This window comes from Ascidiella aspersa, chromosome 3, assembly GCF_963924565.1.
Source record: "Ascidiella aspersa chromosome 3, kaAscAspe10.2, whole genome shotgun sequence".
Classification (NCBI taxonomy): Eukaryota; Metazoa; Chordata; class Ascidiacea; order Phlebobranchia; family Ascidiidae; genus Ascidiella; species Ascidiella aspersa.
The window spans coordinates 15,061,241-15,177,310 of NC_139449.1; the positions used below are offsets into that span (position 1 = coordinate 15,061,241).

Genomic DNA, 116,070 nt, shown 5'->3' on the forward strand with positions numbered 1-116,070 from the left:
CGAATTATTCAACTTTTGGTAAATATAATTATTTTCAGAAAAATCGCGTAGAAGCCTATTGGTTAAATTAGTGGTCGGCAAATTGTGGGCCGTGGCCCCTAAGTGGGCCGCAGAGCTTTTTTTAGTGGGCCGCGAGCATAGTTTAATTTTATCATGTAATTGTGGGCCGCGTGAATGCTGTACATATATTGTATTTTATTTTAAAAGTTGGTGTGGCTAAGAATTTTTATAATGTTTCAACGTGGTTAAAGCCCGCGTGCCAAGTATGGCACTGTGAGTGTCTGCCAAAGCCAACTTTAGCTATGTAAACGCAAAAATTTTCGAGCTTCGGGAGTATATTCTTCGTTTTATACCTTTACCTTTTGAAATAGCAGTGTTTTTGGCATCAAGACGTGTAATTGTTCACCTTTTCTTAGTGGCCATCAGCCTAACGCTCTGTGGACTTCAACTCCCTACAAAATACAATTTCTACCGACACATATATATATATATATATATATAGTTACCAGTAATGTAATTTTTTATTCAGCATGGTAATATTGCCATTATATTGTGAGTAACCTTTATCAAAATTTTACTTCAAGGTTAACGTAATGTATTTTTGTGTTTCGTGCGGTCTTTTTACCTGATTGCGGGTGGCGCTATTGAATCATTTATGCATCAAGTACTATACGTCTAAGTTAAACGTTTTGACAAACGTATGTTAGCTTCATACTTGCGCACGGGTTCGTTCAAGAACAACAGGTGTTTCAAAGAACAATTGTTTTAAGACGTAACTTAGTGACGTCATTCTAATACCTCCAACTCAAAACAAATATCCTGGATCCGCCCTGCTTTCAAAGTGGTTTTGCTTAGTTGGCCTTTAATAGCTCTGAAAAGAGTTATTTGGGCCGCGGCAAAAAAGTTTAAAACCATTGGGTTAAATACATAAACGTTTTATCGTAAAACTAATAAATTCAAAACCGTTGGCAATCATTTAAAATTAGAAAAACACTTCGGTAATCAATAGTCATATATTAATCATTCTTTTTACTTCTTAATTCTATCACGCAATCGCATTATTGAAAGTTACAAACAGAGATCTTCGTCATTTTTCTAAGGTTTTTTTTAATTAGACCCAATTTAATTAGTGTGCCGGGTGTGTAAAAGGTTTCTGAGCAGTGTATTAAATAATAAAATACAAGCACAGATTGGGAATGGTAAAACAAAAAAGCCCCTCAAAATGACCGCAATTCATCGGTTTTATATGTGCATAATATTATAGTTAACTGGTTATTATCAATATGATATTTTAATTAAAGGTACAAACAGTAAACGTCGCTGTTGTCAGGTTACTCCTAATAAACAACATATAATTATTTAAAATATTTAAGATAACGTAACAAATATCACCTATCAAAAACAATTGTATTTTTAAGTAAAATAGAGTTCGGAGTTAAAAAAATAGAGTTAAAAAATTGTTTTTATTTCTTATATTTTGTTTTTGTCGATGTCAGAAATTAAGTTGTCTTTATCGAAACGATATAAGAAATACATATACAAGTTTAAAAAATTAAATATAGTTAGGATAATATTTTTTTATGGTTACAGATATGGATGATAAAGAATTTACTGATGACTTACCCTCCTTAGTAGCTTTTAAACATGATGGACTGGCACTAACCTTCTTCAAAAAAAACTGGTTGTGGTTTTTTGTCGGCATCATTGTGGTTATACTTTTGTTTGTTGTCCCGGGAATGATAGTCCAAATATGCTGTAACAAATATTATATTTTTTACAGGCAAGTAATTTTATTGGAAATTTTTCTAGTAATTTTCCACTCTTAGCACAGTAAAATAGGACGTCTTAATTATGTCCCTAGTAAAATAGTAGGATTTTTAATGCTTTAGCCCAACTGCAAACGATACGATCATAGACATCATGGTCGCTGTAAAAACGTCAATTACTTGGTAATTACATCCATAGTTGGAAAATATGGACTACTATACAATAAATACGGACTCTACAAAAAAAATATGAATTACCATACCAATATTAAAAACTAGGAAATCTACAGGCACTTCCTAACGCAAGTAGGCGTGTTATTATTAAGGAAATGAGTGACCTATAATTTTTATTCAATTTTTGAACAGAAATATTAACATAGTCATCCATCGTACAATTTTTATTGTCAACCGACTTGAAATATTTTTTAAAATATCCTGATGTACAGCAAACCGGAGGGGGAAACAAACCTAAGACCTTAATTCCACGAATTATATTTTTGATAAACTAATATTTAAATATATCCATAACACCAAGAATATAACGGTCCTGTTCAAATTTTTAATTTGGCCAATAGATAAGCGCTTCCAGAATGTATATTTCTTACATATTTTCTCTGTGACCACTGGCCAATCCTATGTCTAGTTTTGCCGTAATCAATTAAAAAACTATAGAACGCAAATCTATATCCATTACATTTTTATTTTTCCTACGTATATATTAGTTCAGGTTTGTTTTTGGAAGGTTGCTTTATTTGGAATTAAATGTTTTACTAATTTGGGTCACATATTTTGTCTGCTCCGGCCCTTAAACAGGCAAACAATTTACTTTTTCTTTCCGCCGGTTTAAATTGCATACTTTTTCATGTCATTATACATGTAAATGGGCGATTTTAGGTTAACGTTTCATAACTAATTCACTTTATTTAACGCAGAAGAGAAAAATCAAAGCAAAGGAATATTGAATACCCTGTCCAAACTTCAACTTCGGAACCTAGCAAAGTTTCGCCGAGTAATACTACCGTCTATCAATCAGAAGACATTCATTCGGTAACAGTTCCACATAACAAGCAGCACGAAAAAGAGACTGAAAAACTCGCTTCAACGTCCGAAAATTCTGGACATAGACGTGTGGAAATATATACAGGGCCTTGCAGTCTAATGTCGCAGAATATGTTGTGCGCCAGTAACGAAATAAGTTCGTCTCCTCTAGCTACGCTAAATCCTCTTATTAGTACAGAAAAAAGCTCCGTTTGTCCAGCGTTGTCAAATCCACAACAACCGCGATACATATACCAAGAGCGATCACCCGTGCTTAACAATGATGACGCTGAAGTAAATTCTGTTCCAGTTACAAATAAAAAAAGTCTTCTATCACCGTTGTTCTGCAATGAAGCAATAATTACAAGCAATCCGACAGACTTTGAACGACCTGCACTGCGCGTACCAAAACAAACAACAAACCCGGTCCGGCCACCTAAGCCAAAGCAGTACAAGTCTAAAACGGTACCAAAGTCAACAAATTACCAGGATTGCAAAAGGGTGACAAAGGCGAAGCGACCATGGGCTGACAATGAACAAGGACCACGTCGGCAAGTAAAATCTTTTAGACGACAAAGTACGTCTTCTGAATTCCAAAGATCCGATGTCCAGGAACGTAGTCCCGTGAATAACGACGGATGTCATCCTCCCCGTACTAACAAAAAGAATAAATTAAAAAGCTTTAAGACGCGCGAGGAACTATTAAGGCAGCTAGTTAAAGGTTTTAATGAGGCAGAGATATTGCAACGAAAGCTGGACAGAACTCGAAAGTTGACAAACAAACAAAATACAGGGGTTGGTGGCGAAAATAGTACGCTATTCGATGGGACTGGATCAAAAAACAACGTTATAAACAGGGATTCAAGAAAGAGTCATCGCAAAGATCGGCCTCCTCCGTATGAAGATGTTATGTCAGCTGTGAGCAGCAAGCTCAAACCAAGCTCACGTCGTCATCGGCGATAGTGCATTACCCTGTGCTACTGTGTATCGCACATAAATGTACTAACATGATGTTGTTAAATTTATGCTCCTAATAAACCTGGTGTATTGGTAAATTTACATAAGCCAGTTTGCTATTCTGAAACCATAAACATTTTCTTAATCTTATTTATTATCTAAATTTGCCGTTTAGAGTGACCTGTTAAAAACCATACAGAGTAGTTTTAGAATGTTTGCTTGTCACTGAAAGGATGTCAAATAAATCTAAAGATGAGTGGTTTTGAAAATTGCAGTTGTGCCCCATGAGAATGACCATGGGATGCACGATTATGCGAAAGACTAGGTTATAAAACCCGAGTAGCAACCTACCTACTAGTCTGTCACATAATTTTACCAATAATTTCAATAAATCTACCTTTTTCAATGTACCAAAGTTGTTTATATATATACACATTATCTGGTCCTAAAGATTAAAATTCCTATGGATACAATTTTACAAAAATCTGCTGTTATTATTGGGTAAAGTGGACTGATATAAATATATTTAAAACCAATGGAATTTGATTGCACATAGTGCAAAATATGTGCGCACATTTCAAGTTTTAAAGCGTGCGCATTCCCGCGCGTACATTTTTACGCACATTTAGCAGAAAATCTCACATACCCGTCGCTGTCACTTTCATAACATTTTTAAGGCTTGTTTTCGAATTCAAGCAGAGCGTCAGGCCACAAAACATTCTGGCAAGGAGTTTGGACTTCAGCCATAAGACTGTAATAAGAAGGACTAATACCTAATAGTCGTAAATAGGCCTCAACATTTTACCAAACCCTAAAACCCACCCCTAACTTAATAACGACCCTAACCCAATTTTTAACCCCAATTAGGGAAAAACAATCCGGTGCCAAAATGTCGGCGCCCCAAGGAACATCAAAACGGCCGATCACAGACAAGTGCCTTCAACCTTCCCATTCTTCCCCTACAGTGTTAAACGTTATTTTATCCATTTAGACCAGGGGTTTTCAACCTTTTTTGCTCATGGCCCACTAAATTAGGAAAAAAATGGCGGTGGCCCATTAAACGTTTAATGAAAAACATAAAGTTTTAACAACACAATAAATTAATAAAGCTTGTACATTATTTGAAATGTGTTACGTCGCTCCATACTTAATGGCGTGGATTGGGACCGCCCTGGCGAGTAGTTCAATATATAAAGCGGGGCAGTAAATATCATGAGCAGTCAATATAAAAAGAAGTAGTTTATAATAAAATGCGCCGAAGGCGCCGGAAATCTTACCATTACATTCCTTTATCTTCTGATTTCTGAAAACAGTTAGAGTCCTAAAAATTGTACTTCCTTGCAACAGCTGACAGAAAACAAAAGGCTTTTGATAGCATTTGAAAAATGAAACCAGACATTGGTGCTTTATATTTTGCAACTTCAGATAATTTTCGAAACAACTCCCAAGACTAATTATAAAATGCCAATAATATTTTTACAATGATATTTTTTGGGTTTCGAGCGCATGGTTAATCTCCCTTTCCATGTTGATGTAAAATGTAAAACCAATTGTTCTATTTTTATACTCCTGGTAGTTCCTGGTGGTTAAGTCAGTGTTCGATTTATGACGATAGAAGCTAACATAGGTTTCAAAAAAGTTTTAATTATTATTGAAGTTCATAAATTTATACCTGAAATATTGCATAAGGTCAAAATACTTACAATACGACTGATTGAAAAGTACCCTGAAACACAAGTAGGCCTAACACAACTACGGGAACGTCGCGGCACACCGGTTGCGCAGCACTATAAACGTAACAAAGAATAATACGAAAGCAAGGCGATTGCCATTGTAAAAAGAAATGATGTTACAAATATAACATTAGGTCAAGGCTTTTGTTATTTATCTGGACTCAAATGTGTTCATAATGACATGCTTTTTGACATCACTGTATGCAAAGCTCTGTGGCCCACTGAAAACAGCCTCATGGCCCACTACTGGGCCATGGCCCATAGGTTGAAAACCTCTGATTTAGACCGTATTCTGATGAAATAGGATTTATTCCGACATGTTTAAGTCTTATTTTCTGTCGTGGATATTGTAGTGCATTTCCCTCTAAGGCAGTGGTTCTTAACCAGGCAGGGTTCAACCAGCTGTATCAAGGATTCGGCGAGAACGTCCTCTGAATCATAAATGCTGTTATTTCAAGCTAAATTCAAATCTCTTTTATGTGCCAAGGTGCCATGTAACGTTATACATTGAAAGTTTGGCCAATTTAACCTACATAAATACAACTTTATAATTTGAATATGCCCGGTTTCAGCTGCTAAGACAGTGGTCGGCAAACTTTTTTGTCTAAAAGTACTCTTTTCAGAGCTATTGAAGGCACACTACGTAAAACCACTACGAAAACAATGGCGGATTTAGGATATTCTTAGACTCATTACCAAATGCAATTTGTACCAAAATACATCTATTTAATGTAATTCTCAATTCAGCTTTGTAATATGGCTATTGTATCATGAGTAGAGGGCGATTATTTTTTGACGCAAAAAATAAATTTTGACCTAAAAAATTGAAATTTTGACAAACTTTAACCTAAATTTGATACAACCAATAAGGAATTCAATTTTTTTGTCAGCCAGTTCTATTACAAAAGTCATATATTTCAGCCGGTTCTGTTACAAAAATCATAGTTTCCGAGAAATAATTAAGTAGTTGCAAGAACAGGATGCAACCCCAGGTTTGAGCGAATATTGCGAACTGATAACCGGATGAATTTCATTACTGCCAACAGCCTCACTGCTCTCACTAAAAGTAGCAGTCGTGTCATGACTTGTATTTATGATGCAACAATTATTTTTTGACAAACATCCACAAAAGAAAAATCACTACAATATTCAAATTAACACAATATATGACTGTTTTTTTCACCCCGAAAAAAATCTGAACTGCACCCCAAATATGTAAAACGTTGTGCGCATACGTTTACAGTTGAATGTATGCAATACAGTGTACATCGGAAATTTAAAAGTGCACCCTAGGTGCACTTATTTGGCTGTTGTTGCACCCGGTCATCCGGATTTTTTCGTCCGTGCACTCGCGAGATCTTGTCAAAATCTGCCATACTTTCCAAACTATAGGTGTTTTACACCCCATTAACATGGTACACCCTTTTTTTTCTGTCCCTGCGGTGTACACCGTACAATACACCCAGTTGAAAAGCACTGGTTCGCAGGATTTTATATAAATTGAATAAATTTCACAAATCTACCATGCTAAATTTATTTCATGGTTCCTTATGTTTCCTATAGAAAACATGTGTGTGTCAATATTGGACAAAAACTCTACATGGAACAATTTTGCATGGTAAACTTGTCATATCTTAGTAAATATGTGGACAAAATTTCAGTGCAATTTTCACTCGGGTTATTTGTATAACTTGGATATTAAAAAGACATCCATGATCCCAAGCCTTTTTAATTTGGTGCTGAAATTTTCTCAGTTCAACAAAACTGGATATCCTGTAAACACCATTTCTACCAAATTCTAGCCTAAACCAATTAAAAATGGGGCCTTGACGAGGATTTAAAATTTTAGAAAATTTAAGCTGAGGGCTTGAAACGGTAAACTTTGAATGTCTGCGGCTAATTTTAATCTAATTCGTAAACTGCCTGTCCTCTAGACCTAATCTAACTTTGATTTTACGAAAAGCACTACCTTGTCCAACAGACTTTCTTACAGTCCGGAAAGCATAGGTTGTGATGCCATTGACGTTTTTATAGAATAGAAAAAAATTTCATGAATATTTAAATGTAATTCTGGTTAAAATTTTGGGTTATATTTTCTATGACATTAGGGCATCCAAGGGCAGAAAAGTCTGACTTTGAGACCTTAAGGTCGTACTGGCAAAGTACTTATTTGAACTTTTAGGTAAACTGTTATTTGATGTCAGCTGGTCAATGCTTTCGCACTTATACGTGCATTAGGATTAGGGATGTTCAGATTTAACTTTTTTTTGAAAATTTATGTTTTCTGCTTGATTTCCCATTATGTGTCACATAAAAATCACTCTTCTAGTCGAATCGTAAAATTCCGCCAAAAAATTGTCAAGTCTACCAAGAATACCGTTTATGAACGTTTCTCTCTTTTTATTTTCTTTATTTAGGCCAGTATTTCAAGAGGGCTGATTGTTGTTCTGCTGGGTTGGTATGTTCCTTTCCTTTGGCGAGTTTCTTGGTTGATTTTTGGTGTTGAGATTTTCATCTAAAATTTGTTGTCTTATAGCTTCTTGTTTTTTTGCAATTATTTGTGAGGGGGTTTCTTTTTGTACTGCTTGGGATTGTTAAATAGATGGGTTTTCTGGTTGCATTTTTTTTCTGTACATTTTCGTTTTCCTGGTGGTGGTTGTGAAGGAGTTGGAGGAATTTTTCGTTTGTTGTATCTCTTTCAAATGCTTCATTTTGGCAATGGTATAGTTCTTCTAAGTTTTGGGTTTTTGTAGTGATTGTTTTCTTTTGGGTTTGGGCAGTTGTTTGAAAAGTGGCCTGTTCGGTCGCACTTTTTACATGTTGGTGTTTTCTGGTTTTCTCCGGGTTTGATGATGTTGAAGTTGAAAAGCGTTATGGCGACGGGTATTTTTTCAAGGTTCCTTTCTCTGAAGAAGATTTCTGAGAAATTTTATTTTGGTGATTTTTCCCCAGTTATATTCATTGGATAGTGTTTCCAGTTGTTAACTTTCCCATCCACACGGAGGGGTTAAAGTGATTTTGACCAGTGGTTTGGTGTGTATTTCTGCTACAATGGTTGCTGGTTGGTTGTTGACTTGTAAGATTTTTGGTTTTTCGAAGTATGTGAAGATGTCATTGCGGAATTTTGTTTCATCAAGCGCTATTTGAAAGATTTGTTTGAAGTAGTTGACGGTTCGAAATCCAGTTATGTGTTTTTGAAAATTGAATTTTTATCGTTTACGAATTGAAGCATGTTGTCCAAAGATCTGAGAAATATTGGACTTTTTACAATTAAATTTACTGATTTGGTTAGACCAGAGAACTGGTATCCGGGCCTTGCTGGTTTGGAAGTTGAAAAAGGTGAAAATGAAAAGACGCTAGGTGGCGCTATCGAGCTAAAATTTGGAAAAATTTCGCCGACTTAGACTTTTTTTTGCTTTTTTTAGGAAAAAAACTCAGAATAAAATTATTGGTATATAGTAACCAACAGTTTGTTTAGGTTTGGGCTTCCACCTCCGGACAACCGTCTACCAAGTACCAATCCTCCGAAGGAAAGGCACTGAAATCCATACGGGGAGGGGAGGTGAGGGGAGGGGAGGGGAGGGGAGGGGAGGGTGGAAAATGGTTTGGGTATGGGTGGTCTCATCATATGTTTAATGCCTCTTCGGCCAGGTGCCGGTGGTTTTATTGCTATTTGTGGGTCGCGTGAATGATATTATATTAGAGGAGCAAAAAAGTAGAGAACAAGTTTGGCATATATACAAGAAATGGCAAGAATAAACGTAGAAGGGGCATTGAAAACGTAAGAAGGTGATAATTGTAAAAGTAATGTTTTGTTGTTTAAGTATGTTTATGTTGTGTTATGGTTGTTGATTTGTTATATTTCAAAGAGGTTTTTCTTTTGTTCTTTACCAGGTTTGTTCTGATCATTCTTCTTTGGTGTTGTTAAAGTTCCATGGGCCCGTGTTGTTTTAGTTGAGGTGAAAGGTTTAGGTTTATCCAAGGTTATTTGTTGTGTGTTTTGGGGAGGAGCTTTTTCATGTGTTTTTGGATTTGAGGGTTCTGTTTCTTCGGAGGTGTCAGGGGTCGAAGTAGGTTCATGGTCATCTGTTATGTTAATCAAAGAGTTGGATGGAGGTTGTTTTTCTGAGTTTGTTTTTCAGTTTTTGGGTGTCGAGGTAGCAGGGGGTGACTTTTCATTAATTGGTGAGGGATGGGTAATTTCAGGTTGCAATGGTGGGGTTTTGTCAGGTAATTGGCATTCGTCGTTATTTGTAGTTGAAGTTGGTTTTGGACATTGGTTAGACCAGTGTCCAGGCTTTCCACATTTTGGACATTTTGGTGAAGTATTTTCTTTTGGTTGTTTGATTATATATATTTTCAATCGATTAATTGTAATTTCATCTGGTATTTTTTTGATATCAAGGTCTTCGAAGAAGAGTTGGGTGTAGCCATTGCGAAAAGTAGGATGTTCCTTGTGTGTACAGTGGATATTTTTTTTAGGTTTATCCCAATTATATTTTTTTGTTATCTCTAATGTTTCGTCGTCTCCCCACTCACAAGGGAATGGGTATAAAGTGATTTTGGTTAAGGTTTTGGATGGGTCAGATGATATAATGGTAAGGAAGTCATCAATTACTAGTAGTCCGTCTTTTATTTTTATTTTTTTTTTATTATTATTTTTTTTTGAGCAAGTTTATTTGCATAAAACAACAATGCAGAAAAAGTGATGCTGGTTTTACAGGGAGTGTAAAAGTTTCTCAAATTGTTATTATTGATGAACCTATTTGTTTATATTTACCACAGTAAATATAATCAGGACATTTTGTTTCCGACAAATGCAAGTGCTTTCATTGCAATGCAGGCACAAATAAATAGTGTCACATTGTATTTGACTTGACTGTATTCCTGTTCTTTAGCTTTCTTTAATTCTTCTTCTGAAGGAGCACCAGCTCCAGGTGTGCTTAGTCGAAACATTTTGATAACAGACAATAACCACCCTTATGTTTTTGGTTACAGTATTCGTGAGTGATAAGCGTAAAAGATTTTGATTTTTGTTCAGAGTTCGGCAGCCAATGATTGATTTTAGGTTTGTGGAGAATGGTGCGATCTTTTTAAGTAAGAACATGAATTCGTCTAAGTTACAGATGCATTTTGATTTTATTTGTATGTTTAGTGTGCGTGTGAGGGCCTTTTACCGACAGTGTGTTATGGTATATGGCGAGAAAAAAAGGTACGAAATAATACAAGTAAATAAGAATTTTGAACGTGCGGGGACGCTAGAGAGCTAGCAAAAAAGGCTAGGGCTTCGCCCTTTATGTGTTTGCATTCTGCGGCGGGGTAATTAAGACCAAAATGACGTCACCAAATGGACTTAAGAAAAAAAAGGACAGAAAAAAATGCTATTTGTGGGGTTTAGGACCAATTTGGTTGTAGATTTTTAGGAGTGAGAGGGCAAATTACTGTTATTTAAAAAAGTTAGGGGACGCAAAAGGACAGAGTACGATAAATAGATAAATAAAGCCTGCAAACTGCACCCTGCCTTGGCAAGAACGCCGAAAATAAAAATTAACGAAAAATATGAATGTTTTGTGTATTTGTGTATAGGTTGCTGCTCGCGTGATTCAATCGAAAAGGTAAGACGCCTGGGGGAACATGTGTCTGAGCCACGCCGTCGTCGACTAACAAAAGGACCGGCGACGCCCCGTGGTTTGCTCGCTTCTCCACGGGCGCGCGCGTGAAAAATAAATTTTAATATTTTTGACTTCGCAGATTAGAACATCATAATGTTGGGCGCAGATTTTGCGTAACCGTAAAAATCAAATTGAAGTCATCACAAGCTGACCTAAATAATCGCCGTTTGTCAGCGTCAAGCCGTATTGTTACTTAATCCAGTCTTGCCCATAACAATCGTTCCCAGCAATACTAACTGAGTGTTCCGTTACTGACACACAGACTAACCTACAACATCGCTGGATATCTTACATTTCGATGTTACGCTAGGCGTTCTCGCGCGGTTCACAGTTAGTTTACACGTTCGATCAACTCTTTTTTTTTCATCTGTACAGATGCCTAAAAGTTTTTATTTGTACTAGGACTGTTTTCAATTTGCGATATTACAAATGTGCCATACACTGCATTATGCGTGCCTTTTTCTTTCGCTAATTCTGTCGGAAAACATGATAAACGATTTAGCTATGATTTGGGGCATGCCTCAATTATAACGTTCCAGCCATGAAATCTCTCTTCATCCAGCTTGAATGCACACATAGTACGTGTACATTGACTTCTTGTAGTGTAAAGCTCTAAAGTTGAAGTCATAAATGAAGGCAGACCTGTTGCAAATTTAAAACTTTTGCATCAGACGACTGGACAAAAAAAATAAAACGCAACTTTCAAAGATATTGATAAAAAAGGAGTAGATGTGTAGGCGTAGCCAGGGGGGCCATGGCCATCCAAAAATTTATAAATACTGTGCTCTTAATAATAATTTGTTTTGTAGCTTTTATGAGCAGCAGCCTACCACAACAGCCGATCAGAGGAATGCCACACCTTTAATTGTCATGCACTGTTACGTCATAAACGATGTAGTCATTATTACGTTTGCTATATTTATGTAGTTTTACTACTTTTTAGTCGTTTTGTTTTTGATCTCTGAATGTTTTTTTATTTTTTTATTAGTACCGATACTATGCCGTTTTTGTGGTTGTTAAAGAAAAACGTGACTTAAAAAAAATTGTGCCTCACCCTCTAGGAATCTCACCGCACGTCACTGGATATCACACTGCATCCAACGAAAAAAAATCCCGTTTGAAAAGTTAATTTGCTTAGTGTTTAAACCGCCGCAATAAACGCAATATTTTGCAAACTCTGTCCAAATGTTGCGAGGTTTTTACTCGATTAGGCTTGCTGTACGTTGTCTGTCCTAATGCCTCATGAAGAATGTTAAGGAAAACGCTGCAATAAACGCAATATTTTGCGAACTTAAGCTCTATTTACGTGAATAAATAAACTGCAAATGTTATTAAACATAAAAGTAGAAATTTTGCCATACAAAATTTTATTTTTACCAAGGCAATGTACTTCACTTCATTTTTACGGTCACGCAGGTTATTGCCCTACAAATGTTTGGGAACGATTTACCCTTACGTTAAGACAATGGTTCTCAAACTGGGGTCCGCGAGACAATTTTCTGGGACCGCGAAGCACCCAACAAAAAAATCAACACGACGCTCCAGAAGAACAAAAATTTTTGAGCAATAACATTTTCAGGCAACCTACTTTTCCAAAGCATGCTGATTAGTAGTTCATTTACGTTATTTCACGCTCGAAGTTGAGTTATCGATTGTGACGTCATAGTGTTGCATTGTGCTGGTGAGAATTACGTCTTACAGCTTGCTGCGCTGCCACAGTGGGCTGTACGGTCACGGTTTTAAAACTGTCCATGATTGCGCGACTCAAATAAAGCGATTCGTTAGAGGTTAAGCCGAGATGATAGCAAAGAAGCAAGTGCACCCGTCCCATTGATCGAGCAACACGTGAACAATTGGAGACACCTGAGGAAAGGCAGACTCGGCTTCAGCATCAAGCTGTCCAGATGGCTGGTCTAAGATGCAACGAAAAGTAAGAACAGCGTCAGACAAGGCAGAGATCACAACGTTAAAGGCAAGCTACAGTTCGATCCCGGCCCTTTACATCTCTGCACTGGAATTTGGCTGCATTCAATTATAATCCTGTGCATGACTACACTTCAGAGAGTGCTGTTTCGGTTGGCACTATGTCAAAGCTGTTTGGCATATGTGGCGCTAAAAAGTGGAAAGAGGGTTTTATGCCGACTTTTAAAGTGCATGGACAAATTTATCAAAGGATCGGATCACTACAACCGGTCCTTAATAGTGATCTAAGTTTTTTACAACCATACTTCGTTGAGGATTTGAACACACAGGCTCACAGTAGAAACGCAATCTCCTCAGGCACAAGGTTTTCCTTGATACTACAATTGCAAGAAATGGTCCACGAAAAGAATAGTTATGCAAGAAGTCATTCAGTGTAGACTTCCATGTTGTCATTGATGCAGACAAGAGGCCTTCTGACGAACGATCTCGACGTTTCAATGCACCAGAATGCAATAAGGTCGCTATAATTATGAGCGGAGAGTAAGCTGGCAAAAGGGACATCACACTAAAGCGTAGAGATAACACTCTCAAAAATATAAACGAGACACACAGATCGTACGATGCACTGCAATACCCTCTTCTTTATGTCAATGGGGAAGATGGATATAACTTTGGAATTCCGCAAGCCAACTCGCGTTCTAACAATCTGTGTCTTGCATGGCTTCTATTCTTTCATTTTATGATTCGGGATGCTTCCTTCATCCACCTTCATCGCAGTCAAAACCATTTTCATCAGTTTGCCGTAGATATGATCGCTAAAATGCAGTCTGAAAGGTTATGTTATATCAGAACTCACCAGAAGGAGCTTAGAGCAGATTCGTATGTACATTTAAGAGATTCTATTAACAACGATGTGGACGAAAACGAACTTGGCCAACTTTGTATACTTCCTTCAAGTTTAACTGGCAGCCCCCGATACATGCATGAACGGACACAGGACGTGATGACATATGTTCGTCATAACGTTTACTTGCAATCCCAAATGGCAAAAATTCAGCAGGAACTCCTTCCAGGCCAAAGTTACGTCCACCGGCATGATTTAACTGCGCGATAGTTTCACTTAAAACTCATAAAGATGATGTGTCTGATCACTAAGTGTCAAGTTCGGGCCAGTAAGGTGTCATATGTACACGATAGAATGGCAAAAACGAGGTTTGCCGCAAGCGCACATCCTTTAATGGTTGACAAATGCCATCTACGCCAATCAAGTTGATTCCATCATATCAGCGGAACTTCCGGATCCTGGCGTTGACAAACATTTTTTCAACTGCGTTAAAACTCAAATGGTTCACGGCCCCTGTGGTGCAATTAACCGGAATTCCCCTTGCATGAAAGACAGGAAATGTACGAAACGTTTTCCGCGAGCCTTTGTTCAAGAAACCCAAACAGGCGAAGACAGCTACCCTTCTTATAGAGCACCAGAGTATGGAGGATTTCAAACGCTGGTTCGGGACCATGAGATAGACAACAGGTGGATCGTTCCCTACCGCCCACTTCTGCTTAAAATTTTCAATACGCATATTAATGTAAAGTTTTGCAATTCAATTAAGTCTATTAAATACGTTTGCGAATACGTCAAAAAGGGCTCTGACGCTGCCATGTTTTCCCTCGCACAGCAACACCACCGCGATGAAGTTACTCAGTTTCAACAGGGTCAATACATTAGCAGCAACGAGGCTTTTTGGCGTATTTTTTGCTTTCCCATCCATCAAAGATATCCAACAATTCAGCAGCTTGCAGTTCACCTCGAAAATGGTCAACGTGTTTATTTCACCTCAAACAATGTTGCGTACCAAGCTGGAAATCCAAGAGAAACCACACTTACAGTGTTTTTTAAGCTGTGTAAAGATGATTCATTTGCAAAAACATTATTCTATCACGAGGTCCCTTCGTATTATACATGGAGCAGCAAGCAATGGAGGCGTAGAAAGAAAGGTACCCCTGTCGACGGCCAGCCAGATATCAGATTTGACAGTGCTATAGGAAGAGTGTACACAATTCACCCAAGTCAGCATGAATGTTTTGATTTGAGAATGCTTCTTCACGAAGTGCGAGGTCCATGTTCGTTTGAAGATCTTCGGACAGTAGATGGCGAAGTATGCACCACATACAGAGAAACGTGTTACAGACTAGATTTGTTAGAGAATGATGCCCATTGGGATGCCACGTTGTCTGATACTTCTGTAAACCAGTGAGCAAAGAGTCTTAGGGCTCTTTTTGCCATTATTTTAAGGTGTTGTGAACCTGCAAGCCCACATCAGCTTTGGAAAAAGTTCCGTGACAACTTTGCGGAAGATTTTTAGCATCGCGCCCAACAACATCAGCCAGATTTAAAACTTGGTTACTCTGAGGAAATGTATAACGCAGCCCTTATAGATATAGACAACAAGCTAAAGGATTCGAACGGCCAGGAGCTTCAAACGTATGGCCTTCCTCAACCTAAACGTACATTTGGCTACATTTTATCTGCAGAAATCATACGAGAAACTTCCCCGACGCCGAAACCTTAGCAAGATATGTGAATCAAAATGAACCAAAGCTCACATCAGATCAAAGATTAGTAAATGCTTCGATTTTGGATAAAGGTAAACAGAAACAAGGTGGTACCTAAACGAACATTTGGCTTTATATTATATATTTTATATTTTGTTTTTTATTTCAAATATGGCGTAGATTTTGGGAATGATCGAAACATATTTGATAAATAGAATTTACGTAGATAATGCGTATGGCCATTTTATTACATTTTGACCAGCTTACGTGTTTGAAAAGCAAATATTATCATTCTCTTAAAGGCTTAAAATGGTTTAACGCCTATGGTTTGCTATACTTTTGCAAACTTTTATTCGTTAATTTTTTACCATAGCTTGGTCCGAGCAATCACTGTTAAAACAGGCTTTAAATCTGTAGTTTCAAACAATATGAAAAACACTATTATGTGCTCAATACGCTTTTAATCGAAAGTTTTGCTAGTTGTTTAGGCCTGATGTTGGTATGCTGGTTGGAGCAACATGCACAACAGGTGCTAACAGAGAGGCGTAGACTGTCTCAAGATTTCGCATTTAAATTTGTGGCGGTAAATACACCCTATTGACACTTGATTATTAGGCGAAGCTTACCACGAAGTAATTGGTCGCCCCAAAACCGATATTCTGCTGTGAACATCCCTACTCGCAATGCTTTCCTGCGTTAATTGTACGGTGGGTGAAACTTTATTCACGGCCTTACCTCTTGGTGTATTACCACAACAGTACAATGAAATACGATTTTGTTGAAAATACGAATATTTGAAAAAATCGTATTTGGAGAATATTTGCTATTTGCACCTGTATAGTATGTTACTCCAATGCAACATATCAACACACAATTTTAAGTTGTGTAGGCCTGGTGTTACTATGTTGGATTGGAGTTGCCACCAGATTTCGCATTTAAATTTGCGGCGGTAAAATAAGGTGTTTCTTAAGAGCCTTAAGTAATTTTACTAAAGAGAAGCCTCTTTTCAAAATGCAAGTCGCACGCGCCCAGTTTTATGTGAGCCACTTCGCACAATGAAAGTGTCACGCGCGGGACAATAAAGCGCAGCAGGCGTCTAGTCGCTTCTTCACTTCACAAGCTGGACAAAGCAAGCGAATAGGAACGAATTCTGTATGAAAGTTTTCTGCTCCTAGATGGCAGTCGTTAGCTACAGAGAGCTAAAACGCAATATTTCAGGTTTATGCCCCCAAGCAAAGGCCCCTGGGGTTGCAGCCTTATAAAGTTCTACAAAGCACCTACATACCACTCTACGCCATGTCTGAAAATTTGAAAGTTCTACGATGTATACTTTTTCTATAAAGCTTCGGACAAAAATTGGTCTAAAACATGCCATAGCAAACCATCGCAAACCATAGCAAACCATAGCAAACCAAAAAAGAATAGCAGCAAAAACAAGATATGTCCCGAAAATAAATTTTCGGCCCATATAATAACAAGCTCGTTAGCTTATTTGTTTTATAGCGTCAGAGTATGACGTCATATTGCGTGTATTTGAGATCCCATTTTTGATCCCGCCACAAATTATTGTAATATGTATAGTTTAGGGTTTAATCAAAGAATTATAAGTCACCAACGATCAGCAAGCATACTGCAATTGCTTGATTATGATTACATTTTTTCCGGTTACACTATTAAATAAACCAGATTACTATCGCTTATCAAGTTCGAATCCAGGGGGTGACAAAAAACGCCTAATTTTTGTGATGTATTAGACCGGTTTGAAAGTCGCACTACGTCCTATATGGGACATTTTAAACTGGCTGTTTTGCGAACTTATAAGTTACATTTTCTTTTTGTTTTCCGTTTTTAAATGAGCAAAACATAAAAATACAGCCCAATATAAATTACTATTTCTTCCACTTCAAAGTAAATAAACGATAAAATATGCCACGCTTCTGGAAAGTATCGTTTTACAGCAGTGGTTCTCAACCGGGGTGCCCTGGCGCTCTATAGGGTGCCATTTTTGACGCTCAAGAGTGCAAAAAGATATTTCAAATTCTTTAGGATTTAAATTTTTGCTCTATTAGTAAGCCACTTAAAACAATTTTTTGTGTAGAATAAAAATTCCAAAAATGGGTTTTGTCAACCTTATTGCAAGGGTTCTGTTGCAATCTCGTTTATAGTAACGTTACAATTAACCACCCAGCAAAAATACGAGCAAGGGTGTCGAGAACTATTTAAAATTTCCGTAGTGTGCAGCAAGCCAAAAAAGGTTGCGAAACACTGTTTTACAGGTTTTCAATATGACTAAAAGCTGACGCTCTCCGTGATGCAATTTTAGCCAAATTAATCTAGTTAAAAAAATGCTACGCTTATAAATGCAGTAAGCTTCTTCTAAATTGAAATTTTGTCAAATACAAAATTTGTTTCGCGCTTCGCGCGCACCTTTTAGCCAGTCTCGTTATCACTCGATTCCATTTGCGCACAAGTTCAACGATAGTAGCAAGTTTGTGGACCTTATATGTCCTTCGACGTTACTTTTTGACGATGCTTTGCGGCGTCATCATTAAACTTTTCATACCCCGACCAAACGAAAATATAGCTTGCTTTATGTGGCCCGCCAAGAGTATGCACAAAATATTGTGGCCCACGATGCTGTCAACCTTGGACCACCCTGGTCTAAGCAATGCTTGTCGCACCCCAGTGTTATATCTTAATTGACATTTCGTTAAGCCTTCATAGTTCTTGGATTGGGGATTGGACTTAGAACCAGTTCCTTTCGAGACTCACAAGTAGTTCCTATTGGGACTCACCAAAGTAACTTACAGACTGACTAGTCACTAGTTTTGGTGTATTTTAACTGGGCCCACACAACGTCTTCTTAGCTATCGACTTGTGCTGAATGGCATCTGCTATATGCTAACTTGTTTTGCCGATCTATAGTTTAATACTGGTTGTTCGTTCATCAACTAATACAATTCTAATAACCTGAGCGTCTGTGGCGGCTCGCGAATTAGATACGCACCTTGAAGTTGGAGTCAGAACGGAAGTGTCAATTAGAACGCTCTCCTGATGAATAAACCATTATAAGTTCAACAACCTAAGCCCGCGCCCCACAAAACTCACGGCTTAGATAAATTGAAAATCTTCGCTGAAAATTCACTAAAGATTACAAAAAGTGTAAGATAGAATTAATAACACTTGACCCACCCTAACCCAAACACTAACCTAAATAATGTGCGTTAATGTAATAATTATTTGAATGTTGGTGAATAAGCCCAAACTCGGGTGGGCATAAGATAGTTTCTCGTCTATGGTACCATAGGATTGTTACGTCACAAATTGGGGTATTGGGACCTAAAGCGTTTATGTAATTATGCACTAATTGTCGTAGACCTTTTTTTTACTTAGAACTGCTCGAATTTTTGACGGATCGGGTTTGATTTGAGAAACTGAAAAGCTCTAATTTTAACTAGCTTAAATTTGTCTTAGTCTGGATAGAGGCATTATAAAATACAAACTGGAACTAGATTACCGTTTCTGTGTGACACAAAGTTCCACAAAGTTTTAGGCAATGGATATCGCGAGACGCGAATTAAGTAGGCCGAATTGGTTGCCCGAAAAAACGCTGTGACTGCACTACAATGCTACATTTAAAGCAAGGGTTCTCAACCTGTGGGTCATGGCCCACTGACTTTTTGAAGGGAGCCATGAAAAAATTTAAAAAACAATATGTTTTTTTTTAGTTTATTATTTACAAGTCTACTACACTATAAAAAAAGAAACAAATTAAATATAATGAACTCTTGTAGCCGCAAGAGGAGACGGCAACTCGATTGAGCTTTGAGAAAGATAGTTTTACGATAATTTGGGCAAAACTTAGCAATGCGTACCCTTAGCTTAATAAAATTGTAATGTCATTGCTGTTGCCTTTCCCATCAACATATCGTTGTGAACATGGGTTTTCAACAATGCTACTTCTGAAGACAACGCAGCGCAGTGTCTTGGATATTCAATATGACATGCCACCGGCTCTTTCCACCACTAAACCAGCGATTAAGACATTGTCAGAGCAAAAACAAGCTCAACCATTATATTAACTGAATATGTAATAACTATGGCGATTATTTTTTGCCTTGTCAAAATTTTTATGTTAGTTCAAAATTTGTCAAAATTATTGCAAGTCAAAATTGAATAAAATGCACATAAATTGTTTAAAAAATTAAAAAATCAGTTTTTTAAATCGTAGTTCAGTTAAAATTTTATTTAACAAATTTAGTTTTGCATTATACTCAACGACATTTTAACTGTATTAGCCTGTATCTTCATCAGAGCAATATACGGTATACGCGAACCGGCATAATTAACCCCCAGGCCTAATTTATTGCAATAGGTTCAGCTCGAATTTTGTTTTTGCTTTGTATGGTTGTTATCTCTGATTTGGACAAATGAATCGACCAATATTTGCTGTCTTCGCTTGTGATTTGCAATTTCCCATTTTCTATTTCGATAATATGCTCTGTCTTTGTTAATTTTCTGCAAATAATTTTACCTAGTATTTCAACTGTTTTACACAGCATTTTTCTAAAATAAACAGCGTCTTGTTTTGCATAAACCCGAAAAAAAAAACTGATTTGTGTTCCACTGGAAGTCAGTAAGACATCAAAAGCGTGTTGTTGACAACACTAAGACACTAATGCAGTACTTCAAACAGCAATATGGTATTTAAATTAATGTATTTTTAATAGGTCAAAAAATATATTTTTAGGTCAAAATTTTATTTTTTAGGTCAAAAAATAATCGCCCTAGTAATAACTAATTAATGTATTATCATGTTTATTGCATGTTCTATTTATATCCTTTTATCATTCTAACTACCGGTTACTGTATAAACCAATAATTTAATTAAAATGTCGTTCCTTATTTTTTTTAAAAGGTTGAAAAAATAGGGGGCCATTGATTTCTCAAAATTTTCAAAGGGGGCCACGGTGTAAAAAAGTTTGGGAACCCCGGATTACAGCAAGCACTATAAATGTGTCCGCTGAACAACACGCCTTTATCTAAACTTGCCACTCACTTATGTAGGCCTACAATTAGCCGCAACTGCAGGGCTAAACGAAGTTTTATAGCCTACCTAACTTTATGACGTTGGGTATAAAACTTAGTTACCGTCCACTACACTACTACAGCACTACCATCGGCGGTAAAACATTAAATTATATCGGTTCCAATTTACCCGAATTAAACGGAAGAATTGGATGCCATTCCCATTTGGATTCGATATTATAATTTAAACATCCTCAACTAGAAAAACGACTTTTGCCGAAAGCGACGAAGTTATCACCGCCGTACTGTATACGTAAATTGAACGACTACTAGTATGGCTTTTCTGATGGATGATGAATGGATGAAAGTGGTGATAAACTCAAAATCACCCGCTAGTCATATGAAAAAATTCGTCATCGATGAAAATTCTGTCGTCATTTGCCCGTTAAGAGAGTCCTAAATCGCACATTTGAAATGAATCATACAGCAGTTACCAGGAAAATTTGTCACAGTTTTAAAGCATATGCATCTTTTGTTTAAAATCTTTTATTTTAACTAAGCAACAACTATAGTGTTAAACTGACAGCAAAGTACAACAAAGGCAAAAAATGTTTTACTTTACAACTTGAAACGTATGAATTACGGTAACACAGGCAAAAACAGAAACGTTGTCCAATTTGGCAAATTAGGGACTATAATAAGTCGTGCCGTAATAGTTTATTTCCCGGTTGCTTTTGATAGCAAGCATACTACGCTCAATGATCATGGAAAAGAGTGCAACGAGCTGAAGAGTAAAAATAAAGTACATGAATGCGGCGAGTACACAACTCAAAGAAGCAGCATGCATCCGCCCACCTCCACCTTCCACTCTGCATAAGTAAATGACACAGCTCTATCGTGGTTTACATTCTGTCAATATTTGGTTATAAATAAATTCGAGCAATACAATTTTTGGAATAACATCATCGTTAGAGTTAGACCAAAATTTCAGTAATTACATAGTCGGGCTAAGGTCTAAAAAGGAATCAACCTAGTTACCTAAATATGTAAGTATAAGACTTGGACGGCAAGAATAAGAGCTAAACAAGGTAAAAACTTTACCCTTAACTTTATAACATAAACCTTAATTATCTCAATCCTAACCCATATTTTAACCCCACCCATTACTGATCCCTAACCCAAAACTTGGGCAAGAAGTTTGGTGCCAGCACAGCAGTGCTCAAACGTATTTAGGTCATTTAGATTTTACTCTAAAGCAGTGGTTCTTAACCTTTTTTCAGCCGCGCCCCCCTTTGGTAATTTTCTCATGCCTTGCGCCACCATATGAAAATATTTCGACATTCGGCAATTAAATAGCACTGAGAAAACAGGAAAATAGTGAAGGGTGTTGTTGATCGCGCGAAGCACGAAAAATTTTGAGTTTTATTTGGTCGAATTGGCTAAACTGCATCCGAAGAGGCGTTTCGCATTGGGCACTCAACAAATTGCGCGAGCTCGACACATTGATTTTATCGAGCTGATTTTGACAAACGTGTTGCGAGGGCATTTACTCCACAGTTGTAAGAGTCATGATGTCGAGCGCAAAAAATGTCAAGCGCAAATATTAAACATTGCGTTATCGTGTTTCAAAAGATGTAACGACACACAATACAACGGCAATATTGCAAAAACAATACAGTTTCGCGCAAAAAAAGTTCGACTCCCCCTGTTGCTATAGCCTGTTATCATATATAAAATATGGATGAAAAATAGTCCGAAAAGGCGATAGCTTTTATCGTTTATCTATAAGTTAATTTAATAGGGCGGTGATACCGTGGATTTTCTAAAAGGGAATTAGAAGATTCGCAGGCAGCGCGAAAATTTTTGCAGTTTTAATGTTAAAGTTGGCAAAAACAGAGTTTGTATGTAGGAATTAAGCCTAACCCAAACGAAACCATTAAAATCACTGCAAAAAGTTAAAATATTGAAGTCGGCTCGCGCCCCCCTAGGGGGGCGCGCCCCCCGGTTAAGAACCGCTGCTCTAAAGGTTTCAGTCTGTCGTTAATATTACTGTTTATACTTGGTTTTAATATCTCGTTTAGCATATTTGGTAGACAGTTGGATCTAATTCTGTCTCCCGTAAGCATATTTACAGTGTAGGCTCTCATGGCATCTATTACAATATTACAAATAGGAACACTTTATTTCGCCAATCAATTATCTAATCGGAGAGCCGCTGTTTGTTTTAATATAATCAACTGCGTCAGTTTTGTCCTTTACAAGGGTCACTTTAATTAGTCGGTACATAACCACAGGGGGTCAGTTATAAATTAACAGAAAACTTCTGTTTAAAATTGTTGGATTTTGTACTCTATTTACTGGCCTATATAATTTTTATAGGCCTGACGCGAAATTTCTTTGTTAGTTGTCCCATATAGCGAGACAAAGGTTTTTCATGCTAGAATCCCACATGTATATTATTGGAAAGTTAGTATTGTGAATGACCAAGAAAAAGCGTGTTATGTGCAAGATTCGAGGTATTTTAAGATTTCTCATAAAAAGAAAAGTATCTTGTTGAATAAATTTGTAGAACAAAAATGAAAATAATTTCAACAATTATTTCGTGTTAATAGAGTCCCTTCCTTTTGTATAAAGAACACCAAAGGTGTATAGTTAGAACGCGTAAATCGAGTGGCAGTGGAAATTAAATGCCAACATTGGTGTACGTTTTCGTGTTGGTTCCACTGGCTATTGGACAGCATATTAAAAAAAATCAGTATAAAACCTCTCCAGAGTCACCGAGGCCGAACTGACAAGGTCTCGCAATGAGCAGTAACTGTTTTAGATCACATTCATAAAACCAGAAGTAATACCTCAGCAGAAAAAATCCATCTAAGTAGACTAACTCAAACTTTGTAGTTACGAATAAGGATAAAAACAACCTAAATTTGGCTGTTTCCCTAAAAAAATTGTACGATGTGTGTATTCGGAACAACATGCTAAATCATTGTGTTGTACAACTAAACAACAAAAACGCTAACAAATAAACTAACTTTGGTAAAACGAATTTCTAAAAAAAAAACTCTATTTACAACTCGAGTGCATTTTTGTCTTTGCTCCCTTAGGTGATCGTAAGGGTTTGTTTGGAGGGTCGAAGTGTATAATAATCTGCCAAAGTTAACCATAAAAAAAATGTTCAACTTACGATTTGGGGGAGCCAGAAGAGAAAAACTTGTTGGCGTCCAGTTGAAAAAAACTCACAAAAGCAATCTCGGACAGTTGAATCAGGGCTAGGACCAAAAATGCAAATAGTTTAAACTTGGTTCCTTTGAAAGGTAGTTGAAACGATCTTCGACCAAAAGCTGGATTTCTGCTGTGGTACGAAGGAGTATTTGTGAGTGGTACAGAATCGTATATCGGATGGCGTTGCATGTAGGGGCGATTTGGTGAAAATGCGGAAGGAAGTGGAGTGGAATTTAGATCTGTAAACAACATCAAATACAAACGGTATTTAAAGATTCCGCAAACACTTTTGTATATGTCAAAAAAGACAAAAAGTTCTTGTTTCAAACAGTAGTTGTCGTTTATCTCGTTTTAAGCAAACAAAACCAACCATATTGGTTTAATACCACGACTTTGACCTATACGTTTTTAATTTATCTATTGGATTACCTGAAGTGTTTTTTTCACAATATTTTTGTCCTAGCGAACCTATTAATAGTTTTTAGTAAGTAACACGACCTCAAATCTTGGTGGATAAAAAAGTGCCCAAATTAGTTTTATTTTATCTACGTACGACCAAAAAAGTGCCCAAAATAGTTTTATTCGAGTTACGTACGGACAAAAAAAATTCCTAAATTAGTTTTATTTGAGCTACGTACGGAGAAAAAAGTGCCAAAATTAGTTTCATCCAAGCTACGAACGACCAAAAAAGTGCCCAAGTTTGTTACGTACGGACAAAAAAGTGCCCAAATTAGTTTTATTTGAGCTACGTACGGACAAAAAAAAATTCCTAAATTAGTTTATTTGAGCTACGTACGGAGAAAAAAGTGCCAAAATTAGTTTCATCCAAGCTACGAACGACCAAAAAAGTGCCCAAGTTTGTTACGTACGGACAAAAAAGTGCCAAAATTAGTTTTATTTGAGCTACGTACGGACCAAAAAAAATTCCTAAATTAGTTTTATTTGAGCTACGTACGGACAAAAAAGTGTCCAAATTAGTTTTATTCGAGCTACGTACGGAACAAAAAGTGACAAAATTTGTTTGATTTGAGCTACGTACGGAGAAAAGACTGCCAAAACTAGTTTTTTTCAAGCTACGAACGACCAAAAAAGTGCCCAAGTTTGTTACGTACGGACAAAAACTGCCCAAATTAGTTTTATTCGAGCTACGTACGGAACAAAAAGCGCGGCTGAAAAAAGGATAAGAACCACTGGTCTATAGCAGGGGTTCTTAACCTTTTTTGTATGTTTTACCCCTTTAACAAAGATGAATATCAGATTTACCCCCCATTATATAAAATAATTCTCATCTATTAGAAAAAGGAAAGTAACAAATTACATCAGGTATAATCAATGCGGCGGGTTCCCTTGCGTTTGGCAACAGTTGTTGTCAAAACATTTCAGTTTGGTCTATTTTTTTCATTTCAGACTGGACAGTTTTGCCTAAAAAACGCCAGATTTTGCTCATCATAATTGGATGATAATTTGCGGTGCCTTTTTAAAGGAGCCGGTTTCATGGTACTGTTTAAAAATGTTTCCACGCACGAGACACACTGAGGAACTTAAAGACCATTCTCAATAAAATATGTAAATCTAAAATTAAAATAATTTTTCCGGTACTTTCTTTTCTTTTGGGACACGCCATTTTTAAGATTACATTTTTTGTTACTTTTACAGACTATAATAATCAGTCAATGAGTTCTTTAAAGCCTTAAACATTGGACTAAAAAGATCAACAATAAACTAACTTGGCCAGTTAAGCCGTACCCAGTGACAAAATTAGGCAATCACATGCTTAACCAGCACTGAAATTTCAAAAGGTGTATCGGAACTTTCAAAACTGCTCGCAGACACGTTCTCCAGTAAAACAAGTGCTAGAATGCAGCAGAACGGGCACCTACTTCGCCGGGGAATGTATTCATAATGACAAGTAAAAAATGTTTTTAGCGATAAGCCTCTTTGCCTGTTTGTGTTTCTAAGTGTATATGCTTTCTAATTTGGCCTGTGGAATGCAACCTCAGAAAACGCAGATGTTTTACTAGAAATTAACAGCATTTGTTATGATGTTACAAATAAGGGACGATCTTAAACATCTCCGTCTACTGTCTACGTTTGACACACTTGTACATGTAACTTGGTGTGGTTTTAGAAGAAGTGCGACATTTGCTGCGCTAAATCAAAAAACACAAATTTTGTGAAATGTACGTTAACTGATATAGCAGGTCTTTAAGAGCTAAAAACAGCAATTTTTATACCTTATTGTAAAGAAAACTAAATACACAAATCGTACTAAAACATTACGAATATGGTGAGTTATGTGGCGACCCCCCAAAAATGTTAGGCGATCTCACTTGGGGTCGCGACCCACAGGTTGGTGGGGGAGACCACCGCCTTAATCTATGCCGTGACTGCCGAAGAACCTGATTTAATCAAACAGTAAATGACGTATTAATGAAGTAACTGAAAGATAAGGATATTGTCAAGAAACTAAAAAAATGATCAATTAGCGAAGCATAACGTTATCGATACAAGGCGGTAAAAAATCAATAGGGTACTATAGGCTAGCTTAAAAAAAGCAGTTCTAGGAAACTGTGCTACCAATACCTACAGCTTGCAATATTTTTTTGTCTCGTCAGCTGATGTGGATATTTTGATTTATAGCTAATTTAACCCCTAAAGTGAGGAAATTTACCCCCAGGGGAAAAAAGGCTGGTCTATAGGCTCATTTAAAGACGAATTTGGGCTTAGTTTGTCTGAATAAGATACATTTGACAGGGATCTAAGTTGTGCATAGAGGTTAGACACCAGGCCATGGTTCTCAGTAACTTGAATTGTTTTGCGATACGCTCGAATCTTTCGTTTTACAACTTTCTTTTCTCCTAACTTAGAGATATAGTTTAGCTCAAGGCATCTGTGTTTAGCACTTTGTGTTGACTGTCCGAAGATGACATTTAGGCTCGTTGTTTTGGTGAAACAGTGTAGAATGCAAAATTTTAATACACCCCCAAAAAGCAATGTCGCGTGTTGTGTCAACTAAAGGAGTAGCTTGAATTTATGTCAATATAAACAGGAAAGACGCGAGGGCGAAATCATGTTTTAATTAAAGTTGTCAACTTAAGAAGAATGCGCAACCCGTTTAAAAGTAAAAATGGTTACCGCTGCACTACGCACGATAATTACCTTGACCATTGGGCGGTTACACCGCGCTATACGCTCGACTAAGTCCGCCACACAAACTACCAAGCAATATCGCGTCTCAAGCGAGCGCGATAGTGCAAACAAAGAGAGTAGTTTTTATGTCTGGGAGAAATTAATTAGAGTATTGCTCTCCCGCGCATATTGCTCCGTCACTCCATTGCAACGAAAACATCCGTCCAAAATATACAAACTAGTTATTAGTGAAAAAGCGCGGCGGATATTACCAGACTAAAAAATTGAAGACCAAAAAAAAGGTCTTCCAAGTATCCAATTTGGGCACTCTTTTGGTGGAAATTCTGGGCACTTTGCGCACTTATTTTCGGCTTGTGCGCAAAATTTTGGGCACCTGCGCACATGGTAAAAAATTAGAGGGAATACTGATGGCCATCGTTGACATATTCGCCGGACTGAAACATAACCTAGTTTATTATCTTGTTGTAAGCAACAACAAACATATTAGTTTAGAACAGGGCTTCTCAAACTGTGGGTGGACCGCAAAACATAATTTTAGCGTCTCAAACATAATGCGTTGTTAGGTAAATCGTTTTATATACCGATTTCATCATCGTTAAGTTGCTACTCCTAAGCCTTGCATACCGTGGCTACAGATAAAATTACTTAAATGTATTTATGTTATTTGTGATGTCACAGTTACTAATGGGTAAACTGAGTTGCAGACGAATCACTATTATGGACGATATTCAAAACGCAAACAATATTATAGATCCGGGGTGTTCAAATGATTTCTGCCATGATCCACCACAGTCAAACTTGACAACATGATGATCCACCAAATACGAATAGTAAACATATTGGTCACGCTTTAATTTTTATGGTGCTTTATTTATGTAAATGTACCCTACAACATATTGATAACTTTGTAAAAGTCAAAAGTGAAGTGTGCTACTACAGCATCAAGATTGTTTCAGTGAGAAAAATGATGAGTTTTGGTTTGACCAGGGGTCGGCAACCTTTTTCTAGTCGCGGGCCAACACCAAACTCAGAAAGCGCTTTTAAAATGTTATCTGAGAATTGTGTTATTAAAATGTTAGAACAACTTTTAATCAAGCGAGCCTCGGATCTTTTTTATCACTTAAAAGCGTGTTTTCGTCAAAAGTTAAGATATCACTAAAAGGTAGAAATACTCTGCCTGTAACCTATTGTAAACCTAGCACAAATTTTGTTGTAATTACTGTAAAAATACGCATAAAATCGCGCGAACAATTTTTGGACTTACGTGATTAAAGTGGGTATAAATAAAGTTTGTATGCCTCGTAAGCCCGTGGTTTTACTTTATTCAATGTTCCAAATAAATTCGGTCAAATTAGGACAAAAAACTTACTGTCCTAATGATTTACAAACCGTCGGACACAGCAGGTAAAATTGGAACAATTTATCGTTTTTTGTCCGAATTTTGGGCCATCTGGCAACCCTGGGCGCAAAGCGCGAAAAAAGTCGTTTGTTTGGTTTAAAATTGGAGCCCAAACGTCGTCATCTATACTACTAATGTAAAGTGCAATAAAACTACTTTAAAGAAACGCGATAAATTGAATAGTTAATGTTGTTTAGTTTTTGTTAACTTTTCTAAGTCAGGACACACGTGGCGAACGAAGCGAGCGCGATTTTTTTTAGGTACACCGGCATTTTTTTTTAATTTCTTGCAAGCTTTTATTACATTGCCGAAAACTAAACGAGTTAAAAAATATATGACCAATATTTTTGAATACGTTTCACGTTAACAGCAACGAAGCGCTGATCTAAAACGAAGCGCTGATTTACAGCATCAAACGTAAACAAGTCGGACGTAGAAAGATCATTCGCGCAAAGCGCGAAAATTTTCGCACTTGCGTATAGTTAAAATAGTCAAAAAGTAAGTATTTCATTTTTTTCAAGACTACATTAGAAGATCCGCACAAAACGTTGAAAAGATCCGGAACCGGATCGCGATCCGCCATTTGAACATGACCGTTATAGATGATTCAATGAAATAATACAGCGCACATTTTTAACTGAGACCAGTACCACTAAGTCAAGTCATTATTAAACACACTTACAATGAGTATAATATAATACAGGGTTACCACAGTTAATCTAAAAATGGTAATCATGAAATTCAGACATTTTAGGGCAAGTAATTGTTTTAGCCTTAAACCTGGTGTGGGGCACAACAATATTTTTTTCAGTTTTTAACAACTTAAAATTCCCCTATTTTGGTGTACTTATACATCAACCGGAGTTAGTTTGGATCGTGTTAAAAATGACAAATTGTTAAAAAATTGCAATAAGACTGTTTGAAAATTAGGCCAGAATGTAACAAACTACACGTACGTTACGACTTCAGCAAACCTGCTAGGGAATGGCACAACAACATAACATGTAATTGTGATTGAAAGGTTACATCTTACGGTCTGTCCGTCTATCAAAAGTACATACTTGGTCTACTGAAGTAAACCAGAGTTTTACAAACTGGGTGTCGCAAAATTTAAACTGGGTTAAATCTATAGAAATTTTGTTTTCCGATAGGCAAATGTCAAATCGAATGTAAAACGTCAAAAAATGATAAATGTTCTGCATTTTTAAACATGTTTGATCCTTAAAGGTTAAAACGTCAAAGGTTTGTAAGCTCTTTTCTAAACAATGCTCTGAGTTTGTCTCCTCGCTATTTTTTGTATTTTACGTTTCTTAAAACACTCTTAAGCAAGTTGCCCTAATAACATTTCACCTATTTATACGTACAATACAAATTTCCAGACCGCGGTTAAAGATGATTACAAGGTTGCTGGACGCTAAGCATATACAATTGCCCAATTTCAAGAAACGGATAGAACGCTTTTTCAGTTAATCTAAAAAAAATTTGTAAGCAAGTCGAACTTCGCAAACTGCCAAAAAAATAACTACGCCAATAAAAAACTAATAAAACTAAAAAATTAATACAAAAAAAAACGCCTTGATGTTTTATATGGTGACTTTTTTTGAAAAAGTATCGTGCTGTACTTTTGTTAATCTGCAATTCTATGCTGGGCGCTTTAGAAGAACAGACTATTACCGATTTTGTTATTGCTACTGAAAAAATGATTAGGAATGTTGAATAATGCTACTTGATTAGATTACCAAACACTGACGAACGTCCATTAACGGTGTTTCCGTTTGAAGGCTGGCGGATGTGGTTTGCAAGTTTTGTCATGACTTTCCCGACTTCACTGATTCTTCGCTCACCAACGGCCCTTCCTATTTGAATATGGGTATTTTGGTCTTCTGTTGGTCCGGACGCTGTGCTGGTCGAAGTCAAGTGTGCAGTTTTGCGAATGCCCTGCGAGCTTTTCGTATCTGGAAGATTTTTGTGAACATCACCCGACGGTGCAGGAACTCCATCAAACTGTAATTTTGCATTACAGAATAAAACTTTAGATTATTATTTTTCACCAGCTTCTAGATTTTTAATGAAAATACCATGTTAGCTAGTATGCGGATAGCGCCCATCGTTTGTTTTGTCCCGCGTTGAGGTTCGGAACGCATAACATCATTTTCCTTTTTTATATCTGTATTGTCCAACATCGAAAAGTCAGACATCATTTCCTTCACGCTGATGGCATCTTCTTCAGTGAAAAATGTTGCATTCGATAAACCTGATATGAAAGCATATATTTTGTAGTGATGTCATTATAAAACCAGGAACATGATGTCATTATAAATCCATGGGGTTTCTTTCCAGGGCATTGCATGCATTCAGGGTTACACGTATTACGGTTGTGATTGAGGGCGGGGATAATAAAATACAGGGGAATATACATAAAACAGCACCTATTATTACACCAACTTGATTTTTTTACCAAAGGCTTATTTGTGCGCATGTTTAGTACCATGTCTTTATACTTCCATGATTCTTTTAAATTGTTCCCAAACGTGTCCGCAGCAACATGTGAGTTTCGTGTTTGTTTGTTTTTTATTTGTATTTAAAGGTATTTACGAAGGTTCAATACAATACAAGATTTCTTGGAGTATAACTGTTTTAAACTCAAGCTTGTATACTTTCTCGTTGGCAAGGTTGAGACCGTTGACAGCATTTTTTGGGGCAACAGACCGCAGGTTGCCGTTCAAGCAATCCACCTGTTCTTTCATCACTGTTACGCATTACTTCGAAACATTCAGTTATAATTGAATTGTCGTTGATATGAGTGCTGTCCTGAAAACAAAATAGCAATCTATTTTCGATGTTTACTATGTTTTAAAGTATTCATAAATGCTTGTAGTTTTTACAGTTATGCGTGGTTGAATAATATTTTAACGTATACCTGCTGAACAAGACGCTCGCAAAATCGGGCCATTCTTTGAAGTCCCATCTTGCTATCAGTTGTGTTGTTGGGAAGTGGCATACAAGGCGCGTCGGTAGATTGAGATTGCGACTCGTGGAGCATCTCCGGTTCCTTCAAACCGCGAGATCCACTTAAAATGTCTGAATAATATTTTAAAACCCATGCTTAATTATTTTGCAAATAAATCATTAATGTTACAAATTTCATTTATTTTTAGAGCAATATGTTATGTGATTAAAACCCTGCATGGGTCTAGGTGTTTTAGTCTGTAACATTTTAATGATTTTTCAAGCTTAAATTTTATCAAACATATTCATTGCCGTTTAAAATGAGACATGGTTGGAGAAGGAAAAGACAAAACAAGCCTATTTTTTTAATGTCATCTAATAATCAAACTTTGGTGAACAAAATGTTTAATACATTACAATTGTTCCGTATATGCAACATGTGTTAATGCCGCAAAAAACATTGCTTTATTTTGACTTTCATAATTAGAGTAAAGGAATTATACGTGAGTATTTTGACTGAAATGGTTATGATTTTACCATCTCGTAGAAACGTTCGAAGAGCTCTTGACGAGTTAGGCAATATGCACGTAACGTCGTAACGTATAACGTAAGTTGACGTGCCTAACATACATCTGTTAGCCTACAGGCAAAAAAAAAACAATCTGAAATTTACTACGTCAAAAAACACCTATGGACTTTTAGATATTATACGCAGTATTATAATTTTGAAAACGTAAAGTATCGTAAAGTGTTGGATTGGGTTGCCGTCGTTAATTTCTATTTAAATTGACAGTTTGATGTTATTTAGTAGAATACGGTAAACAGGTTTTTAGCTAAGCAGAACAACTTACGCAATGTTTATTAAACTTTTTGGGCCGCCCTACTTGGACACACTTTACAGAAAGCCAAATTCACTTTAACCGTTTCTTTTGTTGTAGAACTAGTGTTGTAAAGAAGTATTTTGGGAAAGACTAAAGTCACAAATTCTATAACAAGTCGAGTCCCAGTAAAGTCATTATTAGAGCAAGTCAACATTAAGTGTTATCGCTGTTTTTATAACAAAATAAAACAATAAACTAATAAAATTGGTAAACTAGACCGATTATGATCCCTAATTCAACCAAAATACAACATATAGCAAGCAAATTGTCTTACCAGCAAAAATTAAGAAAAATAGGTGAATTTTATAAATGTTGTATAGAAACATTTTAACTCAATATTTAAGACCAAGTAAAGTAATTTGGCCAAAAGACTTGAGTCAAGTCAAGTCGTTTTTTAGAAGAGACTTATGTTAAGTCAAGTCATTTAAAAACAGTTACTTAAGAACACTTCAAGTCATAACAACACTGTGTAAAACTGATCTATATCATACAGGCGTTATTTCAAATTGATATAAACATCGCACAGACAGTGCCAAGAGGTTATTTTGTCGAAAACAAGCAACTTATGCAAAAGTTTTGGGGTGCTTGTGGTTTTCTTTAGCTAAACGTTAGTATACCGTACTTGTGTAAATCAGCATCCATAGAACATCCAAGTTGTTTGTAATGTAGCAATTACAAATTGAATTAAGACAACCAGACGAATTAATATGCAAAATATATGTTAGGAAAAAAATAAATCGAAAGTGAAGTTGGCCGCCACAACGCCGGCAGAGAGCGGTCACGGCCCTGGGAAGTAGCAAGATATAAAAATAGTCGATTTCGCCATAAAGCATAACATTTGGGACTTGCTGGGTACACTATGCACGGATCTGCAATGTAGCTTGATAATGAATTACAAAGCCAAAAAGGTCGCGTAAATCGACATGATGTTGATTAAGACATTTCGATACGAGCTTGTATCATCTTCAGTTAATGTGACTGTTTTCTGAGTTTCTATAGTTGAAGCATTTGTTACAGCGGTGTTGACACCTTAACAACACCGCTGTACCTGTTCAACACCTGAAGGTGCTAATTACTGCTAACTTTTATAATGATAACAACTGGGTACAAACACTTAAAAGTGTTGCTTGAATTACTTCTCAGTCACATTAACTGAAGATGATACAAGCTTTTATCGAAACGTCTTAATCAAGATGACGTCTATCGACTCGACCTTTTTGGCTTTGCAAATCATTCATCAAGCACAACATTACGTCATAACTTAACTAATTTTCAATACACCTGCTGTTCAGGAGCGAACTCGTGCACTCAAGACGCAAGAAGCACATACAAAGCTCAAGACGTAAGAAGTAGGTATATGAAAAGACCCAACTGACAACACGTATAATACTTATTCTGTCCCAGGCGCGGATGTCGGATTTTTGTTTAGGAGGGGCTCTAATTTTTTTTTAAAGACACGAAGTTACGTCAAAACGTGACGTCGCAAAGTTACATCTAAATATAACGCCATAAAGAACTAATTTTAAACGGAGAAACCAACAGTATTTTTTACTATGAATTTGGTAAATTTTGTATAACGCTATAACCTCAAAACTTTTGCTGTTAGTTAGTTTAGTCAACATTGTGCCAACTATGATTTCAAAGAATGACTTTTAATCGTACAATATTCGTGTTTTTTTTATGTTTTATCTACTTATAACAAAAATTAACATGAATATTGAAACGATGTTACTTGTAATCGTGGAGAAAAAAGTTAAAACCTTCCCCTGGGACAGGGGTACTTAAAGTTTTTAAAACGCGGACGTTTTTTTAAATAAATATATCTAATTCATTCCATTTTTAATAATAAACTATGGTTTTAAATACGCCAATACGGACCCCCTAAAATTAGTCACCGTACACCTAAGGGGTAAAAGACTGTCATTTTTAACTGCCGCAAAAATATTAGCATTTAAAAAAAGCAAAGACTGGTATTGGCACAACGAATTATTTCTTGGTGTCTTAGATTTTTGATTGATTTTATAACACATGTAATCTACGTTGAAATTAATATACATAATAATATATTATTGCAAAAGACGCACTGGAAAACGATTCCGATTCTGTTTTATAGAACGCCGAATCATAACTACTGAAATTTGTTTTCCAATTAGAATTTATTTGCAATCAAGTAATTGGCCGCTAGAAAACCAAACCTGTAGTGAAGTTCAAACTCACGAACTCGACTATTTTAGGGTCTTTGCGCTATCTACTGAGTTACAGAGGCTAAGAAATAGCGAGAGGATAAAAAACATGATACCAGGGGTAAAAACAATAGTTGATGTCAAGCGAACTCGTGCACAAATTATGCAGCTCAAATCTAGTCTAATCGCGCGTAGTGTCCAAAAATTGCGTTCATTTGGTTTAAATTGGCAACTTTCAATTTAAAAGTTTACGTGGCGGTATATAAAATATATTTGCACATTGCGCGAAATATTGTTTCAAATGGGCGCAACGTTAAAGTTATCTCTATGCAGATAAAAAAATTCCTTAACACCGATATAAACAGTATGGCGATCCGACATCAAATGATCAATAAAATGGTAGCCTAAAACGATCAAAATAGACAAAATCGAAACGTTCAAGGTTCTTTTTTTTTACAGAGGATTAGCCTATTTAGTCCGCTACCCTTTCGTGCTTTCTTTTGCGTCTTTGAAAATTTAAATAATACATATAGAAGGTACCATGGCCCTATCAAAAATAAAATTAAAATAAATAAACAGAATAATTTACCTCACTTTTCACGATATACTTGTGGATAAATTTTGCCACGCCAGAGTACGTGAAGTATAGTCTGTCGTGGTGGTCACAAAACTGTTAGTTTGTAAAATTATGGTCTCAAAAAAGGAAAGGGGTCACCAGGCCAAGGCCCCCAAAGCAATATTTTTTGTCAAACTTACCCTATAAACACATTTTTTAACTTTTTTTACGTTGTTTTTGTCCGTGCTATTTATGTTAAATCAGATCATAAATTCCGTTATTTTAAGTAATATGCGGATCTCTTTTATTGGCCTTCTTGAACAGTTCAAACCAAATAAACGTATTTTTTATCGCGCACTTTGCGATATGGCTGAATTTCAGCTGCATATGCGCACGAGTTCGCTCGAGAACAACAGGTGTTTTTAAGATTAAATGTTTAATGACGTAGTGTTATAACGTACCTTTACAACGTCATTCCCAAAAAAATGTCATTTAACTTAAGCATGCGGACCCGCGTATTTTTTTTTTGCTTGTTGCAGCTCTTGTACCATTTTATTGTTCAGGCCTGTCATTATTCCATAAATTAATACTATGTAAAACTGTTATTTGATACTAGTTGATGTAGCAAAACCTGTTAACCTATTAAAATAAGCCAGAACTTTACAATTTCTTTAACACACCTTCGTTTCGTAGTCTAGTCATCTTAGTTCTCACGTATGCCACTGAACGTGCAGTGATGGTGTCCGCTTCACAATTGCTGATCATTGGCTCCATCCGCAAACGCCGAGTACTCGTTACGCATGATGCTGGACAGTTAAGATTTTCGTACTACTTTAACCAGCTTTATTTTACCAATTAAGAAGTCTGTATCTAACGGAACGGATGACAGTTTACAAAATAAGTATATAACAATGTAATTGAAACACATTCAATAATATAGTTATTTAATAATACAGCTTAGAACAAATACATTTCTTGCAGTTAAACTGGCTTAGTTGTTGCTATCCATCGGCGTGAACTTTATAAACACGCTAACCGAAATTGTTTGAATTCATTTGGTAAAAGTTGTTGATTTTAAACACCATTTTTACAAGAAAATACTTTTCACATTTTGAAGTGTTTGTTGAAACCTGTGTGAGTGCTTTTGCACTCGAGAGTTCGAAGTAACAGAGAATTTGAATCTGCTTTGGAACAGAATGAGGTAGCGGATCCCTGTGGATGGATAGGTCCACATGAAGGTCCAGGTGCGCCCAGTGAAGCTTCTTGGAGGGCATCGCACAAACTTGCATTAAATTCTCGCCCACCAATGAGGCGAAATAGTCTAGAAAAAAATTTAGCCCAATAAATCGATGAGGACTAATCTAATTTCGGGATGCTGATTCCGATAATAGCATAGAATTTTTTCTATCATATTTCCACCAGCTTAGTTAAACGATAAAACTTGACGCTTTTGGAAAGTATTTTGTTGCATTGTTTCTATGTTGCTATATAAATTACGCTTAGTATTTCTGCCAGTTGAATCTAATTAAAACAAATTTATTGCTGCTTTGCAATTTTTTATTGCCGCCCACCACACACCATTTGACTAATCCCAACATATCAAGAAATGTAATATATTTCATCTCTTCTCAATGCATCACGTCACCCTCTAAATCTAAATTATAGTTTGCATTTTAAACTGAAAAGCCGCGATTTTTTGCGCTTGCCTAGTCACCTTTAGATCGACTTCAGTTGTAGGCTACATTTGCGCACAACTCCTCACGTCATAGTACGACGTCACGTTGCGTGAGTTTGAGATCCTATTTTTGATGTTTTTCATGCGGCCCGCGGTAAGAAAATAAATGTCAACCCCTGCACTAAACGATAAGTTACCATATATTCTCACAAAATATTATGTGTTGAAGTTTCAGAGGACTGTTTTGAAGTTAAAGAGAATATTAGTTAACAACACGATTAAAACTTGTTGGTTTCAAATGTTATACTTGTGCCAGTCAATATAGGATGTTTTCTCAAAAACTATATCGTTAATCTTGGAAATTCTAGTTCTGGTCCGCACTCGTTCTTGATACGTTAACTTTTTTAGCCTGTTTACCCCGAATAAACACAAAGTAAAACTAATCTGGAGGCTGGTGACGCTTTTCAATCATTTTAGTATCGCTTAATATACTTTTATAGTTAGACTATGTGGTAAGTAGCCCCACGATGGAAATGTAATCTTTTTTCGACTCAGTTAGCTGTATGCTAAAACTTTCGCAAAAAAAAGTCTTCTTTGACAATTTGTCCCTGTGTTTAAGTTAAGTATTTTGTTTTTTGGAGAGGTGTATGATTTAAAGCTCTCCGCCTATAGGATCTGCCCAAATAAACGTTTAAGAACAATTTAGATCAAAGATAATCGCCTTTTTATAAGGTTGTCTCAAACGGAAAAAATGTAGTCCTGAACCCATTGGGTAAATTGCTTGGATTTCATGGAGTCTCTTTCATTATTCAATTATTAAGTCTACCATTTTGTTTGTAAATATTACATGACCTGTTTTTTTTTTGTTAAACTTGGCACAAGTCATTTTGTTAATGTGAATTTGTGAAAAAGCCCGTCTAACACGATGTAGTGCGTTTTGGAAATACTTTTGTGGAAGTTGATCGAACGGCTCCAAGGCAAACTATTACAATCATTTGGATTCCTCAAAAGACTTTGGTTTCCTCAAAAGACTAAACTTAAAATACAAAAATAAAAAACTCATACCTGTACCAGATTAAAGATATAGGTATCACACACAGACAAGAAACAAATGATATCCAACAAATTAGGATGAGATTTTTTGATTGATCACGAAACGCTTGCCCATTTGGAGGGAAAAAATCGTACAAATCGAATTGCTCAACTGCTTTAAAATCGGAAGGTTGGCCTTAAATTAGCAAATGTTTTATTAAAGAGCAGTAAAAAACATTAAAACTACAGTGATTTTAAAGCCTGATGCGTATTACCTGTTTCGATTAAATGTAATTTAATCCAAGAATAAAACATACCAACAATAAAATACTTATACAACTGTTTTTTTGTACTTAAGGCAAACAACTGTACATGATTTAAAAAAGTTGTTACATATAAAGTACTTTCGGGTACCTGGTAAAAAAGGAGAAACGATATCTAGCATAAACCCTCCACCCAAGTAATCTTCCAAAGCTGAAATGACACAGTATAAAAAAATTATTAACAATACAAACACATGCATGAAATAATCAACTAAAAAATTAATTCAAATTTTTCTTTGTGATTTTCTCAGTTAATAAAAAATAATTTACAGTTAAACCATTGACACGAAACGCTCACCGAAAGCATAACAAGTACAGACCACGACAAATGTAGCCAGCTGATCAAGACACATCACTAGAGCATTATCCAAGGATGAAAAGTCACTCCACAATTCGTGCCAAGTGGGAGAAAGCGAAATGATGTAATGCAGTGAACAAAATCCAGCTTTCATTCGTTGTTTAAGTCTGCCAATATTCGGGACACAATGCGTGAAAAAAGTTACATTTAAACAAGTTATGAAAGATAAATATATTTTACTTTGGTAAAAAGCATAACAGTTTCTAAAAACACAAAATACTGCGGTTTGTGTAAGAGATTGCAATTGGTAGGGGTTTCAGTATATAATTAAATAATATTAAAGAATTAAAAATAAAACTATAATTGCCATGCCGTTGTCCTAGTGCAAACTACAAATTCAATGTTTGATGTAATTAGGAAGTCGGAAATATTTATCAGCTGCATAACTTTTTGCTCGAAAATATACGAAAATAAAAAGGTAAACATGCACTATTTAGCCCAGTGGTAGGCAAACTGTGGGCCGCAGCCCAATATGGACCTTTTAGCCAATTTTAGTGGGTCGCAAGCTAGTCAGTATTATTTCAATTTTATTATGTAGTTGTGGACCGCGTCATTGTACTGTATTTAAAAAGTTGGTGTGACTGTAAGAGTTTTAATTTGGCTCAATTGGCACATCACACGGCCGCCAGGCCATGCTCCTCCAAACTATGCTTTTAGTCAAGTTAAAAAGTCCAAACTTTTGCCATGCTTCGCGCGAATTTTTTTTCGCGCGCGAATTTTTTTATCCGTTTCTATTAAATCTATCCACATATGCGATGTGTGACTCATATACTCTATATACGAAGTCTAGTTTTGTTCCATTGGTCCGTAAATGCCCAAACTTTAACTACATTAAAGCATTTAACTCTAAAAGACTGAAAATTCTGATTATGCAATAATGGTCCTAGGCTTTTTGCAATGTAGGTTATCATTAAAACAGTACATATTTTTAGAATAGCCACAACTTTATAAATCTGTAGATTTCTTTCAAATATAGTTTAATTTATACCACACAAATACAAAAAAATATTTAGGTGGAATATTGCTGAGAATGTTAAGCTAGTAAATGCGTTGAAACAGTTCCAAAATCGTGATGGAAATTATTATTATTAAACAATGTTTGTCTAGGTACCCGCAGGAAATGTCAACCGCCACTGATACAAGAAAAAGCAAAAATAGGTTTATCTGCTTGAAATGCAGGTCAGTACAAAAGGGCACACAATTTGTCAACAGGTAGACGAAAGTAAAAAGTATCTCGAATAGACAAACATAAAAATGCCCGACAACCACTGTTTAACTCACTCATGGACGTCAAGTGCTTAAGGTGCTCACAGCACCCCAAGCAGAAACCTTGGGTGCTCAGACCACGTATAACAATGACAAATTTACCTGTAAAATGGTGTTTATTTCTGTTCGACTTGGGAACCTATTTACGCAAAAATTACGACAGAAATTAACCATATATTAGGAATTAATTCCCATGCGGAAAATTTTACCTTCTTCATTACTTTTAGCCATCAAAAGCGGCAACCCTGTTAAAAAAATAAAGTAGGCCTACACTAAATAGAGCAAACACGTAAAACGATTTTTTATCACTTAAAATGAGGTAAGTGATCACTTTGTAATTAACAGACAGACAGGTAACGAACAATTGTCGATTATTGGTAAATGTTTAACAATTAAACATTACCCTGGTCAACAGCAAATTTTAACGGATGTGATTGATTCTTAATGTGTTTTCGGCGCTGATTCTGAAAATGCCCTTTTTTTTCTAGCACATCAGGTTTTTGAAATATTTGCATTTTATTTTTTTCGATGTTTTGCTGTATTATCAATATAAGCAGATTGCGCACTGTGAGTTTATCCAACTTGACTTAGCACCATTCTATCTGTTTTTTACTCATATTTGTAAAACACAGTACAGGAAAGATCTTTAAACGTTTTTTGTAATTAAGTAGTTAATTTCCAGATGTAAAATCACTTCCTGAGCTGAGCATAAATGTTTTTTAAACAAGATCTCGTAGCACTACAGAAGAACAAAAACAAAACGAATAAATGTTCAGGATTGCCAGATTGTAATGTTGTTGCTTATCCTTTTTAAATTTGTGTGACCAAAGATAAGCAATAAATCACTTCAGATATAAGTTAGACAATTGTACTTAAGCTGTGAGACTTAGCAAGAAGACCTGTACCACACAATGCCCCAATGGGAGTTTCACTTCCTCCTCATGGAAGTCTTGAATTGTCCCTGATAAAGTTTAAGATGTTGATGAATGGAGTTAATAAGAACAAAACATAAGTTGAAAACCAATAATGTGTTCCAGACAGATTTAAACAGCCTTACTATTGATGCATGTATTTTAAAATAAAAGTCATAATTGCTTGTATTAGGATTAAAACACACGACTTGTTTGAGATTGATGTAGTAATAAGACAACGGAAAAAAACTTACAACAACCTACAGTAGATGGTCCTTTTTGGTACAACAGCCGTGCTACCAACTGCATTACTAAGAGACTATAAGCCTGTAAGGAACTGTAAGTTGGCCAATATCACAAACGTTACACCCTTTGGGGAATATTTTTGCCATAGGAATAGAAAAGTGTGGTTCTATGTTTAGCATTCCTTTCAAAAAAGTTTTCACTACTAAGCTAAGCAAAACGATAGGAATCTTAATGGAACAAAATATTAGTAAAATTCCAAAAGATGCACAATGTATTTAGGTGGAATTACGCGCTTGGCTGGGATTTAGTGACGGTGTGCTAACTTTTTAGAAAATGCAAATTGCATTATTTTCCGGTCGGTGTTGATGATCTGCTTAGCTTAGGATTTAGATCAGTGGTTCTCAACCGCTGGTCCGCGCCAACTTTTCTGCCGGTCCGCCAAATATTTACAATGTTATATCTCAATTGCAAAATTAAAGATGTTAAAAGTTTGTTCACCAAATTAAGAACTTCGCCAGTTCCGTAATTTGTAGCATTGTGACGTAACATATAGTTAATTGTCTACTTTGGACTTACCGTAAGTTACAATGCGCAGTGTTGTGCCCTGTTTATAAGTAGGCTACACGTCGTTGAAGTCTTCTACTTTAAGATAGTTGTATGTGAAAAACTTTCGTATACCACGTATGATAGAAGAAAGACAGAAGAAAATTGCTAATTTAATTGTTTCCAGTCTTTGCTTTTAAGTTGCATACTTTTTTCGTAATTGAATTTTTGGTTGATTTTGATTTTTAAAAGTCCACCGGTCTGCTTTGTTTTAAAATTTCACCGGTCCGTAAGCTAAAAAAGGTTGAGAGCTACTGATTTAGATGGGTTATGCATGCCACTCAAAATCCATTTTTTGCACACTTAGTTAACCTCATTTCCAGAAAACCTGAGTTCAGTTAGTGACGAATAAAAACGACAGTTTAAGCTATCAAACCCTGTCACCAAGGATTTTTTAAAGGGGAATAGTTGAAAATTCCATCATAAAAGTACTATTGTGGTGAATCGAGTTATCTGTATAAAAAAATTATATGTCAGACGTTTTTAAGGTCATGTATCACAGCCGTGCGAGGTTTTTTTTTCGGAAAATTTAAAATTGGCGATATCTTGAAAATGTGATGTGCTAGAGAAAAACTAAAGAGATACCGAATCAGCGTAAAAAATACATCTAAGATGAAATATTCACATTCTATTTAAAAAAAAGTGAAAATTTGTTGACCAGTGTTATCGTCGTTGGACGTTATAACTAAAAAAATTATTTTCAATTATTTATTTTTGTTTACACTTAAAATGAATTTTCGAGTTTTCATGTACAAATACAAGTGTACAAGTTGTGGAACGTTAGAATAATAATATGAACTATATTTACCCTTTTTATTTAAAAATTAGGCTAACATAGTTTTATATTATTTTCTGTTAAACTACCTTTCGTTTTCCTTTGTCAGGCACAATGTCAAAGAAACGTCACGTGACCGCAACACCTGATCTGGCCGTCCCGTAAAAAGTGAATTTACACCGGCTATCCCGGATCCTTAAACAAATACAAAATTTTTAAATGCATTAAATGCTTTATTGAAGTATAAAGCTTGCCTAACCTGCGCTTTTCTCAAGAGTTTCCAGACCAATCCAGGTATCCAGAACCGAACCGTTCTTTCTGGCATAACCACCTTTGTATGCTGAGCTAAAGAGTTAAAGTGTTATTTAAAAATGATGCTGAATAGTGAACAACTAAATATGTCTGATAATATCAGATTGGATTCAATGCCGAAGGCGGGTGGTACTATCGGCTAAGACAACTAACGTGCAGACTGTTTTTAGGCGCCCAGGATTTATGGCAGGGCGACGGGTGTTCAAACGCCCAGGAATTTGATCAAGTTACGCGCTCAATTAGTGTGCTAAATGCACTCCGAATTCAAACTATATAGAAGGTCGCGCAATACATAGCGCCCATTGCATAGTCTTACTTCATCAAAAATGTGAGAAACTTTCCTGCATAACAATATGGGGATATATCAGCTGAAAAGGTGAAAGTTGATTTTTGGTAAAGCAAACGAAGTCATGCAGTTAACTTCTTAAACAGAGTCTTAAACAGAAAAAAATTGTCAAAACTTTTTTTCTGTAATTTTGTAACGCCGGATAAGCAACTTTTCCGTGTGAAGAAATGATTCCTAAATCATAAAATACGCTGACGTTTAGTCGTTCAATATGCGGTAAGAAAACGTAGAGTTGGGATTTTGCACTCGCCAATGTGATTTTAATTTCGCTCCTGGCAAGTATGTGGTCAAACGAACATAGAATGAGAATGGCAACAATAATTAATTAGTTTACAGAGCTAAACGATATTATGTATAGGTATCAACAACATGTATAATATGGGATAAATTAGTTTTTCTAACCTGGTAAGCTTGGCTAAATTATTTTTATTAACCTGAGTTTTCTAACGATTAGATTGGAAATGATTAGGGTAGGTTCTGCCTCTTCGGCAAATTCACTGTCACAAGCAAAGTCGACTTCCAATAGTTCGCCAATAGATTGGGGTAAGGCCAAACCCAAATTTAAATCGCTCCCTTTCCTGTAAGATCAAAGCATTAATGCAAAACCGTTTAAAAAACAAACAGACTAACCTTAATATTTTCCCTCCTAAATCTCGAAAGAGAATAAGAGGACTATCATTTTTCGTCCCGCGAAAACGAAATATAAGATCCACTGTGTCGTCATTGTAATAGAGCTTTTTGATACTTATGGAAATAGAGTAGATCTGGTCATATGATGTAATGTCTTTTTGAAAGAACAGCAAAGCGCACTGTAACATGAAAACACTATTTTTGAGAAACTATTGGGGATGTATGCATAAATAAAAATGTGCATTGTACAGACGTTAGAACAGGCCTCTATTTCATTGTTGCGTCACAAAAGTCAAGCTGCAAGTTCTATCAAATTCAAGTTACACCTTAGTTTTAAATTATAAGCTAAAAAATCAAAAAGCTATTAGAAAGTTTAGATTTTAAAACTAACAGTCACTTCGTCGAACCCCTCGAGCTAATATAACCGATTGACCGTAATCGGTTAATCGGGAGGCTTTCAGGCACGCTGCGCTACACATTTTGTTTTACTAAAATAGTTGTTGGCATAAACTGTGCGTGCGAGTTGTTTAACTTCAGCAGACTGATAAGAAACTTAATAAAGTTACATTTGTTGTTAGACAAATGGTATCAAAGAATAAAAATGTTTATATTGGAAAACTTTTGTTAATCAATATGCACTAGTCCTAACTAAAGGTGAAAAAGACGATGGGCCACCATCTCTTTTGTAAAAAAACATTGGGCCACGGAATAAAATAGTTTGGTAACCACTGGCTTAGTTTAACAGTTGGTGAAAGACGTGCTTGTAATTTAGAGTAGTCCCGTGCATGGGACTTAATAAAAGTCCAGTTTTATGATTCTACTAACATTAATCACACATATTTTACAGTCTTGGTGTAGTATTTTTTTGCCAAAATTAAGGAAGAATTGCACACTAGTGGTTTCGCAGCTGGCGCCTGGCAGGAAGTGTTGACAATCGCTTTTGCTGGTCCTTAATTGGGTCTTTCTGATTAGTTTTTTTTCCCATGACGTCAATATTCATAACGTCAGACAAAAATAGGAGAATTCCCTTAGTTAAAAATTTGGGACCTTTTTAACAACTATGTCGTATGTGTTATGTAGGGCGATTATTTTTTTACCTAAAAAATGAGAAATGTTAACCTAAAAATTTAAAATGAAAGACACACACAAACATATGTGTTTAATAACATCTGTGATCTAGCCCTTCGGAAGTTGCTTTATGACCAACGATTACGGCTTCCGTATCAATAGTACACCGAAAAGCCATCGCAGACTCGCCGAATCTGTCGATCTATGATGCAAGCAGAGCAAGCCAGAAAAACAACTGGGCCTGATTGATACGGACTGCCCCCAGTGTGAAGTTGCTTGTACTAACAAAATGTGCAAGTATTGGCGCATGGTTGTTTCTCGACTCGTTCCTCTCTGAGCCTGCATAGCTCAGTTGGTAGAGCGACGGTCCCGGCTTGACCGGAGGTCGTGAGTTCGAACCCCACTGCAGGCCAGTTGTTTTTCTGGCTTGCTCTGCTTGCATCATAGATCGACAGATTCGGCGAGTCTGCGATGGCTTTTCGGTGTAAAAATTTAAAACGTTGACAAATTTTGACCGAAAAATATATTTTTTGACAGAATTTTGACCTATTACAAGTACATTAATTTTAACAACATGATGTTGTTTGAAGTACTGCACTAGTGTCTTGGCGTCGTCAACCACACGTCTAAGATGTTTTACTGACTACCGGTCGAACGCAAATCATTTTTTTTTTCGGATTTATGCAAAACTCATGTAAATGTTTAGGTGTTTTTTTATCATTTGAAAATGACATACGACTATAAAAATGCCAAAGAAAAACAAGACGCGGGTTATTTAAAAAAAATCAAATCACAAGCGAAAAAATACAGCAGATGCTGTTCAATACATTTGTCCAAATCAGATAACAACTATGTAATGCAAAAAACTAAGTTCAAGTTAAGCCTAATGCAATAAACTAGGCCTGCTGGGTGGTCAATTTGTAGCGTCATAAGTAACAATTAATGTATAATCACATGTAATGTAATTTATCGTATTGCGTATTTTCAAATGTGTCGCAGTTTCACGCTTTTTGGCGCTGTTATGCCCCTTTGATGTGACGTCACGGAATATTTAAAAAAACTTTTAGCATGCAGAAATCGCAAAAACACCGCTTACCAAAAACTTCCGGCCTGAGTCGTGAGATATTGATCACTTCCGCAAGCCCACCTATTTAACTCTCATACTGTAAACATTTTATGCCAGTTGGTCGCCAATTGATACACAAATCGGTTGTGTGGCTGGCCGGCTTGCTTGCTGGCTTGCCTAACACCAGACAACAAAAACTGTGTGGACTTGTAATCAGACTACAGCAATACTTATTGAAGGAGTGAGGTTAATTCACCAGGCAAAGACAATTAATGAGAACTCATAATCAACCCGCTTGCTTCAAATTCTACAAGCTCGTGTATACCGAATATTGCTCTAATTAAGATATAATACAGTTAAAATGTCGTTAAATATAACTTAAAACTATTGTAAAAAAAAGATTTATGTGCATTTTTTAACGATTTTGACTTAAAATAATTTCGACCTAACATGTAAATTTTGACTTTTTTCGACAAGTCAAAGAATAATCGGCAATCGCCCTAGTTATAAGTGTACACTGAAAGCCATTGCAGACTCACCGAATCTGTCGATCAATGATGCAAGCAAGGCAGGCTAGAAAAACAACTAGAAAAAAACAACTATGGTACTGTGAATCCCCTTCAATATGAAGTTGCTTGTACTAACAGATTACGCAAGCATTGGCCTATGGTTGTTTCTCGACTCGCTCCTCTCTAAGCCTGCATAGCTCAGTTGTTAGAGCTACGGTCCCGGCTTGACCGGAGGTCGTGAGTTCGAACCTCGCTGCAGGCTAGTTGTTTATCTAGCCTGTTCTGCTTGCATCATTGATCGACAGATTCGGTGAGTCTGCAATGGCTTTCAGTGTAATATGATATGTAAGCCGTAATCGTTGGTCAAAAATCAGCTTCAGAAGGACTATAGACTCCATGCAGTTGTTAACACACATACACACATATGAACACACATTTTTCGCGCGTGCAAATTCAATTGATACTTCTAGAATGTTTGGGGAATATTTTTAGCCTAAAGGGCCGTGCAAAGTATTAATGAAAGTTACGCCAACTTGGTATATATAAATGTATTTTATTTTGCTTCACACGAATTCTTTATTTATGGATAAACATAACCTTGACAGTTAACGGCCATATTTCAAATGCATCATTAATTAGTGCTCGCACAAGATTAATTAGTGCTCCGCAACCTTTTTTTACACGCGGCACACTTACAAGGCAAAAAAATCGGCGGCACACCCATCAAATACCTGTAAATCGACCATAGATACATTAACAAGTGCCTTAAAGGCACCCGAATTTACGAAAACGATTTAAGGTGCAAAGCGCCGTGCAAAACATCTGGAGTTTTTACATTCACATATTGTTAGTTTTGCTCTAATGCGGTCATCATAAAATATCTTAAGACGATCAAAAAAACGTGACAATGTGTTTGGTTCCATTTAGCCTATTTGTTTAGGATCAGGAGCCACGATTAATATATACAAAGTAGCCTTACACGGGGCGATAATAGTAATATTAAAAAAAGTATAATATTTCATGCGTTTTAAGGGTTTTGGATAGTTTTCCCCCAGAATTCATTTTTGTTCAGTGCTCAGTAATTCGAAAATATAGTTTAAAATGGTATACAGTTTCTGTGGCCCTAAACGATAGATAAATATGGCAAAATATATGCAGCTTCGGAAATCCAGTGATCTAAAAGCTTTATGGGCTAACATAAACTACGGTTAAGGTTTACGCTAAGCTCGATGGTTTCCCAAAAAAAATATCAACTAATCATTGTAAAAAGTTTTGCAATAAACAAGATTAAATATTTGATTTGTGTTTGACCTGTCGGCGGTCGCCAGTAAAACATAAAAAACAAATGATAGACGATGTCAAGAAAATGGCAGTAAAATTTTAGGTCAAAATGTTCAATTTTACAGGTCAAAACTGGGCCCTGGTCTAGAATCCTACCACATTTTCGTCCGGGTATATATTGATTACTTGGGTTAGGGTGAGAGTTAAGGCCCGTTTACACTACAGCAGCACTGGGCGTAATTTGCATTTAAATTCTATTGTGGCGAGCGTTTCATGTTTTTTAACTCAAGCCCCGTGCAGCTGGAAAAATATACGCTTTGGAGCGATTTCCACGCTTTGCTAAACTCAAGCCCAGTGTAGCTATAGAAAAACATTACGTTTTGTCGCGATTTTTACGCCCAGCGCAGCTCACTGCAGCTGTAGTGAAAACAATTCCACGCCCAGTGTAGCTCAGCTCCGCTCAGTGCAGCTGTAGTGTAAACGGGCCTTTATTGTATTTATTCTTATATATGTAATGCCTTCTTTGCAAGTTCAACTTTGACAACTAGTTTCGCTAGTGTTAAATAAATGTAGTAGAATTCTAGACGAGCGCCCGAAACTGCTAATTTTCAGGTACAAAAATATTTGTCCTGAAGTAATGACTAATGAACACGCGAAGATTGGTCTTTAGACTTACATACACTCCTACATAAACATAAATATTTTCATAACATCAGTAGCTATTTATAAAACACATACCTGTTTTTTTTCCCCGTTATCCTTCGAATAAGCACTAAAAAATCCAATTAGGTATAGTAAAGACACCAAAGCTGCCTCACAGAGTATAGTATAATTACCAGACAATAAAGGAGAAACTGTTTGTGTCGACATATGTAAAAGAAAATTGCACCTATACCAGTATCAACATGAAGCAACAGTTGCCTATATTCTCAAACTAAACTTAATTTGAAAACGTTATAAACTAGTTCAATAATGACAACTCTTGTCTTCTTTTATTAAGTTTTGTTACGTCATAGTGTAAGTGTATTGTATTCTGGCTTTCGATCTGACGTATTTATTTTTGAAAACCAAAAGTTTAAAAGTTATTATGGTTTGTCACACTCCTCTATGAAAAGCCAAACCCCGCAAAACTGCCACTTTCACCTATAAAAGTTTCAAATAAGTTAGCATACCAATTAAACAGCGTAAAGTAGAATGGCATTTTTGAGTTTTTCACAACATGTTGCATTAAATAGCAACTTGACAGTTAACAATTGTAATGAGAACATTTCAAATAGAATGGCTACTTTGCGAATCTAACAGTAAAATGGCGAATATCATAGTTTCTTTAGGAATTTTATAACCTATCAAATTAAACGGCTAGTTAAGGTTTTTAATGGCAATATTTTGAATGTGATGACTGCTGACTAAGGCGATTATTTTTTAACTTGTCAAAAAAAGCAGGGAGTCGAACCGGAACCGAACCGGAACTTTATGAACCGGTTTAGGGTCAATTTTTTCCGAACCGTAACCGAACCTGAACCGGTTTTTATAAGATTTTAAGGAGCTGAACCGGAACTGAACCGAATATTTTGAAAGTACCTGAACCTTAACCGAACCCGAACCTGTAAACAAAAGCGGTTCGCTCCTGCATGACGTCACAACTTCTATTTTACAGAGTCAAGTTACGCCATGTTCGAAATTGAATAAAAAAATATGAATATTGAATGAAAATATCGTTTATTTTTTATTTTTTAGATATTTCAATAATGAGTTGCTGTTTTTTTCAATAAGTCACGTAACTTAGATTAAATGACTTACAATTCAAAGATTATTCTTTACATTTATCGACCCACATTTTGAGATTTAACGCAAATTATATTGTATCTGAACCGGAACTTTATGAACCGGTTTTGAAATAACGATGGTCGAACCGGAGCTGAACCGCAACTTAGAAATTCCTCCGAACCGAAACCGGAACTGAACCGGATTCCGAAAAAATCCTTGAACCTGGACCGAACCTGAACCGGAAAAGTCAAACGGTTCGACTTCCTGAAAAAAAGTCAAAATTTTGTCAAAATTTGCACGTTAGGTCAAAATTTGTTAAAATTATTTCAAATGAAAATCGATTAAAAATACATATAAATCGCTTACAAGATTAAAAAATGTATATATTCAGCTTTTTGAAATTGTATATCAGAAAAATATTAGTTTTGAATTAAATTAAATGACATATTAAGTGTATTAAATCTTCAGTAATGATATACGCGAGCTATGCAGAATTTTACGTTACGTTTGAGAAAAACGTGCCATATTCACAGACCACAAGTAATGCATTCAGCTTCGAAAATAATACGTCCGTTTCTGAAACAAGGATACTTTTGGCGTAGCCCATCAGTAAACACAGTTTTCCTCTTCGGGATTATAATTTATTTATTTTTTTAAATTCAAAGAATAATAAAGAAAAATGAAAGCATCTGCTGAGAACCACCTGTATGCGATAGACCAGTGGTTCTTAACCTTTTTTTAGCTGCGCCCCTTTGGTAATTTTCCTATGCCTTGCGCACCCTTACGAAACGCAATTCAGCATTTTCAATTAAATATCACTGAGACAACTTAAAACTAGTGAAGACTGTTTTCGGTCGTGCGAAACGCGAAAAAAATTGAGTTTAATTGGTTTAATTGGCGCTAAACTGTAAATTCAGGAGGCTTTTCTCATTGGTACACAACGAATTGCTCGTGCACGAGCTCAATGAGCTGATTTTGACAAACGTGTTGTGAGGGCATTTACTCGACAGTTGTAAGGCTGTGATATCGAGCGCAAATAAAAATGGCAAGCGCAAAAATTAAACATTTCGTTATCGTGTTTCAAAAGATGTGACGACACAAAATACAGCGGCAATATTGCAAAAACATTATCAATTTGCGCAAAAAAGTTTTAGTACCCCTATTGCTAGCCTGTTATCATATATAAAATAGAATTAAAAAATAGTTCGAACAAGTTAGCAATGTTGTAATTAAATAGGGCCGTTATATTTAGATGATATGAAAACATCCAATGGCACTCAAAGAGACTTTGTGATAAAAAAGCTAATGCAGAAAACCCAAGATTCGCGCGGAGCGCGAACTCTTTTTGCAGTTTCTATGTTAAAGTTGGCAAAAAAAGATTTTTTACAGGACTGTCGGTGTGGTGTAGGCTACAACCCAAATGAAACCATAGAAACGCTGTTATAGACTAACTACACAAGCTTCTGTAAGAAATAAGAACATAGCCTACATTACAGTAACACTGATAGTAAGACCTAACAAACTCCTACCTTTGATTTATTATTGGGCCTTTTTCGATGTGAGGTTCTGTTGCCACTTTTCTGGCGCAATGTTTATAATAACAATCAAGAAGGTAGGGCCGAGAGGACAATTTGTTGGAAAAACGGTTTTAAATCAGCAATTTAGCGTGATTCATGGCTACCGTTTTTTGGAAATAAATACAATGTCTCGCCTAAAAGTCTTATTGAAAGTGAGCAGCCAACTCGAAATGGGAAAAACGAGGAAATTTGGACATTTTTGAGCGTCCTCGGAGGACCATTCAGTTTTCTTGAGAAAAGAGGACATATGGTAGGCCTAGTTATAGCATTAGTACAGCTCGAACTTCGAATTTGCTTTATACAGTTGTGTGTCTGACTTTAACTAATGTATTGAAAAATATATGCTGTATTTTCTCTTTTGTGATATATGCAATTATCCCATTTCCTATTTTAATAATATAGCAGGTCTTTGTTATTAATTATTTTTACGTTGTATTTCAAATCTCTTCAATTTCAACTATTCACACAGCATTTTTTTAAATTGCCAGCGTCTTGTTTTTTTCAGCTTTAACAAGTAAGTTTTGCACAAACCCCCCAAAATAACTGACTTCGTGAGGTTAACGACGCCAAGACACTAATACAGTAGGCTACTTCAAACAACATGTTGTTAAAATCAATGTTACGTCACAGTATATATAATAGGTCAATATTTTGTCAAAAAAATATTTTTTCAGGTCAAAATTTGTCAAAATTTCAATTTTTTAGGTCAAAATTTCTTATTTTTTAGGTCAAAAAATAATCGCCCTACTGATGACTAATTTGCGAATTGAATAGCAACATGGCGGATGAAATAGCATCTTTAGGATTTTAGTAACATGTCAAATGAAACGTGGATTGTAATAGCAAATTTCTCGAATGGAATGGCTACTTTTCGATTTGCAAGTTTTTTTATTACATTGCCGAAAATAAAAAAATTAAAATGTTAAAAAATATATGTCCAGTATTTTAGAATACGTTTTCCGTTTTTCCGCGACGCACTTGGCAGCCTTCCACGGCGCAACAGTAAAGAAGAACTGATCTAGTTCAAAAGACAGCATTAAAACGTAAACAAACCGGACGTAGAATAATCATTCGCGCGAAGCAAACGCCTTTATGTCGCAATTTCTTGTTGCGCCATGTGAAGTTATACACTCTGCAAAGGTAAGTTCTACAAAATTAGGTTTTGAGCGCACAAGTTCCCTCACGAAATTACTTTTCTCCAAACTTTTGTTTTGCATTATGGTCTATATACAAAAAAAGAAAAAATCAAAAACAAAGTGTTTTAAACAAGTGTTTCTTCTTAATTAGGCGAATGTTTCACCCCAGGATGAACACATTTTTTGCAGGGGCGAACCAACCAAAAGGGTTGAATAAGGGTGAACCGTCAGAAATGGATTATAGCTTGTGAGCAGGGCGGATATTTCGGGTGTTCATTTTTTGGTGTTATATAGACGAGATAGTTTTATCTTATCATGAGACAAGGGTGAATGAAATCTGGGGATAGATGCTAGGGGTGAACAAAACTAAAAAAGTTTAAGAATTAATGGTTTATACAAACACATCGTTAACATGCACCAGCTGTTAAACCTTTGCAAGATGTTTTCCGCTTCGCATTCCGCCAAAAAATTTAGCTGCACCATAAATATAGGAATAATGACGACTAAAAGCAGAGCGTTATATAGGAAAAACCTACGGGTAAACACGAGTTTTTTTGTGCGATTGGAAAACCAAGCTGAAAGCGAAACTTAAAGTTAACACTTCTGGGTATCGGGGCTGCAGAGTCGGACTCGGGTAAGACCACGTAAAACTACTCGAGTCCGACATGCGCATGCGCATGCGCAGAAGGACCGCAGAGTGGGTTTGTTTTGCTGAAGTCACTTGGGGCACGAGTAAGACCACGTAAACTACTATAGTCCCGACTCCGACATGCGCATGTGCCGTAACAAATTTAAAAACTGATATGACCGCCTACTGAAATTTGTAAAGGTAAAATAGCACATGGTGGATATTTTCCAAACATATATTGTGAGTGAATGAATTATGCGACACTCTTATAAGTGGATTGCTAAGTATCCACGTTATTTTAGTTACGTAAAGTGGCGGAATACAGGCTGTAGACTAGATTCAGGGCCGTACTCGGTACTCGACGAAATCGCACATTTGATCGAAGTCGGATTTGGTTTATTTTTAATCGACTCCGCAGCCGGTTAAAAATACCAAATTTTATAATCTACCAAATTTTAAGTACCAAATTTTAAAATCTTTACACCAACTGTAAATTTTAAAGGCAGAATAGCATATGATGATTATTTTCCAACCATGTATTGGATGGATGAATTATATGACACCCTTATGTGGTGATTGCTTAAAATCCACCTTGATTGAGTTACGTAAACTGGTAAAATACAGGCTGTAGAGTCGGAGCCTGATTCGGGATCGTAATCGCACATTTAGCCGGAGTCGGGATTCGCGAGTCAGATTATTTTTAACCTCCGCAGCCCTGCTGGGTATAAAGGCTGAAAAGCGTCGACGAAGTATTTTCAAAGAAGCGGACACAGTATTGTGTTCGTGGCAGCACTCGGTCAAGGCAGTTGCCTGTAGCGGAAATTACTGTTTTTTTTTAAGTTTACAATAATTAGAAAGGGACAATATGGGACTAGTAATTTAATCTTATAACTATAATATTACTGATCAAAAACTATTTTGTTAAACTCGAAAAAAAAAATTAATCCCTTAAGGCAGGGGTGAGCAATTATGTGTTAGCGCGGGCCGCATGAGAAAAAAAATAATCGTTTTTTTTAATTCCAGGGAGGGGCAAGTGACCCCCTTGCCCCCTCGTTGGGCGCCATGCTTCCACAGTGGGTTTAGCGGTAGGCACATGATGTTTTACTTTAACTCTATATTTCACACAGAAAAATATAGGTCATCAACTTGGTAGTGTATGACGTAAAAATTAACAGTATTTGCCTTTGGGAGTTACTCTCTATAAATATGTGACAAATTTCGGAATTAACAAAATGCCGCTTTCGTTATTGTGAACGTATTGGCGATATGTTTTATACAGTACGGTCAAATCCCGGACATACAAGCAGATTTTTTTATTTCTCTATTTTTGCCGTGTTTGGTTTCGATGCCTTGTAATATTTATTAGCTATTCCAATTATCTGTAGAGTGTCCTGCAAAACTTAATATTGAATGCGAGTAGGGCGCAAACAAACGCAATATTTCCTCTGCGGTACTGTTTCGTGAAGCATTGTTTACTTTGGATTATGCTTTATTGCATTTACCTAAGTCGCAAAGTCAAGTGAGGCCGGTATTGGGCCTGAATATTATCAGGTTATATTTAGGTATTAAGTTTTAACGAAAATACTAAAGTAAATGATATATAGATGCGATTCCTTAAACCAAAAGGTTTTATAAGTAAACATGAAAACGTTTGTCGCTATTTTCATTTTCACCAACATGTTCTTCTATGGGTTTACTGTTGGCGTACGGCATTTTGGCAGTGTCTCTTGATATATTTCTTAAATGGTAGGGAATTTTACAGGCATCTTTCGCGACAACAGAATATCTTTGTATGTTATCACTAGAATTCCATCGCAGTGGCTTAGTCGTATTTAACAAACTATCAGATGTCAAACTTATATCGTGCGATGAAACGCTTCTGGTCGGCAAATAACCCGGATTCCCCTCTTCCCATTTTTGAATGTTGCTTGAGGGCTCAGTTTCTGCTCTTTTTCTACTATTTCTTGTTTGAAGCAGTTCTGGTGCCACATCGCGTCTTCGCCAGAGTGGGGATCGAAGCAAATCGGATGAGTTTTGGCTGATGAACGAGCTTGAGCGTTGCCTTTCATTCTCATCCTTGCTCGCTTGTTCTAAATCGCTCTTGTTGTTGCTCGAACTTGTGCTGTTTGACTTCTTATTTTTTCCTGAGTACCACATATTTAAACACCAAAGTTTTATTTAATAGTTTTTGCATTTCATACTCACCAAAAGTTTATTACCACTCGAGGCTAGAGTATAAAACTGAAATTTTATCATATTAGCATGGGACAAAGCTAAGGTATAAAACCGCTTTGTCTCATGCTAATGTGATTGAATTTAAATCCCAATGTTTTGCGATTGATACTTTTATTGTGAAATACTAATACTCTACAGCAGTGATTCCCAACCTCGGGTCGCAAGGGGTTATCTGTGGGGTCGCCGTGTAGTGTTTATTAAGGAAAAAAGAGTAAAACAATATGAACTAAAAATTTACCAGAAAGAGCAAAAGCAACTTCTTGTCTAAAATTGTGTTGATGGGATTTTTTTTCAAGCCAAGTTAATGACATCACCGTTACCCTTGTTTTTAATCATAAATCAAGCATAAAGCTTCAGTCAAATAAAGTTGTCCAACAAAAATAGAAAGTGTAGCAAATTTTTAATCCCCAAACACCCGTCTAAAACACCCGTCCCAACTAAATTTTCTCAACAATTTTCCTTACTTAAATTACTTCCATATAAAAACCTGAAGTCAATTTTCTGTTGGGTCATAAGCGCACAATATATTTTCTTCACTGGAATTAAAAATCCATATTGTGACAAATGGAGCCCGTAAAGAGTTGTTACTTTACCCCAATTTGCATGCAGTAAATCCGTACATATCGAACATACCCGGACATTTTGCCCAATCTTGCGACAATCTTTCAGAAATGTAAACACTTGTCAAGTTTTAACATGAATTTACTTAACTCTGTTTACGTATCTTACATCAAAATTGTTTTTTTGAAAACTGAAAAGGGGGTAGGGAGAGCAAAAAGGTTAGGAACCACTACTGTATAGTCAAACGGTTAAAACTTGTACATAAAAATAACACGCACTTTTCTTGTTAATTGTACTTGGCTTGTTGGCAGTATCAGTTTCGTGTAACGGACGAAGATTATTTGTTGTAGAACCACCATACGTTACACCACCCTTAACTAACTGGACAGGTTTGCGTATTATTTCGGATCCATCGGTGTCAAGAACCGAAAGAATCTTAAAACATAACAAACAAATATTAGTATGGTAAACAATTTATGCAAAATTCAGTATATAAGTAAAAATTAATAAGCAGTTTATATGCCACGGAAACAAAATACAGACGATTTGAATACTGTATTCGCTGTGTTAGCCATGACGGGTCTGGTTAAGTTAAATACACGTGTTATTAATAATAAAAGCTTTTCCATTTTTTTAATAGTTTTGTTTCATATGAATCGCTAAACTAAAGTAGCTCGCTTTTCGCGAGTATAATCTTGTTGAAGGATAAAATAGAATAGTACATATCAAACAAGTCCTCTTTGTACGTTTTCTATCTTTAAGTTATTTTATAGTAACGTATAGTGTATATTATTTTTACACTTTAAAATACAGTAAGATTTGAATCCCATAAGTGCCTAAGACCTGTCCACGTACACAAGGGGTTTAACGGGCGCCAGTTTAAGGTAATTTGCAAAAAAATGCATGACAAGAAAACAGTTGTACGACTGTAGCAAGTTTAGCAGGCCACATCTCAGGCGTTGGTGGGCCAAAATGGAATTGCAAGGTTTGACGCAAATGTGCAACAAATTTCCCAAAAAAGAGCATAGCAAACAAAAAAAAAATTTTATGAGTTAACTATATGACTTTCCTAGAAAACACAAAAAAATCATGATGCCATTAAATGACATATTCACCGAAACATCTAACAGCGAATTCTCCTACATGCCCAACTTACTTTAATAGAATAAATCACAAACTTTAAATCGCATTGGGCTGAACGAAAGATTCGGGAAAAATATAAATTTGGCTCTTGACCCTTAAAAAAATACGTTTTGTATTGTTATGCGAGCTGTTTTTCGAAACTCCAACCCAGACCAAGGCAGTAAGACAAAACTGCTGTTTTGTTTTCAATGGTTTTAGATAAGTTTTAAACAAATCGATAGTGTTTTCAAAGTTCTGCTTCAGGGCGTATGTTAAAAAGAATTCGTGTACAGTAGTATGATGCCCAATCGCTGCTAAGATGTTGGTATTTTACAATAATAAATAAATCATTAAAACTCAACAACACTTACAACTTGTGGGACTGAATGCTTGTAACCAGTTACTTTATGACCCTTTTGTGAAATAGACGGAGAACATGGAGCTTTGTCAGTAGGTGGAGGGTCCGAATCGTCATCACATACTCCTGATAATTAATGTTTAATATGTAACAAACAACAAAAAAACATTATCATAAACGTTGTAATATATTCGAATAATTCAAAGAGGTATTTGGGTTAGTTTTTTGCGTAACAGCGCTAATGAATCCAACCAGGAATATTAATAAAAATCGTTATGGACCAGTTTATGGCAATTTGCCTTAAAAAAAGAGTAAATATGCCCCCAAATGTGGTGTTATGAGTTAAAATGTTTATTTTAATTTGTGTGAAATGAAAATACACAACCAACAAGCGATGCAAATTAGAATAAAAACTTTCAACAGATGGGGTGGGGGGCACTTCCCCTGGAATTTCAAAATGAGATTATTAGTATTATTTATAAGTGAAATATGTATTACTTATGAAGGTTAAAAATCTTATACATTATCCATGGCCTCCAGTGGCGTATCCAGGGTGGCGGGAGTTCTTCCCCCTTTTTTGTAAGTGATGTTATCGTTTTTGTCATGGTCTAACAAACTGTTCGAAGCGGCGTGCTTTTTAAGTAATTGGGTCAAGCGTCTTAATCTAATGCGAAACCAAAATCGAGCGCAAAACGCTCTTTTTCGTCTTTAGTTTGGTCGACCGTAAACGCTGGATAGTTTTTCTCTTTCGTTATTTGTTTAGGTCAGTAGTTCTCAACCTTTTTTCTTTCGTGGCCCATTTACGTTGCAAAAAAATTCCGTGGCCCAATAGAATTTTTATGAAAGAAAAAACTTTAAAATAGGTTTAGAACAAAGCACAGCAGAACATACTTCAAAACAAAATTCCTCCCCAAGCCATTATTCCTGTAAAATTAAATATAATGACACAAATGAAACTAAATCTAGCTTTTTAAATTGGTCTGTGGCCCACCTCAATGTTCTTATGGCCCACCAGTTAGCCATGGCCCACTGGTTGAGAACCGCTGGTTTAGGTTGACTGATTAGCAAGTGTGTATTCGACAATTACCAACGCTAAGTCAAACCGTCTTTCTTTTTTTCTCGCTAAAAAACGTCGAGTTAGGCGCAGTATGTTCCTCGCTGTTCGGTCTCTGCGCTAATATCCGATGTTGGTGTAACATCGACATTTGTTTAACTGAAGCAAGATTTTTAAAAGGAGGTATAATGGTGACTGTCGTGCGCGTTTCAAAGTCTCCATTTTTAAGTAATGATAGTTAAGACCACGTGCTGAGTGTGCAATAGACACAACTTATTTCCCCTCAGGCACACAGCTCGACGCATATGTTGCGCTAATCGTGGGAAAAACGATCTTTGTTTAGTATTGCACGTGGTGAAAGGCGTGCTTGTAATTTAGCACTAGTTCCGTTCATGGCACTTGAAAACTGCGCTGCTGATAGTCGAATTATGTAGGATTCTTTCTACCACAATTAATCACATATTTTACGGTCTTGGTTTGTTTTTTGCCTGAAGTTAACGATTGCACACTGTGGTTTCGCAGCTGGCGCCTGACGGGATTATCGACGACGCACGTGCTCGCTTTTGCTCGACGTATTTGGCTGTTTCTGATTTTTTTTATTATGTCTTGCAATCACCATTCTATGACGTCATACTGTCACTGTTTTATAAAGTCATTATTCATTAATGTCAGACGAAAATAGGGGAATTCCCTAAGTTATAAATTCAGGACCCCCTTTTTGATTTTCTGGTTAAGCCCCTGATTGCTTAACTTCGTCAGCGATGTTCTGCCTTCTGCAGCACGAACTTTACAAACTCATCACCTGCAAATCCCATGCTTTTCCCTGCCACAACTATCTGGTACATTTCTACTACGTCTTAAAGAGGTCTCTAACTCAAACCTTTTTAGATCCCGGACGAGCTGTCACAGACTAGTTCGGGACACGATCCCCAAAGCAGCTGCTAAGGATAAGTATTGAGTTTACATCCTCGATCAAGACGTTTATTAGACAGTGCGACATTTGAAGTTAATTCTTTATTTATTGTAGTCAATTTTTTTAGTTTTTTAAACAAGTAAAACGAATTATATGATTTTTATACGTTATTTTTGTGCAACCAAATAACTGTTGACTAAAGGCATAACAATTTTTTTGTTAAAATCATCTTGATATATGATCACTACGAACATATTTGAATTTTAAAACTAAAAGCGCTAAATTTACCACCTTGGGAGTATCTAGATTCGATTTAATTTGCTCATTAGCTCACGTGTTTGACCGTAAATATCAAGTTTTTTAAGGCTACCGGTTCAATAATATAAATTTGTGACGTCATAACTTTTTTATGGCATTATTTCAACAAAATTCTGGATTCTCTCCTGCGTACTGGCAAGTTTTTTTCAATTTGGGTCGAACAACAGCAATAAGGTATATACAGATGATGTGACTTCCTGAACTATAATTTTACGTGCCACCGAGGTTGGCATATAAATGAGCGCGAAAGGTTATCCGGAAAAAGAGTAACAAAAAACTGCCAACCATCCTGTCACAAAGGTTTATCCAAAAATTAAATCCATTTCCTAATCCACCAGGTTAAACTTAACTGAAGTGTAACAAAAAGTCCATCCTTCAGTTATTCATATTACCAGGGATGCGGAGTCGGGGCACAACCCTAGACTTATTTGGCTATGGTTTTAGCTTTGGAAGCTGGAGTCAGACTTTGGTTATTTTGAACCGATTTGTGGTAGAGTTGATTAGCAGTTTTGACGTTTAGACTGTGCGACGAGAAGGTTTTATTTAGGAATGCCATAAAATAAAATGTTAGATGTCGCGGGCCACATTTTTTCACTTCGCGGGGGCCCATTGGGGCTGTGTGGCGCATAGAAGACGTCACTAGGTTACGTACTAACGTGACGTCATAACATAGATGATTTCAAGAAACCTGTAGAGCGCGATCCTGTGCGAAATTGTACTAAAAACAGAAAAAAATAGTTTATTGCAAGTCTACCAAACTTTCGGCCAACAGTCACAGGTTAGGTATTGAATGTGGACGTTAAGACTTCGACGCTCGACTGTCTAAATTAAACGGCAACTTACGATTAGCAACTTATAATATACAAGTTTTAAGTGGCTATTTTTGTATGCCATTTCATTACGATTAGAGTAGGAACAACTTGAAAATTTAGAATATTAATTCTGAACAATGTGCCTCGGTGGATTAAACCGTGCAATGTGGTTTTTGACTGATCTTGATATTATGGCGGCAACATCATATAATAAAAAATGTTTGAGAAAGATTATCGAAACACAAGGATCTATTTTTGTTACAGTAATGCAGAACAGTCGCGAAGAACTATTTAAATTAATTAATTTTTGGATTTAAACCAAACAAACTCACAACCAAACCTACGAAATTGTTGACTAATTCGTAGATTGTACTGTATTTGTACGTTAGATATCAGCAGAGTTTATTCAAATGCCAAACTGTGCAGGTGTATTTTGTACCAAAGATGGTTGTCCAGGGATTCTCAACTGGTGTACGCATACCACAAATTTCGAGTGTACGCGTGCAGTTTTTTTTCTGGCACTTGACAACTTCCGCAAAAAATTAATGAAAAAAATATGTTATTTACGAATAGCGAAAAAAATGTTTGAGCTTACTTCAAGTCAAGCGTTAAAGACCATGCTGCGCATGTTTATGACTTGCTACTAGACATAATCACTGTTATTGAAATGCCACTGTAAGTAGCAAACTATTAATTAAATCTTTCCACCATACCCGAAGTGTGTTTTTTTTGTCTTTTTAATTAACTACTTTTGAGGGGCACGTTACATATAAAAATAAATCGAAAGGCTAGATGGCTAAAAAAGTTTGACACTCCCTTCTCTGCACTTCACAATGCGTGTTATACTTCGCACAATTCATTGGGTCTTTTAAATAGTGAATAAAGATAACAACGAAAGTTTAACGGTTCTTTCAAGTTACACCATAAACAACATTCAAGATTAAATTTATCGCGTTTTCTGTTTTTTTGAACAACGTTTTATTGTAATGATTTAAGACGCCCTGTGGACTCAAATTTTAAGCCAAACCAATGAATTTATTCGCCCTTCGTGTGCCCAATTGACCGCCTACTTCTAAAACGTAATTCATTTTCAATCACAAAATAATCCTTTTTCCGCCTCTGATAAACAATTGTTGCAATTAAATGCTTAAAACCTGCACGTTATACCAACAAAAACGTTAATATTTTTACGATCAGACCCCGAGTTTGGCTTTTCTCCGCAACTAGGAAAAGGTTGAAGTCGACCCAAGTTCTATAACATCTAGTGCGCCTATAATTTATTGTGCGCATGTTATTCTCGGTTTATTCCGTGAAGAAAGAGGGATACCCCATACCCACGCCCTGTACTTCCATTGTATGGACATATATATTTAACCTGTAATCTCAACAGAAAGTAAATGTTACCATTAATATTTCCGTGCACACAGCCATAAACTGGCGTTGTACGCCTTTCACACACAAAAAAACTCTTTTTTAAGCACAGGTAGCAGGATCTTTCGGAATTTAACAAATGCATTATGCATTATAAAAGAAAGTGATTCACAAACAGTTCTAATCAAGGAAAATTGAAATAATTGAAACTTACACATATTGAATAATGATTGCTTTTGTGTTGTGACGCAAAGACAAAAAACTAAATGCCAAACCTTTTTCGTTTTCCTCAATCAAATGTTTTTGTCTTTTAATCTTCTTGTAACAACAAATAGTTATCGTCATCAGTGCAATCAGAGCAATGCTTCCACATATAGCAACCGCTAACAGAATTACGGATGATGTTCCTCTTTGCTCATCGAGGCAATTTGGAGTGTTTTCTGCGTGTTATTTTCATATGTTTTGAAGTGAAAATATAATAAAAGAAAGGTGACAAATTTTTATTTTAATGTGTTTCTAAACTTTCTTACCTTTATTTTACTGGAAGCATTGCTTTTATTTTATTTCATAGATATTTTTTAAAACTTGCCATAATCAGGAAGCCGTTGACCCTGTAGACCGTTAAAACACTTGTCAGACGCCGAGCAGTGAGGCGAAGCTAGGGAACTCCCTGTTGACGTTTGGTGACACCACACGCAGCCCACTAAACTAGAGCAATTTGTTTGGTTCTATAAAAAGAAAGCTGTCGGATAAAAATTTAGTGAAGTTTAAATAATAAATTTGCAAGCCTATACTTAAAGATTTGCCTTTTTGTCAGTTTTATTTCGAAATTAATTGAACAAATTTATTACAAATTTTATACAAAGTTTAAGCATTTATACTAACAAAATAGGTTTAAGAATATTTCTTTTGGAAGACCTAGTTGTAAAAACTGCCCTGTTAGTTGATACAATATGCTAATATTTACGAAATCGATGGTTGAATGTGTAGTGCAACGGTCACCAAACTATATGGTTCCACAACAATCAGACGCGACAGATTTCCTTAATAAGCCTAAAATAGTTTATTCGGTCATTAAGAGTATATTAACGTAAACTTTGTCGGATACAAACATAATTAATTAGTTATGAAATTTTTAACTCAGATTTTTGTCCGACCCGCGATCGTCAGTGTTTTTTCGTCCCTCTAGTCTAGGGTCCAAGGTTTTTTTGTTATTATAATGCGTTTAAAAATGGTGTACCGGTTAACAATGGTGTACCGGTTAACAATGGTGTACCGGTTATCCGTGGACAGCTGGCCGAATGTGTCGCCCACCGGTTGACACACTTTCTGCCGCGTTAAATAATTCGCTAACCGAGAAAATAATTTGCTGTTTATTAAACACATTTTCTAACTAAAACTAATTTGTAACAGCCTACTAATGTGGAATAGATAAGAAGTGATTTATTGTTTGAATGTCAAACATTTTAAAAATGTCAGAGCTCAGATTTGGAATGTCAGAGCTCAGTCATCTACGGGCCGATTTTACCGTATTGTTATGATATATCGATTTTAGTTCATGTTTTAAAAGGTGTAAATTGCTGAACTATAAATAATTGTCATCACGTTACGAGACTTTATATTAAAATCGTAAACAGCGTATAAAACCTCAAACATTAATGCATAATAGGAGCTTGATAACGGAGGTCGCGAATCGATAAAGCATTGTGGAACGTTGTATCCTTAAATAACAATCACCAACGATGACATCATACTCGTACGAACGAACATATGAGGTATATATAAACTTAATCTGTTTATGCAGATTTGTTAAGTTAAATTAGTGCGTTGTTCAAGACCTAAAAGTCTACAAATGTGAGACTTTTTGATCCATTAGATCAGTGGTTCTCAAACTTTTATTTTTTTATTGCTCACGGTCCTTAAAAAAATACACAAATAAACTCAGAAAAACACATTCTTTTTAATTGTATCAATGGGACGGGTGCACTTGCTTCTTTGCTATCAGTTATGTTAACCTCTAATTAACGAATCACTTTATTTGAGTCTAGCAATCACGAACAGTTTTAAAACCGTGCCCACAGTGGCAGCGCAGCAAGCTGTAAAAACGTAATTCTCATTAGCACAACGCAACACTATGACGTCACAAAGGATTTAACTTTAAGCGTGCAATAACCTTAATGAACAACTAATGAGCTTGGTTTGGAAAAGTAAGTTGCCTGAAAATTTTATTGCACAAAAACTTTTCTTCTTCAGGAGCGTCGTGTTGATTTTTTTGTTGGGTGCTTCGCGGTCCCAGAAAATTGTCTCGCGGATCCCCAAAGGACCGCGGACCCCAGTTTGAGAACCACTGCATTAGATAGATGCACTTGATTGTCGTAGACCTTTTTGCTTAGAACTGCACTAATTTCTGATGAATAGAGCAGAAACACAACCTGACTTGATCTAATTTTGAAATTAAGCTCATTTGCTCACGGTTTTTTAACCTTTTGCTAAACTGTTTTTGCCTTCTGCGTGTTTTATCCGAACCAAACAAATCATACGCGGTTAATCACTTAACGCAGTAGTGACAAAAACATACTTCACATCATGGCAGATGGCCCAGATTTATATCAAGTTAATCGAGGCGATACACGTGATTGCCAAACTATCTTTCAAAAAGCTGGTTGAATTCCAAGTTGGAGATACAATTTTTTAATTTAATTTGTTATTTGGTGAATGTAAGCCAGAAAAAGTAAATCGTGAAAAAAACAATCTGGACAGCAAATAATAACTTTGAGTGTATCGTTGGTCCATAACACTGTCAAGCTGCACGTTAACACTGTCTAATTAAAGACATGAAATTATTGTTTTTTATCTAATTAGAGTTGTTGCAATTTGTGGTATAAATATTACGCATATATACGTCCATGAAAACCCTTTTTACTACGCCACTATCCGGATGCACTACCTATAAACTTACGGCAAACTCGCATTGGGGGTCAATACACCTCGCAAGATAATCAGGGATGCATTCGTTGAGGCTTAAAAGCTTGGGCCGTGGAGGATAACATGATGGCACAGCTGGGTCGATCTGCTAAACGATAACAATAAACTGATTTAACCAGAACAGTGTTTTCCATTCTGTAAGCATAAATCTTAGCGACCGGACTCAACTTACACCCAATATACAAACAACCATGTTAGAATTTTATAGGTAGTAGCCCAATTTGTGATCGTCAATGCATATTTTACGTCGTTTTCTAACTAGTTGTTGTGCATTGTTTAAACTTCCAATTCCATAGTTTAAAAAGAATAGTTTCAGAGGATCAATTTGAACTCTTTAAAGACATTTATATTTATAGCTAGCTGTAATATTACGATAGTGGAAAATATGTATGCAGAAGAAAAAACTGCTTGCAGGCCTGGTGTTCAGCAATATTACCTTCACCTTGATGAACAAGCAAGCGTGAATACTTCAAAAGGTTTGTGTATACAGTTACATATTTAGCAGTAATTGTGACCGGAGATATAAATATCAACCTTTGTTGGCGTCAATCTTTCGGCACATCCATCACTACTTTTTTCCTTGCATGTTTTTTTTTTGCTGATTTAAATGTCCAATAGTTTAGATAAAACAGCAATCTTGCCATTCACTTGTCGCTAAAGCATTAGGCAAGATTTAAATGGTCAAGTTCAAATAAAACATCAATCTTGCAATTCACTTGTCGCAATTTGGGCAATTTTGTGATTCAGTTTATTTAAAAAAACACCAATCTTATTGCGCAGGCTAACCATGGTCTGTATTAGGTTCTGCCCAAAAACATATGAAATATATGACGACAACGGATACGGAATACAGAACAATAAGTTACAGACATATATTCCCGAAAAAGTATGGTCATGCCATTTTTGAATTTTTTTACAAAAAGTAAATAAAAAGTTTTATATTTTAATATGTTATGTGATCCACAACATAAAAAGAAAATTATAAAACATTTACATACACGAATGAGATTCTCCTAAAGATAAAATCTGGAGCATAAAATATTTTCTTAAATTTAACAGAAATGTATTTCGCCGTAAATTAATAGGCATTTTTTACGTTTCCTGTTTTAATAACACCACGTCTAGCGCATTTTATCGCTGTAAGTCTAAAAGCTGTCATTTTTACCCTAATAACAGATAGGTCTGCTAATTGTTTTAAAATTTCGCTGTTTAGTTTAGAACAAAATTGTATGCATTAATATAAAAAATCCAGCAACAATAGGATAATTATTATTAACACATTTTACAAATTTATGACAAAAAATATTTAAAACAATCTTACGAGAATTTGATTAACACAAGTGTCTCGGTCCACAACATCTCTGGTGCAAGGACATTTCCAGGTCTGGTTCTTGCATTGCTTAAAAACATTTATTTTAGTTCTGCATAGATTTAACAAAGATGTAGTTTCCAAGTGTACTTTCAGACCGTTTGGCACAGTGTTTATGGGGGTTGCGAGCTGTACCACAATATTTAGCTGATTTTATAGTGAATTTAAAGGTTCCATGCGTATAGCAGCTAAGTATCTGCAAAATATCGCACATGATATTGCGGTTTGCACGTTTTAGAGATAATAATAGCCTAGTTGTTCGGTGTTCAGGTTCTTATTTATATTTCAACTTTTTACGGCCGATTTGGAGTATGATTAGTCGGAGCAATCTGGTACATTTGAAAGAGATCTAAGTTGTTCGCAGCCGTTGCTGGGCAACAGGTCTTCATGTCTCCCTCAAACTATTTTTTTCTAAATTTATAAAAGGCACGGATCATTCATTTTCGAATATATATTGTTTTGTAGGCATTTTTAGCTCAAAGTCTCTTGGCATATTTCATTGCATGTTTAAAATACAAATATTATCGTGTAATAGGAATAGACCAGGAGGGGAGGAGGCAATGCAAAAATATTAAGAACCATTGATGTAAACAGAGAGAAATATATTCCGCATCGAATTGCATTATTAGTCTTTTGAAAGAATTTAACAGAACAATTCAAACATACAAACTGTTTGGTAAAAACTCATGCATGCAACGTACAAACCAGCACAGAACTAAAAGCAACACCAGTGACATGAGTAAACATAGGTTAAATCGTGGCGCACTTATTTCAACCAAAATAACAAGTTTTTTTTATAGCAAAATTATGGTCATAGCAAAATACTGGACGGCCAATCGCTCGATTAGAAATTCATTCGTAAGTTTCGGAACAAATCGGTGAGGTTCATTGTATCTTTACGGTGCGTTTAATCACAATAAACTATAATTACAATTATAGTCTCGCAAACCACTGCTACCTAATTGCTTTTGTGTACAATTTGTCGCTCAACATCCACATACTTTTAGAAAAGGGTCATAATCTCAAATTGCTCTGCAGAGTCGAATGTCAACGTAAAATTGGCCGCAATATATAAGAATTTCTTTGGAAATTCTGGGGCCGCAATATATAAGAAATTCTTTAGAAATAAAGAAAACAAACACATTCTGTAGCCACACATCAGGCATTCATTTTACGTAGGTAAGCTTTGCGATGTTGCACTCCTTGTCGCTCAACATCCACACACTTTTAGAAAAGGGTCATAATCTCAAATTGCTCTGCAGAGTCGAATGTCAACGTAAAATTGGCCGCAATAAATAAGAAATTCTTTAGAAATAAAGAAAACAAACACATTCTGTAACCACACATCAGGCATTCATTTTACGTAGTTAAGCTTTGCGATGTTGCACTCCCAAGAATACGTTGTTCGCTTTACGGACACAGCTTACAATTACATCACATCTTCTATCACTTATATAGGGCTACCAGGAGTGCTAGGCTATTGGTCAATGTAATTTTATTTTTTATTAGTGGTTATCAACCAGTTTTTAAGTCTGCATTGGTTTGTTATATGGCATTTAGCGTCATTTATGACAATACGTATCACAACGTGATTTCGACTTACAACCCTACAAAAGCTTTAATTTCAGTAAATATATTTTCAATTTACAATCTAAGATATTTTTATTGATGACGATAGTTTAATATAATTTATATAAGGAGTGGACAAAAACAATCAGAATTTTAACAGGGCTTACTGGTTCCTGAAGCGACGAGCACCCAAAGTCCCCACACCATGGTATAAACGGACGAGCCAAAAAGAAAACGTTTGTTCCCGGAACAGATTTCATAAAGTATTGTGAGCATTGCAGATTTCGGCTACAAAATAAGTATAAAATTGTTTTCAAAATGAACAAATCTACCTTCAAGTGTGGCTAACAGAGTTTATTGTGTGTCGTCACACCTTTTGAAACACCATTAATGCAATGTTTATTTTTTGTGCTTCTGGCGACATTTTTAAGTGGTTTCTGGGCAGCCTTACAACTGTGGAATCAATGCTCTCTTAACATGTTTGTCAAAACCAGCTTGATAAAAATGAATATGTCGAGCACGAGCAATTCGTTGTGTGCCTAAAGCGAAAAGTCTCCTGAATTACCCTTTAGCAAAATCAACCGAATAAAATCAATTTACTATTTTTATGTAGTCTCATTGATATGTTATAGAAAAATACAGAATTTGCTTTTCGTAGGGGGGAGCAAGGCATAGGACAACTATCAAAGGGGGGCGCGGTTAAAAAAAAGCTTGCGTCTTGTGGGCCACCCCTGACGCTTAACGTGAAAAGCAAAATAAGTTTGACGCTCGACACTCGACGCACTTAGTTGGCTGCTGCTTATACCTTTACGATGTGAGCTGTACTTGTTATTAGCGAAGTTATGCGTATGCTTTTAAATGCATATTAAACTCTGTATTTTGATATAAACCTATTCTAATGTCTTTGTGATCATCTACTTTGTGTCATCTCTTTTTTGTTTAAATATACTTACAGTTCTTGTAAGCACAGGTGTGTTCTATGTTCTCTCGACTTTTACTTTTGAACGTCAAAATAATGTATTGAAAACGCTTAAAATATACCTAAAATGTACAATTTTTTTGATAAAATGTACCTCAAACAATATTTTATACAAACTTTTACTCACGCAAACAGGGTGTCATTGAGTTGCGCATAGGGTTCAATCTTGTACCAATTTCGATACATTTCCGTATCCAAATCAAAACAGCTCATTCTTCTTACAAGTTTAAGTTCCAATAGTTTGTTCATCAGGTTTCTATCGCCTGTTTAGGTTAGTACATACCAGTTTTTAGTTAGTACATACCTTCAAATAAACGTGACAAAGTTCAATATAGCATAAAATAGGCGATCATTTAAAGCATGCCCTTTTTAGAGCGCGGCACACATTTACTAACACTATTTGGGCTGCTGCCAATTTTACGCGGAATTTATTTATTTAGGCCACATAATTGTGACAGCAAAACAATTATATACTATCAACTAAAAGTCGTAAAAAGACTAAGACTTTGTAGAATAATGCCTATGTCACAAGCAAACTTGGGTGTTCAGAATGTTTTTAGACGCTCTGAATTTCCAACAGGGCGTTAAAACGCCCCAGAATTCGGCCAAGTTGTGCGCGCAATTAGTGTACAAAAATAGTTCCTGTAGCGCAATTAACCAGAAGTACTCAAAACTTTTCCTGAATTCCCACGTAGGCACGAGGCCATTGAAGCCAAAAACAATATCTTTCAATTTTATGTAAATGCATTTTTGATTTCGATCGAATGTTACGTTTTGCCCATTTCCAAGGAACAATTTTCAGCGTTAAGACTCTTACGCATGTGCACACACGCTGTTATCTAAGAAATGTCGGATTATTATGTGAATAATAACATAAATATTCCGACATTTCCTCTAAAAAAATAAAACGAGAAGCGCTAAATGCTCCATATGTTTCATCTCGCAAATTTACTTCAATTTACTTCTCGTAACCACTTAATTGCAACGCAGTCGTTCTTGACTTTTTGGCCAATTTTACAATGATGTAAACTCGCTAGGTGATGCAATCAGTATTGCACAAATGGTTGATAATCAAATCTAATACGCCACAATGATGCCATTCATATTCCTTTTGGAAATCAATTCCTGAATATACATTACATTGGTCCGTTAAAATTGAAACGTGAAGTTCGAAAATCGGTGGGTCATTATTGTTTACAAACTCTTTATACACAAGGTTAAGGCCCCCAAATGTTTCGTCCCACTTTAACTACAGAAATAAACAACAAATTACGCTTACTGGGAATATTATTTGACTCTAAAGTAAGTTTTTTGTTCACTTGCTAAAATTCATTAACTCTCTAACACTTAAATTGTGCAAGTTTGATTACATGAAGAGATCATAAAATGTTTTCGAAAAAGACTAGCTTTGCACTGCATTTTACTTCTCACTTTTCTCAAGAATTTACGTATTAACTAATTCCTGTACACTGATAAAGACTTCAGTATCGGATCGGATCTAATAGTTTCCATGTGTAGCAGAGGATGGTTTCAGGAAACCAGTAGTAAATACACAAGATTGCATCAAGTGCAAAATATCTCCACTAAGGTAAATACACAAGATTGCAACTAGTGCAAACTGTCTCCATTAAGGTTTAAATACGTCTTGCCTTATTCTGCATGGAAGAACAAGGTACAACAAGTGCAGCAGCTTGTCACGGGCGTCGTCTACTCTAGATAGAGCAACAATTTGTTGTACTCGAGGGCTATAGGGCAACTCGAAAGCGGAAAAGGCGATTTCACAATTTACGCGCAAGGAACACGCAGAGAATGGAATGTCAACGTTGATTGAAAACTAGATGCAGCGTTTAAGACGGAATGTTTAGATGATGCGTACTTTATACATACACTAAGTTTAAACAGTTTGATAAAAGTGATATGATGACGATTGACTGCATTCTGGAGTTTGAACATTTATCGCATAAAATGACCTCTTACGAGATGGAATAACCAGATACAATTATTTTTTAAAACTGTTAGATGACGCACCCTTAACTTCTACGAACAACAAATGGCGCTGACATTTGCAAGTCACCTTGTTCGAATCCATGGAGTCTGATTTTCAACGTATATTTACCTTAACACCACTTGTTGATTACCTGTTACAATGTATTGACGCCAAATAAAACGCCAAATTGGGCGGCGAAATGAACACTCAAAAGTTCTAAAACGTCTATTTCTTTTAATGATGTTTCAACGACGAAGTCAACATTGTGCTATTTTCAAGTGTAATCAACAGTTGCGTAGCTGAAACCTACAAGTCGGAAGTTAAAGACACTGCTTACTCGAAAACCGTCTGTGGTAAACGGTCGCTGCGAAATTGTTACCGCAATTTAGATTCCAAGTTTAAACATGAGGTTAAAATTACTTCTTCGCGTACAGTTTAAAGTTTGATGATAGAAAGAAAGTAATTTCCAAATCTCAAGCCCTAATTCCTGCTGGTGTTGGTGGAAAATTGTGCAGCATTACCGTTTTTGTCGTCACGAATACCTTGCCTCTGTTGCTTAGCAGGTCGTTACTCCAGAAAGTAGGTGCTGTGCTTGATCTTGCTCGTGGTCGTGGTCAAGCAACAATGTTCAACAAAGACGTTGAACTGTTTTTGTGGCTGAGTGGTCACTAGTCACTACAATGTTGGTGTTTTCCCACGAGGCACAAAAAACTGGTGACAACCACTTCTATGTTTGGAAGATATGGAGAAGCCCTGGTAATGTGGCCAGATCGTCGTGCCCAGTAAGATTAGCTCTCAAGACCATGCGAACCTAATAAAGCGCGTTGCGCGTCTAAGCTGTGAAAACACAGCAGTACGAAGACCGTGGTGAATGGCCACATCTCGCCACTGATATGCGGCATCAATATTAATTCAATGCACATATAGTTTGGAGGAAAGTGAAAAAGAGAATCGAGTGTATATCCTATGGTTGGATGCTTCGCCCAGATGATAAGTACGGTGCTTGTCGGAAAACAGATAACTTAACATATCATCAGGTTCTTACTTCTCATCCGGCCAATTTGGGTTGATCAGTTGCTCTGGTTGTATGAGTATACGAGGGAGCCAAGGTGCATTGCTGTACTGACAGCCCTATAGTGTGTGCGGCACATCAACGCAGTGAACTAGTTAGTGTTGAGGCGGATTAGTGTCTATTCTTGCGTTTGCCATGCATTGCCTTGTGTTCGTAAACTTTTCTTATTGTTGAAAAAAAAATGACAGTGAGATTGTAAGCCTTGCGCATTTTGATGTAAGTACTTTGAGTTAATTGTGTAAGCATTCTATTACTTGCGGTCAAACGGTCAAAAGTCGCCGGCACAAGGTGCCTTGACATTGTGGATGTCCTTACTTCAGTTGGTGTTACTACCTTGCGGTAGGAGCTCGCCTTGTTGGTTACTTGTAAGTGTTTGGCAATGATGCTTAACTTACGCTGATGCTGTTTCTCTTTCTGTTTTAATAACATTGTTTTGTATTCATTTGAATTAAGATGTGAAACCACTTATGCGAGCCTTTGTGTTATTATTGGTTCCTGTTAACAGATAAAGAATTGAGTATCGGATCGAATCCATTAGTTTTTATGTATGACGTTATTAGGACAAGTTAGGCATAATCTACATATCAACCAAAAAAAAGTTCCAGCTCATCCGGCCTGGGGAAAGTCCCCATTTTGGATTTTTTAAATGGCCGCCATAAAATACAGTTTTTGCTCATATCTCAGCTTCTACATCATTTATGAAAGAGATTATGGTCTTAAAGCATATATTTTAAGGGTTAAACAACCCGAATAGAGCACATCATCAACAATTTAAAGTAATTTCTGAATCATCTTCTATTTGGGTTTATAGGTTTTTTATTTAAGAGCTGCCATGTAATAACTTGCTGGTGAACCCGCATAGAGTGCTGTTTAGTTTTTCAGGTGTTCAAATGCTCTTTCGACGTCCCCATCTCTTTCAGCAAGAACAATAAGTCGGGTAAAGAGAACCGTTTTTTTCAAAGTAAACCTTAGTGGTTTTACTTTTGTTTTAATAGGTTCAAGGCGAGTAAAATGTTCCAAGCTTTCTTGGAGGTTTTTACAAATATGCCATGCTTGTTGACAATTAACAGAATTTGTGTAGTCAGTCCTGGTAATGTTGTAGTCAGTCTTGAGTAAAGCTATCACAAGATGATCGCTTATAAAGAAGTATAAAATAATTGTGATACCTAAACCATTTAACCATCGTATTGAAACATTCATGGTCTTTCTTTCGACGTATTTTCGCCAAATCTTTGTAACTTTGATTGCATCTTTTCAAACCTACCCTTTCATCCGTCAGAATCTCAAGATGCTTAAGTGCTAGAAAACCCAAAACTCTTACTGATTTCGTATGGCGAAGCCTGCCGCGTGTGAGACCACCATTTGATTTGGCTTTCCACTGTTACATAGATAAGCTGTTTTGGGGCGAACTTGTGTGCAAACATGCAGCTCAGAATCAGATTAAAAAACACGAAAAAATTCTTTGGTTAAATTGGTAACTATTTGTTATATACTATTGCTTGAAATGATCAAAAAAACGCAAAACGCAAACATTTTTTGCGTGTAAGTAATTAAAATACCCAAAAAATGGTTAAAGCCTTAGATGGAACATCACGGCTTGGTACATCCTCGTTATGCCCATGCGAATGTCATACTCATATAGCTGTTTATTTGACAAGAATGGCGAGTGAAACACATGCTTTGCACTTCCGTAATTTTTTTAATAATGGCACAACAAAAATAATTCCCCCCAACTGTAGTGCGTAATGTTTCTACATGTTTTGCATTTCAAAAATCAAAAATATATGCGATTAAGTGTGTAGAAACAATAAGCTTTTACAAGAGAAAGGAATCTTTCAAAAAAAAAATTTTTTTGCACCAATTTGTATACAAATTGCAACGGAGACGGAAGATGCTGCTCGGGCTGCCAAAGAAACTGTTTTCGCGGCAAAAATGGATCCCTCAGTAAACAAGCTCAAAAGCCACAAGGCATGGAAGTCCGGTTTTCAGGATACGCGAAAGGAACCGTTGTTAAAGTGTCATAGGTGCGGGAAGCCTGGACATCTTGCGACAACCTGTCGTTTTAAAAACTCCAGGTGTAATTTTTGTAAGTGCACAGGACATTTGCAAGCAGTATGTCGCAAGAAAATGCAGATTTCGAGCGTAAGGTCAGTGGCATCTCTTGACTGCCAGCTTCTGCCAAAAATGATTTATACACTAGTCGTCGACTCCAAATCGTTCAACGTAGAACTCGATACCGCTGCAGGTGGCAACATTTTGTCAACCAATGTTTGGAGAAGTATTGGGCGGCCGAAGCTTGATGACACGAACCTAATCTCTTTAAAGAAGAATTGGGAACCTTACAAGGCTTCGAATTAGAAGTGCAGTTTATGAAAAATTCAACTCCGGTGTATCACAAGCCAAGGCCCGTTCCGTTTGCTCTGCTCGAGGGTTTAAATCAAAGTTACGAGGCAGAAGTTCGAAACGGCACATGGACGCCTGTGCAATTTAATGATTGGGGTACACCGGTGGTACCTGTGCGAAAGGCGCCATTACCAGGTAACTGTGAATCCTCAACTCGAGACACATCGCCAGCCACTACCGTTACCAAGTGATCTAATGCAGAAACTTGGAGGAGGTCACGGTTTCACCAAGATAGATTTGGCAGATGCATACAACCAGATTAAACTTGGCCCAAAAAGCCGAAAGAGGTTAGCCCTCAGTACTCATCGAGGCGCTTTTCTTTAAAATGTGTTACCTTTCGGAATTTCTTCTGCACCGGGCTATTTCCAAAAGTTAATGAACGACATCACTCACGATTTACCAGGTGTGGCGGTATTTTTAGATGACATCTTGGTCAGCGGTTCTTCTAAAGAGAATCATTTGCAAAATTTGCGTCGTTTGCTTCAACGCCTTGATCAAAAGGGTCTACGTTGTCGGTTGGAGAAATGCAAATTTGCGTAAGAAAAAGTTGAATACCTTGGACATGTTCTCACCAAGGAGGGCATTGCCAAAGGAAGTAAAGTCGATGATGTCATAAATATGCCCCCACCAGAAAATGTGTCAAATCTTCGTTCATTTTTGGGTTCCGTGCAGTTCTACAGCAAGTTCTTACCCCTGATTTTTCAACAGTTGCAGAACCGTTATACCGGCTTACCAAGAAAACTGTAACTTGGAGTTGGGGAAAGAAAGAGGAAGATGCTTTTAAACGTTTAAAACAGTTCCTAACGTCAGACAATGTCCTAACACATTTTGATCAAACTCTGCCCATTGGAATAGCATGCGATGCATCCAGCATGGGAATTAGTGCGGTTTTATTTCATCGTCTTGCAGATGGAAGTGAAAGACCAATAGCCAACATATCGAAAACGCTGACTGACTGCCAGAGGAAGTATAGCCAGATCCAAAAGGAGGCTTTGGCTATTGTGTTCGCTATTCGCAAGTTCTTTCAGTTCCTGTACGGCCGGAAGTTCATTTTGGTCACTGACCACAAACCCTTGTTGACAATCTTCGGTCCAAAGAAGGCTGTTCCAACGCTCGCAGCAAATCGTTTGACGAGGTGGGCGCTTCTTCTCAACCAATTCAGTTATGATATTGAGTACAGGAAAATCTCCGACATTAATAATGCCGACGCCCTTAGTCGAAGTACTCGGGTTGTTGCACCAAGTCATTTGGGAATGCAGAAAATGAAGCAACTGGCCAGAACAGCGGTTTATTGGCCAAATATTGACAGGGACATCATGGATATTTGTCGTAAATGTCATAGTTGTGCCTAGCATCAAAATGCTCCACCAAAATCTTTATTGCATCCATGGATTCTACCCGAAAAACCTTGGTCTCGGGTACATGTGGATCATGCCATCAACTTTATGGGCCACAATTGGCTGTTCATGATCGATGCTTATTCAAAGTATCCATGCAACCATATGACGCAGTCTATTACAGCAAAATCGACTGCGGATATTTTAGAGACTGATTTTTCTCACTTCGGGTATCCCTATATGATAGTAACTGACAACGCTCCGATGTTTACATCTGATGAGTTCAAAACATACTGCAAGGAAAGGGGAATAGTTCACCGCTCTTACCATCCTGCGACAAAATGGGAGCTCCTTACCATGCTGCGACAAATGGCGCAGCTGAACGTCTTGTTCAGACTTTCAAACAGGCTTTGAGAAAGTCTGGAATGCCTCCGAAGCAAGCGATAGTGGAATTTCTCATGCAATATCGCAGGACGCCGACTGGGAACGGGTATTCTCCTAGTCAACTTCTCAATAACCGTCAGATGCGCACAAAGGTGGACTCACTTTTTCCTTCGCCACACATTGCCCAAAGACGGTTATCAAGAGAAACGTCACGCGCAAACGCTAAAAAACATCGCTTTGCACAAAGTTCGTACAAGGTTGGAATGCCGTGCTATGCTTTGTATCATGGACCTAAGCACAACCATGACCCACGCTGGGTTCCAGCCGTTGTGACAGAAGTTCACGGCACCCGATCGGTCACTGTGAAGGTGATACCTCAGGGACAACTGTGGTGCCGCCACATTGACCAGCTCCGTCCGCGACACGCATCTCCCGAAGATGAAAATCCCGGTGAACTTCCAACACCGGTGAATGATGACGCTCATATCGATGACGGGCTTTCCGGTGATTTACCGGTATCATCCCAGACAACTACCGAGTACGGTCCGACTAATCCGCGACGGTCTAATCGACGCCGCAAGCCTCCGCAACGTTTTTGTTGTTAATGTCGTGATATTGTTATTGCGCAGCTTTGTAATTTTGTTGGGGAGGTGTTAAGTATTACGCATTTTGAGCCATGTACTGTAGTCGTTTCCCACCCTGCGGCTTAATTACGTTATTCGCATTCTTGTGCTGATTGCTGATTGATTACAGTGCTATTGTGCTGCTATGCTAAGTGATTTCTTTGCTACTTAAACCGTGGTTGGTTTCGTTTCATTGCCTATTACTACTTCACTGCTCTGATCAAGAATACAACAACTTGTTTCTAATTTTTCCAAAGATTGGTCCTTTTTTCCCCGAAAATAAGGATACTAATTGTAAAACAATGCATTACAGTATATTACATAATAACAATGGCTTGTGAAAGTAGTAAGCTGCAGTAAGCAATTTTACGCGTTCATAAAGCGACAATTGTACAGAGCTACAGGTTTAGATAACCATGGGTCACGAGTCCCATGCTGCTTTTATGTAGGCCTATAGTGGTCACTGCACAACTTGCCTAGGTCGTTGTCAATTTCTTATGTGTGGACAGTTAACAAAGTACGTTAAAGAGGAGACAACGCAGTTAGAGTGTCTTTTTAGTATGTACCACGATATACAAGCTTAAACAGTACATTTTATAATGATATTGGTAGGCCAACGAGTTTTGTGAACTACAAAACTGTAGCTGTAGCGTGATTTATATTTAGTAGAGCCCGCAAAAGTCTATTAAGTCAAATTTTTTTAAGGACCTATTCTGTCCATGAATCAAAGAATAAAGTTGTTTTCAGCGCCCAGGGAACTGTTTTTAAGAAGTTTATAGGTCAAAATAAAGTAAAAATTTACAATAATAAAGTCAAAATTTGTCAAATTATAGCTTTTTACAAAGTTTTTGTGTTTCTTGAGAGTAATTTTTGTACAAATCGCCGTGGAAGCATTATCGTCGTGGAAGCAAAAAACGCGACACACTTTTTATCATCAATGAAACACCTTTACTTTTCGACAAAATATTATGTTTGGGTAACTGGCGTCAATTCAAGGAAGAACTGTGGCCTCTACAAATAAGCAATTTCGTTAAGTCAAAATTTTTTTTCTTTTTGAGGCTATGGAAAAAACAGCAATTAGTGCCGCCCACAAAGTTATGACAAAACACAACAATTTTGCTAGAAGCATTACAGCAAATCATTCAATAAATGATTTTATAACAAGAAAAACTTTGTTAATAAAAAAAGCAAAATGTCACTGGCCTAATTTTCCTTACAGGCAAAATGCCCCGAGCCTAAGGCGACAGGTCTTTCAAATAAATTTTTTTCGCGCTTTTTAGGCTACGTTTTTTTACATACAAAAATAGGTCTTTTAAAGTTTTTATTTCATTTATGATGTTTTTTCCCCGAAATCCTGGATATTGCCCTGGTCATCAGTAGCGTGCTTATATTTTTGGTGTAGCGTGCTTATTTTTTGGTCTTAAGCAGAAGGTAACCCTGTTTACAGACCTAGTTTTACTGGTTTACCTAGCCACCAGGGGCGGATCTAGGGGGGGGGGGCGATATGGCCATGCCCCCCTCCCACCCCCAAACTAAAAAATATGTACATTTTTTTACTTAATAGGCAGCTTATTTTCGCGGTTCCCTAGGTAATATGGCCTATTTTCGCCAAAATAAGACATATTTTTTAGTTTTGTAGTGGTGTACCAGCTTATGGCGCCATATAATGAATATTTCAAAAAAATTGTAAAATTCGTTTCGCGCACTCGCGCAAAGCGGCGTTTTTCAGATTTGCAGCGACGGCTTAAGTGACCGTACGCTGACCTCGACTATATAATAACTAACTTAAATCCAAGTACAATTAAAAGCTTTTGTGTTGTTAGTGCAAATCTGTATCAGAAATCTTTACTGTTGCGTCGCGGACAAACGGAAAACGTATTCAAACATAATCGACAAATATATTTTAACCATTTTTTTTAAATGTAACAAAAACAAGAAATTTAAAAGAAATACCGGTACACCAAAAAAATAGCACTCGCTTCGCTCGCCAGGTTTGCCCCAAATGGTTATCAAACACTAAAATAGATTAACTATAAAATTTATCGCGTTTTCTCAAAGTAGTTTCATTACACTTTTTAATAGTAGTACAGGGATGACGACGTGTGGACTCGAATTTTAAACCAAGTATACGCTTTTTTAGCGAATTTGCGCCAAGACTTTACTGCCTCCTTAAAAGTAATTATAAACACGTTTTTAAAGTGCAAAAAAATCCGAGGCCCACCTGATTCACAATTGTTATAAAGTTGTAATAACACAAAATCTCATTTAATATATGTTGTGCGGCCCGCAGAGACCTTTCTGAGTTTGGTTTTGGCCCGCGACTACTACACAAAGGTTGCCGACCCTTGTGTAAGGATTTGAATATAGAGTTTTGCAAAAACCAACTACAGTAACTTAAAAATTGAGAGAAGTGTCATGAAAGAACCACAGCTGACCGCAGCAGACAACGCTATGGTGTTATTGCGACGTGGCCTCGGCGCTTTTTCGGTGGCATGTGAGGTTGCTCTCGCCTTTTCGGGAAAAAGCAAGATGTGTAGACAATAGATGGTAGCGTCTTTCAGCGATATTCTTCATACCGGGTCAAACTAGGAAACCGGTCCACTGTAGAGGCTAACCTTATTACTTTTTCGTGCTTTCAAAAGTTCTGTTTTTCGCGTTATTTTGCCGGAGTTAGTTTATTCGGCTATCCGATGTTATTTTTACCTGACGCAATGGTATACTTTTGTGACGTCATATCCGAAAAAATGCATGGCCCTCCCCAAACTGAAATCCTAGATCCGCGCCTGCTAGCCACCTGGACTTTTAGTGTCGGCACAGTTAAAGATTGATAACAAGAAGTATTTCTTAGCATTTAAAACAAACATTTGGACATTGTGGACTGTCATTACGTAAAATAGACTTTACTGACCTAACGATACAACTAACGATTTTATTGACTTATCAGAAAAGTATTACTATGCAAAAAATTTCTTAAAAACATCCTTTAATATTTGGAGGTGGAATTACATCTAGCTCTCGTAAAGTTTTAGTTTTTTTGTATGCACTCTTTTGTTTGCGCTTTATACCGTTTATGTGATATTTTGTGTACCAAATTGACCTGTAGCTACACAACCACAATTAAGCAGAGGATTTTCTTGTACGAAGAATAGCAAATACGTACGAACGTTGCAAATAAGCAACCTAAATGACCTGGTTTAACATGGTAAAAACTTACTTGCGATGTGCTTAAGGCGCAATTGATTTTGCTCATTGTTGTCCAAATATTTTTCATGCAAAATAATGTTTCCTCCGTCGTCGACTAAAACACAATTCCAAGCTGGGGAAGAATTCAGTCTGGTAAGTAATAACAAGAATAAATGAAAACTACGTCAAAACAAAAATTACAACCGGTGGTATACATGTTTTGATTGTTTTGTACAAGTAGGCCTATAAGCAAAAATTGCACTTTGCATGAAACTGTCGCATGAAATAAGTTAATATATATTAGTTTATAAAATCTACGTTTAGCGTTATTTCTGCTCTAAGGCTGTTATATGCTTTAGTATTCCACATGTGAAGTAATCTCCAATTCCCAAACTCTGTTTTTAACTACTTCGCAAATATTTTTTTTCTGCTTTTGTTTGATTCTGTTTTGTACACATTTTTGCATGATGAGTCTTAGTGTATACCAGGGATGTTCAACCTGCGGCCCGCCTAGCCTTCATTCAAATCAATTGATTCGACTATCATCAAAACGTGTAGAACGCCCAGTTTAGATGAAGGCCTAATCTCATATTTTTTTAGACTATAATTAAGTCTAATGCCGCATTTCAACAGCCATCAAACGCTTGTGTAGCCATCATTGTTAAGCAAGGTGTGTGTTTTTCTAAATGTGTGTTTTTGCGGACTGTTTTAAGAAAATATATCAGCCCAAAGGTGTCGTACAATGGCATAATATGGCATGTAAACTCAATTTGTCGCGCTTCGCTCGATAAGGCTGACATTCACTTGCATATTTGCGCACAAGTTCACTCTCGAAGAGCGGATGTTTTTAAGTTATTTTATGACATCACGAATGGCGTAGCTTATGACGTCACACCCTTTAATTTAATGGGTTTTGTGGCAATTTGCGGCCCATTCTGTTGAAAGGTTGGACATCCCTGGTGTATACCATTGTATGTATTATTTCTATTAAAAATACACATTTTGCATTACTGAAAAGGTATACTGGCGTTCATAAAATTACAATTTTCGTCAACTTAAATAAACTATAAAATAACTCCGCTTTCCCAAGTACAACAGGGTAGCGCCGCGGCACTCGTCGTTTGTGCGAATGTATACTGTTTTTGCAACAGGCTATATGTGTAACATATTTTAAAACAAGATAAATGCAATGTATATTTTTTTGTGCTTCAAGTGAATTATTGTACGTGGTTTCTATTCAGCCTTATAGTTGGTAAATCAACGGCCGTCACAACATGTTGGTAAAAATCATATTAAGCACAAAATATGTGCAATTTCCATATGTCTAATTCGCATGTACAAATCTTAGTCAATTTAAACAGAAATAGATAGGTGCTTGGGAGTGATTAGGATAGTTAGTTGATACCTTAGGGGCGCAAGGGGTGTGAAGAACCACTGATTTAGGGTATCTCCCAAGGTGCTGCGCATTTGTTTATTAAATTGACAAAATTTAAAACCAAAAAATATTTTAGAAATACACTAAGAAAAACAAAACGTCGTCACAAATGGTAACACAAGTTTAGACAAATTAAATCACCAGAATTTCAAAAAAAATATGAAAGCCAAAAGTGTAAAATAACAAAAATTGGGAGATACCATTTGGAGTAAAGCTCGAAAATATCAATCAACAAACTGTGGTGTAATCGTTAAATTGCAAACTAAGGTGCTTTAGGTCTATAGACTCTATAGCAGTGGTTCTTAAACTGGGGGGCGTGTGAGGTTCACAAGGGGGGCGCGAAAAATTGACAAACTCTGTAGGAATTATGATTAAACTTTAAGGTGAAGTGATATTTAATTGGACAACATCGAATCATATCACATTAGTTTTTTCTGTTATGTAGAATATTCCTGTTGATTTTAAGGTTAGTAATTTCGTTTTGTGACGAGGTGATTCCACAAAAATTTATGCTAACGCATTAATAACGTGATTAAGTTACCCGTTCTGATTGGCCTTTCGAGGAAAACATGGTGTTTGTTCACGGTTTGATGCTCTGTTTTCACCTAGATCAGCGCTTCTTTACCGTTGCGCCATGGAAAACCGCCATGTGCGTCACGGAAAAACGAAAAACTTATTTAAAATGTTAGACATATTTTTTAACATTATTTTTCGACAATGTAATAAAAACGTGCAAGAAATTTGAAACAAATTCCGATATACCCCAAAAAAATAGCGCTCGCTTCGCTCGCCAGGTTTGCCTTCACTTAACAATTTTAACAAACACTTTGCTAGATTAACTTTAGATGTTAACGCGTTCCCTCAAAGTTGTTTTATTACACTTTTCATTAGCAGTATGGATGACGGCGTGTGGATTTTCAACAAAACAAACGCTTTTCGCGCTATGCGCCAACACTTTACTGCCTCCACGTAATCAAACACGTTTTTAGGTGCAAAAACGATCCGATGCCCGACTGATTCACATTTCTAACATGAAAATAACACAATTTTTAGTAATCATTTTGTGCGGCCCGCAGAGATCTTTCCTAGTTGGTTTAGGTCTGCGATTAGAAAAAGGTTGCCGACCCCTGGTTTAATAAATAGCTCAAATATTCACAGAGAGTAACTCGCTAAGTGTTAACAGTGTTCATTGTTACGTCACACACTACCAAAGTTTATGGCTTTTTAACTATTTAGTTTTCGCTTTTGAAAAGAGTTTTGGCGCATTGCGTTCTGTTTTATCAGGCTCAGTTAGAAACTTTTACCCAGCATGTTTTTTTAGTTTTGCACTGCAAGTTAATGTTGGCAAACCGTAAACAAGCAAGATTATATATTTTTCTTTTTAGTAAATATGGAGTGGCAGGTAAACATCATTTGCCTACCGCTAAACCTACTGTGGAAACTCACTTGTTTAGAGTTGTTTAAAGTCTTATTTTAGCTACACACAATTTTTTTAATTGGCCAAGCTGTTGTTTATTAGCCGAATTGCTATAATAAACATGACCTCTTTTAAAAATTCGAGCTGAGTTTGTTAAGATCTTAAATTTACTTCTAAGAGAAAATGTAAATCCACGAGTGAAATACAAATAGATTATCCAAACATCCATGCTTCAGAAATGGTAGAATTTGAATGCGAAGCAGAATGTTTAGTTTACAACCCAGCCACATATATCTCAGTTTCATACAAAGGTAGCGCGAATTTAAAATCGCACATCAGTTCTGATCGACTTAGTAAAATTATGTAAATGAAAAAGCGCAAAATCTATGAAAATCAGAATGCGCCGTGCGTCTCATCGCACCATCGAAAATGAAAATTTGTGTAACTTAAACTATATACAAAGGCATTTTTCACGCAGCACATTACGTCACGTTGTGACATAACTGTTCGAGGTCGATTCCGAGTTTTTTTTAAGGTTCCTGATCTGTAGTTGGCCACTTGACGCGGTAAATTCGTCAGAAATTTCGCGTTCAAAATATGGCAACCCTAGGTTATGCTCTGAGGTTAAAGACAGTTTCACCCTTTGTATTGACGCAACTTACCTGGAAATAAATTGCTGTTATGCTTTATGTTTTTTTGATTTTGAAACAAGGTGGGGCGCGAATTTGGATAAAATTGTAAAAGGGGGGCGTGTCTCAAAAAGTTTAAGAACCACTGCTCTAGAGCCATCCACCATTACTCGTGGGAGGGGCTTAACAAAATTTTATTGGATTTCTTGAAACTCCAAGGATCCTATATGCTTTTCTCTTGCTGTTATTCATACTTTTATTCTATCCTGCAAGTATACACAAAAATCCCCACAGGTAAGTCATTTAGATTGCTGCTACGTTACAGAAATGGCATGCGCCATTGTCGCAACTATTAATTCCGTCAGCCAGCCGCTCACTGTCCAGTGTATTGTGTAAAAAATGTTGCATGATTTGGTGTTCTAATTTACACAGTTTTTTAAACTACTAATTTAAATCTATAGTTACTACAAAAAAGTGTCAAGTATCGCTAGCGGAGAAACAACCAGGCCAAGCCCTTCTCCCACTACATACATTTAAAAAAAAATTGCAAAATATCGCGCTTCGATCCAAACTTTTTCCTAGTATGTTATAAGCAAGGCGATTATTTCTGACATAATTTAGTTAAATTTTTTTGTAAAATTGGTCCAAGTTTACACGTGAGGTCAATTCGTCCAAATTATTTCAAAATCGTTACAAAAATAACAAAAACAAAAACATTTTGAAATTGTTGTTCAGTTTAAAAAAAAATTAGTTATAAATTACTTCCAACAAGATTTTAACTGCATTATATTTGCATTAGAGCAGGGGTCGGCAATCCCTGGCACGCGTGCCAAAAGTGGCACGCGAGATGATTTTCAGGGCACGCCAAATGATTTAACGCGCACGACCGCACGTTATATTATCTTAAGAAAGTGCAACCATTACATCACTACAACATCATTAACATTATTATTGCATAACTATCACTAGCGCTAACTAAATGGTTGTACACATTTCCAGTTCGTGTCACAAATTAGTGTCTTAACTGTTGTGTTTAACATTATTTGTTGTGGCCGTTAAACTTGTTGTCCACGACCACGACTAACTGTTTGCATTACGTCACAATGCTCTAAAACTGGCGAGATGTTTGCTGCGTTGAAGTCACTGATCTCTATCAGTGGTTAAAGCATGGAATTCCACATTAAAAATAAGCACGTGTGTTTTTGTGCGACTGCGAAACCAAGCTTAAAGCGAAACTGGTAGTTAACACTTGTAGGTATCGGCTGAAAAGCATCGAAGTATATTCCAAAAAGCGGGCACAGTACTGTGTTCGTGAAGTTCGTTTTTTTCAACAGGGTTTGGGTATATTTACAGAATTAAACTTATGAAATTAGGTTTAATGACGTCTCCCAAGATATGTAAATATAACAGAATTATTTAAATGTAATCTAGTCAACTTTAATTAGATAAAAAAATAAGTTATCTAGCAAGTATTTTTCTTACAGTAACCTCAAGCGCTTTTTCTATTTCACCACAGGTTATAGCGCATTTTATGCACTTGTCCGCACGCCAATGCGAGGGCAATTTACTCAGTTCGCGATTTTTATTGACACGCACTCCCCCGTCCTAAGCAAAAATAAGTTGTTATTATCAGATTTCAAGTATATAACATCCAATTAACCAACTCATAACCTATGTTAATACATTTTAGACATTCAATATTGCGACAATCGAGGCGGTCTCTATAGTTTCCGCAGGAAAGAAATACTTCTTAAACATCTGATTGAAATATTTCCTAGAATCTCGCTGTGGAAATGATATGCTTAAAAACACACCCTTCGTCAATAACGCATAAGTTATCGTGACAAGATAGATTTCAAAAACTTTGCGGTTTTATTCCTATATAAAATTTGACTGTATAGCATAGCAAAATATGACATTCTTGCGGCATCTATAGTTTCAGAAATAAATCTTGTTTTTTTAGCAAAGTAGTTCGCGACTCACTGATAATGATTTAATGCTGTTGAGGATTACCACGGTACAGCTCTAACACTCAAAGAAAAACAGAAAAAAAAATCTATTACTACTTTCCAGGACGTTTGAAATTTTCTAAGCAAAACAATAAATCGTTATTGAAAAACAGAAGGTATGGGGTGGAAATTCGCAGGCGTCATCATATAGACAGTTTAGGCGAGTGTTAGTTCACCTGAACCAATGCTGATCGTTACCGTCGCCAACTGGCGATTGCCATCTTTAATTCAGTGGTAACCATGTTATAATATGTGACGGATTGTGTAAAATTTGTCATGTAAGATTTTTTATGAAGTTTAAACAACAATGATGTATGGGCTTACTTTCTTTTGCAGTATGGATAAAGTTCCGACAGCATGGAGTACAAATAGTTAAGTGAGAAATCAACTCCCATCACCCCAACAATATCCCTTTTCTGAAATAAAGTAGGTATCAAATTGCATAAAAAATATTTAAAAGATTACTTTCAACCTCATGTTATGATTACAATTTTCGCTACACAAATTTATCTAAAATATACTTGCAATTGTAAATGGGCTAGATTTGATTATTAAATGATTTCTAAACTACCTAAATAACCTGGCTTTTTTAAAGCCCCAGACACACGTATTTATTTGCCCTTTGAGGTGTTCATGCACATAAAGCTTTGGGCGAAACAAAAATTCCGCCTGCACATTTGCGCACAGTTAGACTGGGCGGCACATGATACTTTTAGTGGTGCAATATCGTTATACTGTGACGTAACTTTGTGATGTCATGTCTACGGCATTTCATCAATTCTAAACATATTAAACTTTTTTAACTGCAGAAACAACTATCCTGCACTTTCATTAAAACTGACCGTTAACCTGTGTTGCGGTTTAGTACGTCAACATCATTTTTTTAAATAAAATTTGTTCGTTAATGTAAAGCAAACAAACCCACAAAGGTTGTAAAAAAGATCTAAAACACCTTCATTTAACAAAAGCAGAATACTATATAGTTACGCAAAAACGCATCATCAGTTCTGCTAATTTTCTTATTCAAATTTCTGCTAATTTTCTTATTCTATTTGAATAAGAAAATTAGCAGAACTGATGATGCGTTTTTGCGTAACAATATAGTATTCTGCTTTTGTTAAATAAAGTTGTTTTAGATCTTTTTTACAACCTTTGTGGGTTTTTTTGGATCATATGATATGGAAAAGATCAACAACTAAAAATGTCAGAGCAGGCTTAGATCCCGACATTAACAAAAATAATAATAATATTATTATTATTATTACATCAACTTAATGTAAAGCATTGATGAACTCAATATTGACCTGTTAACAGTATATGGCAAAAATAATCTTGCACTGCACACATATCATTTGGGGAATTCGAGCCACGGTCTGTCTGTTTTCCATTTGTTCTAACAAACCTCGCGCTCTTATTTTTTAGTATTCCGATTTTTCTGTGCTTGAAAGACGTTTCATAGCAGGAAACTTGAAACAAAACGCGCCGTTTCGACAAGTTTATTGTTGGCTAAATGTACGACAAAACCATTCCTTTCCAAAGTTAACAATCACATAAACTAGATACATACTCTATCTAAACTAGTGGTTCTCAACCTTCAAAGAGTCGTGCCCCCCTTCCATTCACACAAAATACTCAAAAATACTGATCTCAGTTAAGCTATTAAAATACCGAATTATTACATTGCAAGTAGAGATAGTATGTCAGCAGACAAGAAACTAACGATAAGGTGGTTTAAACATGCAACATGCCTTTCGATGGAGTGGTGTCAGGATTGCCTTACTGATGCTGATGACATTTCCTGCGCCGGCGGCGTCTTTGTATGGGGTAGAAAAGACTACTTCTTTCGGATTCGAAAGTGCAAGCTCGTACCTAGATAAATAAAGTGGGTTTCTTGAAAATATTGCCCTTGGGACTACCAATATTCAGCAAAATAAAAAACAAACACAAACCACAATCTTTTTGTAACGTCAAAGTCGCTTTGCAACCGTGTACCAGGAAACACTCTATCCACGCCGGTTGCTGTTCCAACAAATCGTAGAGCTACGTGATTATCTGACCGATTGATCCATATGTGATCAACAAATGAAGTCCACATGACATCAGCAATAACTCCAGGGGCAAACAAATCTATTATAAAACAGCAAAATACAACATTAAATGTGAGTTAAGCGCTATGCAAGGCTGTACTTCTACTGTGTGATTTGGTAAAGCTAAAGCTATTACGCAGCCCCAAATTTAGTGCTTCCAATCTTTCAGAACTACTTTTTCTGAGAAGGAGGTCTATGTTTGTAGCAAGCGTCTCGAACACGCGGCCCATGAGAACATTTTGTGCAGCCAGCGATGCCGTTCGAATATTTAAATAATAATCAGCTTTTTTAGTGTCTCATGTTTTTCAGTACTCTTAGGCCAAGAGTAAATCTTCGGTGTTTGAATTAATTCTAGAAATTCAAAACTTAGCAAGATGGCCAGCCAAATTGCGCCAGATGCTGGTGCTATGCTCGGCTATAGGCTCAGTGTGTAATATGCGAGAAAGAAAAACAGAATAATGAAAACAGGCATTACTAAACTAGAGACCCGCGAGCAAAATGTGACCCTCGGACTATTTTATTATCCCGCGATCTTATTTTCTGGGCAAGTGATTAAACTAAAAAAATAATTATTGCCCTTTTTTTTTTTATTTCGTTGCTGTAAGTGCCGAACGAAACTTTACTACTGTTTGCCAACTTTTAACCATGCAAACGCAAAACGATTCGCGTGACTATTTTTTGATTTTACGGTATGTCAAGCATTTATAAAATGCCAATATTTTCAGCATAAGGGCGACATGCAATATTTTTGCCTTTTCTATATTTTCAAAGCCTAAAGCAGTAAGGACTCAGACTCTCAGTTGTAAGTTTCCACAAAACCATTTATTTATTTTTATACAGCTTTGTAATGTGGCAATTGTATCGTGGGTAACCTATACCTATTTTAAAACAAGATAAACGCAATTTTGGGCTTCGCCTAACCTTTTATGTGATTTTTATGCAGGCATGCAGATGTGGAGATAATATAGTGCTAATATTTTTATGTGCCCAACTGCCCAGTGCGTCAAGTATACTTCTTAGCCAGACTGTTAGACGCATGTTTTCATCTTCGCGCGTTTAATCAATCTTAAGCTGCACAATTGTTGCACACCAGTTCTTCGAGAATAGCACGTTTCGTAAGATTACTTGAATTATGACGTCACGTTAGGACATAATTGACCCACCATATAAAGCAAATTGCTTCAGATGGACCGTGGTCCGTGACATTATATAGTTAGCCACGCATTCCAAAGTGTGCGTTTTTTGCGTTCCTCGGAATAATTCACACGCTTAATTCATCCACCCGAAAAGCAATTGGAGTTTGACAAGCTACTTTATATAGTTCAACAGTTTTAGTTTCTACTAACTATTAGGTACCTGCTACATCTTTTTGATCTGTGAGGATACGGGTGACTTGCTCGACTGTTGTTGCGGCAAGTAGACTATTAAAGAATTGCTGATATTGACGGAGAGTAGAGTCGGTCTCTTCCGTCAGTTGGTAACGTATTGGGGACCGAAAACAACGCGGAGCAAATAAAACGGTCGACTGCGATACGGTGGATTTCTAAAAAAAATATGGAAATTAGGGCTGTAACATGCTTGTAAAATTAAATGCTGCACATCTGCAAATTCCCGCTTTTTTAAATTACGTCAGAAATTCACGGCATTACGTGACGTAATAAAGCAGTTAAAAGATACTGCTGTGACCGTTCCAAATAAATGTAGGTCTACCATTGAAATCGAGTCTTGGGCGAGTCTAGAATTTTTTTTGTTATTTTGGGTAGAGCAGGGGTCGGGAACCTTTCCAGCTTAAGGAGCCATAAAAGTCGAATGTTTTTGGTTGCGGAATGTATGCTCGGGTATGAGGGAATGTTTGTTCTCCTTGTTTGACCTTAACAAGGCAAAAGTAGCAGTCATCTTGCTGGTTTCTAGGTTCTCCTCAAACCGTTGGGACACCCCCAGTTGATCTGGGTATATTTTTCCCTTTTGAGTGCAAACGGAGCGTTTAACCTCAGATTGGGGAAACCTTTTGACCTCCCAGTTTTTGTCTGGGTCCCCAAGAGAGACTTTGAAGTATGCTAGATATACACACTGGATGAAGGTGGCGATTTTGCGTCCTTGAGGTGCTTGAACGATGAACCCACTCCTCTCCCCCAGGGCGTTTTAACCTCACGCAGTTTGTTTTAGTTTACAACCACTGTAATCAACTGGTACCGTTTTGTATAAATGGATTCAAATGCTTAGGAAACGATATTATCTAAAAAGCATTTTCTTACTGAAGTTTTCAAAAGGAATGGTTGTGCGACGCGCTTGAAAGAATAAAACGACTCGCCAAGGCGTCGAGACGCATAGTTTGAGATCCTCAGTTTTGCACTAATAAATATATATAGCTTGAAATAGCTTGAATGTGCCTCGTACGACCCACATTATGTATAATCACGTTGTTATAAAAGGTATATTGCGGTGGTAGTTTAGACAAAAAGTAAGATACGCGCAAAAGTCGCAAACCTTTAAAACGCTTAGGTCCTGTGTGGCGACCAATCTAGTTGCTACAACACGGCTAATACAGATAAACGTATGACATGTTTTTCTAGTGAAAAAAAAAAAAAAGCGTTTATCATACGATTGTATTTTTTCAAATTATTTATTCTTCGCATAAATGACCTGTTAAGTAATATTGTTGTTTAGTACTTACGTGATAAAAATGCCGGCAAACATCTTTGTCATTTCCGAGGTCCAGTCTATGATATCTGAAGCTTGTGTTGGCGTGCACAATGGACGCGACATCTTGTGGGCGCAATATGAGATCGTTTTTACCGAGTTCCATCACAAAACAAATGGAAAAGTTTGTTCCTCTTATAGGTCTCCAGAAGTAGGTTGCATTGATCTGTAATTATATGTTAAGTTTTTTTAACTAAAACGCATGCTCTGCACGACACAAGAAAAAGCAGCCGACTTGGCATCCAGATTAAAACCGCATACAAGGTATGCCGAAGTGTACAACCCAGACACTATTAAAATTCGTTTAAGCTACGTACCCATCAGGCTGAATGACCGAGCACTCGCACGCATCTTTACTGCTAAATTTGCAACATGTCTGCATTTGCGGGAAATACGTGACTCAATTGGGTATAAAAATGGCAAAAGAGAGCTCATAGTAGTTAACTCGAAAATTAGAGACCGCCCCCTCCCCAAAGAGGCCTGGATAGGCCCTTTCAAAATTGCCATCCACTACGACGGTCAACCCCTTTTTTGCACGAGGTGGAACAATGCGGCAAACTAATCGCAAAAAAAAATCAATCAAGGAAAAAAAGGCACTTGAAGACCGCATAACGGCAAAAATCCATCCTACCGGAATTCATAATAAACAAGACCCCGAATTTAGCAACATAATAGAGAACATGGAAATGTTCCCACTGTTAGGACAGCACCCTCCCCCCAATGTATTCCTCCCCGGAAAATTACCAGGCAACCATATAAAAGAGAATAAATCGAGCACCCCCCAACAAACAGCCCAACCCCCGAACGCTAACCAAGAAAGAGACCAAGACAAAGACAAAGATAAAGACAAAGATCCAAAAGAGAACGAGCGCCTTGATCCAATCCTCATTAACCTGGATTCTGATGACGATGACGACGACGACGACGATGACCACTCCAAATCAACAACCCTTGAAAGTACACAAGAAGATAAAGAAGAGAAGAAGAACGTCCCCCCCTACCAACCCCCCCAATCAAACCCCTTCAACCTATTAATACCCCCCTACTCAGACCTATCCAAACCCAACTTTGAGTCACAAAAACGCGACAGATCCGAAGATACGACCCCGGACCGTGACCCAAAGAACTTAAAAACAAATAAAGATATTTATGAATGCCCCCACTGCTTAAACTCCTGTAGCGTCGAAAAAAAACTAAATGCGATTGCGCCCCCCTGATCCCAAGGTCCCACCCACTATCTAACCCCCCTCCTTGTTGTTTTACTTAACGCACTTGAATTTTATCTATCGTACTTTACCCTTAATCGTATTTATTTTTAATATGTATAGAATATTTGTGTTTTTAAACATAGGAATAATGATTTTACACTGTGTAAAATGACGCCATTTTTGAAACAACAACGCTAAACGTCGCGGGCATCCAACAGCGCCGCAGACGCTTAGCCTTTTTTGACCTATTGAAACAAACCAACAATGACATATTCTTTTTACAAGAAACCCATTCCACCCCGCAGGACGAGGCAGCTTGGCCCTTGAGTGGACCCATGGCCCGCCCTCTTTAACTCTGCCCCTCCGGAGGATTTGCCTCTGGAGGAGTAGCCATCCTCTTTAACTCCCCCACCTTCACCCCCTCAGATGTAGTCCCGGACTTAGATGGCAAAATAATAGCTTGCAACATCAAAAATATGACACACACCATACACCTCACCAACATTTATGCCCCATCCGGTTACAACAACAGACAATCAAATGAACAATTCTTCGAAACCCTCTACACATACATCTCATCTCTACACCCCATAGTCCTAGCAGGATATTTCAATTGCCTTCTTGACCCGCTTATAGATAAATACCCCCAACCCACACTAGAACCCTAAACAAATCCCTTCCAACACTAATCAATACCTTAAACCTAATGGACACTTACCGAATCACCAACCCCTACACCCAAACCTTCACCCGCAGATCTCATAACACCCAATCACGTCTGGACCGCTTTTACACCTTCAACAACATCACCCCCTTAAATCACACATTTACTCCCACCCCCCTGTCGGATCACGATTCAGTAACCCTAACCTTGGACATCCCCACATCACCCCCCAGAGCACACGGACTCTGGAAGAATAAACTAACAACATTAACCAACCACGACTTCCAAATAAAACTCCAAGTTAAAATCACCAGATTAAAAACATTACAACAAGACCTTGACCCACTTAATTTTTGGACCTTATTAAAGGAAAAAGCTGATACCCTCCATAAAATTATATTCAAAGAAATAAACTTTAACAACACCCGGGAAATAGCCCAAAAACATTCGACCTTCGCCAAATTGAGGGAAGAAATGAGTCCCCATAACTACCAGCATACCTTTACAAAGTTCCAAAAATTAAAAAAAGAACTAAATAAACATTTCTTAGATAAAGCGAGAGAAGACCTCTTAAAGGCAAAAGTGCACGACTTGGAGAATAAAAACCTTTCCAATAAAGCCCGTACTAATAGACGAATATTCCCTACCCCACACAACCCCCGGAGAATTAACCCAACTTGCTTATTCTTTCTACCGTAAACTATACACACCAACAACTACACCCCCCAACCTTTGTTCGTATTAAGCCCCACTTGGAACAATTCATCTCCCCTTACCAACACGCCCAACCCGACCAAAACACCTCCACCGCCTCAACCCTCCTCCGTGACCTATACCATTTCTCCACCCAAAAGACGCCCACTCCTATTACATATCCCTCGACTTTAAAAAAGCCTTTGATTCCATAAACCACACCTGGCTCACCCACACCCTTGTCACCCGCAATTTCCCGACCTGTTTTGCCAATTACCTAATCGCAACCCAAACCTTCGCCTCATCCGTATCCTAATAAATGGCTTCCCCTCTGAACCCGTGGCGATCAGAAGAGGTGTGAGGCAAGGTGACCCACCAAGCCTCACCCTCTTCCTGATCGCCCTTGACCCAATCCTGCAGAACATTCAGCAGAACCCCTCCATCTCACCACCCCCAGCCCCTATCCGCAACCCCCCTAACAAACAGCCCAACCCCCGAACGCTAACCAAGAAAGAGACCAAGACAAAGACAAAGATAAAGACAAAGATCCAAAAGAGAACGAGCGCCTTGATCCAATCCTCATTAACCTGGATTCTGATGACGATGACGACGACGACAACGACGACGACGACGATGACCACTCCAAATCAACAACCCTTGAAAGTACACAAGAAGATAAAGAAGAGAAGAAGAACGTCCCCCCCTACCAACCCCCCCAATCAAACCCCTTCAACCTATTAATACCCCCCTACTCAGACCTATCCAAACCCAACTTTGAGTCACAAAAACGCGACAGATCCGAAGATACGACCCCGGACCGTGACCCAAAGAACTTAAAAACAAATAAAGATATTTATGAATGCCCCCACTGCTTAAACTCCTGTAGCGTCGAAAAAAAACTAAATGCGATTGCGCCCCCCTGATCCCAAGGTCCCACCCACTATCTAACCCCCTCCTTGTTGTTTTACTTAACGCACTTGAATTTTATCTATCGTACTTTACCCTTAATCGTATTTATTTTTAATATGTATAGAATATTTGTGTTTTTAAACATAGGAATAATGATTTTACACTGTGTAAAATGACGCCATTTTTGAAACAACAACGCTAAACGTCGCGGGCATCCAACAGCGCCGCAGACGCTTAGCCTTTTTTGACCTATTGAAACAAACCAACAATGACATATTCTTTTTACAAGAAACCCATTCCACCCCGCAGGACGAGGCAGCTTGGCCCTTGAGTGGACCCATGGCCCGCCCTCTTTAACTCTGCCCCTCCGGAGGATTTGCCTCTGGAGGAGTAGCCATCCTCTTTAACTCCCCCACCTTCACCCCCTCAGATGTAGTCCCGGACTTAGCTGGCAAAATAATAGCTTGCAACATCAAAAATATGACACACACCATACACCTCACCAACATTTATGCCCCATCCGGTTACAACAACAGACAATCAAATGAACAATTCTTCGAAACCCTCTACACATACATCTCATCTCTACACCCCATAGTCCTAGCAGGATATTTCAATTGCCTTCTTGACCCGCTTATAGATAAATACCCCCAACCCACACTAGAACCCTAAACAAATCCCTTCCAACACTAATCAATACCTTAAACCTAATGGACACTTACCGAATCACCAACCCCTACACCCAAACCTTCACCCGCAGATCTCATAACACCCAATCACGTCTGGACCGCTTTTATACCTCCAACAACATCACCCCCTTAAATCACACATTTACTCCCACCCCCCTGTCGGATCACGATTCAGTAACCCTAACCTTGGACATCCCCACATCACCCCCCAGAGCACACGGACTCTGGAAGAATAAACTAACAACATTAACCAACCACGACTTCCAAATAAAACTCCAAGTTAAAATCACCAGATTAAAAACATTACAACAAGACCTTGACCCACTTAATTTTTGGACCTTATTAAAGGAAAAAGCTGATACCCTCCATAAAATTATATTCAAAGAAATAAACTTTAACAACACCCGGGAAATAGCCCAAAAACATTCGACCTTCGCCAAATTGAGGGAAGAAATGAGTCCCCATAACTACCAGCATACCTTTACAAAGTTCCAAAAATTAAAAAAAGAACTAAATAAACATTTCTTAGATAAAGCGAGAGAAGACCTCTTAAAGGCAAAAGTGCACGACTTGGAGAATAAAAACCTTTCCAATAAAGCCCGTACTAATAGACGAATATTCCCTACCCCACACAACCCCGGAGAATTAACCCAACTTGCTTATTCTTTCTACCGTAAACTATACACACCAACAACTACACCCCCCAACCTTTGTTCGTATTAAGCCCCACTTGGAACAATTCATCTCCCCTTACCAACACGCCCAACCCGACAAAAACACCTCCACCGCCTCAACCCTCCTCCGTGACCTATACCATTTCTCCACCCAAAAGACGCCCACTCCTATTACATATCCCTCGACTTTAAAAAAGCCTTTGATTCCATAAACCACACCTGGCTCACCCACACCCTTGTCACCCGCAATTTCCCGACCTGTTTTGCCAATTACCTAATCGCAACCCAAACCTTCGCCTCATCCGTATCCTAATAAATGGCTTCCCCTCTGAACCCGTGGCGATCAGAAGAGGTGTGAGGCAAGGTGACCCGCCAAGCCTCACCCTCTTCCTGATCGCCCTTGACCCAATCCTGCAGAACATTCAGCAGAACCCCTCCATCTCACCACCCCCAGCCCCTATCCGCAACCCCCCCAAACTGGTAGCCTACGCAGATGACGTAACCCTAACCCTCTCACACCCCCACTCACTACCCCCCGTTTTCGACACCTTAGCTAAATTCCAATCCGCGTCAGGCCTCGCCCTTAACCCCGACAAAACCAAAGCCCTCCCACCCTCCCAACCCCTACCTACCTGCAATAAACTGGAACCCCCTAGCCATAACCCCCCTAAACATCCCAATTGGCGACCCAACCCAAATTGACCACGCATGGACCACGGCATACAAAAAGTTTGAAAACAAGGCCTCACAAATTAAACACCCCTTTCTCACATTTGACACTAAATCTATCCTGTCTAAAACCCTGCTTCTCCCCCACTTTATCCAACTAGTCCATGTTTACCCCACCCCGGATCGCATCAAGAAAAAGATAAATAAAACACTACTCAAGTTCTTTATAGGCCCACGTAACCCGACAATTCCACTAGACACCCTGGCAGCCAGTCGCCCCCACGGTGGCTACTCAGTTGCAAATATCCCCCTATATTCAGACTTATTCATCCGCCCAATAGGAACCTATATGAAACATAGACTCTCCCACACCTCAGCAGACACCCACAGCCAGATAATTGAATACCACTAGCAATAAAATATAACCTTAGACTCAAAAATACACTCCCCCACACTGTCTTCCCATCACCACATTACCAAAAAATCTAGAACCTCATACGGAAGCACGACCCAACCATAACCGAAATACTATCCCCTAAAATAAAACCTTTATACCTCCGCCTCACAACCCCACACCAATACGCAAACCCACACCCCAACCGCAACCCCCCGAACTGGTCACAAGTTCACCACCCCATCTTACCACCATACCTAAAAACATTCAACTACAAAGCAGCACGCAATGCATTAGCAGTAAAATCACATACAATCCCCAACATCCCAGCGTTAGAACCTAACTGCTATCTCTGTAACAAAAGATATGAATCAGATGTACATCTGTTCCACATGTGCCCCCAGAACCAGCCCCTCCTCAACCACGTAAAAAACATATACGCAGGCTTCACTATGTGCTCCACCACCTATTTCAACCACCAACACAGCCATATATTTTTTGTCACACCTCCCCACCCCCCCCAAACAACGATCTAATCACGCTCCTGAACACCATACTTCACCACACAATTTGGAAAAAAAGAATCAAGAAAGCCATAGCCCCCACACCTGACCCCAATCCCACTCCCCCCAGCACTTAATCAATAATTTTAACCGTGCAATCCGGGCACGACACAGAATTGAAGAAGCTAAAACAAACCCACAATACCTAAACTTATACACACAGATAATCACCCTCCTCTAGAATCTACCTAACCCCCTTAAAAACCCTACAAGCCAAACCCGACCCACAAATAGAGAGTACAGAAAATCCCTCCGCCCCTCTCTCCATAACACATCAAACCCCATCCATTTCCAAGAGGGAAAAGTAATAACCACATCCATTTTGGTTTTTATGACGCCATCTTGTTTTTTCATCAGCCATTTTGTTTTTTGATTTTTGTTTTTTTTTATTGCTCTGCCTTAGCCAACTACTTTAAATGCATATCCTCGAAAGAGGGGAGCGACAGAAAAGGCAAATCCTTACTCCTTTGTTAATATCCTCTTTTTGTTAATAATTGGATCGATAAGCATACTCCTCCTTGCAGGAGGAGTGAAGACCAATTTCCTTTGTTACTCCATACCCTTTGTTAGGCACCCCAATTACTTTTACGCCCATAGTGTTGCGTACCTTACCTTGCTCCCGTCGCCCACTTGCTTTTTGTTGCCCGCAAAAAAATAAATAAAAACCACGCAGGGCAATGATGAGCCCAAACCAAAGGGGGGACCTAGCAAATTGCTAGCCCCAACAACCCTGAGGTCACTGAGCCCTCGAAAAAAAAGAAGAAAAAAAAACGCATGCTCACACACGTACAATTATTTTTGCAGATGAACTAACAACGTCTACCTCGGCAAAAAACACACTTGTACGGCATTCGTGCTGCCTATTACCTCTCTTACCAGCTTGTCAAAGCGGAAATACTAACAGATGTATTTTAAAGGGAATAGCACTTTCTATTATTTGTAATTTACATACTGTTTTTTTACCTTGTCCGTAAAAGCATGTTATTGTGTAAAATAATTGCCTACTCCTGCTGGGCCGTTTAACGTGCTTTTGTCGCACCGTAAACAGTTGCTACTAGCCGTCTTCAAAAACACAGCACCTATATACTGTGCAATTACTTCGCTATATTAAACAGAGAATGGTTACAATTTACGCGATGTCTGTTTAGTGACTGTGGCGTTAGCAAGACAAGTTATTAGAATTTACGACTCAACCTAAGTTAAAAATATAAAAACGTTGTTTAGCCCTCGGAACATGGCACGAGGTACGTGGTAACAGTTTGAGACAATCCACAAACCTGGGTGGTTTGAACAGAGTCCCCAACAGGTAAAACTTGTTTTACGATAAGAGTTTTATTGCCTCTGTGGCCAGCTTTCATTGATTCTATAATGTCTTTGACTCCTGCGTGTCGCTCAAGTTCGTGAATTTGCACAAACTTAGGATGGTCCGACACGTTACTCGGTCGGGGCATAAGAGGATGTGTAATTACCAGTCCTGTTCCATCTGCGTGAAAAGTTAATAATACCACAGTTCGAAAACAAATCTTTAACGAATACTCCATGAAGAATTGACATATAATAAAAAACTATTAAGATTAGACGCAACAAAAGTTAATTTTAGGACCTAACAATACACAAAGCTTTGGAACATAATTATTAAGGGTTGGAGAGTTAGACATAAAACGAATATCCAAGTACATAAAAAAGTAAATAGAATTAGGTCTTTTTTAGATGTTAAAACTAAATAAAAAACTACTCGTTCACAGAAATTCGAGCTATTTCTATATGGGCTGTGATTATTCTATGTTTAATAAGGCCATTTACATATCGGACAAAGCCATCATTGTAAACATCTATGGCTGTTTTTTGTTGAATAAATTCGAGGTGGTGCTACGCATCTTAAACTGAAACAAATCGAAAACTACAAAACTTGGAAATATTCACTTCTAAAAACGTAACACAATAAGTTATACTGTAGGATTTTTTAGCCACAAAAAGCTGCTAGCTAATCGCGTTTTAGCCAGGAAGCTTTACAGTGGCACATGGAAGGTGAAAAAAATCGGGAGGGGGGAGGGGGGTGCGCAACCTTTATGGTTGTGAAAGCGCTGTAGGTGTGTTGAGTTTTAAAGCAATTTGTGAATTTGAATAGTGTTAATAAGCGGTATAACATGCGACCCAGAAAGGCCCAGTCGTTTCGGCAACTTCGGCCCAATACACCCTCGGACGTAAAATAGGATTACGTTAACTAAGTGCTAATATCGAATGTTAAAAAAGCTATTATAGGTTTATGTGTAATTTTTATCTGCATTATACCTACAACAAAAACGTAGGAGTCTTCGCCGTTGTCTAGGTAATACGCATCAGTAAATACTTCCTGTAATGTTATATCCACTGCAACCACGCCAAACAAACCCTTGTTGTTGGGCCAGAACACTGGAAGACCGACTGTAAAAATCAGACCTGAAAAAAGTATTCCTATTTAATAGTTTAAAGTTAAGTTTTGATGTTAGCCTAAACCTAAATAGTCATCATTAGGGCGAATAAAAGGTCATTAAAATGCCATCCTACTGCAAAGTCTTTCAATCAATCGTTTTTATCAAACAAAAATTATGCAGAGGCAAACATTAAATACTACATCAAATTATATTAGATTCCTTGTTGATCAGATCCATTAGAAATGTTTTTCGTAGTGATTTTGAAGTAAAAGAAGTGTTTCGTTCGCTGTTGGAAAATGTTATTGTTCAAAAACATAAAAAAAATTCATGAGAAGTATAGTTAGTTACGGAGAGTAGCATAAATTTTACATTCATAAACACGAGAGGTAAGTTAAATGCAACTTTTCAATAAAAGGTAACTTTATTATGGCAGGTTTAAACAAAATCCAGGTATAGCCCGCTGTTTCTGGTGGCAAACTTTTTTTTCAATCGAATTGTATGATAGATTTTGTTTTTCTCGAGTTTTAACTATTGTAACAATACAAATAAACTGATGTAATAATTTTTCACTAAAAAAAAAACATTTTCTATTCGATGTGAATTCACTTGTTTGTTGCTCTTCGCAAAATAGAATCTCAAAATTATAATCCAATCAAGAAAACCCGAAAAGTAATAACTGATAGATGGCTTTGCATTATCAGAAACACACGTGTGGTGCAAAGGTTGCGAAAAGTCTCAAAAGATTTTGTCGTTGCAGCGAAATGAATCCAATTGAATGTTTTGGTAGTACTAAAAAATTGCAACAAAATGCATTCAATGGTGCAAACGTTACCTAATCCACCGGTGTCGACATATGGGACTGAAAATGTTGGTTTGGTTTGGTTTGTTATAATGTTACTGGAGTAAAAAGAAGAAAGTCTTTCGCGAAGATAAAACGGATCGGTGATTCTGAACGAAGTTCCTGAAAACAATAATACTTAGATAAAACAATAATATGAAGTTCAGATAATAAATATAGAGTTAAAGTATTAAATTGTTTTACTCGGTTTATAAATTCAATTGGAAAACCGCTAAAGCAAAATGCAAAAGATCGTGCTGAAAGCAACGTTGTTCGATTCTGACCTTAGTACTTTCAATGAATTCACAATAATTTATTTTAACACATTTCTTTCACATCGGAATTTAAAAGAAAAAAAGTTCACCAATATTGGTACTTTTCCCACCCAAAACCTCACCCTACTTGTCCGATATGAAACTGAAAAATGGCGTTTAAGCAAAGTAGCATATATTAGGTGTAAACGACGCAAATGAGATTAGACCTAACATTAGAGCACATAACTATTTCATGAATTAGATTACAAATAAAATTACAGAGGGTCTAACTTGTCAAAATAGGCAAAAAGTATTATATGGTTATCTAAGTTAATCAAAACTTAAACCTGAAGTTTTAAATTAATTGATAATAATAAAGAAAGTCTACATATATCTTGCTTTAAAAACTAAAATATATAAGTATAAATCAGTTTATTTTAATATTTACCTGATCGTGATTTGCTCTTTAAATCCATGGTATTATTCGTCAAACTGAAATTTTGTGATGAAATTTCCTCCAACATCGTCATGTTAACTGTGCGTTAATATTTAAAACAATAATAATATTAATCATAATAGCTGTTATATCATTTTAAACAAATGCCTTTTTAGCGGTTTATGCAGTTGATTAAACATTGAATAACGGCCTACCTTTTTATTGCACGCACGCAAATATACACGTAAGGGGTACCGTACAGCGGTTCTCAAATTTAACTTAAATGCAAAGAAAAAACAAGCAAACAAAACTACAGCGCAAGAAATTACCAAAACTTTAGGATAACAAATGAGGTGTGACGTGTGATATTTGCACTGGTAAGGCGTGTATAGAATAAGCTTGAAACTTTCATTGCTGCCAAGTAACACCGTAAGGTTTCCTCATCATGTTTTACGATAACTATATACCCTTAATCTCGAAAGATGTAATTGACTAGCTACAAATATTACAAGTACGGTCATCTTCAGTCGCATGTTTTGCGTTTTGGCTGCAACACAGTGGCTTTCTCTATTTATATTAATAAACAACCAATTGCTAGAGCAGTGGTTCTCAACCGCGGCTCCGAGTGCCGCACGCGGCTTCTAATCAACTTTTTAGCGGCTCTCATTGGAGTTCAAAAATAAAATGATTTATCACAAGTACATTTGCACACCAGTTCGCTCGACAAAAGCAGGGTTTTAGATTAATTGTTTGACTACGAAACTTTGTGACGTCATACCTGAAAGTGTGTATGCCGCCTAATCCCAAAAATACTGGATCGGCCCCTGCACATAATATGACACGATGCCAAAACAACTCTTAGGAACTTGCCAAGAAAATCGGACATATCAGGCTAAATGAGAAGAGGAACATTTCGCCTTCTTTGATGTGGTTTGTTGTTAATAATTAAATTTATCTTTAATAAACTGCTTGATATTTTTGCGGCTGTTTCTCCAAAGTTTACAAAGGTTGACAAATACTGCACTCGAGCCTTTTTTGTCGCGCGCCGAAGTAAATCAGACTTTAAAAATGTGATTGTTAAATCATAATCAGTCGCTACACTTTTGCTCTATTGGATTTAAAAAAGCACACGCCAGGAAATGATCATATCTGAAAGCATTCTATTGCCCCAATTAGATTTAGATAAAAAACGGAGTCACAATTAGACGCCCTTGAAAAATCATATCGACGCACAAGGTCGGCGCGACGCAATTCCGGTTCGGCTCCTTAAAATTTTAAAATTAACGGTTCAGGTTCGGTTTCCGTTCGGAAAAACTCATAAAGTTCCGGTTCGGGTCCGGTTCGACCCCCTGCATGGAAGTAACATGGAATACACGTGTTATACTGAAATTTGCCGTATTATTTACTTTTTCGTACATTATGAAGTATTTCAAAGATGGATAGGCAAATATTTTTCATAACTTTAAAAAATACTCGACTAAATATAAACAAACATTAAATATGGGCTCCTATTATCGTAAGGATTTTTACACATTAGTAGCTGTTTTGCACAATGAGTCATCACTGAAATTTTGTTTGGTTACCATCCATTCCAAGACCGTAGGTATGAATGGTGACAGTATTATTTAACTTCGCATTGCCTCGGTGTATCGCATTGTAGACCTCAGGTAACCTCCCATACATCTCTTTGGGTTTCCCGTCAGTAATAAACAGTATCACCCAATCAGCTTTAAAAACATTAATTAAAACGTGTTAAGATTAACCTTGGGTGAAAACATGTTGTTTTGTAGTTAACTTTTGGCTACAGTAAATATATATTCTATATTAGCAACAGTCGTTACGTTATGGGGAAAACTTAAACATATACAGTACAAACAATATTTATTTAAACTAGGATGACACACTTAAAATCAAGCATTAACTAAGCTATCTACCTGGTTCTAGAGACGTAACTTTTTGTTTTGTTGAGTAGATAAGGTCGAAAGCGTTTTTAAATCCAACGGAGTAAAACGATTCACCTAAACGTTGTTCGATTAAAGTGAATATTTTGTTTGTTTGGTAATGTTAACCTACCTCTGGGGTTTAAATGGCTTAGAAAATTCTGATTAAGAGCTTTTATGTTGTTTCGCGTGGCTGGCGCTAATTCCGTCTGAAAACAGCCTTCGGGGCGCATTGCAACGTTGTTAAACGCTACAAGACCAATCTGTTAGTGACAACCAGTCATAAACAAGAAAACAATAACTCATGGTTATTGCGAAAACACGTTTTACATATTAGAAATACTAAGAGTATAAAATAAACGTTGAATTTAAATTTATATTTAAAGTGTATATATGCTTCGTAATAAATGTCAGGAGCAAGCAAAAATAAATTCCCTATATTATTTTTAGAATTAGGGATTCAACGTAAATGTCTCTAAATCTAACACATTGAAATCGATTTCTCAAACTTTTGTTCAAGAAACATCTGAAGATGATTCCTATGTTTTAAGTTGTAGCCTATTTCAGATGAACGTCGTCTGCGAATTCCACCCCTCCTATGTAGGCCTAAATGTTTTTACCAATGATTAACCTGCTTTTTTGTAAATAGGTAGCTTTTTTCTTTTTTTTTACAAATGCGAAATACTAACCTATCATATTGTCGTAAAAAGTGTAAAAATAATATTTAAATGACAAAGTGAATGTGTAAAATAGGAAGATATCTCCTAGCCCTTGGCTTTAAATGGGAGAAAATATACTTTAGAGTAGAACCAAAAGCAACGTACGGCGTATGCTGTTTTGGTCCGATTTATTTATTTTGTTTTCTTTACAATGACGTAACATTAATAAACGCGACTGAGTACATAGCAAAGATAAGCTTTTGTTTCTTCAACATAAAATAGGTGTTTTTAGCTCTTAAGAACTGCTAATTTCGTTACGTTGAAGCCGGTTTGGTTAGCGTCTATTTACTAAACCGTGACGAGAATGATGTGGTGCCAGAATTACGTATTTCTTAGGGCCGACCATCGCCTTCGAAAAAATTGTAATGTTGTTGCCACTACAACACTGGCCGTATCCTTAAAAGATTTTATTTTAAATGTGTATTTCGATGACATATTTTAGACACAATACGGAAATCACTACCAAACGGTTACATGCTAAATTGCCACAAGTAATTTTAATTCATAGGTTATACAGCGAGATATGAGCATATTGACACGTTACGGGTCAACAACCATTTGTCCACCCGTGAACGATTTAGCACCGGGATTTATTTGTTTAATTACATTTCTATTAATTACCGTTTTCACACAGGCCGTTTCCATATTAGGTTTTACTAGTATTGTAGAAAAATATTTTTCGTTTCACACATAATCAGCAGCTAAAAGTATAGGGACGACCAGCTGCCAGTGCCATCGCTGTTTTTTTATTATAAGCTTATCGACCATATTGTGAAATACCAAAAAAACACGTTATAAGGAATTTCTTCTGACGAACGTGTTGATCCACGTAGTGCAATGATTGGGGAAATTAAAATGTTTTACAACTTTACACACTATTTAGCACTCTAGCCAGGATATTACGCTGTAACATTACTTTTTAGTAACATGGTAAATTGCCTTTTTAAATCATCGGCAATAACACGCGACTCAAGCAAATTACGCAGGGTACAACATAATAATAAGTAATATAGTTATTAATAGGCCACAGCTTGATGGAATCCTACATTTTGTTTAACCTATATACTCGACAATGATTTGACCCGGGGAATACGCATTTCTTTTGAACAAAGCGCCTTTGCCAATATGTAGGGCCCATTATTGTTGCTGCTTTCACAAGTGCCGTATCCTACTTTAATTGTGTAAAAGTATTTACTCGACCCATTTTATACACACTACGGAACATTACTTACATGTTAAATTACACATTCATTTACACTTACACTTAACTTGTACAGTACACACTAATATGGGGTGGTGATCAACAATCACAGCTTGATGTCTTCATACTATTGTATCCACGCAAAATCAGGGCATTGCACGAATGAACATAATATATCGAGATTATCGCAAAAGGCTGCACAATATTGTTGCAATTAAATACCCAGTTCAACATGGGCAACGCCTGGTGTTTTGTAATAATTTAAGGCAGATTAGCTAGCTTTTGATTTTTATTACAAAAGAATACCATTCAATACCAAAAAAGCAAAATCTTTTTAAAGATGTTAAAAATAAATAAAGAAATATTTAAAACGTTATAATGTTACCTACTTCTATATGGGCTTCAGTATTCTCACTACGCCTAACTATAACCTCCAACCTTACGCTAATAAGTCTTTAAGCATTCTATTGCAATTTTCCACCTCATATCTTCATAAACAAAAAAATGGGGTTATAAATGCATGAAAAGTAAAAGTGTGTGCCAGTTTTTATCAATATAATGCTACCTTCATCAAATATAATGCTACTTTTATATTTTTGCTTGGGTAGTAGCTAGTTTATTAAATGGTGAAAAATTTAAATGATTTGAGATCTATGTTTTTCAAAGGTTGTTTTGCTGGGTTGGGATTTTGCACTCGCCCGACAGTTGTGTGCCCTGAACCCTGAATGAACCCTGAATTATTGTTGTTACAGTCCAAATTTGCGAAAAATGCTAGTATAGACTGAAGGCTAATTATAGTGTGAATCACGCTTGCGTAACTAAAGAATAATAAACATCGCATTTAATAGTCGTTAAACTATCGAGGGCGGCAATATGAGAACTATCTGCAGAAGTGGTCCCAACCTGAGGGTCGCAAGAGATATCAGTGGGGGTCGCCGTGCACTATTTGTTGAACGAGAAATTGACTTAAAGACAAACAACATAAACTAATATTTTAGCGGAAAGAAGCGTGAACAACCGCCAGTCTAACAATTAAACTAGTCGTTTTTATGACGTCACCATTAGCCTTGTTTTCAATTTTGGACCAAAGTACATTATCATGCATTGTCTAATTCTAATATAAATAAAAATCGTGCATGCTTTTGGCGTAAATCTATGTAAACCAAAATTGGGGGGTCGCGTAGGTTTACGACCAATAGAAAGGGGCTTGGGTTGGGACAATAAAAATATTCGAAACCACTGATCTATACGCACCGAAATACCAAGGCAAGTTTAATTATAGGAAAAACAATTAGGTAGGACGTAAATTCGCAGATGGCGTGCCAACATTTTGGCGAGTGCTAATTGGTTGACACTCGTCCCACTGGCGAGGACAAGTTTGAATTTATCATCAACTCTGCACTGTGTGTTTATGTAATTTTAAAAATACATAATGAAAGAAAGGCTTTTAGACTGAGCATAGGGTATTCCATAGATAACACTACTATGATCCTTATATAGTAAAACTATGTTTGCAATTGAGAAATAGTGGTATATATACAAATATATATCCCAAAAAATTTTGTAAGGGTTTCACTCGAAGTGTTTCGACCTATTTTTTTTAACTTGGGAGAAAAGGTTGGGAAATACTGGATTAAACAAAAGCAAACACAAGTTGAAAGTGGGGGCAATTTTATCCGTCAGAAAATAATGGCATAGGAGAAAGGTTAGTTTTAAATTTCCTACAACACAGCCCTCATCTAATGTGGGTATGACACATTATATTACTAACAAAAAAACAAGGTAAAGTTATCTTCTATATAAGTATAAATTGTTTGTTTTTTAAAACGAGAAAGGTTACCCGATCTTTTGGTGTCATTGTTTCTAGAGTTGATGAAATTGCGCTCGTTGAAATATTTATTAAACGCTTGCTGTTAAATGTTTTTAACATGGAATGTGAGTTGTCCAGAAGAAACAAAATGTTCTTCGGTTTTGGTGATGCTGTTTCCACATACCAAGGCCTGGAAGAAAATGTATGTTAATGTGTCTGCTATAATGCCAAAGATTACCGAAATAAGAAAAAATACGTTAGCGTTTTTGTATCAAAAATTATTATTTGTTTTTATTTTTATTTTTTTCTGTCTTCCTACATTTTACAATAGTTAGGGTACAGTTGCCACGCGCATAACAAAGCCTATGTAGTTGAACACGTGACTATTTACAAACATCGAATTATAATGAATTACTATTCTGTTAGGCATTAAATTAAAGAAAGTGTGATATAACCTTCAGTATAAAAAAACAGTAAAGTTCCTAATGAAGTAAAATTGATTTTTAGAGTTTTGTTGAGGTATCAAGTTATAATTACTCCATTAGTTCTTTATTTACAGTAAGTCGAACCGTCCGGGATAGTTTAAAAGTTCCAGTTAGGCTTTTGTTGGAGTTAAAAAAAATTTGCGTTACACCTATAAGCGTGGTTCAGTAAACGTATAGCAAAATTAATATTGAATTATAACTCGTATTTAAGTTCCATGAAGTGATATAAAAAACCGTAGTCAATTATTATTAAAACCTCTGAACAATAAAAAAGTAACACTATATTTCATAAATCTATATGACTTTCTTTTCCATCATTTTTCGCTCCGTTGCAGCATAGTTCTGTTTTTTGTTAATTATACCGTAATTACGCGAGTTCTCTCTCTTATATCTAGTACCTTTTTCAGCCTATATCTGGAGGTATTTTTATCGTTCACATTTATTCAATAATAATTAACCAGTATGATATAAATTACGTTAAGAAATACAAGTTATTATGTGCTTTGTAAAATATTATTAGCCAAACATATTTTTTTAAATAATTTGCTAACGGCGTCAAATAGAACTTGGTATAGCTGTAAAATATAACTGGTATATCTATATCTATTAAAAAATTTTGCCGGATTAAACTGTTTTTTTTTAAAGAAAAACTAACCTATTTCTTGGATCTGTTTTCCCGCACTCTGTTAAGCGCAAGGCAGGGTAAAGCGACAAAATACCCTGATCTGACCCCACGTATTGCCATTTAATATCAGGAATCATTTTCTGATTACGCTGCATTTGCTCCAGTACTTTTACACTCAGCGATTGAAACGTGGTGGGAGATGTGGGGGCGATCACTTCACATAGTTCATGTAGATCCACCTGAAGTATGTCAAGGTAAAGTTAAAATGAGTATAAACAAATCCCAATAATCTAGTGTTTACCCCGCTGAAGCAGAAGTACTGACAAAGATTCAAATTCTTAGGCACCCTAAAAATACATTTGCGCCAATGCTTGTAGTATAATTACGACTTTTTCCGATTTGAACGGCAAAAGAAGAAAATACATTTCATTATCCTTAATTGATTTATTGTATCCATTGACAATTTCTTTTACTTAACTTAAAAAACTGTTTTGGCTTGAATCACCTTCATTTTTTTCACAAAACAATATTATTATAAATTGCTATCAAAAATCTCAGTTTCTTAGTCAACAGATAGCTGCTGATCGACTAGTTCAGAAGCTCTCAAACTATGCGTGGCACAATTATTCCGTGTCGAAACTCAACAATATTAATAAAATGCTTTTAGATATTATTATTCCTTGAGGTGGGATTTGAACTTAATATTACATAATTGTTCTAGTTAATTAGGATTTAACAATAACATTTCTCAATTGTGATTCACTTCGGCGTTCGACAAGTAAGGGCTGGCGTTAGTTATGTTAGTACCAATATATTGTAGATACTCAAAAAGTGATAATGCCGCAGCCTAAACGCAAATATGCGATAGAAGGTGTTTGATTGATAATTAAATATACAATAGATTCTACTTCTATTGAATAGAAGTCGATCAAGACCAGACGTCATTCTTTCGTGTACCTTACATTTCGGGAAAAACTTGCCACTTATGTTTTACACTTTTTGTCAAATTGCTTTGCGAATACCATGTCTTCTTTTAGGGGCTAAGACTGCTCGTTAGACTATTCCTGTCGCGGGCCTAAAACAAAGCCGGGTCACATATTTTCGGTATGAGGACAGCGGATTACACATGTAATCTATAAAGTAATATATTACCGTATTATTATAACAAACATCCGTTTATCCCAAAACTCGAAACTGTTCTCAACTAAGAACTTGTAAGGGGTCGAAATTAAGCTACTACCACAAAAAAACAATAACAACCTTGGTTTTATAATTAGAATTGTTTCTCAGTGAATTTTTGCTGTATCGACAGCAAGGTGTCCACTCGTTACCAAAGCTTTCGGCAAGTGAGGATTCAACGCTGTCCCTCAGTCGAATAGCTGCATTCACACGCGACGTGATGGCTGTTGATATTTCTTCAGACAACTAAAAGTTAATAGATCAAATCTAAAATGAGCTTTTTAATTTTATAACATGGTTTCTGTTACTAAAACACTGGTGGGTAATGTGTGAAATGAGTTTTTTTAGCTGCTCCTTAAAATTCTGTCAATATTGGTAATAGAACGAATTCAGGAGTTTTGCCCGAGGAAATGCCATTTTATTATCTAGGTCAGTTTTGGTTACTTTTTTTAGTTTTGTTCAACTCTACCACAGATTGCTGGATTCCTTTCAACCAAAAATTCCGATGGTTTCAAGCCGAGTGCTTTTCAGCCTTAAAGCCGAATAAACTCGCACTCCTGAGCATGGCTATGTCAAATTACCTCATTTGCCAAATTAATAGAACGGCAGTTATCTAGTAGCCTACTCGGTTTCATGGCGTCAAGTAAGATTTGGCACGAATTAAAGCCATTTAATGTAGTCGGATCAGGTATCCTTTTTTACAGACAAAAGAAAAAAGTAGTGTATAAATTATACTAAGTTGACGAAACTTGTTGATAGTTCCAGCACGGCACCTTCAGGCTCAAAAGATTTACTCAAAACGCCAACAAACTTGATTCATAAGTAAAAATAACAAAATTCATTTAGGTACCTAAATAAATAAACAATCTAGAAAATATGAAGATTAATCTTGTGCCGAGTTTTAAAAGAGGTCGCGGACTGGCAAAATTACATTAGCTGACTTGACCCCGAAAACATTTCAGAGCATCGCAAATAAAACGCTTTTATACAGTTTGCAAAACAGTAATTGTAATTAATAAGGTTGTTAGACGGCGCCCTAATAGGCTGCAAAAATCAATTTAAAAGCTTCTTTTGTTTTGTGTTTGCTTTAAAAATGTTAATATGCACTTTTGCAAAAATTCTATTGAAATCAAGAAACGCTGATTTATGGTAGTAGGGATATACATTCTGGCATAAACAATGTTTGTATATATGACGACATGAAGGTATACAAAATTGCACTAATCAATTAATTTTTCAGCTACACGTTAGCTTTCTTTATACTTACATTTGTCACAAATGTGTGTCCGTCCACTTTCCGGTGACCAAAATGAAGTTTATTAACGCTTTCCTACAAAATTTTAGACTATGTTAGCAACTGTTTTTGGATTACCCTATAAAACAGTGTTTAGAACCTGTGACATAGTGGTCCAAGGGGCCCTTATGCTAATCAAATGAACTTTTTTAAGCACAAAAAAAACAGTACTACAAAATAGTAATGTTTGTGACCAGGACTAGTGCACATAAAACTGATTAACCTTAACTATACTTTTTCGCCGGTCAAAAATGTTTTATTATCGCAATGTTTGGTAGGATCCCCCAAACCGCCCCTGAAGTGTTAAAAGTAACCTCATAGTTATCTACAAACCTGTACTAATGAAACTCCCAGGGTGTCGTTAATCAATCTTTCAACATACGACGCAATGACATTGACGTCAGCATATATTGCACGTGTCTGTAAACAATGTGAAGATATCCAAACAACCAGAAAAACAAAACCGTTAGGTGTCATTTCAAGGTTACAACGAAATGCAAAATGTTGGACTATTATGTAATTACTTTTTTTTACAACACAACAGGTTTCTGGAAAAAAGAGCAAGTAAGACATTTTGCATACTAAATCTTTGCATTTACTAGCAGTTTATATTCTGCCCTGTCTCGTCTAGAGCAGGTCAAGGGTTGTAGATGTAAGGTACAAAGTTGTACATCTGTAAGTACCCGGAAACCACGAAAGGAACCCGAGAGCTCTACAAAGATAGGCATCTTTTCTAAATGGAGGCCATGGACGACGGACGTGTCAATCGGTTGTTTGGGGGCAGTCTTATAATTTAAATAAAATGTAAACTACAGAACGATTTCTAATCAAACAAGTTGCTCAGAATGAAGAATATATGAAAATTCGTTATAACAATTAATTATGTTTTAAAACACTGGCGGCAAACATCGAACATTCCAGCCCTAAAGTAGTAGGCTACTTTGTCGTATTTTCACGTTTTGCTTACATATTTGGATAAAACTAAATGGGTCATCTTTAATTGAACCTAAACTACACAAATAACTTAATCTGCTGAAGAAATGAACTTTTAAAGGTTTAATTAAACGATTTATAGTTTTACAACGTAGATTGCTAAATAGAAACATTAAGAACCGTCACGCCATAAAACCCAGGTAATACGAGATTCGTGCGGTTACGCATGGTTTGTTAACGAAAAGTTACTGAATCACCATATTTGCTACATTTAGTCTACAGTCCTCATGTACAGCTACAGTGCTACACATAGCCTACAATCCCCATATATAGCCTACAGTGCTGCATATAGCCTACAGTCCACCCTATTAACTTGATTATTTGGGCAAAGAAGGCGATGAAAATATATATACCCCTACGTATATAAAACACTATGTAGCCTTAATAACTAAAACCACTGATTTTGATAAATAAAGCAGCGCCCGACTCTATAAACTAAATCTTAAAACAAAATGCAATTTAAAAATGTACTTTGGAATAAGCGGCAGCACCTCTAACACTAGCAAATTGTCTTCACCTAAATTATATATATCCTTTGTCTTTTACTGATGCTAACTGTTGGACAATTGTTATCTTACTAAGCACAGTTTTTTTGTGCCAATCGACACTACACCGTACGATTCCACTTGAAGCAGAGAATGTTTCCCTCACAAAAGATTATTATTATTAGACTAGATCGCTTAGGGCAAAGAGAAAAGCAACACTCCGACACACCTGGGTAGCGATAGCTTTTCAACCATGTTGCCAGATCGTTCGTTTTACAACCAAAAATCACAAATTTGTCCTGTTTTAACCTTTGGTAAAAAAAAATTCCTTGGCGGTTGCAGCTTAGTGGGTTGTTAGCATGTCGAACAATTTAGTATACCTTCTACCAGTGCTCCATCTAACAAAATTTGGTACTGATCAAGCAAATCTTTTTTGTAGTGTGCAAGAATATTTTAAGGCTGAGATGGCAGGGGCCCGCAGCAGATCAATGTTTTTTGTATGGGGGCGAGTTGTGAAAGATTTAGAGATAACATCTTCTAAACTCATTTTCCCCTTTTAGCTTGGTTTCTGTGCAGATATTTAAATCTACGTGAGATAAAAAACACACACAAAGCATGAACAATGAAAACCGATTAGACAAAATAATTTACCGATTTAGACAAAATAATTTAGCAAAATGTTCATTACGTCACAATCGTCAATGCGGATTTGGTTTGTGTAGTTGCTTAGCTACAAACATCAATAAAAAATGGCCGATGCGAAATGCTAAAAACGTTTTGGCAATAAATGTAGATAACTCTTAGTTTTTAATTTAATAATGATGTAAGTGCGCAAAAAAGATCCTTTTTTAATCAGTTGAATTAACGCGAAATCTTCTATCACCGGAAATCAATATAACCTATGTTATCTCCTATGACCGGAAATCGAAATATTTGTAAACTGACTTAACTACCAGGAGTATAAACATACTACAATTGTCTTTAAACTCTAGTCTACGCCAAAGTGGAAAGGGAGATTAACCTTGGCTTGAAACCCATCAAATATCATTGTAAATATATTATTGGCATTTTGTGATGAAGGGCCTAATTGGTCTTGGCAGCTGTTTTGAAAACTAAATTAAGCAAAAAAGACAAAGCACCAATGTCAGGTTTCAAATTTCGAATGCTACCAAAAGTCCTCTGTTCTCTAATCAACTTTCGCAAAGGGGTAGAATTTTCAGGACTTCAACCGGCTTCAGAAATCTTAGGTCTTCATAACCGCAAAAATGAAAAGAAAAGAAACAAAATGAAAAGAAATGTATATTACCTAAAAAAATGTTGCGCCTTCGGCGCGTTTCATAACAAATCGCTCCTTTTTCTCTTGGCTGCCCACGATATTGCTGATGTTGTCTATTCTCGATCGACATATATTTCGTACGTAAGCCGCCGATTTGTTTTAGCTCTGTTGGTGTGCCGCACGTGGAAAAAGGTTGCGGAGCACTGGACACTGCCTTCTAACATTTATTTAAAATAAAATATTTAAAAGAACCGACTTTAGTGGGCTATTTATTTAAAAGAACCGACTTTAGTGGGCCCAGCTTTTCAGTCCGAATACACAACATGTATTTAGCAAGTTAGGAAATCTTGTTAACATTTTTCAATTTAAAGTGACTATTGTCGAGCAACCCGGTATTAACCACCTACAACTGTGCGAGGACAAATGCTTAACCTTATTAGCATTAATATAAAAAAAATAAGTTTACAATGCATTAAATAGTGTTTTACTAGCTATTTTATTTTGTTTGATTTTCTCTAATAATGTGACCTCCTTTCAACTTACACATCAGTTGTCCATTTTACTGACTGCAACGTCATTTAGTTGCAGCAGTTGTCAGGGGCGCCCGCAGAAAATTTTCCAGTAGGGGGCAATCAGGAACGTAACCAGAAAAACAAAAAGGGGGGGTCCTGAATTTCAACTTAGGGAATTCCCCTACTTTTCGTCTAACGTTAATCAATAATGACGTCATAGAATGGTGATTGTAAGACGTGATAAAAAAAAACTAATTAGAAACAGCCAAATATACGTCCAGCAAACCGACCGCGTGCGTCGTCGACACTCCTGTCAGGCGCCAGCTGCGAAATCACAGTGTGCAATCTTTAACTTGGGGAGAAAAAAACAAACGAAGACCGTGAAATATGTGTGACTAATTGTGGTAGAATCGCACATAATTCGACTATCAATAGCGCAGTTTTCAAGATCCATGAACGGAACGAGCGCTAAATTACAAGCACGTCTTTTACCACCTACAATACTAAACGAAGATCGTTTTTCCGGGTGTTATTATTCCACGTATAGCGCAACATCTGCGCCGAGCTGTGTGCCAAGTCAGCTAAATTACAAGCTGCGGGTGAGGGTAAATAAGTTGTGTCTATTGCACACTTAGCACGTGGTCTTACAGTATACTTAAAGAGCATAATTTTGCGTTAACCATTATTACTTAAAAATGGAAACTTTGAAACGCGCAGGACAGTCACCATTACACCTTCTTTTAAGAAACTGCTTCGGTTAAACAAATGTCGATGTTACACCAACATCGGATATTAGCGCGGAGACCGAACAGCGAGGAACATACTGCGTACAACTCGACGTTTTTTAGCGAGAAAAAAAGAAAGAAGGTTTGACTTAGCGTTGTCAATTGTCGAATACACACTTGCTAATCAGTCAAACGGAACAAATAACGAAAGAGAAAAACTTCCAGCGTTTACGGTCGACCAAACAAAAGACGAAAAACGGCGTTTTGCGATCGATTTTGGTTTCGCATTAGATTAAGACGCGTGACCCAATTACTTAAAAAAGCACGCCGCTTCGAACTGTTTGTTAAACCATGACAAAAACGAACAAAAAACGATAATATCACTTACAAAAGAGGGTAAGAACTCCCGCGTCCCTGGTTCCTGGATACGCCACCTGGGGGCAATGGATAATGCATAATATTTTTAACCTTCATAAGCAATAAATATTACACTTATAAATAATACTAATATTCGCATTTTGAAATTCCAGGGGGGCAAGTGCCCCAACCTTCATAAGTAATACATATTACACTTATAAATAATACTAATATTCGCATTTTGAAATTCCAAGTTATTTTGAAATAACGGACTCAAGTCATAATTATAGCAATAAGTCAATTCCAACTCAAGTCTTTGTTATAAAAATTCAGCGCTAAACTACTAAAATTGCTAAACCAACTGGAGTACGAGCAAGAACTCAACTGAAAATAACAAAAAAAAAATATAGCAAGCAGATTAAAAAACTAAGATAAATAATCCAATTGTGTAAAAAGACAAAAACTACATAACAACTTAAAGTCATTTACCCAAAAGATTTAAGTCAAGTACTTCTTTCAAAATAAATTGAATCAAGCCATTTGAAAACAGAGAACGAAGTCAAGCTATTGACTTGAGTCATTATAACACTGCGTAGTGCATCACTTGCCCAAAACAGTAGGTTAATTTTTATTTACCTACTGCGTACATTTGGTGCTTTGAGGAGCGCTAAATTTAAAACAAACCGATTTTTATATACTGGAAATCATGTGTAGTTAACTAAAACACAAATTATTTTGTATAAGTTAAAATAACAATCTGGACTTAAATGCTTTTTTTGCACAAAGTGTTTTATGGAAAAATGAGACGATGGTTCGGATTAAATTGCTTGGCCGAAGTGTTTCCTGCAACCAGGTGGGCACGACGCCGTGTCATCCAAAGCTATACGTTTTGCTAACTTTAGTATCCTATGTATCTTTTTTTTGCGTTTCGCGCGAATATTTTATGAATCTCTTTTTTTGTATAAAAAAAACAGAAACAAGCCAAAAATAGAAAATAAATTTAAAAAACAAGCAGCTATCTATATTACGCCATAATAACAGATGAAACCCGACTTAAAAAAATGTTAAACTAAAAACCCACGACACACAGACTGAAAGCAAGGAGACCCTTCTACAACATAGACGAAAATCCAGTAGACATCTAAACTAAATGGAAACATTGCTATTGAACAATTTACCTCCCAGAGGAGAAGTATGGACGACCTAACAACAATTCTACCTGTTTTAGCTCATAACAACAGGGGAGTTACCGCTAACAGAATAAGATCGAAACACGCCAAAACGACAGAAACCGTGTACGTCTGGTGTACAGAGAGAACCCAATTTGCGAACACAACCAGGAGATGGATCATGTCTTAATAAGTCGCCTATTACAAAGATAAGAGGCTACAATGCAGTTCACTACAGCTGGGATGAATACAAAGAATGACTTGTCAATAACATGATAGAGCTGTGACTTCGCCAAACGAGACTATCACTATTCTACACTACTACTTCTACTACTACAGCAACAAAACACACAATAGTCAATGTGATGACACAATAGTTTTGGTCAGGTTATACAGTTTACCTTAAATGCAGTTAAGAATCGAAATGGACCGATCCAATGGCAAAAGGGCCGAAAGCAAAGAAGCTAAAGAAACCCGAAAATAAGAAGAACGAACAAAGTTCAAGTAACGAAACAAATGGTGGGTCAAACGATTATTTTACAAGGTTATAAACACGTTCCGTTATGGTATAAAATTAGACATAGACGATAAAGCATGAAAATACACGAACTATTACCAGGGTTAAGGCTGGTTCACGTGTAGCGTTAGCGTCCGGCGTCTAACAGCGAACGTCGTCCAGTTCACACATAACGCGTTGCCAGCGTCAACGGCAAATTTCCTCGCTTCTAACCGAAAGCGTCAAAGTTGAAATATTTCAACTTTTCCGCAACCGAAAGCTTTTTTTAAAAACGTTCGACGTTAAAGATTTTTTTGTATAGTGCCTTAGGAAATGTTTCGTATTGTTATATCCACTAAATACGTTTCAGACAACAACAAATGCAATGAAAAGCCAACAGACACTAATGGCTACTATTGGCAAGATTTACACAGACAAGCATATGCTTTACGCTTTCAACAGATGTTAAACAGGTAACTTTAATCATACTACTTGCAATTTTTTAAACATCAGTTTTAACCAGTAGTTCTTGCAAGTGGTAACCGGTGTTTAAAATGTAAATTCAAAAAGGCTTTTAATTCATAAGTATATAAGTTTTTTTTGTTTTGAGGACATAATTGTAGCTCATAGTTTCGACAGAAACTAAATCTGAAAAATGCTGGCTAACACAAATCTAGTCACTAAGGAGAATTTTTAATTATCTCACTGATGTGCAATCGCCAAAAACTTAACTGCTTTTTATATGATACATTCAATATTTACGCGGTGAGCGAAAGACACAGAGGGGTCGTTGTAAAAAAGTATAGGAACCATTACTCTTTAAACAGTTGCAATCCGGGTTCCTTCAGTAAAATTTTATACTAAGTGCAAGAGTCCTAAAAGTATAATATATTTTTTGAATTGGTAGAATAATGTTAGATTTTAGCAACAAGGTACTCATTTAAATCAGATTTACCAGGGGAAAAAAT

At 36.8% G+C, this 116,070-nt stretch overlaps 3 protein-coding genes across 7 annotated transcripts in view; 1 reads left to right on the forward strand and 2 right to left on the reverse strand.

Annotated features, from left to right (window-relative positions):
• Positions 1-3,950, forward strand: part of LOC146160354 (uncharacterized) — an 8,851-nt gene extending 4,901 nt beyond the window's left edge. For all 3 annotated transcript variants that reach the window (XM_083385482.1, XM_083385480.1, XM_083385481.1), the window contains 3 exons: positions 1-18; positions 1,591-1,780; positions 2,699-3,950. The exon at positions 1-18 is cut by the window's left edge and continues 27 nt beyond it. In XM_083385482.1, coding sequence (XP_083241608.1) covers positions 1-18; positions 1,591-1,780; positions 2,699-3,767 — 1,277 coding nt within the window. In that variant the 3' untranslated portion in view covers positions 3,768-3,950. The remainder of the gene's footprint in view (positions 19-1,590; positions 1,781-2,698) is intronic.
• A 9,004-nt stretch (positions 3,951-12,954) lies between these two features.
• Positions 12,955-48,281, reverse strand: LOC146160355 (uncharacterized). The gene is made up of 16 exons (XM_083384931.1): positions 48,150-48,281; positions 43,488-43,666; positions 43,292-43,435; positions 42,459-42,544; positions 42,289-42,394; positions 38,339-38,505; positions 37,751-37,913; positions 36,141-36,331; positions 35,691-35,816; positions 31,362-31,522; positions 31,099-31,252; positions 30,520-30,695; positions 30,196-30,445; positions 23,855-23,939; positions 21,421-21,539; positions 12,955-13,079 (listed from the first exon to the last, which is right to left on the reverse strand). The coding sequence occupies exons 1-16, from the start codon at positions 48,279-48,281 to the stop codon at positions 12,955-12,957; spliced, it is 2,364 nt and encodes a 787-aa protein (XP_083241057.1).
• A 5,443-nt stretch (positions 48,282-53,724) lies between these two features.
• Positions 53,725-109,633, reverse strand: LOC146160356 (VWFA and cache domain-containing protein 1-like). Of its 3 annotated transcripts, none has more exons than XM_083385686.1 (27): positions 109,423-109,633; positions 109,063-109,125; positions 107,877-108,041; positions 106,647-106,855; positions 105,537-105,696; positions 101,910-102,039; positions 101,771-101,854; positions 101,420-101,563; positions 99,849-99,935; positions 99,141-99,269; positions 98,187-98,333; positions 97,172-97,377; positions 89,406-89,597; positions 88,088-88,274; positions 86,594-86,771; positions 86,393-86,513; positions 84,969-85,060; positions 79,186-79,304; positions 68,293-68,428; positions 67,354-67,474; positions 65,570-65,647; positions 64,223-64,333; positions 61,853-61,991; positions 61,539-61,703; positions 56,809-56,921; positions 55,594-55,750; positions 53,725-54,663 (listed from the first exon to the last, which is right to left on the reverse strand). In XM_083385686.1, the coding sequence occupies exons 1-27, from the start codon at positions 109,564-109,566 to the stop codon at positions 54,149-54,151; spliced, it is 4,092 nt and encodes a 1,363-aa protein (XP_083241812.1). In that variant the 5' UTR covers positions 109,567-109,633; the 3' UTR covers positions 53,725-54,148. The 3 variants fall into 3 exon arrangements, with proteins under 3 accessions (XP_083241812.1, XP_083241811.1, XP_083241813.1); XM_083385685.1 differs by having other exon boundaries at positions 64,223-64,336; XM_083385687.1 differs by lacking the exon at positions 97,172-97,377 and having other exon boundaries at positions 64,223-64,336; positions 98,191-98,333.
• Between the last annotated feature and the right edge of the window lie 6,437 nt (positions 109,634-116,070).

Coding starts and splice junctions, on each gene's coding strand:
- LOC146160355 (XM_083384931.1), bottom strand. CDS start 48,281: ATGTCGACACAAACAGTTTCTCCTTTATTGTCTGGTAATTATACTATA. Junction 43,667..48,149: donor ATAACGGGGAAAAAAAACAG/GTATGTGTTTTA, acceptor TTCATGTTACAG/TGCGCTTTGCTGTTCTTTCA. Junction 38,506..42,288: donor CTGACAAAGGAAAACGAAAG/GTAGTTTAACAG, acceptor GAATATTGGCAG/ACTTAAACAACGAATGAAAG.
- LOC146160356 (XM_083385685.1), bottom strand. CDS start 109,566: ATGACACCTAACGGTTTTGTTTTTCTGGTTGTTTGGATATCTTCACAT. Junction 55,751..56,808: donor AGCATTCAGTCCCACAAGTT/GTAAGTGTTGTT, acceptor TTATGTTTTAAG/ATTCTTTCGGTTCTTGACAC. Junction 54,664..55,593: donor AAGTACAATTAACAAGAAAA/GTGCGTGTTATT, acceptor TGTGGTACTCAG/GAAAAAATAAGAAGTCAAAC.